This window comes from Gambusia affinis, linkage group LG14 (genome assembly GCF_019740435.1).
Source record: "Gambusia affinis linkage group LG14, SWU_Gaff_1.0, whole genome shotgun sequence".
In the NCBI taxonomy this organism is placed as follows: domain Eukaryota; kingdom Metazoa; phylum Chordata; class Actinopteri; order Cyprinodontiformes; family Poeciliidae; genus Gambusia; species Gambusia affinis.
Genome location: NC_057881.1, coordinates 8,099,200 through 8,239,996, shown reverse-complemented (window position 1 = coordinate 8,239,996; position 140,797 = coordinate 8,099,200). Strand labels below are relative to the sequence as shown.

The 140,797-nt window shown below is 37.4% G+C and overlaps 12 protein-coding genes, 1 long non-coding RNA gene and 3 other non-coding genes across 18 annotated transcripts; 13 read left to right on the top strand and 3 right to left on the bottom strand.

Annotated features, from left to right (window-relative positions):
- The first annotated feature begins 25,620 nt into the window (after positions 1 to 25,620).
- LOC122843450 (GTPase IMAP family member 4-like) lies at positions 25,621 to 27,233 on the top strand. Its single transcript, XM_044138206.1, has one exon. It carries the CDS (start codon positions 25,833 to 25,835, stop codon positions 27,015 to 27,017), a length of 1,185 nt encoding a protein of 394 aa, XP_043994141.1. The 5' UTR covers positions 25,621 to 25,832; the 3' UTR covers positions 27,018 to 27,233.
- Positions 27,234 to 30,951: 3,718 nt separating this feature from the next.
- On the top strand, positions 30,952 to 32,884 carry LOC122843451 (GTPase IMAP family member 4-like). Its single transcript, XM_044138207.1, has 2 exons — positions 30,952 to 31,270; positions 31,927 to 32,884. The coding sequence occupies exons 1-2, from the start codon at positions 31,225 to 31,227 to the stop codon at positions 32,784 to 32,786; spliced, it is 906 nt and encodes a 301-aa protein (XP_043994142.1). The 5' UTR covers positions 30,952 to 31,224; the 3' UTR covers positions 32,787 to 32,884.
- Positions 32,885 to 37,595: 4,711 nt separating this feature from the next.
- On the top strand, positions 37,596 to 40,727 carry LOC122843630 (GTPase IMAP family member 4-like). The gene is made up of 2 exons (XM_044138506.1): positions 37,596 to 37,689; positions 38,656 to 40,727. Exons 1-2 carry the CDS (start codon positions 37,659 to 37,661, stop codon positions 39,603 to 39,605), a joined length of 981 nt encoding a protein of 326 aa, XP_043994441.1. The 5' UTR covers positions 37,596 to 37,658; the 3' UTR covers positions 39,606 to 40,727.
- Positions 40,728 to 43,535: 2,808 nt separating this feature from the next.
- Positions 43,536 to 48,945, top strand: clec3bb (C-type lectin domain family 3, member Bb). Its single transcript, XM_044138507.1, has 3 exons — positions 43,536 to 44,046; positions 44,402 to 44,500; positions 46,759 to 48,945. The coding sequence occupies exons 1-3, from the start codon at positions 43,914 to 43,916 to the stop codon at positions 47,160 to 47,162; spliced, it is 636 nt and encodes a 211-aa protein (XP_043994442.1). The 5' UTR covers positions 43,536 to 43,913; the 3' UTR covers positions 47,163 to 48,945.
- A 1,533-nt stretch (positions 48,946 to 50,478) lies between these two features.
- Positions 50,479 to 67,664, bottom strand: cdcp1b (CUB domain containing protein 1b). Of its 2 annotated transcripts, none has more exons than XM_044138127.1 (13): positions 67,289 to 67,664; positions 63,168 to 63,386; positions 62,051 to 62,392; positions 60,288 to 60,500; positions 59,253 to 59,597; positions 58,324 to 58,530; positions 57,093 to 57,452; positions 55,605 to 55,970; positions 55,328 to 55,522; positions 53,958 to 54,314; positions 52,164 to 52,523; positions 52,005 to 52,086; positions 50,479 to 51,469 (listed from the first exon to the last, which is right to left on the bottom strand). In XM_044138127.1, exons 1-13 carry the CDS (start codon positions 67,350 to 67,352, stop codon positions 50,986 to 50,988), a joined length of 3,594 nt encoding a protein of 1,197 aa, XP_043994062.1. In that variant the 5' UTR covers positions 67,353 to 67,664; the 3' UTR covers positions 50,479 to 50,985. The 2 variants fall into 2 exon arrangements, with proteins under 2 accessions (XP_043994062.1, XP_043994061.1); XM_044138126.1 differs by having other exon boundaries at positions 58,318 to 58,530; positions 67,289 to 67,505.
- Positions 67,495 to 72,791, top strand: limd1b (LIM domains containing 1b). Of its 2 annotated transcripts, none has more exons than XM_044138130.1 (9): positions 67,495 to 67,539; positions 67,833 to 68,133; positions 70,160 to 70,319; positions 70,405 to 70,506; positions 72,006 to 72,073; positions 72,153 to 72,215; positions 72,305 to 72,435; positions 72,552 to 72,603; positions 72,677 to 72,791. In XM_044138130.1, the coding sequence occupies exons 3-9, from the start codon at positions 70,298 to 70,300 to the stop codon at positions 72,758 to 72,760; spliced, it is 522 nt and encodes a 173-aa protein (XP_043994065.1). In that variant the 5' UTR covers positions 67,495 to 67,539; positions 67,833 to 68,133; positions 70,160 to 70,297; the 3' UTR covers positions 72,761 to 72,791. The 2 variants fall into 2 exon arrangements, with proteins under 2 accessions (XP_043994065.1, XP_043994063.1); XM_044138128.1 differs by lacking the exon at positions 67,495 to 67,539 and having other exon boundaries at positions 67,834 to 67,901; positions 67,988 to 68,133.
- A 3,310-nt stretch (positions 72,792 to 76,101) lies between these two features.
- On the top strand, positions 76,102 to 80,651 carry nrm (nurim). Its single transcript, XM_044138125.1, has 4 exons — positions 76,102 to 76,303; positions 77,631 to 77,824; positions 78,602 to 78,778; positions 79,726 to 80,651. Exons 1-4 carry the CDS (start codon positions 76,153 to 76,155, stop codon positions 80,038 to 80,040), a joined length of 837 nt encoding a protein of 278 aa, XP_043994060.1. The 5' UTR covers positions 76,102 to 76,152; the 3' UTR covers positions 80,041 to 80,651.
- Positions 76,493 to 76,565, top strand: trnak-cuu. Its single transcript has one exon. It is a non-coding gene; the product is annotated as a tRNA-Lys (tRNA).
- A 624-nt stretch (positions 80,652 to 81,275) lies between the features above and the next one.
- ppp1r18 (protein phosphatase 1, regulatory subunit 18) lies at positions 81,276 to 91,921 on the top strand. Its single transcript, XM_044138124.1, has 4 exons — positions 81,276 to 81,725; positions 81,879 to 85,690; positions 90,025 to 90,235; positions 91,119 to 91,921. The coding sequence occupies exons 2-4, from the start codon at positions 81,950 to 81,952 to the stop codon at positions 91,136 to 91,138; spliced, it is 3,972 nt and encodes a 1,323-aa protein (XP_043994059.1). The 5' UTR covers positions 81,276 to 81,725; positions 81,879 to 81,949; the 3' UTR covers positions 91,139 to 91,921.
- On the bottom strand, positions 83,060 to 88,258 carry LOC122843412. Its single transcript, XR_006372707.1, has 2 exons — positions 87,340 to 88,258; positions 83,060 to 83,216 (listed from the first exon to the last, which is right to left on the bottom strand). It is a non-coding gene; the product is annotated as an uncharacterized LOC122843412 (long non-coding RNA).
- Positions 91,922 to 93,145: 1,224 nt separating the features above from the next.
- On the top strand, positions 93,146 to 109,286 carry cratb (carnitine O-acetyltransferase b). Its single transcript, XM_044138123.1, has 15 exons — positions 93,146 to 93,558; positions 93,815 to 94,039; positions 95,340 to 95,458; positions 96,914 to 96,967; positions 98,282 to 98,447; positions 101,027 to 101,201; positions 103,085 to 103,175; positions 103,422 to 103,509; positions 103,588 to 103,688; positions 104,612 to 104,731; positions 105,844 to 105,966; positions 106,384 to 106,519; positions 106,594 to 106,656; positions 106,743 to 106,880; positions 107,707 to 109,286. The coding sequence occupies exons 1-15, from the start codon at positions 93,508 to 93,510 to the stop codon at positions 107,908 to 107,910; spliced, it is 1,854 nt and encodes a 617-aa protein (XP_043994058.1). The 5' UTR covers positions 93,146 to 93,507; the 3' UTR covers positions 107,911 to 109,286.
- A 1,177-nt stretch (positions 109,287 to 110,463) lies between these two features.
- ppt2b (palmitoyl-protein thioesterase 2b) lies at positions 110,464 to 121,237 on the top strand. Its single transcript, XM_044138122.1, has 8 exons — positions 110,464 to 110,912; positions 111,868 to 112,021; positions 112,624 to 112,719; positions 113,731 to 113,838; positions 114,381 to 114,464; positions 114,763 to 114,847; positions 115,125 to 115,179; positions 117,177 to 121,237. The coding sequence occupies exons 1-8, from the start codon at positions 110,733 to 110,735 to the stop codon at positions 117,318 to 117,320; spliced, it is 906 nt and encodes a 301-aa protein (XP_043994057.1). The 5' UTR covers positions 110,464 to 110,732; the 3' UTR covers positions 117,321 to 121,237.
- An 808-nt stretch (positions 121,238 to 122,045) lies between these two features.
- rps5 (ribosomal protein S5) lies at positions 122,046 to 126,045 on the top strand. The gene is made up of 6 exons (XM_044138121.1): positions 122,046 to 122,129; positions 123,414 to 123,517; positions 123,755 to 123,964; positions 125,353 to 125,481; positions 125,739 to 125,837; positions 125,931 to 126,045. Coding segments are annotated over exons 1-6 (612 nt in total). The 5' UTR covers positions 122,046 to 122,128; the 3' UTR covers positions 126,000 to 126,045.
- On the top strand, positions 123,553 to 123,686 carry LOC122844294. The gene has a single exon (XR_006372857.1). It is a non-coding gene; the product is annotated as a small nucleolar RNA SNORA3/SNORA45 family (small nucleolar RNA).
- Positions 125,522 to 125,654, top strand: LOC122844295. Its single transcript, XR_006372858.1, has one exon. It is a non-coding gene; the product is annotated as a small nucleolar RNA SNORA3/SNORA45 family (small nucleolar RNA).
- A 2,907-nt stretch (positions 126,046 to 128,952) lies between the features above and the next one.
- Positions 128,953 to 136,361, bottom strand: ddah2 (dimethylarginine dimethylaminohydrolase 2). The gene is made up of 6 exons (XM_044138117.1): positions 136,189 to 136,361; positions 135,142 to 135,586; positions 134,209 to 134,397; positions 132,118 to 132,237; positions 131,259 to 131,402; positions 128,953 to 129,666 (listed from the first exon to the last, which is right to left on the bottom strand). The coding sequence occupies exons 2-6, from the start codon at positions 135,439 to 135,441 to the stop codon at positions 129,547 to 129,549; spliced, it is 873 nt and encodes a 290-aa protein (XP_043994052.1). The 5' UTR covers positions 135,442 to 135,586; positions 136,189 to 136,361; the 3' UTR covers positions 128,953 to 129,546.
- Between the last annotated feature and the right edge of the window lie 4,436 nt (positions 136,362 to 140,797).

Below are 140,797 nucleotides of genomic sequence, written 5' to 3'. Positions count from 1 at the left end.
ATAATTATCGATCATGACCAATTTAAAAGATGGAAAAAAATCTAAAATATATTAAAATTAGGGTTGACTTTTAAAACAGTCTTGAACTTTTAAAATCTACAATTTAAATAAATTGCTCCAACAGTTTGCCATTTTAAAATTTTATATACATAAGTGAAAAAATACAAAACACACACACAGTGCTAAATAAACAAAAACAGAAATAGATAATATTTAAATTTCTGCTTTTGGTAAGAACACAAGATGTAAACGTAAAAAAGTCTCTTTGTAAGCAAAAACTCATATCTTCACTTTGTTACACATAAAGCATAATAAAAAAGCTAAATATTTCTTGTATACTTTTCTAAAATATCTGATTAATTTCTTCCCATTTTAAGGCCCAAACTTTCTGTGACGACGTTAAAACACAAAACGGGAAGAAAACATTTCAGTTTCTTGCAATTTTCAGTGATATTTTTGCCCCAAAGCTTAAGCTGCTACATTCTTCACAAAATATTACTGTTTTTTTAAGTGACAGTCACACTAAAAAATATATCTTTTTGTCTCATCAGTGGTATGAAGTTGGAGTGGATTTCATATCAACGTGTTTTCCATGAAGGCCTCATCAAAAGTAACATCTTGTAATGTTTTTTTTTTCTTCCTATTTATCTGTGTATCAGTGCCCCAAGTTCTGTGTGTGTTGTATGTTTCATTGTAATGAAAAATGTTTAATGAAGACTATAAAAAAGTAACTTTTCAGCAAGACATAGAGACTTGTTTTAGGCCAATCATTCCTTAATATAGATGAAAAAGTTCTAGTTCCACTAGTGCCGTTACCTAGCAACGCCATGCCCAGCCCGTAACCTAGCAACCCAGTTCTAGTTCCACTGACAGATTATTTCACTACAAACATGGGAAAATATCTTGATATAAGTTTATTTATTTCCCACTGGAGCTAATATTTTTCATCAATATTAAAGAATTGTTTTCTTATCTTGCTTAAAAGTTACTTCTAAGTTATTTTATCTTGTTTAAAGCGTGCTAATGTGATACACCATAAAGTGAAAGATTGTAACCATCATTTGTTTATATTGTCAGGAAAATTTAAGTGTATAAGCCACCACATAAATTATTGCAATGCATTATATGTGTTTTTTTTAGAGTGAAATTTACCAAAATATCACATCAAATTAAAAAGAAAAAGAAAAAAAGGGAACCAAATTATAGACAGCGCTCCACCAGGAGAGTGAGGAGATCCGCCCCCTCGCCCCTCAGACAGAGTTTGGGGAAGAAGACGGCGGTCGCTCTCTCATTCACTGGAGCTGTTCTTGTTTACAGGCTTCCCACACGGAAGAAAGGAGAAGCAGAGACAAGAAAACTAAACATCATTTGTTACAGCTGTTTAATTTCACCTGAGACGTGTAAAACTAAGATATTTGCACAAGGAATAAGAGTAAAAATATTTGGCAAGATGTGTTTTTCGCTTTGTGTTTATTTGGCTAAATCATTTCAGCCAAATAAATGTGGAACTCTGAAACTTGAGCTGGGAATATTTTAATAAAAGAAATTGTAGAAATACAGTGAAATTTAAATATTTGTAAATAAACCAAAGAAAAACAATCATCTTTTAAATTTGTCATAAGGGGAAAATCGGGGCAAAAAATTGTGTAGTGTGAACTATTGCAGCAGATGTCTGATGTGCCCATTTTCTCTATTTAAATCTAACAATTATACTTCATAATCTGTATACAGATTATGAAGTATACAGACTTCACAATCTGCACTCTTGGTTGAATGCAGAATTTATTTCCACTTTGGCTTTATGTTGTTTATTTTTAATTCAAGTACAGTTTTTGTTAATGGACACTGAGAATCCTGTCGTGATCTGTGTTTTTTCTGTGTTATTTTGGGTTTTCCGTGTTGTTCTGTCTCCCCTTGATTGTTTCCCAGGTGTGACTCGTTTCCTTGATTACCCTCTGTGTATTTAATCCCACCTGTGTCCTTTGTACTCTGTGGGGTCCTCGTCTGATGTCTAAGCAGTCATGTGCTGTCGTTTGTCCTTCGCACGTCCTTCGTACGTCCTTCGCACGTCCTTCGTACGTCCTTCGCACGTCCTTCGTACGTCCTTCGCACGTCCTTCGCACGTCCTTCGTACGTCCTGTTGCTACCAGTGCTGAGCATCTGCCTTCCGCTCCGCTGTGCCAATTTTGGATTGTATTTGGATTGTTTTTTCATCATTAAACCACCATTTCACTCCGTACCAGGATCTACAGCGTCTGCCGCACTTCATGATAAATCCTTTTTGTTGTTGCTTGTTCTGTTTATTTTGTTTATCAGTTCTAGTGTTAAATATTCTTTTGAAAATAAAGTGTAACTATCTTTGGCAGGAAATCGCATGCATTATTACATCAGTTTCATTAAAACAGTGTAAAAAGGTATCAAACAATATTATCGTTTATCGCAATAATTTTTGAGACAATTAATGGCTCAGTAAAATGTGTTACCGTGACAGGCCTATGTACAATAATAACACATCTAACATTTTACATTTACGATTATTTGGTCTTGTTATTCTCCATTTTTAAAGTCTATAAAATGTTTCTAGTTTATTCCCAAAATGTAAATTTTCATCAACAAATTTTGTTGACAAAAATTTTGATGACTAATGGATTTAGTCATTGTATTTAACACAATATATTATATTTAGTCAAATATAATAGATTGTGTCAAATTGTGATTTTTAATAAAAACGTGTAGCAACATTAAATAAAAATCTGGTGTTTTACGTAACGTTCACCGTTTAAGAAGATGAAAAACTTTTATTTGAGACAAATTTTGATTGGAGACCTCACAGAATTAATCAAATGGCCATAGTTGGCCCATGCGCCGCACTTTGGACACCCCTGATTTAACCTTTTAGCATCACAAAGTGTGTGTTTGCCCCTAAATTTGCATAGGGACCAACACACCACATCACATTAAGTGTTAAAGTCACTGAATGTGAAACGTCGGCAGCCAGAAAAGTTGCATTCTCCGTACTTCTTCCTGACTGTAAAACCAGTTCAAACCAGTTTCTTTTAAAGGTTTTTGTCGTTCACCAGTCGCTAAACAGAAGAAGGATGGGCAAGAAGTGAATGATCGGGAATTGAAAACTGCATGGCTGGTTTGAAGCTCCAACGTTCAATCCACTTCTGCTTAAGATGAACTTAAAAATAAAGTTTGATCTCAGAGGAAGGAAACAAATTATAAATTTGTTACTTTTTAGTTTATAAAAGCCCTTTTGTTGTAAAATCGGCAACAATTTCTTGCTTTAACTCTTGAAATGTATCAAGTGTTAAACCCACTGGGTTGCTTGTCGGTGGAAAAAAAAGATTTGCAACTCATGAGTTAAATTTAGATGTTTTTTCTAAATGAACAGCAACTAATCATTTATTTTAATTCAACATAAATCAAGACTTGGATCAGGATGAATTACAGCCGAATAAAAAGTTTTTCTCAATCTATTGTGGTGTTAAGGAGCTTCATGGCTCCAGGTGTTTTATTTATTTATGTTTCAACAGTTTTTAGTGTATTTTTAGCTGCCTCGTCTCGCTGCTTCCTGCTTCTAAATTTGTAACAAATCCAACACGGAAATGTTTTATCATGGGAAATCCTAAAGCGAGTTTAATCTTGAGTTCATCTGTGTGTTTTTAGATCTTTTACATGCTAACATAGCTTCCTTTTAATGCCAGAATTTGTTTTTAAAGAAACTGAAAAGTCCTAAAACTTCTTTGGATATATCCTCCATTTCTTAGCCTCTGGGGATGTAATTACAGATCTGGGGTAAGAGTGTTTTCTATGTCAGGTTCATAGAATAAACCGTGTCCACAAGTAAAACTTAAGTAACAAGAAGCATTTCCAAGACACAGTTACACAGTGACACAGTTAGGTCACAGAGGCTACAGTTTCGAGAGAGATCACCTGATGTACCTTTTGGCCTACGGCTACCAGGAGGATGAAACTCCTCTGTGGAATTAAGCAAAACCCAAATGTGAAACAATGTAAACCTTCTGCTAAACACCCAGTAACTCTCAACGACACAAAAGAACAAAACGCAATCTGTCTAACTACCTAGTTATCTAGCTAGATGTACATCTAGCTCAACTATCTAGATTCTAGATCGTATTGTGATTTAAAAAAATCACAGGGACGGACCATAAACATGTGAGCACATGTGTAGAAAATCAGCCGACACAAATAATCAGACAGAGAGAAAATCAAAAGCAAATATCTAAACTGTAGAACACATTGTCAGGTCATGTGAAACAGTGTGACCTCGTAGCATAATTACAAGAAGAGCCATAAAATCATCAAATATTCACATAAACAGCACCTGTCTGCTAACATGCAGTAGGCCAAAAAAGCTCAAAAATCAACATCATGTCCTGATTTAAAGAAATTTAAGAGCAGATAATAAAAAAGTCATTGACATCTGTCATTTTATAAATAGTTACAAAGTTTCCTCTCAGTGTTTGGTTCTCCAGAAAACAGCAATCACACACATTATCCACAAAATGAGAAAACAAGGAGCAGAGAGGAAGATTCCCAAAAATGGCCACCTAAAATAAACCCATGAACAAATTTACCTGATAAATGAGCTCATAAATGTAAACACATTGTTTTAATTAAATGTTCACTGCTTTTGTTTTTAGACCATAATTTGAGTAAGCTATGTAACTTCTCCCATTTTTACATTTTGTTTAGCATCTTCCAGCTCCATTTTGTTGTTTGTTGTAACTGCAGGGTGAGTCAGGTGTAAATCTTCTGGGATGTGTGACTGATGTTAGCGGAGCAGGTTGGAGCTGTCTGCACATTATTGCACAGGGAGCTGCACTGGGATCTGCACTGGTTCCAGCATGGGCGTAGGTTTGGGTATGGACGGTCATGACATGTCCCGACCAATATTCAAGGGATATAAAATAGTCCCGACCAATTTTTTTTGCCATATTGATAAAAAAAAAAAACGTATGTATTTTTTAACAAAAACAAAATAAATAAACGAAAATCTACATTGATTAGTTTAATATTTCAATATACTACGCAGTGGTAGCATTCATTTTAAAATTCGCTGTTATGAACTATGACGACCCATGCCGCTATTGGCTCAAAGAACGTGGATCTACGTCCTTTGATTGGCTGCAACAGGCGGCGGCCAGCTGGCCACACGCGGAACGGAAGCTTGGTCCGTGGTGCTGAAAGTGAACGCGTCTCCTTCTGAGTTTGACATTTATTATGAGTCTCCGAGACCATGTCGCCACCATAAAAGAAAAGGACGACAGACATTAGAAGTTATTTCGCTACCTCGGCTGTAAGTACAGTGAGTGGACCCATAAGTTAGATATCTATCACGCAACGCATTTGTTGTAAAGTCCGGTGTTTAGTAAGGTCAGCACTGAATGTGAGGTAGAATAGGTCTGTTAATTATGTAATATTTTGTCACATAGGATGCTCAGACAGCTTGTTAAGCCAATGTGGTGCCCCCCTCCTACCCAACCCCACTCCACCCCACTGGTCAAAAATGGTCGGTGCGGGAGGGGGAGGGGGGGTGGGGTCAGTAAGTTGTAAGATCCCACCAAAACTTAGACCAAACCTACGCCCTTGGGTTCCAGTAATGAAAATCTGCATCTTTTCTGTCCTCAACAGGTTAAGCTGCCATTTCCTTTATTTAGACTATAATAAATTAACACAACTTTATATCAGGCCTTCTCCTGATTCATTCTCAGTGGCTTATTAAACTCACCAGAAGCAATAACTTTGGGTCAGGTTCAGGTCATACATTTAAGTTTGACTGAACTGGTATTAAGCAAAAGAAACGGGTATTTCAGAATTAACATTAAGGGCCTAAATTTATAGAAAAAAAGTTATAAAGAAAAAAAATATCAAACCGAAAAGATAAAATCCCTAAATTATTCAATTTCAGTCAATATGGAGTTTTTACATAATGTAATAATGAAATAAGGATTAAAAGATGAAGAACGTCTGTCTCTTACTGCTCTATTGACAACTAAAGTTTTACAGTTTAAAATGGTTTAAAATTCCTCATAGTATTTAATTTACATATGTGGCACTGAAAGTTATCACCTAATCTTTTGCTTCATACAATATAAAAAATATTATTGTAGTAAAGTAGAAATCACAGCTTTTCTGCTACTGTTTTCAAACTGTCCACAAGAGGGCGGTGCAGCGCTACTTTACAATTTTTTGGCAACAGATAACTGAAGGTTTTCACATTGACATAAAGGGAAACAAACTCTACAAAGTTTTCAACAACCAGCACAGCTTGGATCCTCTGAATAAAACCTGCTGGGTGATTTATGTGGACGTGTTGGTGAGTTAAAGGCTGCAGCGTAACCTTACATAACAAGGAAGAACCTTCAACATTACTGCAAATTTTTAAAGCTTTGTTGTTTCAAAATGTAAATTAAGAATCGTGTAACAGGCGGCACCACCAGTTAGCTTTTAAAAGACTGAGAGTTTTTGCTCTTTTTCTCCTTTTTGTTTTTTAAATGAAACCTGTTAATTTCCTGCTCTGATCCAAATGTGTGGCTCCCCTCTGTTGTCAGTACCTCACTGTACAATCTGCTGCTGATCTATTTACAAGTAAACATTTTGTCTCTGTCTTCCTTCTTCTTCCTTTCTGTCTCTTTCCCTGAATTCTTCACTCCTCAAACCTAACAGGTCAAAAGCTTCAATGCTACAAATGTAGCATCGGCGTGTGGGACCTCTGCTTCACCACAAAAACCGAATGTGAAACCGGGCAGCAGTGCTTCAGCGGTGAAGGGGGATCGGGTGAGTCACTCCTCAAAAACGTCCCGACATGAGACAATCTCTTCGACATTCACAACTGCATTCCTGAACTGTTGGGTGACTAATTAGTTTTTTAAGGAAATGTTTATCAACAGAACATGGTGGTGTGGAACATTTGCCCCACCGGTTCTTCCTCATACCCAGTAACTGGTTGGGCCGGCCTTTGTGGCTGCAGCCGTTGGCACTGAGTCGTTTTTATTACTGTGGAGGAATTTTGGAACAGTTTTAGTCGGCCATGTTTCTTTGTCTTCCACTTTTTCAGTATCGTCATTATTTATTTATTATTATTTTTTGCTGGTAAAAGAATTGAAGTAAAAATAAGGGAAAAAATCAGCAAAGTTAAATAAAAAAGGCTTCCAGAAAGGTTGAATAATTATCGATCATGACCAATTTAAAAGATGGAAAAAAAATCTAAAATATATTAAAATTAGGGTTGACTTTTAAAAAAGTCTTGAACTCAGGAGTTTTAAAATCTACAACCCTTAGGAGTCTTGGGTCTAAATGGAAGTCTTTTAAATGCATGACGTCATGCCCGCCACAGGGCGGGCGTAGACCTCAAAGGGTTAAATAAATTGCTCCAACAGTTTGCCATTTTAAAATTTTATATACATAAGTGAAAAAATACAAAACACACACACAGTGCTAAATAAACAAAAACAGATATAGATAATATTTAAATTTCTGCTTTTGGTAAGAACACAAGATGTAAACGTAAAAAAGTCTCTTTGTAAGCAAAAACTTATATCTTCACTTTGTTACACATAAAGCATAATAAAAAAGCTAAATATTTCTTGTATACTTTTCTAAAATATCTGATTAATTTCTTCCCATTTTAAGGCCCAAACTTTCTGTGACGACGTTAAAACACAAAACGGGAAGAAAACATTTCAGTTTCTTGCAATTTTCAGTGATATTTTTGCCCCAAAGCTTAAGCTGCTACATTCTTCACAAAATATTACTGTTTTTTAAGTGACAGTCACACTAAAAAATATATCTTTTTGTCTCATCAGTGGTATGAAGTTGGAGTGGATTTCATATCAACGTGTTTTCCATGAAGGCCTCATCAAAAGTAACATCTTGTAATGTTTTTTTTTTCTTCCTATTTATCTGTGTATCAGTGCCCCAAGTTCTATGTGTGTTGTATGTTTCATTGTAATGAAAAATGTTTAATGAAGACTATAAAAAAGTAACTTTTCAGCAAGACATAGAGACTTGTTTTAGGCCAATCATTCCTTAATATAGATGAAAAAGTTCTAGTTCCACTAGTGCGTTACCTAGCAACGCCATGCCCAGCCCGTAACCTAGCAACCCAGTTCTAGTTCCACTGACAGATTATTTCACTACAAACATGGGAAAATATCTTGATATAAGTTTATTTATTTCCCACTGGAGCTAATATTTTTCATCAATATTAAAGAATTGTTTTCTTATCTTGCTTAAAAGTTACTTCTAAGTTATTTTATCTTGTTTAAAGCGTGCTAATGTGATACACCATAAAGTGAAAGATTGTAACCATCATTTGTTTATATTGTCAGGAAAATTTAAGTGTATAAGCCACCACATAAATTATTGCAATGCATTATATGTGTTTTTTTAGAGTGAAATTTACCAAAATATCACATCAAATTAAAAATAAAAAGAAAAAAAGGGAACCAAATTATAGACAGCGCTCCACCAGGAGAGTGAGGAGATCCGCCCCCTCGCCCCTCAGACAGAGTTTGGGGAAGAAGACGGCGGTCGCTCTCTCATTCACTGGAGCTGTTCTTGTTTACAGGCTTCCCACACGGAAGAAAGGAGAAGCAGAGACAAGAAAACTAAACATCATTTGTTACAGCTGTTTAATTTCACCTGAGACGTGTAACACTAAGATATTTGCACAAGGAATAAGAGTAAAAATATTTGGCAAGATGTGTTTTTCGCTTTGTGTTTATTTGGCTAAATCATTTCAGCCAAATAAATGTGGAACTCTGAAACTTGAGCTGGGAATATTTTAATAAAAGAAATTGTAGAAATACAGTGAAATTTAAATATTTGTAAATAAACCAAAGAAAAACAATCATCTTTTAAATTTGTCATAAGGGGAAAATCGGGGCAAAAAATTGTGTAGTGTGAACTATTCCAGCAGATGTCTGATGTGCCCATTTTCTCTATTTAAATCTAACAATTATACTTCATAATCTGTATACAGATTATGAAGTATACAGACTTCATAATCTGCACTCTTGGTTGAATGCAGAATTTATTTCCACTTTGGCTTTATGTTGTTTATTTTTAATTCAAGAACAGTTTTTGTTAATGGACACTGAGAATCCTGTCGTGATCTGTGTTTTTTCTGTGTTATTTTGGGTTTTTCTGAGTCTCCGTGTTGTTCTGTCTCCCCTTGATTGTTTCCCAGGTGTGACTCGTTTCCTTGATTACCCTCTGTGTATTTAATCCCACCTGTGTCCTTTGTACTCTGTGGGGTCCTCGTCTGATGTCTAAGCAGTCATGTGCTGTCGTTTGTCCTTCGCACGTCCTTCGCACGTCCTTCGTACGTCCTTCGCACGTCCTTCGTACGTCCTTCGCACGTCCTTCGTACGTCCTTCGTACGTCCTTCGTACGTCCTTCGTACGTCCTTCGTACGTCCTTCGTACGTCCTGTTGCTACCAGTGCTGAGCATCTGCCTTCCGCTCCGCTGTGCCAATTTTGGATTGTATTTGGATTGTTTTTTCATCATTAAACCACCATTTCACTCCGTACCAGGATCTACAGCGTCTGCCGCACTTCATGATAAATCCTTTTTGTTGTTGCTTGTTCTGTTTATTTTGTTTATCAGTTCTAGTGTTAAATATTCTTTTGAAAATAAAGTGTAACTATCTTTGGCAGGAAATCGCATGCATTATTACATCATTTTCATTAAATCAGTGTAAAAAGGTATCAAACAATATTATCGTTTATCGCAATAATTTTTGAGACAATTAATGGCTCAGTAAAATGTGTTACCGTGACAGGCCTATGTACAATAATAACACATCTAACATTTTACATTTACGATTATTTGGTCTTATTCTCCATTTTTAAAGTCTATATAATGTTTCTAGTTTATTCCCAAAATGTAAATTTTCATCAACAAATTTTGTTGACAAAAATTTTGATGACTAATGGATTTAGTCATTGTATTTAACACAATATATTATATTTAGTCAAATATAATAGATTGTGTCAAATTGTGATTTTTAATAAAAACGTGTAGCAACATTAAATAAAAATCTGGTGTTTTACGTAACGTTCACCGTTTAAGAAGATGAAAAACTTTGATTTGAGACAAATTTTGATGGGAGACCTCACAGAATTAATCAAATGGCCATAGTTGGCCCATGCGCCGCACTTTGGACACCCCTGATTTAACCTTTTAGCATCACAAAGTGTGTGTTTGCCCCTAAATTTGCATAGGGACCAACACACCACATCACATTAAGTGTTAAAGTCACTGAATGTGAAACGTCGGCAGCCAGAAAAGTTGCATTCTCCGTACTTCTTCCTGACTGTAAAACCAGTTCAAACCGGTTTCTTTTAAAGGTTTTTGTCGTTCACCAGTCGCTAAACAGAAGAAGGATGGGCAAGAAGTGAATGATCGGGAATTGAAAACTGCATGGCTGGTTTGAAGCACCAACGTTCAATCCACTTCTGCTTAAGATGAACTTAAAAATAAAGTTTGATCTCAGAGGAAGGAAACAAATTATAAATTTGTTACTTTTTAGTTTATAAAAGCCCTTTTGTTGTAAAAACGGCAACAATTTCTTGCTTTAACACTTGAAATGTATCAAGTGTTAAACCCACTGGGTTGCTTGTCGGTGGAAAAAAAAGATTTGCAACTCATGAGTTAAATTTAGATGTTTTTTCTAAATGAACAGCAATCATTTATTTTAATTCAACATAAATCAAGACTTGGATCAGGATGAATTACAGCCGAATAAAAAGTTTTTCTCAATCTATTGTGGTATTAAGGAGCTTCATGGCTCCAGGTGTTTTATTTATTTATGTTTCAACAGTTTTTAGTGTATTTTTAGCTGCCTCGTCTCACTGCTTCCTGCTTCTAAATTTGTAACAAATCCAACACGGAAATGTTTTATCATGGGAAATCCTAAAGCGAGTTTAATCTTGAGTTCATCTGTGTGTTTTTAGATCTTTTACATGCTAACATAGCTTCCTTTTAATGCCAGAATTTGTTTTTAAAGAAACTGAAAAGTCCTAAAACTTCTTTGGATATATCCTCCATTTCTTAGCCTCTGGGGATGTAATTACAGATCTGGGGTAAGAGTGTTTTCTATGTCAGGTTCATAGAATAAACCGTGTCCACAAGTAAAACTTAAGTAACAAGAAGCATTTCCAAGACACAGTTACACAGTGACACAGTTAGGTCACAGAGGCTACAGTTTCGAGAGAGATCACCTGATGTACCTTTTGGCCTACGGCTACCAGGAGGATGAAACTCCTCTGTGGAATTAAGCAAAACCCAAATGTGAAACAATGTAAACCTTCTGCTAAACACCCAGTAACTAGTCTCAACGACACAAAAGAACAAAACGCAATCTGTATAACTACCTAGTTATCTAGCTAGATGTACATCTAGCTCAACTATCTAGATTCTAGATAGTATTGTGATTTAAAAAAATCACAGGGACGGACCATAAACATGTGAGCACATGTGCAGAAAATCAGCCGACACAAATAATCAGACAGAGAGAAAATCAAAAGCAAATATCTAAACTGTAGAACACATTGTCAGGTCATGTGAAACAGTGTGACCTCGTAGCATAATTACAAGAAGAGCCATAAAATCATCAAATATTCACATAAACAGCACCTGTCTGCTAACATGCAGTAGGCCAAAAAAGCTCAAAAATCAACATCATGTCCTGATTTAAAGAAATTTAAGAGCAGATAATAAAAAAGTCATTGACATCTGTCATTTTATAAATAGTTACAAAGTTTCCTCTCAGTGTTTGGTTCTCCAGAAAACAGCAATTACACACATTATCCACAAAATGAGAAAACAAGGAGCAGAGAGGAAGATTCCCAAAAATGGCCACCTAAAATAAACCCATGAACAAATTTACCTGATAAATGAGCTCATAAATGTAAACACATTGTTTTAATTAAATGTTCACTGCTTTTGTTTTTAGACCATAATTTGAGTAAGCTATGTAACTTCTCCCATTTTTACATTTTGTTTAGCATCTTCCAGCTCCATTTTGTTGTTTGTTGTAACTGCAGGGTGAGTCAGGTGTAAATCTTCTGGGATGTGTGACTGATGTTAGTGGAGCAGGTTGGAGCTGTCTGCACATTATTACACAGGGAGCTGCACAGGGAGCTGCACTGTTTCCAGCATGGGCGTAGGTTTGGGTATGGACGGTCGTGACATGTCCCGACCAATATTCAAGGGATATAAAATAGTCCCGACCAATTTTTTGTCATATTGATAAAAAAACAAACAACGTATGTATTTTTTTAACAAAAACTAAATAAATAAACTAAAATCTACATTGATTAGCTTAATATTTCAATATACTACGCAGTGGTAGCATTCATTTTAAAATTCGCTGTTATGAACTATGACGACCCATGCCGCTATTGGCTCAAAGAACGTGGATCTACGTTTGTCACTTCCACCTCTTCTTATTCTTAACGGCGATAAAAAGTTCGTTATAAACTGCTGGTGTATAGTCAGCTTTAATGTCGATTTTTTGAACTTGTTCTTCTTACAATTTCACTTTGTCCCACTGACATAACACCACCGTCGAACTAAAATACAAAATAAATGTAAATGAGACGGTGTCAATAACGATAATAACGACATAAAAATTACATAAATACATATAAACATACCTCGCTGGCTGACCCTTTCCTTCGAGGTAGAAATGAAATAATTCAATAAATTCTTAACTTAAATGACCCTTACAGCCACTTGTGAAAGTTACGCTTTCATACAGCGTCTTCTTTTTCTTTGGTTTCCTAGCAACATGCTGGATTCCACTACTTTAACCTTTCAAAATAAGAGTCGTAATAACAAAAAAAATATAAACAATACAAACAAAACATGCCAATCAAAATAACGGCAGTAAAAACGTTCTTTGATTGGCTGCAACAGGCAGCGGCCAGCCAGCCGCACACGGAACGGAAGCTTGGTCCATGGTGCTGAAAGTGAACGCGTCTCCTTCTGAGTTTGACATTTATTATGAGTCTCCGAGACCATGTCGCCACCATAAAAGAAAAGGACGACAGACATTAGAAGTTATTTTGCTACCTCGGCTGTAAGTACAGTGAGTGGACCCATAAGTTAGATATCTATCACGCAACGCATTTGTTGTAAAGTCCGGTGTTTAGTAAGGTCAGCACTGAATGTGAGGTAGAATAGGTCTGTTAATTATGTAATATTTTTTCACATAGGATGCTCAAACAGCTTATTAAGCCAATGTGGTGCCCCCCTCCTACCCAACCCCACTCCACCCCACTGGTCAAAAATGGTCGGTGCGGGAGGGGGAGGGGGGGCGGAGAGGGGTGGGGTCAGTAAGTTGTAAGGTCCCACCAAAACTTAGACCAAACCTACGCCCGGCGGTGCAGCGCTACTTTACAATTTTTTTGGCAACAGATAACTGAAGGTTTTCACATTGACATAAAGCAGGGGTCTCAGACTCGCGGCCCGCGGGCCAACTGCGGCCCTCGGGACGATAGTTTGTGGCCCCCACCTTAATATGAAAGTTTAATGTTAGTGTGCCCCGTGAGCAGTGATGTCAGTAACGCGTTAATTTGTAACGTGTTACTGACGTCGGACCACTTTTTTCAGTAACGAGTAATCTAACGCGTTGCTATTTCAAATCCAGTAGTCAGACTACAGTTACTTATCAAAATCATTTTTGCGTTACTATCTTCTTTTGTTATTTAATCGTATTTCCTCTACTCGTCTTGTCGAGTGACCGACGTCTCTATGCGACAGAAATGTAAACAATGGAGGGAGATGCGCATTTTGTTGGTGGAAAAACTGGAACTATTTTGAGATTCTGCTGACAAGTCCGATTATTATAAGCGGCTTTGGGCTTCATTTTTTAAAATTGCTTGCCGATTTAATGAGCGGCGGATTGCGCCTTTTTGGGCTCGTTTTTGAACGTGAAGTTACTCATTTGGGTTTGGAAATAAGCAGAGACTCATAATAGCTAAATCCCAGAATTTGTTCGTCATTAAGGGAGTCTTACTCAGTCTCTCCCTGTTCATCATTTCTCAGATGATCCGTCCCGCTGTGTCTTTGTTAATGTCAAGTTAATATATTACCTCTGAATGACGTCGAGCTTCGCGTTGCGCTCCAGAAAACTGCAAACATCGAGACCAATATGAACAGCGCAATAAACGTGAAAACAGCCACGAATGAACGTGTCCGTAGTTTCCAATAATTATAATGGCAACTTAATTCTAATTATTAATACTAAGATAAGTGTCACAAATCTGTGCAGCCATCTGAGCTGTGAGCTGCAGGAGGAGCTCTGTGCGCAGTGACACCAAATGCAGGGCCGTAACGCAGAACCTGGAGGCCGGGGTTTGGGGGGCTTTAAAATCCTTCTTAGAGTTTTCCAGACAACAGTGGACCACACAAACTACTCACGTTTTTTATTTTTCTACAATCTCCTCTTCAGTTCAACCTTATCAGTAGAGACACATTGTTGATGTTACCATTATAAAATAGCTTACAAAAAAGTATTGGCAAAGCTCAATGTGATTTTCCCAGGAGGCGGAGCGTTGTTGTTAGCAGCTGCTGAAAGTAACTAAAAAGTTACTTTTAGTGTAACTTAGTTACTTTCCAAATCAAGTAGTCAGTAATATAACTAAGTTACTTTTTCAAGGAGTAATCAGTAGTCCGATTAAAGTTACTTTTTCAAAGTAACTATGCCAACACTGCCCGCGAGTTTGATATGATTGGCACTTTTCAGTGTTGTGTGCGGAGCTGAACTAACTTACCAATCACAGTGCTTCAAATGGAGCTCATTGACCCGCAGTGCCACTCTGAACTCAAAGCCAAGTTCAGGGAGGTGAGTGGAAAAGCAGACAAGCTTGGGCAATTTTTGAGAGAATTGCCACCCAGCTTCCCTGAGCTTTCCCAAATGTTCAAGCGGACCATGTGTCTTTTTGGGAGCACATACTTGTGCGAAAAGCTCTTCTCTACCTTGAACTTCAATAAGTCCAAGTACAGGTCCAGACTTACTGACGAGCATCTTCAAGCTCTACTTAGGGTCTCAACTGCCTCCTCCCTTAAGCCAAATGTGGCTCGGCTATGCGAGAGGAAGCGCTGTTTATAAACAGTTTATAAATTGTTATATTCATAACAGTTTATGTTCAATGTTCCATTCATGTTCAGAAAGTTAAAGGTTAAAGAACTGTTAATACAGCCATTTGAATCTGAAATATTATAATTACATTTATCTAGTCTTCTATAGCTGCTGTGTTATTATTATATTTTATTTATTTATTACTGATTAATTTTTTCTCTTATGAATTGTTAATTTATTTATTTTTTTCATCTTATTTTGTGTTTAAAAAATAAAAATAAAGTCATTTGCTAACATTGGAATGTTTTTGTAAGAGCTTTTCTTGTGGAAAACCCGATGCGGCCCAGCCTCACCCAGACTCTACCTCCATCGGCCCCCAGGGAAATTGAGTTTGAGACCCCTGACATAAAGGGAAACAAACTCTACAAAGTTTTCAACAACCAGCACAGCTTGGATCCTCTGAATAAAACCTGCTGGGTGATTTATGTGGACGTGTTGGTGAGTTAAAGGCTGCAGCGTAACCTTACATAACGAGGAAGAACCTTCAACATTACTGCAAATTTTTAAAGCTTTGTTGTTTCAAAATGTAAATTAAGAATCGTGTAACAGGTGGCACCACCAGTTAGCTTTTAAAAGACTGAGAGTTTTTGCTCTTTTTCTCCTTTTTGTTTTTTAAATGAAACCTGTTAATTTCCTGCTCTGATCCAAATGTGTGGCTCCCCTCTGTTGTCAGTACCTCACTGTACAATCTGCTGCTGATCTATTTACAAGTAAACATTTTGTCTCTGTCTTCCTTCTTCTTCCTTTCTGTCTCTTTCCCTGAATTCTTCACTCCTCAAACCTAACAGGTCAACAGCTTCAATGCTACAAATGTAGCATCGGCGTGTGGGACCTCTGCTTCACCACAAAAACCGAATGTCAAACCGGGCAGCAGTGCTTCAGCGGTGAAGGGGGATCGGGTGAGTCACTCCTCAAAAACGTCCCGCCATGAGACAATCTCTTCGACATACACAACTGCATTCCTGAACTGTTGGGTGACTAATTAGTTTTTTAAGGAAATGTTTATCAACAGAACATGGTGGTGTGGAACATTTGCCCCACCGGTTCTTCCTCATACCCAGTAACTGGTTGGGCCGGCCTTTGTGGCTGCAGCCGTTGGCACTGAGTCGTTTTTATTACTGTGGAGGAATTTTGGAACAGTTTTAGTCGGCCATGTTTCTTTGTCTTCCACTTTTTCAGTATCGTCATTATTTATTTATTATTATTTTTTGCTGGTAAAAGAATTGAAGTAAAAATAAGGGAAAAAATCAGCAAAGTTAAATAAAAAAGGCTTCCAGAAAGGTTGAATAATTATCGATCATGACCAATTTAAAAGATGGAAAAAAATCTAAAATATATTAAAATTAGGGTTGACTTTTAAAACAGTCTTGAACTTTTAAAATCTACAATTTAAATAAATTGCTCCAACAGTTTGCCATTTTAAAATTTTATATACATAAGTGAAAAAAAACAAAACACACAGTGCTAAATAAACAAAAACAGAAATAGATAATATTTAAATTTCTGCTTTTGGTAAGAACACAAGATGTAAACGTAAAAAAGTCTCTTTGTAAGCAAAAACTCATATCTTCACTTTGTTACACATAAAGCATAATAAAAAAGCTAAATATTTCTTGTATACTTTTCTAAAATATCTGATTAATTTCTTCCCATTTTAAGGCCCAAACTTTCTGTGACGACGTTAAAACACAAAACGGGAAGAAAACATTTCAGTTTCTTGCAATTTTCAGTGATATTTTTGCCCCAAAGCTTAAGCTGCTACATTCTTCACAAAATATTACTGTTTTTTAAGTGACAGTCACACTAAAAAATATATCTTTTTGTCTCATCAGTGGTATGAAGTTGGAGTGGATTTCATATCAACGTGTTTTCCATGAAGGCCTCATCAAAAGTAACATCTTGTAATGTTTTTTTTTTCTTCCTATTTATCTGTGTATCAGTGCCCCAAGTTCTGTGTGTGTTGTATGTTTCATTGTAATGAAAAATGTTTAATGAAGACTATAAAAAAGTAACTTTTCAGCAAGACATAGAGACTTGTTTTAGGCCAATCATTCCTTAATATAGATGAAAAAGTTCTAGTTCCACTAGTGCCGTTACCTAGCAACGCCCGCCATGCCCAGCCCGTAACCTAGCAACCCAGTTCTAGTTCCACTGACAGATTATTTCACTACAAACATGGGAAAATATCTTGATATAAGTTTATTTATTTCCCACTGGAGCTAATATTTTTCATCAATATTAAAGAATTGTTTTCTTATCTTGCTTAAAAGTTACTTCTAAGTTATTTTATCTTGTTTAAAGCGTGCTAATGTGATACACCATAAAGTGAAAGATTGTAACCATCATTTGTTTATATTGTCAGGAAAATTTAAGTGTATAAGCCACCACATAAATTATTGCAATGCATTATATGTGTTTTTTTTAGAGTGAAATTTACCAAAATATCACATCAAATTAAAAAGAAAAAGAAAAAAAGGGAACCAAATTATAGACAGCGCTCCACCAGGAGAGTGAGGAGATCCGCCCCCTCGCCCCTCAGACAGAGTTTGGGGAAGAAGACGGCGGTCGCTCTCTCATTCACTGGAGCTGTTCTTGTTTACAGGCTTCCCACACGGAAGAAAGGAGAAGCAGAGACAAGAAAACTAAACATCATTTGTTACAGCTGTTTAATTTCACCTGAGACGTGTAAAACTAAGATATTTGCACAAGGAATAAGAGTAAAAATATTTGGCAAGATGTGTTTTTCGCTTTGTGTTTATTTGGCTAAATCATTTCAGCCAAATAAATGTGGAACTCTGAAACTTGAGCTGGGAATATTTTAATAAAAGAAATTGTAGAAATACAGTGAAATTTAAATATTTGTAAATAAACCAAAGAAAAACAATCATCTTTTAAATTTGTCATAAGGGGAAAATCGGGGCAAAAAATTGTGTAGTGTGAACTATTGCAGCAGATGTCTGATGTGCCCATTTTCTCTATTTAAATCTAACAATTATACTTCATAATCTGTATACAGATTATGAAGTATACAGACTTCACAATCTGCACTCTTGGTTGAATGCAGAATTTATTTCCACTTTGGCTTTATGTTGTTTATTTTAATTCAAGTACAGTTTTTGTTAATGGACACTGAGAATCCTGTCGTGATCTGTGTTTTTTCTGTGTTATTTTGGGTTTTCCGTGTTGTTCTGTCTCCCCTTGATTGTTTCCCAGGTGTGACTCGTTTCCTTGATTACCCTCTGTGTATTTAATCCCACCTGTGTCCTTTGTACTCTGTGGGGTCCTCGTCTGATGTCTAAGCAGTCATGTGCTGTCGTTTGTCCTTCGCACGTCCTTCGTACGTCCTTCGCACGTCCTTCAGATGCGACGCCCTTCGTCCTTCGTCACGTCCGTCCTTCACCAGTGCTGAGCATCTGCCTTCCGCTCCGCTGTGCCAATTTTGGATTGTATTTGGATTGTTTTTTCATCATTAAACCACCATTTCACTCCGTACCAGGATCTACAGCGTCTGCCGCACTTCATGATAAATCCTTTTTGTTGTTGCTTGTTCTGTTTATTTTGTTTATCAGTTCTAGTGTTAAATATTCTTTTGAAAATAAAGTGTAACTATCTTTGGCAGGAAATCGCATGCATTATTACATCAGTTTCATTAAAACAGTGTAAAAAGGTATCAAACAATATTATCGTTTATCGCAATAATTTTTGAGACAATTAATGGCTCAGTAAAATGTGTTACCGTGACAGGCCTATGTACAATAATAACACATCTAACATTTTACATTTACGATTATTTGGTCTTGTTATTCTCCATTTTTAAAGTCTATAAAATGTTTCTAGTTTATTCCCAAAATGTAAATTTTCATCAACAAATTTTGTTGACAAAAATTTTGATGACTAATGGATTTAGTCATTGTATTTAACACAATATATTATATTTAGTCAAATATAATAGATTGTGTCAAATTGTGATTTTTAATAAAAACGTGTAGCAACATTAAATAAAAATCTGGTGTTTTACGTAACGTTCACCGTTTAAGAAGATGAAAAACTTTTATTTGAGACAAATTTTGATTGGAGACCTCACAGAATTAATCAAATGGCCATAGTTGGCCCATGCGCCGCACTTTGGACACCCCTGATTTAACCTTTTAGCATCACAAAGTGTGTGTTTGCCCCTAAATTTGCATAGGGACCAACACACCACATCACATTAAGTGTTAAAGTCACTGAATGTGAAACGTCGGCAGCCAGAAAAGTTGCATTCTCCGTACTTCTTCCTGACTGTAAAACCAGTTCAAACCAGTTTCTTTTAAAGGTTTTTGTCGTTCACCAGTCGCTAAACAGAAGAAGGATGGGCAAGAAGTGAATGATCGGGAATTGAAAACTGCATGGCTGGTTTGAAGCACCAACGTTCAATCCACTTCTGCTTAAGATGAACTTAAAAATAAAGTTTGATCTCAGAGGAAGGAAACAAATTGTAAATTTTATTACTTTTTAGTTTATAAAAGCCCTTTTGTTGCAAATACGGCAACAATTTCTTGCTTTAACACTTGAAATTTATCAAGTGTTAAACCCACTGGGTTGCTTGTCGGTGGAAAAAAAAAGATTTGCAACTCATGAGTTAAATTTATATGTTTTTTCTAAATGAACAGCAAGTAATTGTTTATTTTAATCCAACATCAATCAAGACTTGGATCAGGATGAATTACAGCCGAATTAAAAGTTTTTCTCAATCTATTGTGGTGTTAAGGAGCTTCATGGCTCCAGGTGTTTTATTTATTTATGTTTCAACAGTTTTTAAGGAATGTCTGCTGAGAAGTAACTTGATATCATGGCGTCAGCTTAAGTTTCACTTCTACAGAAAGCCTTTTGTTTGAGTGAAACATGCAAGGTCAAGTTTCATTCCTCCAAAAAGCCCTCTGTTTATAAATGAAAAATACTATGTGTGAAAAACAGCTGTGTGTGCATGAATTTATGTGCAACCCTGGATAAGCGTCTCAACAACTCCCCTTTTTGGTCTTTAAGAGACCACAAATAGAACATCAGACAGCTTGGGGAGCATCACACATTTTGAGGAAACACTGTCCACTGTTCGGAAGAAGTCCCCGGGCCCATTACGATGTTTGTTGTTGTCATTTCATGTCATTCTTATGGGGTAAAAAATCGAACAGAGCGCCTCCTTTGGCCCAGAAGGACGATGGGTGTAAACCACAGTGTTCCTCTTACAGGCTGAAAAAGAACAGAAAAATACAATGTAAAAAGAGAAATAAAAAATAAAAAGAATGAAAATAAAATGTTAATTTTAATAAATTTCAGTAAAATGTGCATTTCAAATAAGGTGAAATTAGTGAGTTAAACGAGTAAATGTAAAATATGCAAAATGAGTAAATGTAAAATAAATGTTAAGACTCAAACCCATGATATGTTGCTAAGGTTACTTCTTTTTTTTTGTAAAAATATACTGTGAGGTTAATGGTATGAATGCCGATAAAATACAAATGGAGTAATACAAATAAAATGTTAGTTAACCATGCAAAGTTCACAAATAAATGTAAAAACGTTACAAACTTGAATAAGATAAGTGAATAAATGTTAATGATAAAACTGAAAAATCGCAAAGAAAATAGTGTTAACATCCCTGTTTGTATTGGAGAGGTTAAATCTTTAAGACCGAAATATGGAATTCAGTAGATGTCATAAAGGGATGCAACTTACCAACTGAAAAGAAATATGTGGAGTGAACAAAATGAAAACACATTTTAAACCTGCCAATCAATGTTTTAGACAAAAATTCAGTCTTAACACAATGTAATGATACTAGCCAAATCTTAAGAAGTCAACAGGATTAATTTTTTTTTTATGAGATCTGCAAAATTAATTCAAAACCGTGTCATCTAGTGTCTTTTGATGTCAACCAGTTTCTACGTGTGTCCAGATGCCTCATTTTCATCCAAGCACACCCAGAAAGGATTGGACTTTTACATTTAAACTCTGGAAAGTTGCAGCTCCACAGTTGCACTGCGCTTGACCCGTGAAAAGATGCTGTGATTCAGAGGTTGTTGTTCACCTACCATGATGACACAGGCTCTAAGTCTCACCATAGCACAGACACCTGTCACACCAGTCTATATTCTCTCAATTAGTTTATTACCCCTGCATAGATAAAATATCCCATCTCTAGCCTATTAAGTGCCCTGGGAATGTGATGTTACACCAACTATCAGGGATCCGGCCCACACTGCGGTTACCTGTTGTAAAATTGAAACAGACATAGTTATCTTTAACTGGAATAGCGGCACCATCCGGGCTCCGCTGTTGATTAAAGGAAATAAAGCTGTTAAAGTGTCACATCCAGAGGGCTGTTGAAACTTAGTCATATTATGCATGCAGTTAAAACCCCAAATGTCAGATGGAATCAAAGGAGCGGGTTCAGTGTACATTCTGGGTCGTCCAGCTGTGCAGGCCACACAGTTAGACATTTGATATTGTCATGCTGTTGCAGTTAGCCAGTCTAACCACAAGTTGGTTCCTGTGTAATGTATCAACCCAATTTAATTTGGTTTGTGCACAAACCTTAGCCAATTTTGTTTTAAATTTTGATTCATTCATTCTGCTTTGCCTTGGGATGTAATGATCGGTTAGACATTTTATGATGATTTTACTATCTTCTGCTGTTGCTGGCCAGGCTTCAGGCCATCCTGTGAAAGCATCAACACAAACCAGCAAATACCTTTTGCCTTGCACTGGGTTTATCATGTCAGTAGAATCCAACACAATCTCTTTTCCCGGACATGTGACTGGAGGAAACTGTCCCTGATTTGGATTCAAAGTTTTCTTAGGATTCAACTGGCCGCACACCGAACAATTTTTCACAAAATGTTTCACCACATCTGTTTTGTCCCAACATGTCCAACCCCGTGAGCTTCTTGGAGCAGCTCTTGTATTTTCCCAGGAGCCAGAATTAACCTGCCATCTGGGCCCCTCCAGCAACCATTTGTTTCACGTTTTTCTCTTCAGGTGGCGCCCCCTTTTGGCATCTCACCACCACTTCCAGGCTCTCAACCCTTGTGTGTTGCTTCTGAAACAACAACCATCTGTAAAGAACTGTCTCACCTCTGGTCCCAGCAGAGGAGCTGCTGAAGTCCTGGTGTTACCTTGTCTGTCTTTGCCACCAGGTCTGCACACACATGTGGTTCTCCTTCTGGAAAACAGTCTGCCATATTTATGTCTTGGTGTGTGAATGAAATGTTTGGAGCTTTCAGGACTTTGGAAAGTATTTGTTGTCTCAACGTTGTCATGGTGAAACTCAGTGAATGTCCCATGACTATGTGTGCAGTTTTTGTATCAGGTATCCCCGCTGCCTGTTGCGTACAAGGGTGATGCCTTTTACTCCCCCTTTTTCTGAAACAAAACACCATTAACAGCCAGTTTTGTTACAGAAAAATCCAAAAAGAACTGTAAAGTGTAGTCAGAGATGGAGAGCTCTGCAGCCGACGCCATGTGTTGTTTGAGAGAGGCAAAAGCTTGTTCAATGGGGACATGTCAGTCGTTCCTACTGAAATTATTCTACCCAGAAACATAACCTGTTTTCGTGCAATCAGGGGGTGGCCAGGGAGGTGGCTTTAACGCAGGTCTCCGTAGTTGGTGCAGCAAACAAAAGGTCTAGTGGGCAGTCCTGCAAAATATCTTGCAAAACCTGGTGAAACTAAAATCGAATCTATTATGAGGGAACAGTCAATGTTAAAAATATTTATATGTATTGTATATTAGATGTTAATTTATTTTAGTAAATCAATTTAAAAAGTTAAACACATAACTAAAGTCTTTAATTCTAGTAATGACAATAATATTATCCATCCATCCATCCATTATCTGTACACCCTTGTCCCTAATGGGGTCGGGGGGGTTGCTGGTTCCTCTCCAGCTGCGTCCCGGGTGAGAGGCGGGTTCACCCTGGACAGGTCGCCAGTCTGTCGCAGGGCAACACAAAGACATACAAGACAAACAACCATTCACACACACACTCACACCTAGGGAGAATTTAGAGAAACCAATTAACCTGACAGTCATGTTTTTGGACTGTGGGAGGAAGCCGGAGAACCCAGAGAGAACCCACCATGCACAGGGAGAACATGCAAACTCCATGCAGAAAGATCCCCGGGCCGGGAATCGAACCCAGGACCTTCTTGCTGCAAGGCAACAGCTCTACCAACTGCACCACTGTGCAGCCCTATTATTATTATTATTATTATTATTATTATTATTATTATTATTATTATTATTATTATTATTGTGTATGAAACTCACATCCCACTAATTGTTTTATACATCAAGTTGCTTTGTTTCATTTAAAGTTTATGTTCACCAAGTAAAGCATAAAAAAAACTGTAAAAATCTTGTAAAAGCCTGGACAGAAAGATACAATCAAAGCTCCAGTTTCTGTTTCATTTTGATGATAGGAGAGTCATCGTCTCAACTATAAAAGGCCTGTTCAGCTTCCACACTGTGTTCATTTCTTCACTGCAGCTGCTGTATCACACTGATCTCTCTGACTGATCATGGAAAGCACAGGTAGGATCCCCAACTCTGGTAAGTCAGATTAACTATATATTGAGTCTGTTATGAAATGTTGAATTTACTTAACCAAGTTATGTCAACTGGTTTTACTAAACCTACCTAATTAAGTGAGTATTACACAATTTAGGTAAAGACGAATAAATTCAGTTCAGTAAATCCAACACATTAGACTTACATTTATTTGGCTTAATGTTGTGAAGTTTTCTTTACAATAACTAATACGAATTTACTTATGCCAGTAAATTCAGTTAATTCAACATTATTGAGTTCTAATAATGTTCTTGGACTTTGTTGACTGAAATTAATATTCTCAAGTTAAATAATCTACTGAAGTGGAACCAGTTGACATAACTCAGTTAAGTAATTGAAACATTAAAACAGTTTGTTTCATTGGATTAATTAAACAAACCTAACAAATCTAACCCACTACAATTTAGCTTAAAAAGTCAGATTAAAGGACAACAAAGTCAAACCCAGAAATTATTTGATGTAGTTCAGTGGTGGGATGTAACAAAGTACAAGTACTGTACAGAAGTACAGTTATGAAGTATGTAAGGCTGTTGATGCACCAAAACAATTCATCAGAATATTCTTCCTGTTTCACAAGTTTATCTGCTAAATTCCCTCGTCAGGAAATTCTACCTCTATGTACACAGTGATGCACTAAATTATTTAGTCCAAATATCCTGCCTGTTTAATGTGAGGGTGGATCACATCGGTGCATTAAGACCCTGAATCAGAATATCCTACCTTTTTAAAAATATTTAAAATTCAGAGGCAGCATATGGTCAGTGTAATACTGCTGTTATATAACCGTAAATGTTTGTAAGATTGAAACACTATCAGACAGGAAACAAGTTTCTTACTGAAATTAAACACAGACATCTACAAATACTGATCGGTCTTTATCAAATGAACTGCAGCCAAAATGTGTCCACCAAACTGTGCAGGTCACTGTGTACCTGAAATGATAGGATGAGCCTAATATACACTAATATTACAAAATGGGCTACAAAAATATTAGGCACGTGCAGAGGGAGGGGGGGCGAAGAGGGCTTGAGCCCCTGCCCTTTTTATCCGTGATGCCCCTAGTGCCCTTTTTTAATTGTTTTTTTTTTTTTTTATATATATATATTCTTAATCTGTATGTCAGAAGGCCTGTTTGTGCCCCTCAGCAATAATATTTAGCTAAATATAAGTCAGCAAAATAAACTAGTCTGGCTGCCCTCAGTCTAATAAAGACTCTCAGAGCCTCCATATTGTTCACACACCGGGTCCATGGTAAGGAGGAGGGGAGCGGATCTGTGTCCTCTAACTATCAAATTGTGGGCAAGAATATTTTTATACATTGGTTTGTGAATAAAAACGTAGGTCTGATGTTGATGTTAAAAAAAACTTAACGTCATTGATACTCGACAAACGTCACTATTCTGCGTCCTGATAAGCGGGAAGGAAAACAATAACAACTATGGCAGACTATAATAAGGATTAAGTTGTTAATGTGCTGGCTTTGGTCGGACATAAACTGCTACACCGTTAGCATTTAATTCCACTGATCACTTTTTTTTTTTTTTTTTAAAGGTTGAGCATGCTCTCTAGTGCGCATGCGGAACACTTTCAGGTCGTTTGAAGTTCACGCTGTAGATCGCATACAGGTCGCATATATTTGGAAGTGTGAACGACCTCGACAAATGAATAAAAAGATCTGATTTGACAAAAATGGGAATAGGGTCACATCAGTGTGAACATAGCCTGATAAACATTTGTTTCCAAGAAACATTTTTGGCCAGTATCTTTAAAAAAAAATACATTTTTGACCAGTCAAAAAGGGTTCTGGAAGGTAAACATACTGAATTTTATGATTCCATCTTAATTTACATTGTTCTAAGGAAATCCACCCTGAAAACAGAAGGGACAGTGGACCAGACAATTCAGGTGTTTTGGAATGAGAATGTATTTAAGAGTTGAAGGATGGTCTCTCTTCAGGGCTGGACTTCGGTAGACTTTGTAGCCTACTTTTAATTCAAATAGCAAATATACTGGATTATAGTATTCACAGTAAGCCACAATAACATGACAGCAGTTTTATTGGACCACAGCCAAAGTTCTGAGCACAACATGATGATTCTAATTCAGATTCAAACTTTCTTCTTCACAGGAACAAACATTACAAACAACAATGAGTTGAGAATCGTGATGGTGGGGAAGACTGGGATTGGGAAGAGTGCTACTGGAAACACCATTCTGGGTCGAGAATGCTTCCAGTCCAAATGCAGCGCCAAATCCATGACGGTAAACTGCTCCAAAGTCTCCAGTAATGTGGATGGACAGCAGGTTGCTGTCATTGACACTCCAGGTCTGTTTGACACCCGATTTGAGGGAGATAAAACAACCAAAGACCTGGGTCAGTGCGTCTGTTACGCTTCTCCTGGACCCCACATCTTCCTGGTGGTCGTTCCAATCGGCAGATTCACAGCAGAAGAATTACAATCAGTGCAAATGATTCAAAAAATCTTTGGAGATGCAGCAGACAGATACAGCATGGTTCTGTTTACTCGTGGAGACGATCTTGGTGATACCACCATTGATGATTATTTGTCTGAAAGCCCAGAACTACAGGATCTGGTGTCCAGATGTAACGGCCAGTATCATGTCTTCAACAACAAGCTGAAAGATAAAAAACCTCAGGTCACTGAGCTGCTGAAGAAGATCAGAACCATCGTTGACAGGAATGGAGGAAGTCACTACACCAATGAGATGTTCCAAGAGGCTGAGAGGAAAATCGAAGAGGAGAAACAACGAATCCTGAAGGAGAAAGAAGAAGAAATACGTAAAGAGAAAGAAGAAGTGGAGAGAAAAATAAAAGAGAAGTATGAGAAAGAGATGGAGAAAATGTATAAGCAAATCCAGGCTGACAGAGAGAGAGAGAAGAAGGAGAGAGAGGAGGAGAAGAAGAGGGAGAGAGAAGAAATTAATGAGGAGAGGAGGAGGGAGAAGGAGGAAATGAAGGAGGAGAGGAGGAGGGAGAAGGAAAAGATTGATAAGGAGAGAAAGGAGAGAGAGAAGGAGTTTGAAGCCCTGAAGAAAAAGCAGGAGAAAGAAATTCAAGAGGCAAAATCCAAGCTGCAGTCCCAGCATGAATCTGTCGCCAGAGGAGAAGCTGAGGACAATAATCCTCTCTATTATTTGGCTAAATTTGGAGAACATGTGATTAAAGCTGCAGAACACGTGGGTAATTTTTTTAAAAAATTTTTTTAAATAAAAAGTAGTGAAAAAAAATTAAGTAGTGAAAGTTGGAAACTTGTGTCATTTGTTAATCCTTTAGAAACTGTCTTGAAAAATGTATATTGTTGCTGGAAAGGTTAGCATAAATGGAGAATGACAGTAAATATACTAGAATTACAATGATTTTCACTTCAATATTCTTGCACTTTTTGCAATAATTCTCACTTTGTGATAATTGTTTGAACTGATTTGCAGGATTTTTGTATTTTTGAATGTTTCTGTTCTGTTGAGATATTTTGTCATGCTGTTTTGAATATAAAATCACAAATAAAGCTTGATGAAAACAATAGATGCTGCTAAATTGATTGATTTATTTTTATTTTTTAATTATCTGCTTTACATATAGAAGCGACTTTGGAATGATGTGGTATTGAATGGATAATAAACTACTTTAGTTGTCTTATAAATACACACTTAAACTAGGACTGATATAAAATTCAATTTTAAACAAAAAGTGTTTTGTCTTCATTGAAGAACACATCAGTGTTTTTGTAAAGGTTTCAGCTAAAGTTGGTATAAATTGAGAAATACAAAGCTATGAAAAATATTTTTACTCTCATACTAATTTCTTTTGTCAAACTTGTTTTAATGTCAGGCAAAGAGGACCTGAGTAAATACAATTTAAAGCAAAAACTCTAGAGAAATGGGGAAAATCTTATGAATTAATTTTGATTTATCACAGTTTTTGAATTCAGCCTTAGCATAATTACAAGAAGACCTATTAAATCATCATGTATTCACTTAACATCTGTCTGCTAACATGATGTAGACTAAAACAATCACAGACATTATCCACAAATGGAGAAAATAAGCAGCAGAGAGGAAGATTCCCAGAAAAGACCACCTAAAATTACTCCAAGAGCAAATTTACCAGACAATGGAGCTCATGAATGTAAAGCTGGCATTTTATTTTAATTACATTTTCACTGCTTTTGTTTGGCAGTTTAGACTACCGGTATAATAAATAAATGAACACAACTTTATCTCAATCTTTCTCCTGGTTCATTTTCTGTGGCTCATTAAACTCACCACAGAAACGATCATTTTGGCTCGAATTTACAAATGTGGCACTGAAAGTTATCGGTGTTTTGTTTCATATAATGTGAAAAAATATTATTGTAGTAAAGTATTTGATCAGGAATCACTTTTCTGCTCCTGTTTTCAAACTGTCCACTAGAGGGCGGTGCAGCGCTTCCTTACATTTTAAACCGCAGGTTTTCACATCGACAGAAGAGGAACGGAGCTGAGAAACAAACTGCAAAGTTTTCAACAACCAGCACAGCTTGGATCTGAGGAGCCTCTGAATAAAACCTGCTGGGTGATTTATGTGCAGAGATGGAAAAGAACCAGTTACAGTTACTTTAGTAACATTTTAGAAAAAAAGAAAATTACTTTTTGAAGTATTTTTTGTTCTGTACATTTTACTTTTACTAGTAATTTCTAGGTGGCTACTTTTAACTTTTATTTGAGTAAAAATGTGTTGAAATAGTGTTACTCTTGAGTATAATTTTTACCCAGCTCTGTTTATGTGGACGTGTTGGTGAGTTCAAGCCTCCAGGCAGACAGTCTGAGTTTCTTGGCTAAAATCATCTCTTTATGTTCTTTGTATTTAGATGTCATTTTCTAATAAAAATATATTTGAACACTTGGTTCACTTTTGTGTTTCAGTGTTGTTGAAAAAAATCTAACAAATGAATTATGAAGTTCAAAGTGTAAAATATAAACTTTAATAATCATCTATTGTCTGTACCCATCTTTCATTGTGTGGAGCCTAAAAATCTCCACTCAATTAGAGCTTCACTAAGAGAAATAACTTCAGCCTTTCTCTCTTGCTCTCGGTGAAGGTGGAGGCTTTTTTCCTCTGCTCCCTCCCTGCCCATGTCTGCCCTGCTTGCTCTGATTTTCTCCAGTCTCTTTCTGTATTTTTGGAGCCTTTCTTTGCACATCCTCCAAATCTACAAATTATGGATCAGGTCAACCCGTCTCTCAATGAAATTGATCAAATTTTCTCGATGAGAAGACTGGACACAGAGGGCCCCTCTTGTCATGTCATTATTCCAGTATTTGTGATTAAATACTGAGAATGTTTAATCACAAAGTCCAGATTAGGAGGCGATTTCAGACAAGTCAAACAGCAACTTAGTATATCATGAACATGTGCCTATGGAGCTATAGTGACCAATATTTTACATGTGCAAATGATTGCAGCTTTTGTCACTTGATGACACAACTGATGTGCTTTATGTAAAGCTCAGTGTGAAACACTTTTCTTGGAAATGTGTACAGCAGTGGCTCTGTCTGCATCCCACCACACAGTCTTGGATGAGCTGGACAGACATGCAAAGTTGACAATGTATCATCTGATTTACCCTAAAAATTGTACTTAGCGATGCAGACTAGGTTACATCCCTAAGTTGAGCTAAGTTTGGTCATTGTACCTCTGTAATTGTTCCATTTGTATGACTTGTAACATTAGACCATTTTCGGCATTAATTCCTGTTTTATACTATAAAAAATCTCATTATTCCTTAAGGTAATAACACTGAGGGGTTTTGGTTGGGTCCTGGAACTGATAAAGAGACCTGGGTGGTGCACAGAAGGGAAAATGGGTGAACTACAACAGGAACAACAGAAAGGCCGGTGCTCAGGAGTTGATTTGCATTTCCCTGGCTACCAGGAACTTCTTTTAAATATGAAAGCCTCAACTGGCCCAAGGGGCCGGGGGGGTGAAAGGGCAACATGGACACAGTGTTTGACAGTTCTTCTCAGTTCCCTACAATTTCCCATTCTGCAAAAATCTTTTGCCAATAGCCCTCAATCTCTAAGTGCACGGCAGCATTAGGTGTCAATAGCTGCTGAAAATCCCACTTTTCATGCAATGGAGGTTGTCTCCGTCTCTGGGTGTTTCCCAACAGAGAGAAGAGAGGCTTGATTGGACAATAGGTGTGAATCCCTGATCGTTATGCACCAGGGATTCTGTGGAACCCAACGTAGATGGTCTTCCTATTTGTCCATTGTTAAGGAAAGGAGGTTGTTATGTGAGGCTGAAAAGGCAGTCTCAGTTCTGGGCTGGGGGAGTAACACTTAGATGGTATCAGGATCACAGACATGCTGCTGTTATGTGTTACTGTAGAAGTCTGCAGGAGAGCAGCTTGATCTCATGACTACATCATGCAGACACACGATCTCATCATGTCTTCATGATGGGATCATGCAGACACAATCTAAAGCCCAAGAGGAGTGAGGAGCACATTATAAAACTTTCCACTACATGTGAATTGAACCTTGAAGCTCTTTGCTGGGATCACCGATCACTGTCTGTCGCTGATACATGAAGATATAACCTGTTTTTAAATACTACAATGACTTTGCAGTTCAAAATGGCTGTTAAAAAATGCTCAAGCTCAGGGGTGTAAAACTCATTTTCATTTTAGTCCATGAAAAAATCTAAATGTTCTTAAAGGGCTGGTTGAGCCAGAATATTGATAAAACCTATTAAATTGTTCAATTTAATATGTTTTATGCTGGAACAACAAGTAGCTGTTTCAGCATTCAAAAAGTTTCTCTTTAAATTAAAAATTATTGAACATCTTTTCACACTGATCAGTTCATCCAGGATTTTATTGTGTTTCTGTTTTTCCTGCAATTAAAATCACAGATTTTATGGTGCTAATTTAGAAATATTTGTAAGAAATTTGTACATTTGCTCTAGTGCATGATGTTAAATGTGACTTTTTATTCATCTCTGTATTGGTCACAGATTATAAATTCAGATCAAGTAAAGTTGAGGCATCAGTCTCTTCAATTCTGTGTTTTTGGACAATTTAGAGAAAAGAAAAATTAGTAAAACCAGAAAACATTTGGAAATTTGTAGATTTTGTGTGAATTTTGTAGATTTTGTGAAGAACTGAAGGGACTAATTGATGTAATTTGGAGTCACATAAAAAGCTTCAGCGGGCCAGATTTGTTCCCCGGTCCATGAGTTTGACACATGAGCTCTAACCGAGCTTCATGTTGACCAGGTGAAGCATGAAAAGGATTTCTAAGCTCCTGAGACAGAAAGAGCCAATCACAGCTCCAGTTTCAGTTTGACTGTGGATCTGTATAAAAGGCCTGTGCAGGATCCACACTGCACTCAGTACTTCACTGCAGCCAGAGCGTCTGCACTGCTCTCTGACTGATGATGGCCAGCGACAAGTTCAGCCCAAACAAAACCTACAGCTCTGGTAAGTCAGGATGACTTTATGTTGAGTTTATGCTGATGTGGAAATTATCCACCAACAAAAACATTTATCTCTCTTTCTTCTTATTCTACCTCATGTTTCAATATAATCCTGGACTTTAATTTCTTGGATAGACTTGAGTGATATTTAAATGACCACTGATTGTATTTTGATATTATTTTAAATTTTTAATTTTAAACTGTAACTAAATATATTAAATAATTGCAGGACTGCAGCCCCACCCTGTTGACCTTTACTTCATCTCAATTTAATCATTCTAACCAAATATAAAGCAGCTTTATCTGAATTTGTATATTAATTGCTGTAAGAGTGTAGCATGTCTCTGTGCTGCCATAAATCTGATAAAATAGCCGTAACAGAAAGTTTTGCACGGCCAATAAAGATGCAACTAAGGAGCAGATTTAGAAATACACAGAAAGCTGCAGAATCTGTTAAGAACTGAGCTGTGCTTAAGTATATGAGTATTTTGAAATGTTTGGTTTCAGCTGTATGATTGTCTTCATGTCATTGATTCCCTCAATGCTTCCCAAGGTCTCAGGTGGATCATTTCTTTTCTTCCAGATACATTAAGCCCAGAGGCTGAAGCTCTGAGCACAACATGATGATTCTAATTCACATTCAAACTTTCTTCTTCACAGGAACAAACATTACAAACAACGATGAGCTGAGGATCGTGATGGTGGGGAAGACTGGGACTGGGAAGAGTGCTACTGGAAACACCATTCTGGGTCAAGAGAGCTTTGAATCCAAATGCAGCGCCAAATCCCTGACTGTAAACTGCTCCAAAAGCTCCAGTAATGTGGATGGACAGCAGGTTGTTGTCATTGATACTCCAGGTTTGTTCAACACCAGGTTTGGAAAAGATAAAACAACCAAAGACCTGAGTCAGTGTGTCTGTTACGCTTCTCCTGGACCCCACATCTTCCTGGTGGTCGTTCCAGTTGGCAGATTCACAGAAGAAGAAATAAAATCGGTGGAAATGATTAAAAAAATCTTTGGAAAGGCAGCAGACAGATACAGCATGGTTCTGTTTACTCGTGGAGACGATCTTGGTGATACCACCATTGATGATTATTTGTCTGAAAGCCCAGAACTGCAGGATCTGGTGTCCAGATGTAACGGCCAGTATCATGTCTTCAACAACAAGCTGGAAGATAAGAAACCTCAGGTCACTGATCTGCTGAAGAAGATCAGAACCATCGTTGACAGGAATGGAGGAAGTCACTACACCAGTGAGATGTTCCAAGAGGCTGAGAGGAAAATCGAAGAGGAGAAACAACGAATCCTGAAGGAGAAAGAAGAAGAAATACGTAAAGAGAAAGAAAAACTGGAGAGAAAAATAAAAGAAAAGTATGATGAAGAGATTCAGAAAATGTTTGAACAATTCCAGGCTGAGAGAAAGAGGGAGAAGAAGAGAGAGAGAAAAGAGATGAAGAGGAGAGTAAAAAGGAGAGAGAGAGGAGTGAGGTGGAGAAACGAAGAGAGTTTGCAGCCCTGAAGGAAAACCAGAAGAGAGAAATTGAAGCTGCAGTCCCAGCATGAATCTCAGGCCAGAGAAGAAGCTGAGCAAAATAATTCTCTCTATTATTTGGCTAAAACTGGAAAATTCATGGTTAATTTTTTTAAAACTTTTTTAAATAAAATGCTTTTTTATAATAATTAAGTAGGGAAAGTTGGACACTTGTGGCTCTTACAAACATGACAACGACTGCAGAAAAATAAAAACAACAAATCTCTACTGAAAGTTTGTTTACAAAAACCTTTAAGTGTAAAACATGAAGAACAGAAAACAACAAACTAGATTCTGTTTCTTTCATTGTGTGGATCAATGAATTAAATCATTAAATCATTCTGATCATTATTTGAACTGATTTTTTATTTTTATTTTTTTGAGTATAGTTTCAATTCAGTTGTTGTTTTCTTTTCCTGAATAAGAAATGACAATGAAGCTCAATCAAGAGAATAAACTCTGCTAAACGTTTAATTTCGTAATCTAGCTGTTGTTAACTGCACTACATATAAAAGGAACAGAGGAGTTTTGTGATATTTAATCGTTAATGAACTATTTTAGTTACTTTATTGCTAATCGAGGAAAGTTATTCTATAATAAATCCTGTCTAGCAAAGTGGAGTTTGATCTCCCTCCCACCAGAAGTCCAGATTTAAAGGAGAAACAAAGGAAGAATTCAAAGGTCAACTGGAGGAGATTGAAACCATGAAAAAGCAACTAAAGGAAGAGCAGGAGAGAGAAAATCAAAAGCAAATATCTAAACTGTAGAACACATTGTCAGGTCATGTGAAACAGTGTGACCTCGTAGCATAATTACAACAAGAGCCATAAAATCATCAAGTATTCACTTAAACAGCACCTGTCTGCTAACATGCAGTAGGCCAAAAAAGCTCAAAAATCAACATCATGTCCTGATTTAAAGAAATTTAAGAGCAGATAATAAAAAAGTCATTGACATCTGTCATTTTATAAACAGCTACAAAGTTTCCTCTCAGTGTTTGGTTCTCCAGAAAACAGCAATCACACACATTATCCACAAAATGAGAAAACAAAGGAGCAGAGAGGAAGATTCCCAAAAATGGCCACCTAAAATAAACCCGTGAACAAATTTACCTGATAAATGAGCTCATAAATGTAAACACATTGTTTTAATTAAATGTTCACTGCTTTTGTTTTTAGACCATAATTTGAGTAAGCTATGTAACTTCTCCCATTTTTACATTTTGTTTAGCATCTTCCAGCTCCATTTTGTTGTTTTCTTGTAACTGCAGGGTGAGTCAGGTGTAAATCTTCTGGGATGTGTGACTGATGTTAACGGAGCAGGTTGGAGCTGTCTGCACATTATTACACAGTGAGTTGCACTGGTTCCAATAATGAACATCTGCACCGTTTCTGTCCTCAACAGGTTAAGCTGTCATTTCCTTTATTTAGACTATAATAAATTAACACAACTTTCTATCAGGCCTTCTCCTGATTCATTCTCAGTGGCTTATTAAACTCACCAGAAGCGATAACTTTGGGCCAGTGTAACAGTTATTATACTGCTTAGTTCCTAGACATGAGTAGGTATCACCAAACTGTCCACTAGAGGGCGGTGCAGCGCTACTTTTCAATTTTTTGGCAAGGTTTTCACATTGACATAAAGGGAAACAAACTCTACAAAGTTTTCAACAACCAGCACAGCTTGGATCCTCTGAATAAAACCTGCTGGGTGATTTATGTGGACGTGTTGGTGAGTTAAAGGCTGCAGCGTAACCTTACATAACAAGGAAGAACCTTCAACACTACTGCAAATTTTTAAAGCTTTGTTGTTTTAAAATGTACATTAACAACTGACAGAAACTTTCTAAATACGTCTGACGGCAGCAAGTGAGCAGATTTCTTTGAATTAAAAAAATGGGGAGAAAAATATTAGTTTGCCTTAGAAAGGTGGAAACAGCTGCTCCACTTCCTGGATTGTTGGGGAGCCGACAGCTATGAGAATATCACCACTGATTCATACCAGGGCCTTTCTATCCAGGAGTCTTTCAGCTTGTGTGTGGATGTTAGTGCTTTACATTGTTGATAACACTCAGCAACACACAACAGCTCTGGTTCCTTTTCCACCACTGGGACGTGAAACGTCCTGTTCCAAAAGCCACATTATGATCCCTGGAATCAGCCCAGGACTCCACCGATGTAGAGCTGGTCTCCTGTTGCTTTCTTGTGTCTGGCCAGTAGCTTGGGCTCAAACACCAGCATTAATAAAACCTACAGTCTGGGTAAGAAGAGGCAGAAAGTCAACCTTCTTGGCTAAAATCATCTCTTTATATTATTCTTGTTTAAATGTATTAAATTTTCAACTAAAAATAAATTTGAACACTTCTCTCGTCATGGTGTATTCGTTGCTAATGTCTTTCAGTGTTATTGAAAGATACCTAATATATTAACCTTTGAGTTCAAAGTATAAAATAAACCTTAATATTCAATCATGTACTGTCTATACCTACCCATCATGTAAGTAACTTAACATCAGCACGAATTTGTGTCTGTTGTAAAGAAAGTCCATACAATGAAATTGAGCACACAATCGAAGCGCTTTAGTCATAAAATAAGGATTAATTAACCTATTCATGGTGTTTTAATAAAAATACAGAATTTTCTGAATTTAGAGTGAATAAGAAATGTATTGAAAGTTGTTTAAAGTAAAATGTAATGCAAGCAACAGGAATGAAGCGGTTTGTCAAAATTGGAGGGAAAGAGCAAAGACAAAACCCCAGAATTAACAAAACCATGAAGTTGTTTTAGATCAGGGTGTCAAACTCCAGTCCTCAAGGGCCGGTGTCCTGCAACTTTTAGATGTGCCTCTGCTGCACCACACCTGTATAGAATAATTAGGTAATTAGCAAGGCTCTGGAGAACTGATCTACACAAGGAGGAGGTAATTAAGCTATTTCATTCGGGTGTTTTGTACCTGTGGCACATCTAAAAACCGAAGGACAGCGGCCCTTGAGGACTGGAGTTTGACACCCTGTTTTAGATTAACTCTTTCAGTTTCTTCCACAGAGCTGCCATTTCCTGTAAAAACAACGAGAGGCAAGAGAGTTGGGGGAAAACCAGGCTATAAGTAAAAGTTGTTTTGAGTCATCAGTCTTATTACTATATATTTATTTTGTATAAAACACATCCTCCTAATCATATTTACATCAAGCTGCTGATTTCATTTAAATGTTATGCGCACCAAGTAAACCATGAAAATAGCACTAAACAGTTATTAAAAACTTGGACAGAAAGATCCAATTCCAGTTTCACTTTGATTTTGATCACAGGACTATAAAAGGCCTGTGATCTCTGACTGATTGTAGAAAGCTACAAGGTCGGCCAGTAAAATGTAATGCAAGCAACAGCAATGAAGAGGTTCGTCTGAGGTGAAGGAACAAAGCTGAGACAAACCCCAGAACAGAATGTATATAATAATTAACAGAACCATGCAGTGATCCATGAACTGTTTTAGATTAACTCTTTTCAGCTTCATCCACACAGCTGCCTGTCAGGATCTGGTTTTCCCCATTGTTCCCAGCTGTCCCTTGCTTCCCCTGTGTATTTATACCTGCCTCTGTATCTTGTTTCCTGTCGGGTCCTTGGCATTGTCCTTGCTGTCTTTTGTCGTCGTTCCAGTGCTACCAGTGATGAGTTCATTGCCTCTTAGATCACCTGTGCTGCCTGGATTTCTGTTAATGTGTGAGAGCTTCGATGAAATGTTCCTTTTTCACACAACCTGGGTCCTCAACTTCTAACCTCACCTCAACAAACCCGTATCGTGACGCTGCCATGTAGGGAAAAACCTGGATCATCAAAAAACTCAAAAACTCAAATCCTGCTAATTATTTTATGCATCAAGCTGTTTAATTAAAGGTTATGTGCACCAATAAAGCATGAAAATAGTACTAAAAATTGATTAAAACCGTGGACAGAGATCCAATTCCAGTTTCACTTTCATTTTAACCACAAAACTATAAAAGGCCCGTGATCTCTGACTAATCATAGAAAGCTACAAGGTCTATTTTTCATAGATCCCCAACTATAAAAAATCAGGAGAAATAAATATTGGGTCTTTCTGATAGAAAATATCCACTAACAAAAACATGTAAAAATCTAAACTGCACTCCCTGTTTGAATCCAGCGTCAGAGCTGGAGCTGAACAATTTAATCCTCTCCATCATCTGGCATGTGAAATATTGTGAGGTTAGATGTTGTCACCTAGCTGCTACAGATGATAAAGCAGAACTAATAAGCATTTCTTTTTCTTTTCCTAATAATTGAGTTAAAGCTCCAGGTAATGATGTAATTCAGCTGTGACCTCAGTATCTCACACTGTTTTAACAGAGCAAAGACAAAACCCCAGAACATAATGTACCGTCTACAATAATTAACAGAACCATGAAGTTATTTTAGATGAACTTGTTTCAGTTTCTTCCACACAGCTGCCATTTCCTGTAAAGGCTGTGAGGAGGAGAGAGAGTTGGGGGAAAACCTGAACATAAATCTAGAAAAACATTTGAGACATCAAAGTCAAGCAGTATTATTATCATTATCATTATTATTATATATTTATTGTGTATTAAACTCACATCCCACTGATTGTTTTATACATCAAGTTGCTTTGTTTCATTTAAAGGTTATGTTCACCAAGTAAAGCATAAAAAAAGCTGTGAAAATCTTGTAAAAGCCTGGACAGAAAGATGCAGTCAAAGCTCTGGTTTCTGTTTCATTTTGACGATAGGAGAGTCATCGTTTCAACTATAAAAGCTCTGGTCAGCTTCCACACTGTGTTCATTTCTTCACTGCAGCTGCTGTATCACACTGATCTCTCTGACTGATCATGGAGAGCACAGGCAAGATCCCCAACTCTGGTAAGTCAGATTAACTATATATTGAGTCTGTTATGAAATGTTGAATTTACTTAACCAAGTAATGTCAACTAGTTTTACTAAACCTACCTAATTAAGTGAGTATTACACAGTTACTTTCTGCATAATAATTTAAGTAAAAACAAATAAATTACCACGAGGTAGGACAGATTGATGGGTAGGACGGATTGATGGGTAGCACAGATACACCAGTTCTGATCACATGAACATAACCAATGTTGTGCATCGCGGTGAAACGCAGAGTGGCAGGTTCATGGATTTGAGATATGGAGAGATTTTTCAAGGGCAAAAAAAACAGAACGAAAGTGAGAAAAATCTTTTTTTCTTTTTTTTTTTTTTTTAAAAAGAAAGAAAAAATTATTCTTCTGATAGATTAAATTAATAACGGTTGATGCATCCAGCATTTACAGACAAGCAACCACTTCTTTGTAAAATAAATATTTTAGTTTTTCTTTGTCTCCTAAGAGTGTCTGTGCATGTGGGTCAAGAATCTTAACACCAACATGGTAATATAGAGTTTTGAAATGTTTGGTTTCAACTGTATGATTGTCTCCATGTCATTGATTCCCTCAATGCTTCCCAAGGTCTCAGATGGATCATTTCTTTTCTTCAATCAATCAAATTTTATTTGTATAGCACATTTCAGCAGCAAGGCATTTCAAAGTGATTTACATCAAATCAAACACAAAAAGACAATGCAACATAGAATCAACAATCAAAACACAACATTAAATCAGATTCCGTCAATAAACCTGCAATTGATTACGTTTCAAATACAACTCTAAACAAGTGGGTTTTTAGTTTCGATTTAAAGGAAGTCAGTGTTTCAGCTGTTTTACAGCTGAAATACTGACTTTAATGTTTCTTCCAGATACATTAAGCCCAGAGGCTGAAGCTCTGAGCACAACATGATGATTCTAATTCACATTCAAACTTTCTTCTTCACAGGAACAAACATTACAAACAACAAAGACCTGAGGATTGTGATGGTGGGGAAGACTGGGATTGGGAAGAGTGCTACTGGAAACACCATTCTGGGTCGACCGTGCTTTGAATCCAAATGCAGCGCCATTTCCATGACTGTTGACTGCTCTAAAGTCTCCAGTAATGTGGATGGACAGCAGGTTGTAGTCATTGATACTCCAGGTCTGTTTGACACCAGGTTTGAAGAAGATAAAACCAGAAAAGATCTTGGTCAGTGCATCAACTTTTCTGCTCCTGGACCCCACATCTTCCTGGTGGTTGTTGCAATCGGCAGATTCACAGCAGAAGAAAAACAGTCAGTTGAAAAGATTCAAGAAATCTTTGGAAAGGCAGCAGACAGATACAGCATGGTTCTGTTCACCCGTGGAGACGACCTTGAAGACACCACCATTGAAGATTATTTGTCTAAATGCACAGATCTCCAGGATCTGGTGTCCAAATGTAACGGCCAGTATCATGTCTTCAACAATCGGCTGAAAGATAAGAAACCTCAGGTCACTGAGCTGCTGAAGAAGATCAGAACCATCGTTGACAGGAATGGAGGAAGTCACTACACCAGTGAGATGTTCCAAGAGGCTGAGAGGAAAATCGAAGAGGAGAAACAACGAATCCTGAAGGAGAAAGAAGAAGAAATACGTAAAGAGAAAGAAGAAGTGGAGAGAAAAATACAAGAGAAATATGAAAAAAAGATGCAGGAAATGAAGGAAGAATTAAACGGTCAGCTGGAGGAGATTGAAGCCAAGAAAAAGCAACTACAGGAAGAGCAGGAAAGAGAAATTCAAAAGAAAAAATCAGACCTGCAGGATGAGTATGAATCCAGAGCCAGAGCAAAAGCTGAAATATTTACCCGTAATCCTCTCTATCATCTGGGAAAAGCTGTGGAACACCTTGTCAAGTCATGTCCAACAATGTGAGGTTAGATGTTGTCACCTAGCAGCTGTTACAGAGGATAAAGCAGAACTAATAAGCATTTTTTTCCTTTTGTTGTCTTGATAATTGAGTTAAAGCTCCAGGTAGTGATGTAATTCAGCTGTGACCTCTGTATCTCACACTGTTTTAAAAATATTTCTCCTGATGTTTAGATGCTTAATGTAAGATGCTAAAATTGTTTGCGTGTGAATTTTAGTCATTACCTTTGTCAATAAATACGGTTTCATTAAAAGAAAATGCCCCTAATGTATTCATTATTTAATATTAGCTGTTGAATCTTATTTTCAGTTTAACCAGGTTTCAGAGATCAACCTTCCCCTTTTTTAGTGATCTAACCTTTAAGACAATGATGTGTACAAGGTTATTATTCTTCCATTAAATTTTACTAGACAGTTTGAGAAGGAAAAAATTAGTTAACAATGTTTAATCATTTTAATATGCACTTTATGATGTATGCATTGAAGGTTTGCACTCAGTTCCAGCTCAACAAGAAATATGCTCTTCTGAGCATCTGCAAAGAAGTTAGGACAGGATGTTCAGTGGTTGGAGATGTCAGACATTGCTAAGGCATCCATCCATCCATCCATCCATTTTCTGAACACCCTTTGTCCCTAATGGGGTCAGGAGGGTTGCTGCTATCTCCAGCTGCGTCCCGGGCGAGAGGCGGGGTTCACCCTGGACAGGTTGCCAGTCTGTTGCACATTGCTAAGGCAATGTTCCTATTTTACGGAAGTTCAGTTGAAGCTCAGCTACGCAGTATCTGTTCTGCCACCCACAGAGAGGCCTTTTTGGCAAAACACCCATCATGGTACAGAAAGAAAGCAGGAGTTATTGAATGGTCAGTTCACTGTGTTTTGCTAAGATAAACCTAAGGGCGTCTTGTCCACAGGAACCACAGAGCATATTTCTGTAGTTGAGGTGTGAATGTGCAAACCTGCTCAACTGAAACTCACAGATAAGCAATTTATAGATATTTTTGCCTGACACTGAGCTGCATGTGTAATCATGTAATGTGCAATGTATCCTATATAATGGGAGGTCGTTAAGCCCCAAGTCGGAACAGAACTCATGCTGTTCCCCATCTGCAGATGTAATAAAGAATTTGCTCTTTGCCATTTACCAGTCTCAGCCTGATCTGTTACCACTCAAATTTTTTTCCACAAGTTTATTTATGTCACAGACATTCACCACAAATGCCACCTCAAAATTACTTTTTGCACCAGTAATATCAGAGTTTTGTTCAATTGGGTTCATTCTAACACAGTGCAATTATTATATAGTAAGATTCAAATCCTGTTTGCACAAAAAGTGGGTAAATATTCCTCTACAATGACGTCCCAGACTGATAGCGTCAACTAGGAAATTTTAAGTTCAAGGTATTGCTATGTTGTTGAATCATAATCATTAATTATAATTGGTTTATTGAGTTGTTCAATTAAATATGTTAAAAATTTGTTGGACTCTTGTCGACACAAGAAATATTTAGAAATATTTAGCTGACTTGTAGTAATTAAGTCTAAAACTCCTAGTATTTTCAAGCTTCCTTTTGAATTATGTTGCCTACTACAGACATTTGACAAATATTCCAGAAGTGAAATCATTCCTGCAGGTCAGAGGTGAAGCTAAAGCTCCAGTTCCAGCTTCCTTCATGGTTATGTGTTTGCCACGTGTCAACAGGGACTCTGAAGTTTTACACAACGTCCAGACGGGACTCTGGATTCTTTCCACTCTTCCCTCAGACTGTTGCAGGGCGTGTTCAAAGGCTGAGAGGAAGAAGGTCCAAAACAAACCAAAAACTGTCAGAGTTTTACACAGTTCTGTTTGTTAACTTGTGATTCATTCTGGCATTTTAAAAAAAGGACAGCTTCTGCACTTTGCCATCAGCAACCTGCAACAAAAACACAATTTATTCCCATTTTTGCTTAAAATCTGTTTAAAGAAAGCAGACTGACAAACAGGGTAATTTAAGTTTATTAACTTGAACAATAAACAATTGATAAAATCTATTTAAGTACACATAACTCAGATATATTTTATTAACGTAACATGGGTTAAATAAAGATAATATCTGTTAATTCACATATACTTTGGCCTCCATATGTGGGTTGTGCTTTCCCTTTGCCGCTTCACAGAATTACTAGTGACATCAATTATTTGAAATACAAAATATGTACTAAAAATACGGAATTTTAGCTCCAGAAAAAAAAACTAAAGTAAACCATTTGTGCTTGGATGCATGCAGTAATGAGTCAAAGAACTTTCCAACACAGAAAAAAACAAGTATTCTTTGTCTAAATGAATCCAGCTCAAGTGGAGTGAGTTGGAGACTTTTCAACCACAAATTCCAAGTAACTTACTACAAGTGAGTGTTGATCGCAATTTGATGACTTAAGTCAGCTTACTATTGTCAATTAAATACAATTTTGCATTTGCAGTGTAAGGTTGTTGTTTTTTTCAGAATATTTTTGCAAGATTAACCAAAACCAGCTTCTTTTTTTAGCCTACTGACCTTTTACACGTGACGTCATGCTCTTCAGAACTCCGCCCACTCCGCCATGACGGACGTCAAACTACCAATATTTTTATGTAAAGCTAGTCTAAAATAGACATATGTAGCTTTTATTTTGTTTATTTTACTGTAAAAATGCTTATAGGGTGCTGCGCGGTCGGCTGCACAATCAGACAAGGATGCAAACCAAACTTGTCATTTCATTGTTTAACTTTTAATGAGGAAAGATGGCGGCGATGGATAGCAGCCGTTAATCATAATTACACGGTGGAATCGCGGATTTATAGGGAACACTTTTTCAAGGTAAGAAGACTAACATTCATTTACCTTACAAGTAAGTGTGATGAGAAAGATATCAAATGTGGAGAAGGCACGTGTCTAACCGTTAGTAACCATGGAGACGGTGTCGCACCGTTATGTAGCCTAGCATGTATGGGAAGAAAAAAACTTGTTAGCATCTCGTCTTTAGTACGTTTTTAATGCTGCTCCGATGTAAACAGAAATGTTGTTTATGACAGAGTGACATACTGTGGTGTGAATTCAGTCACAGTCAACAATTTAATCAGGAGAAGGTAGGAGGTTTCTAACGTTTGTAAATACCGCAGCCTTTGAGCCCCACCCGGGTGTGTTACTATCACAGACAAATTAGCTCGACTCGAACAAGTAAAAGCCACGAATAAACAGGCAAAAACAACTTGGGACAACGATTTCTGTCGCTGTCTTCAACACTCCTGCCCCTCACTTCCGACATCCGCCATGGCGCCTCGATAGTTGCAAAGGTTCAATAGGACAAACAGTTGATGACAGGGATGTCCAAAATGTGGCCCGGGCCATTTGCGGCTCTCTGGATGATTTTGTTTGGCCTCGGATCACAATTCAAGAATAGAACAAAATGCAATTTTTACAGAATTTACAGATTTTCCCAGACATATTAAATCTTTTTAGGTTTGTTTTTGTTTATTTAGATACAATGTTATTGTTTGTTTGTTTTTTATTACACTTTGTTGAAATCAGCAAGTACTGCCCAACCTTTGTTGCCAAAAGAAAAAATGTGGATAATAAACCCCTAAAAAAATTTGGAAAATGTTTACCTGTCATTTAATACAGCAACTGTGCAAGGCTCTGTTTATATTTTGGATCAACAATGATTTACAGATTCTTTTTCTACAAAAAATAAGACTACTTTGCTTTAAAAACTAATTTCATTGGCAGATTATTTCATTCATAGCATGGGGAAGTTGTCTTGTTATAAATAAATTTATATGTACTGTTTCATCAATATTAAGGTAGATTTTATTCATAATGCCCTTTATATCTTTATTAAAATATTGTCTATTTAGTATAATATTGAAGACATAAAAACAGCAAATGTCTTCAGAAATAAAATAAAACCTTTCAGTTTTAATTTTAAAAAAATGTGGCCCTCAAGTTTTCTCAACTCAACAATTTTGGCACTAATGGCAAAACATTTGGACACCACTGGTTTATGCAGTTAAAGAATACGGTTATTTCTTCTCCATCCCCCTTTATGAAACTTTCTAAAGGATTATGTAATGACTGGCCTGCACCGTCCCGCCTTGTCTGCACCTGCCTCACGGGCCTGGCTCTCCTCGGGACGCTGGCTCCACGTGAGGAGGCTGCAGCCAGATGGGACGCCTCGGCACGCCATCCCTCCAGGCTCCTGAGGTTGGACTGCCGTTCCCCACAAACGACTCTTCCAGTACTTTTCCTTTTGTAAGGAGGGATAAATGGGAGGGTGTGAGGGAGACGGATAAATGTGTGAATGTCCACGTCGGAGCCACATTCAACAGGTTCCAAGATGGAGTTCAGAGGATTTTCTGTTCTGCTGAGCGTCTTGCTGCTCATCCACTGCTCACTGCAGCAGACTGCAACCAGGAAGAAGCCGGTGAAGAAAGGTAGGTGGATAACCTCACCTGCATGATGAACATTAAAAAACACCAAGCCTTACCAAGTACTATAGTCTAGTTTCTAGTGCAAATACAAAACTAACTTAAAGTAAATTTTCAGCAAGATATGGAGGCTTGTTTTAAGTGAATAATTCCTTAATATTGATGAAACAGTACATATAAATTTATTTATAACAAGACAACTTCCCCATGCTATGAATGAAATAATCTGCCAATGAAATTAGTTTTTTTTCATCATTATCAAAGAATTATTTTTTGTAAGGTAGTATATTTTTACAGTGTAATGCTGTATCATTTTTGTAGTGCAGAAATTTTACACAGATTGTGTTTTGTTTTATATCAGATACATTGCGGGATTCTGCTGTGGTGGAGCTGCAGAAACAGATTGATGAAATCGTTCAGGATCTCAACCTGCTGAAGGAAAAACAAGCTCTGCAAACAGGTGAGCTCAAACTAGACCAGATGATCAGAAATATTTCTTTATGGAAAGTGTTTCAAATAAAGAAGCTTTTAATTAAAAAATTTTTTATCTCAAAAGATTTTTGAGATTTACTTAAGTTTTACATCGACAAACAATTTAATCTTGCACTGTGTTGTTTCCCATTAAAATTCAAATTGAACATACACACCATAATTAGCATTTAAGTATATTGTAGTATTGAAGTAAAAATAACTGTGCATATCCTTTTTACTGATTTCCCAAATAAGAGTTCAATATTTAAGCAAAAATATTCCACACCGGTTCTTTCAGGGGAAAATGTAAAACTCTGCCATTTAAATAAAAAGGCCATATTATTTTAAATCCAACATAAATTTAACATCCCCTTTGGGGTCAATGAAGTATGTTTAAATTTGAATTAAATGGATTACATCAGGATAACCTGATCCAATGTCTTTGATCCATAAAATCTTTGACTGACTTCACACCGCACAGATTTGAACGTTCTCACAATAAAGTACTGCTTAAAAGTTCATAAAAAAACAGCTAAAAGTAAATAGAAAATCTGAAATAATACTTAAAACAAATTTTCTTTACCCTTTAAAATTTGGTTTAAACATGAAGTGGGGATACAGATTCATGCTTTGTACCACGATTTTTGTCTGAGGTTGATTGTCATTCAGAGCATGCAGAGTGTAATCAGCCTGGAGCCAACTGTATAAATATATCCTAAATATAAGAAACAGTCTGAAACCTTCAACACCTGGTTCACAGATGTCGTCTGTTGCTCTGAACACAAAGGATGTTCTGATGTTTTCTAAGTTTGAGCAACATTAGGCACACAAGATGTCCCTAATGAAAGACAAAATAAAAAAAACATTCTATCTATCATTGGGATAAACATTTTTACGTTTTATTTTTAAGACGTAAAAATAAAACGTATTTTTTGTTACCCTTCTACATCTGTGATCTAATCACACTGAGACGTTATGATTCTTACTTTTTGCATTCAGATTATTTCTTGCTCTTTGTCCCTTTTACCCAGAATTGGGGAAAAAAGCCCTTATTTATTTTACGCCTTCTAAAATGTCATTAAGCACTTTTAAGCCCTGACTGTGGGGCTTAATGCTGTACAGAGGAAATGTTCATGTTCAGACATGTTCACATTTTCTTTGTAAGTACTGAGGATATAATTTATCTTGTGTTGTATTACTGAGATCTGTTGGTGGAGTTGTGTATTGCACTGAGACGAGACGATACACTGCGCACATGAACAATTAATGAATGTTTCAGTTGTTGATTTTTTTTGTATTTTTATGACGTAAAGCGATTTGAACAACCTTATTGCTGAAATGTGCTATGCAAATACACTTGATTGATTGATTGACTGATTGATAAAGAGATGCACACTACAGAATAATATCTCTGGAAGCCAAGCCAAAATGTATCTTTGGAAATTTTCCACATAAACTTTTTCCCGATGGTTTTCTCGAGATAAAGAGTCAATCTCTATGTAAGTTGACTGGGTTGACTTAAAGGATGAAATCAGGTTTAAAACACTCCAATCGTCTGTTACTGTTATTTCTAGAAAAATATTGGGGAAAAAGTGTAAGTGGGAAGCAGGAGAATAACTCGTTGACTCGAGAAAACCATCAGGAAATTAAATTATCAGAGAAAACTGGAGATTGAAATTGAAAGTCATTATCTTGAGAAAACCATCAGGTAAGTAAGCTGTTACTCAACGAAACCATTAGGAAAGTAACTCATAATCTTGAGAAAACCTTTGGGAAAAAGTATATGCAGAAAAAAGTAAATTAAGTCGTTATGTCAAGATAGCAATTTGGAAATTCACCAATTATCTTGAGAAAACTATTTTCCAAAAGTGTCTGAGGAAAACGGTAAATTAAGTCGTTATCTCTAGAAAGAGAGAAATTAACTCATCCTCGAGAAAATCATTGGGAAAAAATGCCTGCAGAAAACACCCGCTCTTGGTTTCCATAGATACCGACAAGAGCCAGAAAATAAGTTAGTTTAGATTTAAGGTTGATGATATGGACACAATGTTTAAGCAGAATTAAGGCGCACACGATATATTAATGTATTTTATTTTGTATGTGAGCTTTATTTTAGTTGCAAATGTTAAACCGCTAATATGTGTTTATATTGTGTATTTAATATCATAGTTTTTCACGGTGTTGCCAAAAGAAGACAATAAAAGCAAAGTTCGTTATCTAAATATCTGATCTTACCTTCTGTCACAGTTTGTTTAAAAGGTGAAAAGATCCATGGGAAATGTTTCTTGGCCGACCCTCTGAAGAAGCGCTACCACACTGCCAGTGAGGACTGCAACTCCCTGGGCGGCGTCCTGGCTACTCCCGCCTCCAGCGAGGAGAACGACCGGCTCCGGGACTACATCCGTCAGAGCGTCGGCCCGGACAGGGAGGTCTGGCTCGGCGTCAACGACATGACCACCGAGGGCCAGTGGATGGACCAAACTGGCTCCAGCATCACGTACAAAAACTGGAACACGTCCAACTTCAGGTCTCCTCAGCCGGATGGCGGCAAGTCGCAGAACTGCGCCGCCATGACGTCGACCGACGGAAAGTGGCTCGATGAGAACTGCCGCGAAGAAAAGCCCTCAGTTTGCGAGTTCAACATCGTTTGAACCAGAGGTGTAAAAGTACTCAGTTACTGTACTTAAGTAGACTTTCAGATACTTGAGTACTTAATTTTACTCCCTACATTTTAAATATCTACTTTCTGCTCTTTATATTTTCACATATGATGAAAAAATAATGACGAAAGAAATCCACCGTTCACACAAAAAGTGTTATAGCGTCAATATTTCACCAATCAGTTGGACGCAACCAAAGTGAAGAAGAAGAACACGAGAAAAACAACATGGATGGAGGCTTTAATCCAGGAGTGTCCAAATTGTGGCCCTTGCTGTGATTTTGTGCGGCACTTGGCAGCTCAAAGTTGCAGTGAAATATTCACTGCCTTTCAAATATATATAGGAAGTCTTCTAAATATTCAAGGTACAAAACAAATACTCATTTAATTAAGTTTCACAGCAAACATTACCACAAACAATCAGAAACTTTTACTCAACAGCAGACTTTGTTGCACACTTTTAGAAAATTTCAGTAAACTCCAATAAAAAAAGGAAACGTTTTAGAAGAATGCGGCACCGGTATTCTGATCTTGTTGCTAAAAATACACTAAAAAAAATTCAAATATAACAGAAAAAACATTTAAGATATTGCCTGTATTTTTTGTTCTGTTTTATCAAACCTGCTAGATTTTGTGTTTCAGATCGACAATCATTTACCGCCTCCTTTTCTACAGAAGTCACACTTGTTTATTTTAATAAACCTTTATGTTGGATTTTCTCCAATTTTTTAGAAAAAACTTTTTTACAAATCTATCTTTTGTGGCCTCCCGTTGCTTTCAGTTTGACAGTTTTGGCCCATGAGGTAAAAGGTTTGGACACCATTGCTTTAACCTGAGTGACATCGTGAACAACAGAAAAATACATTTGGAGACTCAAAACATTCTCCGCCTGTAGCCTCATTTTTAAAAAATCCCTCCATGTTGTTGACTCAAAGAACGATTAGTGACGAATTCTCTGCTTTGTGCAATTAAATCACCCTAATTGAGATTTTGTTTTAAGAAAAACTAGACCCTATCAGTATTTTTATCTTTTTACCAACACAGAGCATCTTGTGAGCTCTTAAAAGTAACGTATTTTGTATGACTAAAATACAAAAAAAAGTACTACTTTTTTACTTTTACTTGAGTAAAACAGTCCGTCCTTTACTTTTACTAGTTTTCTTTCATACAAGTATCTGTACTTCTACTTGAGTAGAGACTGAGTACTTTTACCACCTCTGGTTTGATCCCACTTATCTCAACATGGACTCTGCATTTTGTTTCAGCTGCTTTGTGTTTGCACTCTCTCTGCTGCCTGCTATTCTAAAGACGAGTTTAAACCAGTGATTTTCAGCTGCATCCTGACCAAAATGAGATGTGGAGGTCACAGTGGGTTTTATTTTTGACAAAAGTGATGTGCTGGTATGTCATTTGCCGCGTTCCTTGTGGGTGCAGTAAAACCAGGAGGAATACAGTCCATTCTATTAAAAAGAAAACAACTGAATGCAGTAAATATGGTTTATTTAATACTCACTGAATAAAGTATGAATAAAGGTGCTGGCACCTTTCCAGGAAATATTGGTTAAGCATTAAATTTTTTCCTCATTTCACACCAAATCAAATTTATGTCTCAGTCTGAGAATCACTGGTCTAAACTTTACTGCATTTAAATGAAAAGATACAAAAGTTGAGTAAAACAGCAATTTTTTTAAAGCAAATTGACCTTTTATGTACTAATCCTGTATTCTTCTGTAATATCTTGTGTGATTTATTCTTTCAATAAACTTTGAACATCAGTTTTTGCACTTGTTGATGTACGATCACTAAGGTGGAAATAAACAGGCAGATGAAAACCTGACGTGTAAAGAAAGTCTGCATGTTCAGACATAAAAATCTGGCTTCTGCAGTTGTTTTTTCTGGTAGTTTTCCCTGGCGTCTGTTCTTCCTTACATTTTTCCATGACTCCAAACTTCTGTGGCTGAATTCACTCCATATTGAGAAGGTCTCATTACCAAATGTCACTGGTTTTAGTCAGTGAAAGAAACCCTTAGCATATTATGTTAAGTTTGTCCTCTGGTTTTGTTTACTTGATGAAATAATAAATATGTCATGAGTTTAGAAACAGGAGGTTCTTTCAATTCAATTAAAGCAGCAATAAGAATCAGTTTTCATAAGTTCAGTTGATAAAATATATTTATTTAATGTGAGGAGAGACAGGACACCCACTGTTTTTCTTCCTATTTCTTCTGTATTAGCTAGCTAGTAATAGCACAAACACAAAGCTAGCTATGTTAACGACAATGTGCTTCTAAAAGTAAATGGGTTCTTCCTTTATTTATTGGAAAACAGAAATTTACAAGTTAAGTCAGACAAACAGGGCTGCGCAGTTGGTAGAGCTGTTGCCTTGCAGCAAGAAGGTCCTGGGTTCGATTCCCGGCCCGGGGTCTTTCATGGAGTTTGCCTTGTTTTCCCTCTGCATGCGTCGGTTCTCTCCAGGTCCACAGTCTAAAAACATGACAGTTAGGTTAATTGGTCTCTCTGCGCATGGTTGCTTGTCCCGTTTGTCTCCGTGTTGCCCTGCGACAGACTGGCGACCTGTCCAGGGTGACCCCGCCTCTCGCCTGAAACGTAGCTGGAGAGGCACCAGCACCTCTCCCGATCCCATTAGAGATAAGGGTATTAGAAACTGGATGGACAAGATTGAACTTAAATCCAATATGGCGGCTGTGCAGAGCATTTTGGCTAAAGGGTTTGTATGTCATTAAATTCATAGAAAGAATAGAATTTAAAATTCTGTAGAATATAGGTAATATATTCTCTGGCAATAAATTTTCATGAGTAAAATCCATCTAACATTTATGAAGCATAATATTCAACAATATACTATATTTTCAGGACTATACGGCCGAAAAATATATATTTTTAATTTATATATTGTGCTGGAGTGAAACCACTCCATCTAGTTGATTAATTAGATTAAGTCTGGTTGTGCTGACTGACTAAGCTATTTTGTGTGGAACATGGTGCTCCGTCAAAACGTTTTCGTCACATTACGGCTACCGTAGTCAGGTTACGTACTGTATTCGACTGAGTGACTTATCTGACTGTTGTGTTTCGATTAAAGCGCCTTATAGTCTGATGCACTTTGTACATTAAAAAAGATTGAACATAGACCATTCATTAACAGGGGAAAATACGGTATTTTCTGTAATTTATTTAAAAACAAAAAAACAATGGTATCAGGTTGAGGCGTTTCAATATATGACAAATTTATTGGCACTAAAGCTCAAACATCCCTAATTTTGAATAAAAAAGAAAAGACCAAAACATCAAATTGATGAGTGGTTTTAATAATCTGAAATGAAAAACAGACTTAAAAAATGAAAATGAAGAGGTTTTATTAAAACTAGAAATTGTGCCTCGAAAGGGGCAACAAAAAGTACGGAGAGATGTTCCTGCAAAATGTATAACTATTTAAAATAGTGTTCAGAAATCCTTCCTAAGTGTTCTGTAGTGTTTATTTTAATTTTGATCACATTTTCTCCCTGTCTCCCTTATTTTTAAAATTCACATGTTAAAAACAAAAAGAAGTCAAAGGCAAAACTGAAATAAGTGTAGAAAAATATTTTACAAAGTCTTTAAAATAATTTTTTGCTGTTTCTCGTCAAAATAAGCACAAAAAACTGTCCAAGAAGTCACAGACTTTAGTTTTTAGCTTCCAAGTCTGCAGCTTTAACACTCTTGATCAGAGAAAGAGTGCGTCCGATTCCCAAAACTATTCCCGCAGAAACAAGGCTCTTCAAAGCCCTTCGGATAGGTCAAAGGTCATTAAGATTCTACAAGAACTCCTCCATTATTGGCGGCTGCGGCTCCATATCAGCGGCAGACAGACTGATCGTGTTTATGTCTCCCGTGCTTTTGAAAGTGTAGAGTTCGTTATCCATCATCCGACGGTCCTGGAAGCCCAGGCTGTCCTGCCGCTCGATGGGAGTGCGCGGACGGGTTGGCAGGAAAGTGTCAGAGGGGCTCAGGAAGGACTGGTACTGCCCCTTCTCCGGCTCTGGGCCGGGTTCCTTGATAACCGGCAGCGTGCTGTCAGTGGGACCCGTGAAGGTCTGATAGGAGTCCACCTGCATCCCGTTTGGGAGACTCTCGCTGTCGTTGAGGAGGTGACCGTAGACCATGGAGTCGTCTATGTAGTCGTAGACGTGGGAGTCGTTGTCGGCCCGGGTTTTGACGAAGTCCCTGTCGTTTGGACGGAAGATGTTTCCCTTCCCCATGTAGATGGAGGCTTGGCTTTTCGTTTTTGATTTCTTTTTCCTGCAGGAAAAGATGAAAAGAATCATGAAATATAACATTAACATCTTTAAAGATGATTTATTATGCTTCCCTGAACAAGGGAACAATGGATACGTCTATGGGCCATCCAAAACATGTTTATTACCTTTTTTATCCTGAAATCATTCTTAGATAATGAGATTTTAGTCTTTTCAGTTCTGCCTAGTTCAACCTCCTTTCAGATTGAGCTGGTTTAGAGGGTCCTGTCACTTTAAATCCAAATAAACTGTTGCTGGCCACAAAACCCCAACTCAACGCTTACACTCACAGTTTAAAATGACTGCACAATTATGCAACTAGTCATCTTTGAAAAGCAGAAGTAGAGCTTCCTGCACAACCAACAAGAATGCTGATGATGTTCTAATTTGCACTCACTGCATTTAGGGGTATATTGATTGGCGAAAGCAAACAGAAAAGTTGAAGTTATTGATCAAAAGCCAAAAGCAAAATTTCTGAATTTTACTTCCCCTTCAAACAACAATAAAAATGTCCTACCAGACAAAAACATGCTGCTTACCTCACAACTACACATACAACAGCCAATATCAGGATCAGAAGCAGGACAGCCCCAACTAAACCAATAAGGATGGCTAACAGATCTGTGGAGAAAAAACAAAAACATATTGGATCTGTGTTTTTAAACTGTCTTGAATCAATCACCAGAGTGATTCCTTACTGGTCTTTTTCTCAAGAACAATCGTGGCTTTGACATTAAACTGGTCGCGTCCCTCTGGCTGGCAGTTGGTTATGTTCAGGTAGAAGCTCTGATGGGACGTCATGTTTTCTGTCCTCATTTTTTCGCTCTCGCCGATGTCAAGGAGATCATTCCCTCCTTCCTGGTGTTTCATATGGATCCTGGCGTGGCCGTTTTCGCATTCAAGTCCACTGATGACAAACTTGATGAGCGCGTGGTACATCCAGGGAACGTCCACAACCCAAGAGACAGAGGAATGGGGCTTCATCCCATTAGGCCAGTTTGGGGTGGCCAGTATGGTGGTAAACTTTAAATTAGGGCTGATCCTGTAGATGATGGCTTCTGAAGAAGAAATGGAAATCATGCAAAATGAGCTTCTCTTAAGTTACACACAATACTGCCCCCGTGTGGAGGCTGGGGGGAATGGGAAAATAAAAACTATGTTTTACAGATTCTAATATATATTTTCCTAAATTACAAATATCTTTATTCCATTATTAATAAGATTCAAAATGCCAAGAAATAAAACAAATCAAAACCAAAATTTTATGATAAAATCACCATTTTATATTTTATTTCTTAGATATGAACATAAGAACAACTGGAACTAAATTCTGGATGTTTTTACTTATGAATTAAAACCACTTCTTCCATCCGTTTTTGGTTCAGCCAGAACACGAGAGGCAGCCAGTGAACAAGTTTTAACTTGTTTCGTTCAGGTGTTGAAAAACGGAAAATGATAGCGACTCAAAACAATCTACATTCCTGTAGCTTCAACTGATTCATGCAAGTTGTAAAGACAGCTCTATATCATGATAGTGTAAAAAAAATGAGCATTTATTTTCTGTTTAATATTGTCTACATACTTTTATGTTGTTCTGAAGGTTGAAATGGCACCAATAACTGACATACCACTTATTTAGTTTTTTAAAAATTTCCCCATATGGTAGGTTTTTTATGATGATGTATTTAGACCATTATGAATAGAAAAAAAAAATTAAAGAAAAAAACTCTACATTTCCACCAGAAAGTGCAAAAAATTTTGAATTAGTCTCAAAAAACAAGGAGATTTCTGAGCTCCAAAGTCAAAAATTTGCGAGAAACAACTTCATAGAAAACATATCTATGTTCTATGTTTGGAAAGCTAAACATTTAAATGATAAATTTTTGAGAATTAAAAAAAAAGACTTGAGGTTGGAAAGCCAAAAATTAGATTTTTATAAATTTTCTGATGTTCATAAATTGACAATTTTGCATTTTTCCAAACTCTGAAATTTCCAAGAATAAAAAACAGGAGTTTTCCAAATTTGGAAAGATGAAAATCTGACTTTTATAAATATAAAATATAACTTTTAAAAGTTGACCATTTTCCACTAATCAAACTCAAGCATTTCCAATTCTTTCAAGAGATAAATCTTAAAATTTCTGGGGGTTTTTTCAAGCATATTTTTTATTTTAAAGCTCACAAATTCCCAAATTTTATTCCAAAAAATTTCAGAGATTAATCTAAAAATTTTAGCTTTTTTGGCAGAAATTTATTCCTCCTTTTTTTCCTGTCTTAATATGCCATTGTAGTTTATTTCCTCCATTGAAATAATGGAAAGCTGAATTTTTCTCAGCGTGAGCCACCTTAAAAACAAATACATTTAAAGTTTTTCACACCTTTTTAACAGGAGAACAATTAATGTACATGTCTTGTAAAGATGTTTCCAAGGCAGGATCAGTATATTTACAGACATTTCATTCCTAGCAGATTTAGAGCATAAATCATTTCACCTTTGATCTCTGGACTGACGCTGACATTAAGCAAAGGCTCATTAGACCTCCCGAGGCCTCGCGGCGTAGCTGTGATGGAGATGTTGGAGTGAACTTGGAGTTTCTGGATCACACCATTGGAGCAGAAGTCTCCGATATAAGAGCCGTCGTTCTCGGCGACGCGCAGCACAGACAACGGGTCGCACTCCTGCCCGGGCAGAGACTGCTGGAGGCTCCCCGTGGGAGACACCAGGTCCAGGGTGGCTTCATGTGGGATGGTGAAGAGCCACGAAAAGCTGTGGAGGGGCATCGGCAGGCAGGAATCCAACGTGGGAACAGAGAGGGCTGTCGGCGTGCACAACGACGCATCTGCACAGGCTGCAACGAGAAGGAAGAAAATAACTGGCAGCAAATATCCAGAGAGACAGACGTTGTTTTAATCTATCCCTTTCTTAAACAGTAAAGTCTTATTTAATTAACGTAAAACACATCACTACACACCAAATTATCTACTTACAGCATTTATTTCTGTTAATTCTAAGTATTGTACTGCAAAAACACAAAATCTTAACAGGTATTTTTGGTCTAGTTTCTGGAGCAAAGATCTTTGTAAGACAATTTAACTTAAAAATTACATTTGACCAAGATATATGAGCTTGTTTTAAATCAATAATTCCTTAAAATTTATGAAAAAGTACTTGTTACACTTCTAACATAGGAAAAAAGTATAACAAAAAGCAAAAACAGAGAAAAAATAATATTAAAACCAATAATCACGCTAAATGACATGCAATTTTACATAATTTGTGAAGAAAAAACAGGTAGAAAATACAAAATCTTCTGATTTCCTCATATTCATCGCCCAGATAAACTCTTAAATTATTGCCACACTGAATGACACTTTAATTCAAATTCTCATCCTTAAATCTACAATTACTTACACATTCTTAAAAACAACAAGGTCATTATTTCCTTTTTCCATCAACACCCGTTAAGAGAGACAACGGTGAAGAAAATTGCTGCAGTTAAAATTAAGTATTGCTTTGTTTATTAATGATATTATTAGCTTTTAGCATTTTTGTCAATTTTATAATTGTTATTATATTTAGTGAACTTAATTTTAATTTCTATTTGATCATTTATCTACCTGTGATGCTGTGTTTGTTCTGTGAAGCACTTTGGTCAGTTGATTGTGTTGTAAATGTGCTATATAAATAAACTTCATTATTTTCCTTTGTGAACAGAGAGATAAACTTGTTATGAATAAACCTGCTAGATTAACTGGTACTTTTAAAGAAATATTTAATCTATTTGTATCTTTAACTTTTGCAACGACCGAAAGCAAAAAGCTCTTCCTAAACTTTAGAAATGGATTTAAATTTTTTTTTTACCGATGACTTTGCTCGCAGTCAGGCGAAGGTCCTCACTTGGACAGTCGAGGAAGGAGAGTTTGGCCGTTTCTCCTTTTGCCACATTTATCGTCTTTTTCTCCACAGAGTCCTTTCTCATCTCACAGAGAGGGTCAGAGCCCACCTTCTCAATCTGCACAGACACTTCCTGTTTGGTTAAATCCAGCGTACAGAGAACTAGAAGAAAACAAAACGCAGTCGTCAGATTTTAAACTCGACCAAACATGACGATCCAAGTCAGATTGCTCCCAGATCTCACCTGGATGGCCGCTCCTCATCACAGAGACTGTGTAGCGCAGGCTGAGTCCCGGCAGCGTTTGGTTTGTTTTGCAGTTCTTCAGCGTCAAATTAAACCCGCCCTGCTGGTGCTGAGGCTGCGGATCCGTCAGAGCCGTTCTGGTCGGCTTCTTGCCCTCCTGCTGATACTCCACCACCACCACCTCACCTTCGTTCAGACACTCTGGGGCCGAGTGTTCGCTGAACTGAACTGAGTAGTTGTGCATGCCGGGAATGCTGAACTCCCACAGGATCTGCTCGTCATCCGGGAAATCTTTGGGATAGTTGGGCGTGATGAACTCGGTGTTTGACACGCCGCGGGGAAGATTGACTTTCACTATGGCCGTCACTGGAGAAACACAAACATGAAGAGTTGAGTTGGGAGCCATTTAAAGTGGAGGTCAGTTCACTGACCGATCGCCGAGCTTTAAAAAGCCGATCCAGATTTTGCCCAATACCAATTTTTCTGTCGGAAATGTTGCTAAATATAGCAAGAAAGTTGCTGAGTTGGTAACAGTGGAGTTACTATTGTTAACTGTAAACGTTTGGAGAGGAGAGCGGTTGATTTGTAGACCTTTACTGAAGTACATGAGATCGGCTTCATCTGCAGCTATCAGCAATCGCCTAGAGTGAAGGAAAGTATCACTGATATTTCAATAAGCATTTCTTAAAATTAAATAATATTGAACATCTATTCACATTGATCAGTCCATCCAGGATCTTATGATTGTTTTTGTGGTTTTTCTGTAATTAAAATCACAGATTTTCTGGTGCTAATTTAGAAATATTTGTAAAGAAATTTTATAATATTTGTGCTAATGTATAATATTAAATGTGTCTTTTTATTAATAGCGGTATTGATCACAGACTATGACATGACATAAAGTAAGGCTGAAGCAGCAGTCACTTCAACTCAATGTTTTTGGCCAATTTTGAGGCTCTCAGTAAAATCTGAAAAGATATCTGTTGATTTTGTGTGAATTTTGATGATTTGTGAAAAACTGGAGGGACTTGTTGATGTAATTTGGAGTCTAAAGGGCGTCATAAAAAAGCTACAGTGAGCCAGATTTGGCCCCCGGGCCTTGAGTTTAACACGTGACTTAAAACGAGCTTCTATATGTTGCTCAAAAGTTTACAAACTTTTATGGACTAGAAACTACACCAAAAATACTTCTTTTTTTCAGTGTAATGATTAGATTTACATAATATATTCACCTTCTCACCAAAATTGGAAAGCCTTACTTTACTATTCTCAGCCAAGAAAGCATCATCACATTTTCCAGAACAACCTGACCCAATTCTTCACATCCAGCACCAAAGGCTACAGCAACAGCAAAAATCAACTTTTATGCAAATAAATTGGATTTTATTTGGTAAAACGCCTTTAGACAACATTTGTTTGCATTGGTGCTGGAATACATCGGTGCTTTTATGCAATATTATTAAACAAGCCACATTGTAAGAGTCTTACCTTCTGACTCGGGTCCAACTTTAATTTGGAAGTCCAAAGGGTCCAGCTTCACATTCGACGGCACCGTCAGCGTCATTCGGCCCTTGTACTGACCCAGTACTGAGGTCACCGTGCCGCCCTTGCAGAAAGTGCCGATGGTTGCTGGGGCAGCGCGGTGGAGATAGAGGATGATGGTGTACGTGTGGCCATCTGGACACGTCCCCTCGTTGGGAATCTGTCGCAATCCAGTTCCTGGAAAGTCCAGGTGGAAAGCCTGAGTGGGTTCAACCTTTATGTCCCAGGTGACGGTCCGGTTGTAGTTGGTAAAAAACTCGTTCTGGGTTTGGACGGTGTTGCCTGAGCAGGAAGTCTTTGTGCAGTCTGATGACAAAGCAGAGAAACAAAATATGGATTCATTTTGTTGTTTTATTTTTTCAGAACAGGAGTGAATAAGTACGGAGCCCCCTAGAGGACATGTGGAAAAATGTTTCTTCTGCGTCACCTCGCAAAACTTTAGCATTCCCTCCCAACGTGTTGCCATCTCTTGCCATCTCTTTTATCCCTTCCAAGATATAAACAGAAACTTTCCGTAAGAAGGAAAGAAGCAAAAAAAAACATCCCAACTATTTGGACTATCTCTGAGTTATTATCACGGGGTAATAAAGTCATCTGGCTGTTTTTATTGTGTCTTTTTGTCTGAATGGTTAATAAAGGGACGTTTTCAGGTGCAGTTCCATCTTTACACAATCAGACATAACCATGCAGTAAATAAATCAGGTTTTTGCACCAAAGAGTTAAGAATATATTAACACGTTTTCACTGAGGCTCATTAAATGTATATATTTGACATTTTAAATGGACATTTGTGACTGTATACAAAATAGATCAGGGTATATTTGCTTATTGCGAGGGAACGCAAAAGACTAATTCTTTCCCATGTTCTCTAGCGTGCAGCGTAAATAAGGTTTAAAATGAATTTTTTTTTATATGAGAATGGAAATGTTAGGAGTTTTAACAGGTAAAAAAAAGGTAGCAATTATCTTAAAGTCCTGGAAATGGTATTTAATAATCAGCAGGACACGCAGGAGCGTATCCATAACTTAAAATATAAACAAAATCCTAATTATGATGGTTAATTATGACGTCTGCTGCTTTAACTTGAGAAAAAAACAAAGTTCAGGCCTTCAGATAGTTAAAATATTTTATAGGTAGTTACTCTACTGATGAATATTTTTTATTTTCATACCAATACCTCTGTTTATTTCCACTGTGAAGACATTTTGCGGCTGAAGACACGTAAATTCCACCGAAACGTTGAGAGGATTTTTCAGTCTGTTTTGAGGTTTGCAGGTTTTTACTGACGCCTCCGTTATGCAGATCTGGCAGTCTGCCTGTTTGTCCACCTTTGTGAAGATGAGGTTTGTGTTAGGGTCAGAGGTCACATACATGGATCTCCCACCTGAAAAACAGAGACATGAAGAATTCGTTAAAGCATGTAGGATCAAGGATACGTTTCTGAATGGAAAAAGTTGATTTCTTTCAAAATAACTACGTCGTAGTAACTCGTCTTACTGTGACAGAGTAAGTAAGACGAGTTACTACAAGAATAATTGAATAAAATCAAAATATGAGAATAAATCCATACTATTACAAGAATAAAGACAAACTAATTGGAGAATATAAATACCAGTGGGATTAATAAAGTTAATTAATACAGCTTTATCCATCCATCTATCTAATATAAGAATAAAGTCAAAATAATTGGATAATAAAATCAAAATATGAGAATATAATTACAATATTACAAGAATAATGTTGAAATATTATGAGAATAACGTCTAAAGATTTTTAGAATAAACTTGTAACATAAGTAATATTATGAGAATATTTAAAAAAATATGGGAATAAAATTACAATATGAGAATAATGTCAAAATAATACATGGTTAAAGTCTTAATATGATGAAAATAAAGTCATACTATGACTATTCTCAGAGTACTACGATTTTAATCTAATATTATTTAAACTTTATTCTCATTATTTTTGACTGATTTCTCATATTTTTAAGACTTTATATTCATAATATTATGATTTTACTCTAGTAATTTTATCATTGTCTTAGCAGGTCCTGGTACTCTGTCGCAGGCTTCTTTGTTAAATGTTGTTAAACTAATGTCTCACGTCTCGGTGCTGCTGTAGAACTGAACACGGTCCGGTCCAGTTCTCCTTCTTTGGACACTTCCACCGTCACAGCCGTGTTTCCAAACAGCTCCAGTTGAGAAACTGTCCCGTCTTTGCAATAACTGCTGGTTCTGCTCTGTCCATCGGTCCTCATGGTGCTGACCGTGTACTGAACGCCATCCTCACAATTCTCTGACGCAGATTTCTCCTTCAGTCCAGGAAACTCTAAAGTTAAAACAGTGTTGTCTGGAACAGTAACGTCCCACGTTAGGGTTTTTTTGAAGCCTTTGAAGAGATCCAGATCCATCTCGGCCAAAGCCGGAGTGCAGGAAGTCTGAGTGCATTCTGAGAGAAAACAGAAAAGAAAAACCGATCACAGCTGAGTCAAACTCGGTTTCATAAAGATCTAGAGCAGGGTGCCAAACTTATTTTTGTTTTGGGACAAATTAAGATCCTAAATGCTATTAAAGGGCCAGAATGTATTGATAAAACCCGTTAAAATATTAATAAATTCTTAAAATTAAATAATATTTAACATCTTTTCAGTCCCTCCAGAATTTCACGATTGTTTTTGTGATTTTTTTGCAATAAAAATCAAAGTGTTTGTGGTATTAATTTGGAAATATTTTCACTTATGTATGATGGTAAATTTGACTTTTTATTACTCGCTGGATAGATCATGGATTATAATCTGACATCAGTTAATGTTGAGGCAGCTGTTCGGTACAAGTTAGAAAGTTTTTGACAGTTTTTAAGAAAAATTTACTATAAACTGTATTAGTGAAAAGAACATGTGGGGATTTGTTGATTTTGCATAAATTTCCACAATAATTCTCAAGAAACTGAAGGGACTGACTGATATAATTTGGCAATAAACAGATTAAAACTGCATTGATTTGATTGATTACATTATATTTAAACACACTTAGTGTTTAGTCTAGAATCTAGAGGGCCCCATAAAAAGCTACGGCGGGCCAGATTTGGCCCACGGGCCTGGAGTTTGACCCCTGTGATTTAGAGGGAGTAAATTCTTACCTATTTTTGTTGTCATCTTCATGGTGAACACATCTTCAGGTTTCAAGCATCTGAACTCCAGAGGGAGGTTTTCTGCACTTGTTAGAGTCTTTTCTGTTGCGTGGCAGTCAGGACTGGCGCCGCTGGTGACACACACTTCACACTCATCCTTCCCAGGATCCCGGGTCAGAACCACAGTGGAAGCGGGAGCAATAGTGACGGTCATTGCTCGCTCTTGTAAAGAGATTCAAAACGAATAAAAAGCAGTAAATTAATGCTAATCACTTTGTAAGCTCTGCATACAAAAAAGGCTCCGTATTTTACTGTTTCATTAAGCCTACACTGTAAAAACACAAAATCTTACCAAGTATTATTGGTCTAGTTTCTAGTGCCAATATCTTAGTGCCCTTGAAATAAGACACACAAACTTAAATGCAGCTTTTCAGCAAGATATAGAAGCTTGTTTAAAATAAATAATTCTTTTAACATTTATTTATCAGCTCTATTGGCAGATAAATTAACTGCTTTGTCTTTCAGGTTTGCAAAGATATTTGCACTAGAAACTAGACCAAAAAATAGATTTTGTGCTTTTGCACTGCAGTAGGTTGGGTGACCTTCTGACCTTTAAATCTAAGTGGTTTTTATCTTGATTATGTGAATTATTCAGTTCTTCTTTCAAACGATCACTGCTGAAATTATTTAATGCGAGAAAAATAAATCCTATGAATGCTGACGGCCAAGTACAGAGAACAGCAAAACAGGTTTTTCCAAAGTTAGTGACATGCTAATCATCAAGTGCAGTGATAACATTTTCCTATAACCAAATTATGTTCAGTGTAGCCCTGTTTAAAGTCTGGCACTGAAAAATCTCAATTTGTATGGGTGGCTAGGTCTACTATATTGTTCTCAAAACAAACTGATAATTCTGGCACTGGTAACATGCCATCCGTAGCCATGCTGCTGCGGTAGACTAACTCCGTTAAATAAATAAAACCTGGAGATGTAGGTATGATTACATTCGCCACAGCAAAGGGGAAAATAACGCAGAAAAAACGGTAAACAACGACTCTTTTTTCCCCTCACTCCCTGTCGGCTACGTTTCACAAAGAGTGTAGCCGACACTGAGGGAAACACTACAGCATTTCCCACAAAAAGACCAGAACACCCAGTCTGTTCAAGAATCATATTTTTAGGCTTTATGTTTATTTTGAAATGATTGAAAGTGATTGCCATGATAAATTAGCTACTGCTGCTATTAGCTAATCTAACTCTGAGTTGGTTGATTAGCTTATTTAAATACCTGCACAACAAAAGCACCAACTCTAACAGAGTTTATTATAATAATTTTGTAACTGAACCAGAACACACAGAATTCCACATCACATCTACATGTTATGGTTGTCATAGTCAAGCTAGCGTGACTGACCTGCTTCCTTCTCCACCGTTTTTTTATTTTACTTTTTATCTAGTTGTCCTAATGTTGACAATTAATAGCTAGGCACCGAGTCACTTTTTCATTGAAATATTAAGTGTACATTTAAGATTTAGAACTTTATATTGATAATTTAACAGCTAGAACTAATGGTAGTCTTTGTCGGCCACCAGCTTTTGGAGACGGGAGTTGGGGGCAGGATCTTACATGTGTGACATCACGCTGTAAGGGTTCCATAGGGCCATAATGCAATGGGACATTACTGTATACCAAAACTATTTTCCCCTAAGATCAGCTACTGAATCAACGTTTCGCTGAAATATCTGTGAAGAAGAGCTTGAACAGTTCTTACTCATTGGTGCAGCCAAGGCTTGAAACAGGACAGACTCCACCTGTGTGTTTGGTTTGGCTTCCAGGGACACCACGCCCTGATCGGACAGGTCCAGTTGGGTCTCGCTGCCACCCTCACAGTATTGAGTCGGGACTTCTTTGCCGGTTTCAGATGTGACCACCGAATACTGCCGTCCATCACTGCAAGGGTGTGGAGTCCTACTCAGTCCTTTCCCGAGGACCTTCAGACTCACCAGGGTCTTTTCAGGCGCCTTCAGCCTCCAGGTGAAGGTTCTGGAGAACTTCGACAGGAGGGACGACTGAACTTCTACCGTCGCTGGTTTGCAAGCATCTTTTGTACATTCTGTAAAGTGGTTTAGAAAAAGGCAAACGGCACAATAGTTAAACTCGTAAACTTGTTCAATTGTGCTGCTAAAATAGCAAAAATTATTTTAGTCGTGGATTGTTCTGACGATCAATCAAATTTAAAAGTTGCACATTCTGCAGATTTTTCATTTAACCACATAAGAATTTTAATACAATATTAGAAATGCATTAAAAGATGCAAATAATATAAACTTTTTCTTTTAATACCGTAGCATTCCTTTGGTAAATCTGAACCATGTGAAACTAAACCTTGAAGAGGTTTTACAAAATTGTATTTAGAACCAAATGTGTTTTTATCTTAAATGCAAAATGTACAACTTGTTTGTACAGTTTTGATTTAATTATTCCTCTGAATGTTATTTTTTCAGCAAATGATCGATTTGAGATTCTTTAAACTCCAATTAATGATTAATCAATCCCTAAATTAGTTGATGATTATTTCAGTTGAAAAATCCTGCAAAAAAGTGGAATTTATCCCAAGAAAAAAACATTCCTGATATGCTTTTTGGTAAAGTTCACAATTGTTTCTAACTTTTACATAAGCAGCAATAACATCATAATCTCCTCTTCCTGTGGACTGAAATTTCACAACATTTAATCTTGTATTTTCTTTTTTATTATTTGCATTAGCCTTAGTCCAGCAATAATTAAAATACTTGCACAAACCATTTCTTAAATTATTAAAAAGGACAAACCCAACAGAACAAATAAATTAACAATGTACTCTGGGATTAAATTGTGCTTAAACTTACCAATTAAACTGGTGATTGTCACGTTGTACGACTGTTCGACGGGTTGGGGGCATTTAAACAGCAGCTTCACCTCCTTTTCAGGCTCTAATTTAAGAGAAAGTTGGCAGGAAGTCTGACTTTCATTAACGCCACTGATGGTGCAGACGGTGCAATCGGGCTGCTGGCTGGAAACGGTGACCTCTGAACCTATATTTGGCTTCACCGTGGTTTGAAAGGACTCTGAGGAAAACATTACAGAAACTGATTGAAAACATATATAAATAAACACCCACAAAATCTGAAAACACGACGCTAAAAGAGATAATAAAAACCAAAACGCTCCACAAGCATCAGCGAGCATGTCAAACGCTGCAGTTCATGACAGCGATTAGAAACAGACTGAACCAGTATCTCTTGTTTGGTGGAGTTACCTGACAGGCAGGGTGAGCCGAACATGAATCAATTAATTGTTTGGATTTTACAATATATCTGGTTACAACCCAAATATTGCAAACCATAACCCTTTAACTTTAGATAAGTTTACTTCATGTTTTATTTATTTCCCATTCACAATCATGCATTTAGACATTTGTTTTTAGAGACAGTGATTACGCTCAACTGACTTTCCTGTTTGGATCTCTGAGTCAGAAAGATAAACTCACATCAACCTGGGCTTAGCCTTGATATTGTGAAGCTCAATGTTTCTAAATTATAGACAATTAAACAATTATAACGGTAAGAGTGGATTTAGTGGCTGAAGGAAACAGTATTTAAAAAGAAAATAGTACAGAAAAAAGAGATACAGGATGTTGATTGACAGCGCTAAGACCCTCCTCTTCCTGGCTCTGATTGGTTGTTTTTGGCTGGTGCATTATTTTTGTAACAGCAATAGCAGCTCAGGGAGAACATTGATCTTTTCACAGATTATCTGCCTCATAACATACTGTCACGACATGGTGACAGTTTTAACAAATATGTAAAAACCTTTTTTATATAAAGGTTACATACTGCAGCTTTAATTAGTAACAATTAAAGCTGATAACAGCAGTTATCAGCTTTAATAACAGCAGTAATTATTTATCATTTTGATATGAAGTGATAACCAAATTCTTAAATTTTATACTGTTTTCATGTTTGGACATGGCCTGATCTTTGGGTTTAAACCGTTCCACAGCTTCACATACCGATATACACCAAAGCTTTTGTATATCGGTATACAAAAAATTACCTGTCGCAATAAGCAATAACTAAACAAAATTAATAATAATAATTTTTAATAATTTCCATTGTCATGATTTCTTTCTACCAGAATTGGATGACAAACTCTTCAGTCTGGTGCTTTGGTCTCAACTATCCCCTTTAAAAAAAAAAAAAAAAGAAAAATAATTCTTAAGGATTTTGAACATTTCACATTTTGTACTTTGATTTATGTTCTAAAAACAACTCAAGTGCTTACAAAAACATAGAGCTGTTTGGGGAATAAGTTTATGTTTTTTGGTGTTTGTAAAAAGAGCCCTTTTAAAAAACCTCCAAACTGTGGGCATTGAGCCGTTTCCTAGCAACCCCAGCCAAGCAAAACCCGTTCCCTAGCAACCACACTGAGCTCCAGAACCTTTGATCAGCTTGTTTAACAATGGCTTTTTTAAAGAGCAATTTTGTTTACAGAGACTTAATAATTCATTTTATTTATTGTTTCTGTTGTTTTGTTTGTTTATTTTGGATGTTATTTAAAACGTCTTCCAGTTTCAGTGTTAAATGTTAATTAAAATGTAAAGTTTATTGATATTTGAGAATGAGTTTTGGACTATTATGCCATTACCACTATGTTACACAGCAATGGTCTCAAAACAACAATCTTATTGTTTATCGCAATAACTTCTGGGACAATTCTCTGCAAAATTTGTTATTGTGACAGACAGGCCGACTGCAAACCCAATCCACCATTTATTGGTTAAAAACCATTTCCTGAGGCTTAGAGGAGCTGACGAAGATTCAGACTCAGCTACATGAGAAACTGATAGTCACCCAGGAAATGACTGCTTCACCTTATTGCTGGTAAAGTTGGCTCAGAGAGATTGCTGGTGACACATGAGCAAACACTGTTGCCAGGCACACCTATCCAACCGGCAGGAATGATAAACCAGAGCGAGTTAATTAGAGTAAATCCTGAGTCAAAGTAAACAAAATAATTCATTTAATTTCCATTTGGAAACCTACATCTATAGTTTTGCACCAAGCAGATTGTTAAGCCTCCATCTGGCCTGCACTTTGTGACCTATAATGTTATCACTTCACAAGCTTTTTTGTCTAGTCAGCAAAATAAATGAGCTTGTTTTAAGTCAATAATTCCTTAGCATTGATGAAATATAACTAGTTCCTCTGTCTGGTGAATTATTCCACTTAAAACAAGACATTTTTCCCATGTTATAAGTGAAACAGTCTGAAAGTAAAACTTGTATCAATATTAATGAACTATTGACTTAGAATATCTTGTTGAAAAGTTACTTGCGAGTTAGTTTTTGTTTTATTTCAAGATATTTGCCCTATAACTGCACCAAAGATACTTTGCAAGGTTTTCTCTTTTTGCAGTTCTGATCTGAACAGGACAAAACCACAAAGGATAAACAACTTTTTGTTAGCAATGCAGGAGTCGGGACCTTTTAGCAGTAAACAATGGTAAATATTTGATCATTTTTATCTATGAATCTCTGAAATAACCATAAAGCTCCTCAACAGAGTTAAGTGCAGTTTCTAGAAAGACAACAGAGTTTATATCCAAACACTGCATGTAATAAAACCAGAATCATACTTCAGAGGCAGATTGTTGATCAATCATTAATGAATGAAGTCATGCCTCCAGGAAGGAGGCTCCATTAACGCCTCAAACAGAAGGCTAAACGTAAGAGCTGAGCAGCTCTGCTCACACTTGTGTTATGTTTTCCATTTCTTAACTTACTCCCATCATAAGTGAGGAAGCATTAATGTTCTTTGCTGTTCCAGCCATAAAGTAGTTGGTGATTCAAGCTGAGATCATCTCCAATGTAAGTGAAATGGTGAAGTTAGCATCAGATTTGAACCTGAATAAAGGGCTATTCTGCTGCATTTAACAAATTTAGCAAACACTTGATCCACTAATGAATACGTACTCTAAAAATTACAGTTTTCTGATTTGTCAAAGCTTTATTTGGTTTATAAAAAGTTCAAAAATATTTTTTTAAACTTTTTTTTAGCCTGAAATCATCTTACATGACATCGAGATAATCTTCACAAAAACAGCTTTCCATTATTCACACAGGATATAATTTATTTCATAAAAATTAATAGAGCAACACTTTTACAAATGCGCATTTATATTCTCTATAACCTGGCATTAATTTAGAAGAACTGTGTTAACATTTAGACTATTAAAGTGGTCTAATGTTCAGTCTGGATGGATAATAAAAGGCTTCAAATGTCAAACTGGATTTTATATAATCTGTCATTAATGTGGAATGATTTTGTCTGGATTTCACATGAATTTATTTTTTCAAGATTGACTCCATATAAAGTAGTGTCAGAGCAGAAAAGGCCTTTCAATAATCAAACTTTAAAAGTTACAATCTATACTTTGTCAGTTGTGTAAAAATAATAGTGTATTTTTACACTATGTTGTGTCTGGTTTAGTTTTTAAAGCCAGACCTAATGTGAAATGACTTCAGGCCAAAATTAAAGTTTTATGGTTATACTTTTTAGTTTTTAATTGCCAGTCATCTAACTGGGATCTTCAAATCTTAAATTTGCTCTTCAGAACCTGAATAAACGTCAGATTTAGGAATGAAGACAATGATACTAAATATCAGACTGCATTCCAAAAAATATGAAATAAAGATAAAATAATCTGCTAACAGTATTTTATTAAGGCCTGTCAAACATTTTATTAAATGAGTTGGAATAGCCCTTTAGTCACAAGTCATGCTGTGAATCAAACACGAACTTCTGCGTCATGAATGAAGGTTTGTCTTAAACAATAAGCGCGTTTTGCAGCCGATATATTATATTTTACACATTTTAGCCCTCTTAAACATTAACATAAGACGTTAAACACGAACACAAGTCTGTAACGGAATTAATATTTCCAGCTGGCAGATGCGTTTTCCCCTCACCTGATGAGTCCAAAGATGCCACAAATAACAGCGCCAGGAGAGCGCATGCTCCACAAAAACGCATGTTGACAATATGGAAATCCTTCCGATTAAAAATAAGAATAAAACATTTAAAAAGAAACAAATCCAGACTCGCTTTTCAGACAAGCGAATGCATTATTTTACGGTCACTTTCCAACCGCAGCGAAGGCGCTGACAGCTACTTCCTGCTCCAGGTTTCTTGCGCAGGAGCGGAGGGCGTGGCCCCACAGGTGGGTTACCTGTTCCAACTTGACGCCGTGAGAATCCTGGCTAACCGTTGAGCAAAACAAAACAAAACAAAATATAAAAAATAACACGGGAGACTCACTCCACTCGTGGGATGAGAGTTAAAGTCATGTGCAGTGAGTGTGGCACAATGGGCGCCCTATTTATAAGCAGCCAAACATGCCAACAGATGGCTGGCATGAGGCCGTGGATCCCCGACATGAGGCGAGGGACGGGCGTGGACGCTCCAGAATAAGTTCAGGGTGTTTATTTATTTAATTGTGTTAAAATATTACAGAAAAACAACTCCAAACGGAGCTGCGGAGAGCTTATGAAGGAGGCGGTATCTGTTGAAGCAGGCAAATGAGTAAGGAAAAAAGGTTCTTGTGTAAAAATGAATGCATGCTTGGTCAGGTGGATGTTTTTTTGTTGTTGTTCTTTTTTTCCCCACAGTGCAGCGGCAGTAACTATGTGATTTCCTTTGGAGGCCCAACACTCCCAGAGCTGCAGAGGCTTGCTCCTGCCGCCACATGCCTCACAACGCAGACATTCCTGCTCAGAAACATACCTGAGGGCTGGACCACTTTCAAACACCCTGGGTTGGTTTTAATCCACCAAACCCTCATTTTATCTCACTTTGAATTTCCATTCAAATTCAACACAGTTAAAGCCTCTTAATCCAGTTTTAAATGTCAAATTAACACAAAAAGAGTCAAAGTTTCGCAGCATTTTTTTTTTTACGTTTTCGCAAATGTTTTTATTTCAAGTCAACCAATTTAACTTAGTTGACTTGAATAAGTCAAGATAAGATAAGATACAAATGGGCTTCTCCTTTTTTGCCGAACCAGTCTGACGGCATGCAGAGTGGGCGTTGTGCTGCTGTTTCTCCTCTTAACAAGAGGCCCTCAGAAAAGAGCCAGCAGCTGTCAAACTTCCCCTCCCGTCCCATGAAACTGATCCCGAACCGCCACACATGTCGCCGCTGCCGCTGCCGGGGGTTTCAGGGCTGCGTTTTGTTTCCTGCAGGGAGAATTATTAACGCTGACAGATACTGGGAAGCACTGGGAAGTGTTGCAGACCCATGAGAAAGGAGAATACATGAATAAGAGCTAATTAAAACCAACATTTTTGACATGAGAACCGTCTGGACTGTTGGATTAAAGTCAGAATCACTAAATCTACTGTAGCAGTTTGTATTTATTAAAGAAGATGAAGATGAAGATTTGGACCGTCCACATGGAGGCAGTAACACATTAGTTCAGAGAAAATGTTTTCATGTCCAGCTGCAGAGAATCACGAAGGATTATTTTGTAACTACAGGTTGATTAATTACGGCAGCATTTATTCTAATTTATTTCTCTTTGTTTATAAATCCATTTCACAAGAATCCATGTCCAGTTCAGATCCAGTTGTAGAAAAACCAGCTTGGCTCAAATTCAGTTCAAATTAGTTCAATTCATTTAATTAAAATCAATCAATTCCCAGGATCCAATTGCATGTTTTTAAGTTTAAATTTACTCTGGACTCATTTATAGGTTTATATTCACAATCATTAGTCACAATCATTGAATAATTTATAATCATTATGGTTGGATGGATGGATGGATGAATGAATGAACAGATGGATGGATGGATGGATGGATGAATGAACAGATGGATGGACGGATGGATGGATGGATGAATGAACAGATGGATGGATGGATGGATGGATGGATGAATGAACAGATGGATGGATGGATGGATGGATGGATGGATGGATGGATGGATGGATGGATGGATGGATGGATGGATGAACAGATGGATGGATGGATGGATGGATGAATGAACAGATGGATGGATGGATGGATGAGCAGATGGATGGATGAGCAGATGGATGGATGGATGAACAGATGGATGAACAGATGGATGGACGGATGGATGATGGATGGATGGATGGATGAACAGATGGATAGACAGATGGATGGATGGATGGATGGATGAGCAGATGGATGGATGGATGGATGGATGAGCAGATGGATGGATGGATGGATGGATGGATGGATGAACAGATGGATGGATGGATGGATGATGGATGGATGGATGAACAGATGGATGGACAGATGGATGGTTGGAATGATGGATGGATGGATGGATGGATGAACAGATGGATGGATGGATGGATGGATGATGGATGGATGGATGAACAGATGGATGGACAGATGGATGGTTGGAATGATGGATGGATGGATGGATGGATGGATGAATAAACAGATGGATGGATGGATGGATGAACAGATGGATGGTTGGAATGATGGATGGATGGATGGATGAATGAACAGATGGATGGATGGATGGATGGATGGATGGATGAAATTTTAAACTCAAGGTTTTCTGTTGGTTCTCCTGGAGGTTTCATGTTTCTCTCCACTGTCGCCTCATGCTTGCTCATAATAAGCTCAACACTTCCTGCTTCTTTCCACAGTTAACTTTTAACTTTTGACATTGTAAACATAATTTAATTCTTTGGCCACAAGCTAAATGTGTATAATTTAATTCTAATAAATCCGGATGATGTGACCTACTGGATTTTTTTGTATATTTCTGTCCTGTGAAGCTTCTCTCTCTCTCTCTCTCTCTTCCTGCCAGTTGTCGCTGTCCGTTGCCCCCAGAGAGCAGCCACCGTCGGGGCGTCTGCAGCTTGTTGCCCTCCAAGAGGCAACAGCAGTAAACCAGAGATCAGCTGTCTGTAAATTTAGACTGTCAGAACCAGACACTGGAGGAGCCATGGAGCCCAAACTTTGCTTTGGTGAGGATGATGGTTTGCATTTTTATCTGCTTTGTTCTGTTTGGTTCTTTATCTGACATTTGGGTCGTGTGCGATGTGACTTTAGGAAGCTGTGCTAGATGTGGGGAAGCCGTGTTCGCTGCAGGAGGAGCCTGCAAGGCGATGGGACATTTATTCCACAACACATGCTTCACCTGCAGCGTTTGCAGTGAGTCTCCTGGTTTATAAACATTAAGGAACCTCAGTAAGAACAAAAGTGTCAGATTTACAATGTCGGCGTTGTGTGTTAAAATTACGGTGTTAATTTAACACTTGTTTGGTGAGATTCAATGATATTTATTAACTCTTCCAGATTTGCTGTGCTTAATCCAGGTTTTTAGAAAATTACAATATTGTTTTAAACCATTTCTAGTGTTTTTACATAGACAGGTCTGGAAAAAATAAAGAGTCCACTGCACTGAACCCCATTGAAAACCTCCTGGTTATTCCACAAAATATTGATCTCTGAGTAAAAACATTAGTGTTGTTGCTTCCAAATGAATATGAACTTGTTTTCTTTGCACTATTTGAGCTCTGAAAGCGCTTTGTCCTTTTCCATTTCTCATTTTCTGCAAATAAATACAAAATTTTTGCTTGAAATTTCAGAGACAGGTTGAATAAAAGAACAATGTTCATTTTACCCAAACATAAACATATAAAGAGTAAAATCAGAGAAACTGGTCATTTTTTTCCAGAGCTGTATATTTAATCGGGTTTTAAACCCAAAATAAATACAGATCAAGACCAGAAAAAGGATAAAGAATATATAAAATACTAGATTATTTATTAAAATGTATTATAATCTGACTCCTAATTTCATACCACAAACAGGCAAAGCTGGTAAGACAATAAAAGAGGGAAGTCTGTCCTGAACTCTACATATAAATACAAGAGGAATGACTCAAGATATTTACACAGCCTTGTTTACATTTTAAACTCCACTTCCAAATTGTCTGTAAACAAAGTGATGTTATGTGTAAACACTTTCTGGATGTTCACATCTCTGCAGCCCAACCTGGATAAACCGTCTATAATAAAATGAAAACAAAAACCAGTCTGGTTGCATGTAATGCTCATAATAAATTTGGATAAATTAACTATACAACAGGTTCTGATGACATGTGGAAACAGGTTTTTACTTTAAATCACCTGGATTTCCCACCAACGCCATTAGATTGGTGTTTTCTGGTTTCTACACTGCAAAAACACAATTTTTTGTTGGTGTAGTGTTTAGTGCAAATTAGACGAAATAAATTCTTACAAGAAACATTTCAGCAAAATATAGGATCTAGTTTTAAGCCAATAATTCTTTCATATTGATGAAAAAGTGCCAATAATTCTTTCATATTGATGAAAAAGTGCCAATAATCTGCTTTTTCATCAATGTTAAGAAATTATTGACTTAAGCCAAACTCCTATGTTTTGGTGAATAGCTACTTCTAAGTTAGTTTTAGTTTATTTCAAGTGAAGTAAGATATTTATACTAAAGAAATAGAGAAAAAATACTTTAGAATGTGTATTTGTTATGTTTATGCTGATTTGACTCGATCTAATGACTCAAAATTTGATAAAATGTGAATATAAAAACATATAAAGCTTAAAAAACACACATTTTTAGTGAAATATTCTCTTTTCTCATATTGATCTACTTTATTTGTTTTATTTCAGACAAAGAGCTCAAAGGACAGCCGTTTTTCACCGTGTCAGGACAAATCTACTGTGAGGATGATTTTTTGGTAAGAATTGATTTGATGGTTGCTCTTAATATATGAAATAGTTCCAGTTCTCATTATTTTGTTTGTTTGTTTTTTGCAGTTCTCTGGAGTTCACCCATCTGAAGAAACGTGTTACAGCTGTGGAAGTTCAATCACAGATCTGGCAAGCATTTATTTGTTTACCCACATGAGTTCACCTCTTTGTAAACCTTCATGAAGTTCTGAGTGAAAGAACTGAAGCTGCACATTCAGGTTCTGCAGGCCCGGGGGAAATCATACCATCCGACCTGTTTTCGCTGCGTGGTCTGCAGACAGGAGCTGCAGGGTCAGGCCTTCGCTGTGGACTCAGACTGCAGGGTTTACTGTGTCACCGACTATCACAGGTGACATTACAACAACAATAGGCCCAGCCCAGTTCTGGTTCTGATTACAATGAGAACGGGGGGAGTCTCCAAACAAAGAGATGTTCAGTTTCGCTGAGACTTTTTCGTGGTTTCAGGGTCCTGTCTCCCCGCTGTGGTGCCTGCAGGATGCCGATACTGCCTACAGAGGTGAAGTCCAACTTCAGTTAACAACCTGAGTTTTAGACATTTTACTCATGTTTTCCTTGTCCAATTGTTTCAGGGATCTGCAGAGTCAGTTCGAGTGGCATCATGTAACAAGTACTATCACGTAGAGTGCTACGGCGGTGAGGTCAGCCTTATTTAATGGGGATGAGTGAATTATTGTGATATTTTATACAACGTATCATTCAAATAAAATTTTTGGTTTTCTGATTTCCCCCTTTCCCAGTCATTTGTTTCTGTTACATAGCAGAAAATATAAGAACAAATTTAAATATATGTTTTTCATGAGTCCAATTTGCAAATTAGAATTAGCCAGAGCCAGCCCAACGCATAAGCAAACTAGGTTCCTTGTTTGTTTCAAACGTTAGTAAATACACATTTAAACCCATTTTAATTCAGTAACTGGTTGATAGCATGAACCAGAAAAAAATATTGTGTCTCCTTACTTGTTATGTAAAATCTGTATATGATCAGATTTTCGGTTACCAAATGCTGATTTACAGAGTTCTAGATTTGTTTGTAAGATGTAATCAGTTTGATCTATGTTAATGATGTCATGATTTACTGTTTCTGGTTCGTTTGTTTGTTTCTGCTACTTGAGTTAGATTTTCTTCATGCAAGTAGTGAAGTTTGCTAAACTCCTTTAGCTCTTGAATACATTTTGTTTCAGATGACAAAAACATATATATTTTTTTTCTTTTCCACTTAGGCAGGTTAAAGTAAATAACTTAGATGTCCCTCATTAATTTCACTGATAAACTAACCCAACAAAACGTTTGAACGCAGAAAAACATTTTTGTCCTATTTGGAACCCCATACACAACTCAGCACATCACAAGTGTTTAATAACTTGTAATAACATTTCTGATTTGCTTTAGCGATAAACCTGCAGAAGAGAATGCTTACACTTAATACATTATATTAAATATTGTGTATGCAACCCATCCTTTAATAATAAAATATTTACTTTTCGGCATTACTGCTGAAGTTCACACCGTTTAATTGGGGCCTGCCCCATAGCAATGCATAAGGAGAGCAGTGACTGACTTGCGAAGCAAGTCAGTCACTGCCTCCATGCATTGCATGGCAGGCACCTATTAATCTACACCCAATAGAACGCCTCTTTATTTATATATATATTATTTATTATTCTTCCGTTACCGTTAATGCGGCTCGCACCGCTGCGAGCCCACCCACAAAAGTGGTATCAAAACGTGCGGCTCGATCCCGGCATTGGAGCTATTATTTTTATAAGGAATCGGACTTACGATGGCGACGTAAAAAGCGAAAAACGAGCAAAATTTCCAACTGCCGAAACGCAGAGCATAACTGAAACCAACTGCCACTTTTTAGAGTGAGAATTTAAGCAGATTTTTGACCCCAAAGCGATTTTGAAATCGCCGTCACGCCCACAAATATCGCCCGATTGGTATCAAACTCGGTCATGACATTGATACGCGTGCCTGCTCCGGTAAAATGTGTTCGATATTTCTCTAGCATTTACGGTTTTCTGTCAAGGTGCTTCAGAGTGAAATTATGGGACAGGGTAACTGACGCTCTCCCTGATTCACTTCCATGTATTTCTGAAAAGTTTCTGCACAATTTTTTGTCTCATCACTGCAATTACTGTGAATGAGGTAAAAATATGAATTGCGGTACTATCGGAGAAGACAAATAGCCCTCTCATACGCTTCAAACGGTTTTTGAATATGTATTACGGTTCCTGAACGGCAAAGGTTTGTTCGGAGTGCTTTTTCCATATTAATTGGCTGGATGTCTCACAAAGATAGAATTTTTTCCCCTCTTTCTGTCTCACACACAAATGACAGTTAGCAGCTGATCCATTACCATAGCAACGGAACACATGAGGTCAGAGCAGCTGATTTATGGGAGGACACTCTGGAATGAGCTGGCCTTTAGAACTACTTGTGTTTTGGGCATTTTATAACAGATTTTAACAAACCATTGTTACACAAAGGATTAGTGTGTAATTTTTAAATAAAGCTTAATGGAAATTTCCCAATAAAAGCCCCAATATCTCTGTCAGGTGAGTGCAGCGCCGTAAGGCGCTGCAAAAATCTCTGCCTATATTATCTTTTCCTCTCAGGTTATGGCACTGGCTTGCGCAGCAAGTCAGTGCAATGGCATTAACCTTTGACCTAATGATATTAAATAGGACAACCAAAACACCATATTTGTAGTTCTAACTGAAAACAGAGCTTCCATTTAGAACTACTGGCTGTTTAGGCCAGTAAATAAGAGATTTAACTCAAACACTGTTAGGCTTTGGATTAGTGTGTGCATTTAATATGAAGCTTATGTTTATTTTTCAAAATAAAAGCCTTCATATTGCCCTCAGGTTAATGCATCGCCGTAAGGCGATGCAATAATATTAGAATGCTTTATATTCTTCTCTCAGGTTAGGGATCTGCCTTGCGCAGCAAGGCAGATCATTAAGATAAGACTTTTACCTTAAATAAACTATTAGCTATTTTACTTACTTATTAGTCATTTTAAATATACTGAATTGAGTAAATCAATTACAGAAAACATTCTAATGATACCCCACATGCTATTGGCAACACTTAGGTAAAGATATGTTTGGCCTGCTTTGATCAGAAAAAGTAACTGCTTAAAACTATTAGGATTCCATCTCTCCCTGTGTGTTTCATTCTCATGACAGTTGAGCTGCTCTTTAGAACTACAAAGACTGAAGGTTAGAACTACAACATGGTGGAACTGTCAGTTACTACAGAGGAGGACTGAGCTGGCCTTTAGAACTACTTGTGTTTTGAGCATTATAGAAACGATTTAACACATTCACTGTTACACATGGGATTAGTTTGACCATTTCTTATGATGCTTACTGAAAATTTCAAAATAAAAGCCTTGGCAATTTTTACATCATATATTTGCTCATTTTTGCTTGACGTGATTGGTTTATCCAAAGCACTCTTAGACACTGGATTAGTGTGGGCATTTAATATGAAGCTTACTGCAAATTTCAAAATAAAAGCCTGAATATGACCCTCAGGTTAATGCATCGCCGTAAGGCGATGCAATAATATTAGAATGCTTTATATTCTTCTCTCAGGTTAGGGAACTGCCTTGCGCAGCAAGGCAGTTCATTAGCATTAGCATTTTATCTTAAATAAGCTATTGGGTATTTTTTTGTCTTTTTAGCCATGTTTAGTATACTTAATGGTGTAAGTCAAGTATAGACAACATGCTAGTGAGCTGATTATCATGCTGAATCGTGCATGTCCATGTTAGTCAACATTCTTGTGATTCTCCACATGGTTCTTTGGAAGTTTTTAAGCTTAGCATTGATGCTAATTGTTACCATCAGAACGCTGTGTCCAAACCGACGGGCACACTTTGGCAGGCCCCAGTTAAATTTCTTCAGGAATTTTCTAGTTCTCAAATTAAAATGCCAGGCTTATGCGAACAACAGCGCCATCGTGTGTTAATAATCTGTATTGACACCAAGTTTTCTCCCGGAACTGTGAACATGACAGAGTAGCGCTTATTGAAATGGCGTCAGTCACAGCCCGTAGCTGGGCTCTCTGCGCTCTCTCTCTCCTAAATCTGCTCTTTGTGTTCATTTCTGGGGCGGACTTCATTCGCTTCGTATCGTTTCGACCCATCTATCATAACATTACAGGGGAGACGACGCTCTGTCAAGGTAAGCTCTCGTAAAACTAGAGGCGGCTTGCAGCCAGAAAAAGTTATCACTTGAGGAAGTTGTTTACAGTCACGATGGGTGTGTAGCCTTTGTAGTCATTCAACTGTTTTCAATATTTAAATTTATGAACACGTCAGAACTTCTGCAGTACGTATGACGTATGGGCGAATTTTGTGCGGTGAACTCATCGCCCGGCTAGCTCAGTCGGTAGAGCATGAGACTCTTAATCTCAGGGTCGTGGGTTCGAGCCCCACGTTGGGCGGTCGTATTTTTTTCGTTTTTGAAAAGTTTCCTAATTGTGAAGCTTAGTATTAGTTAAGTTACGTTTAGTTAATTTAATAGTTTCCGATGTCATAGAGTCATTTTTGTACCAAAAATTGTTATTTAAATCATTATACATAACATTGGTTAACACAGTATCAAAATGAGACACATTTAAAAATGACAATCATTATTCACAGTGCTATGAAGAGGAGTTCCCTAAGTGACTACAAAATGTACCTTTCAATTTATTTAATTTATTATGGAGAAAAGCTATTCAAAACCTTATAGCAAGTTGTGCAATCCTGTATGAGAAAATCAGTCATTTTTGTGAAACACTTTGTGAAGCAACACCGTAGCGCTGTAGAAATGAATGACTGACTGGTTGAATAAGGATACATTTTCACCCAACTTTTGAAAAATTACTTTAATTCAGCCATATTGTGTTTTCAAGCATGAATGGCTTGTTTAAGCTCTTCTATCTCCACAAGAAATAAGTCCAAATTTAGTCTGAGCAACTCTAAAATATTTTTTTTCCATCAACTAAAGTGTCCCCATACACTGACGGACTTTTTATTATATTATGTTATTGAATGTTAAAGTCTACCTTTATAATTCTTATTTTCTGTTCCTTGATTATATATTGAAACTGTTTTATCGCCTGCCACCAGGGCCTGATTTAAAAGGACGTGGGCCCTTGGGCTGCTGCCAGTTTTGGTGCCTTATACACTAAGTAAAAATGATCTTATAATGTAAATTGCAGTACAATAGGTACTCTTATTGTATGTTGTTCCAAAAGAAATCCACTATAATTTCATCATTTTTAAACGCTTGAATATTGTTTATAATCATAAAATCTCAAAATATTACTACAACTCATCTTTGGGTTTTATATAAAGCACAGTGTTATAAAAACAAAGAATAAAATCATTTTTAGGCCTCCCCCAAAAGTGTGGCACTTGGGCCACTGCCCCTCTAAGCCCCTCCTAAAGTCTGGCCCTGCCGATCAATAATTAGATTTAATGAATTCAGTAACTGACTGTTTTGTTGATTTGTGTCCACTAAGACTCCGTCCCCTGGTCCGTGGCCTTGAAGGACAGTTCTGTGCTCTGGGCTCTTTTAGTGGATCTGTCCTTGCTGGTTCTCTTCGTTGGCCAACACAGCGTGATGGCCTGGGCCCCGGTCAAACGGGCCCTGCAGTCGGTGCTGGGGGCCCTGAACAGGACAGCTTACTGCTTCACTACTGCACTCGCCCTCCAGGTACAACAGAGAGAACATGTTTCCTGTTGTTTTATTAATGATCCAAAATTTGTTGAATCCCAGCTTTTGTTTCATTTTGTGAAAATTCATATTAATGCCTGAAGTGATGCCAAGATTTAAGAAATATTTTTGAAATTATTTATAAGTTGCCATTCAGAATATTTTAGCTAAAAGCAGATGATTTGCAGTTTTGTTATTATTTTTAGATTAATTAAAATCTTGATCCATGACTTCATGTCCTCTCTCTTTGTTTTTTGTTATTTTTATTATATTCATAGTTTTCATTTATTTGTAATTTTTATTCTATTTTATATTCTTAGTTTTGATTTTTATTGCTTTTTGTCATATTTTTATTACATTACATTTTTTATTATATTGAAAACTACAAAACATTTTGTAGTTTTTGTTTCTTTAAGTAAGCTGTGCTGATTTGCCTTTTTTGTGCGGATCTTTTTGTGAACATTTGCTTCTTTTGATGTTTCTTTTTTATCTCCTTTTGAGCATTTCCAGTCTATGTATAGTTGTTTAATATTTTTAAAACTCTTTTTTTGGGAGTTTTGTTCATAGTTTTTAGCACACTTGTTCTGTCTTATGTTTATTTTGTGTAGCTAATCTAAACAAATTAACTTTAATGAATTTAGTTTGCATTGTTTTTATTTTTTCTGTGTTGTTTATGCAAACTCAGTTTGAATCCAGTAATCCTTTGGTGATGTATACATATTTTATATTTAACATGTTACACATGTTTCAGTTTTTATCTTTTATTCTTTCTGTTAGATCTTGATGCATCTCTGGCAGCCAGTGACTGGCGCCCCCTGTCTGTGGTCAGTGCGCCATGCACCCTGGAGTGTCTGGTTCCCTCTGCTCTGCTTTGCGTTGCACTTCCTCTGCTGGGCCATCATCTGCAGCATCCTCGTTATTTTTGATTATCCAGAACTACTGGGTATTAAACAGGTAGGAAAGTCAAGAGGCGATATATTTGTGTTTTTAAATGTGATCCGAATGAGTTAAATTCATGTTATTTTACTTGTATGTGGCATTTCGTTGTAAAATACTGTCACACTAATTACAAAATGCATTAATTAAATTTTGAATTGAACACAATTGGGTGTTAGTGTTACTTTATTTCTGACTTCAGAAGCATAAACTTTTGTGTCTTTTTTTTTTTAATTGATTTATAAGTTTGGGTGAGTAAATTATTGAGCATATGTTTATGTTTATTGAGATCCCCATTAGTGGTAAAACAAGCTGACCAAACGTTATGGAGCTCAGTTGAGTTGCTAGGTAACGGGTTGCTAGGAAACGACTCACTTTGCGAACACCAAAAAACATTAACTTCTTTTGTTTTTGTTTTATTTGTAAGCACTTTGGCTGTTTTTAAAATATATTTTAAATATCCAAAATGAATAAACAAAGCAACAGAAACAAAAACTAAAACTAATAATAAAATTATAAAATTGTCCTTCTATAAAAAGGGCTAATTGACAACAAAGCTTCAGAGTGAAGACTTTTATCATCCAGTTTTTGGTAGAAAGAGAAAAACGATTAATTATGCTAGTGGAAAATCTTGAACTTGCTTTAATTTATCATCCTCTGCCCACAGACTGGGTCATTTTAAATCACTTTTAAAGCTAATTTTTATTCGTTGGAATTTAATTGAGGGCTGATACTGTAACTTTTCTGTGGTGTTGTTTTATTTTGACTTTATTTACTTTTTTTTCTCTCTCCCTTTTCATCCACCCATTCTACTGTTATAATTTTTGAACTTGTTTATAAAATGCTATATAAACACATTTGACATTGGCCTTCAGTTAATTGATTTATTGTTTATTGCATAAGATATAAATGATGTTATATGTTATTCAATATATCATATAAATGATAAAATCTTCTCCTCCTAGGTGTATTATGAGTGCCTGGGTTTGGGGGACCCTTGGTCCCAGAAGCCGGCTCCGGCTCAGCGCCTGCTGTCCCACCTCCGCCACCCCGTCTGCCTGGAGCTGGCCGTCATCCTGTGGCTGCTGCCGGCCTTTTCCCTGGACAGGCTCCTGCTGGCCGCCACGCTGTCGGCCTACGTCGGCCTGGCGCACTCTCTGGACAAACAGGATTTAGCCTACCTCTGCGCCCAGCTGAAAGGCAAGGTGTGGCTCTTAGCGGAGCCGCAGCGAGGCGGCGAGGAGCAGGACGGCAGCCGCCACAAGGAGAAGGAGGGCTGAAGGGATCCAAAGCTGCCTTCATGTTTTACAGCTAGATGTTACAGCTACTACTGACATATTTGTGTTTACCACTTACTAGGTTTTTAAAAGGTGAATTATTCTTGAAAAACTGTGTCTTACTGAGATTTCATGCTGTATATTACTGCTGGACACAAGAAGAAGAGAAAATCTGGGTGCATTTCTGATACTATGAATGTATTTCTCTGACTGACTTGAACAAACTGAGTTAAAACTTCATGTCTGGATAAATCAGGGTTTTGTCTACTTTCAATTCTCAGTACTGTAATAGTTTTATTTAGACCACAAGTGTCAAACTCAAGGTATGTGGGCCAAATCTGGGCCACAGTAGCCGTTTATGCGGCCACAAAAACAAAACTTCAAGAAATCATATTAGGATTTTTTTATATAGTGCCAAATTACATCAATATGAAAAGATGTTAAATATTAATTAATTTTAAGAGCCACACATTGAATACACTGAGTTTTTTAAAATATATTTAATTTTATTAGTACATTCTGCCAGAAAGAAACTCATAATCTTGATGTAATTAGAGAACCACAATAATAACTTTCATTATTTTGTACACTACATTAAATACATTAACCTTGGATGTTTTTTGTTTCTTTATTTAAGGATTTATTGCTTTCTTTCACAGATACTTTTATGTTTTACTGTGTTTCTAAATAAGTTACTAATGTAACAGATTCAAAGCTGTTCCCCAAATCAGTGTTTGTTTGTTTTTTTTATCCTGCAGGTTTTAGCTCTTTCCCTGCTGCCACCTGATGAAAATAAGTGGGACGTATCATGCAAAATTCACATTTTGTACATTTTTCTACTTTGATCTGCGTCTCTAACGTTTCCAAAAACAGCCCAAGTGGTTAAGAAAGAAACACCCAGTTGGTTTTTGGCAATAAGTTAATGTTTTGGGTCATTTTTTCTAAAAAAGGTTTTGCTGTTTTGACTCAAAGCCATAAAACAATCAAACTTTTAAACAATGTTGTATTTATCTCTGTTTACTTTTACATCTTATTTATTCATCACATCTCAATTGAAAGAGAACAAAAGTTTAATCCCCATTTTTAGCAAAAACAAAATTTTTGTTTTTGTACAAAACTACCTGTTTTGTTTTTTGTTTTGTTTTGTTTTGTTGTTTTTTATGTGGACGGTCCCCCAGGTCTGGGCCCAAAATTAAATTCTTCTTGGGGCCTCCTACAGCTTTGGGCCGCCTCTGCCAGTGAAGCTGATCTTACAGCAGTAGATTTGCGCTTTGGTAAATCTGGCCGCTCCTCTTCCTCTTCATCCTCCCCAGTCGGTCCTCCCTGGCGGAGAGATGGGCCGAGGGAGGGGATCAGGAGCCGGGCAGACGGCTCTGCTCTTTAAACTCCTTTTCTTAGTTCCCACAATATGGTGTGTGCCATTAAACTCTCCTGACGGAATTGACTGCAGTTATCGGATTAGAGCGCTGCAGTTCTGGAGCTGCAGACGGACGGAGCGGCCGTCGATCTCGCCTTTAGGCAAAGTCAACTTTCCGGGTTACTTCGCTGGACTGCATGTATTTTAAACGAAACGTTTTAAAGGCTTGATTCTTTCTTCCTTTATTTATTTTTTATTTATTGTCTTGTGGAGATTAAGACGAAAAGAAGCGCATTGGATCCGATAAATCTTTGCGCGAACGTCGTTGTCTGTAAGTATTTTCTCGCAAAAGCAGAATCAAAGTTATCTAATCCCAAAAAATATCACAAACTGCCAGTATTATGAGATGTTTTATAGTTATTAGACATGTTAGTGAAACAAAACTGGATTTTCTGCTAATATATTTATTTTTTTTTAATTACAGATATTTCCTTAAATCTCCCTGGAGAGAGGTTTCGCCCACTTTGGCCAAAGAGGTGCACATTTCTTTTTGTTATGTCTGTTTCTTCTCTGCCAGAATGGAAGCAGCTTCTTCTGGAGAGAAAGAGGAGAGAAGAGGAGCAGCGAGAGAGGAGAGAAAAGGAGGAGGAGGAGAAGCTGGCCAGCATGCCCGCCTGGAAACGAGGGATCATCCAGCGGAGGAAGGCCAAGCAGGAGAGTTTAGGTGACAGGGACAGAGACATCTGCCTGCTCCAGGTGGATGCCAGAACTCCCTCTGACTGCCTGAGTGACACTGACAGCTCGATTACGGTCAATCTGGGAAGTGAGACGTCACTCAGTCCGGATCCTGGGATGTGGCTGGATGCAGAGCCCAAACCTGGAAGCCAGGTGTCGATGGAAACCATCGTTCCAGTCCACGAGAATCCGTTTATTCGTACCCAGAGTGTGTGGAGAAAAGACAAAGATCTTGAGGCAGCAAATGAGGTGGAGGGGAAACCCTGCGTCAGGTCGCAAGAAGTGGAGGTGAGCAGAGGACGAGATATTGAGCTGAAAATAGAAAGGTTTAGGGATTTGAGTGAAGGATGGGAGAAAGAGAAGAGCAGGGAGAAGAGTCTAGGAAAAGAAAAGGAGAACAACCAAGAAGGATGCGAAAAAGACAAAAAACAGTGGAAAGACTCGGTGAAAGAGCAGGAGCTCCTCAAAGGGAAAAAAGAGACGGAGGAAAAAGATGTCGTTCAACCATCTGGTCAGTTTTCACCCGTTCTTCCTTGCCTTCGAACCATCCGAGCCGACAACATCATCATCATCGAACAGGACCGAAAAGGCAGCGATGAAAGAAGGGCAAGATGGAGGGAGGCGGAAAGAGAGATGCCTGAGGAGGACCAGCAGGGGAAACGAGGGATGAAGATGGACCTGAGGGAGATCCTGGCAGGAGGAGGGAGTGTGACAGAGATCAGAGCTTCTGAAGTTCTGATCATCAAGCCGTTGGTCAGCACCGAAGAGCGGACAGGAGGGGGAGGAAAGTCTAGAGAGGACGGAGAAGGGAAGAGCAGCTTGGATTTAACCAGAGATACAAAATCAGAAATATCCTGGCTGAGAGAAAAAGAGAAGGATAAACCCTGCGGTCAGGCAACTGTGATCAATGAAGACGATGGAGGAGACAGCTGTGATGATAACGTGTTTATTGAGAAGGGAGGAAGGGTCAGCAAGCTGCTCAGTAAGTTCGGAGAGCATCCAAAGCCTCCATCTCGGTCCAAAAGTTCAGATAACTTCCTCCAATCAGGGAGGAGAAAATACTCTGGAGACCAAGATGATCGACAGTCTGAGGAGAGAAAAGCAAACGGAAAGAACATGCTGATGAAAAACATCCCTAAACGCTCCTTCAGCTTCTCAGATCGAGTCATTGGTGCTGTGGAAAACGGGTTAGGAGATGTAGGCGGTCAAGAGAGGATTCACCAAAGCAAAAATGTTGCTCCTTGGGTGGATGTAGTACGGGTAGCAAAGCTCAACCTTAGCTGCAAGGAGCGCTTTGGAAAGCAAAGAAATGTAAAAGCTGAGAATGAAAAAGGAGGAAATCAGAAGAAAAATGATGCAGAAATGTGGAAGAAACACAGGAGTGAGCTGAAGAAAGTTGAGCCTGTCAATAAGAGAGCTGCAGAGAAAGCATTGGACACAGATGGAGACAAGGGGTTCACAGTGGCATCGGTCAAAAACACAGAGGGAATATCATTTGCGAAAAGAGTGCCAATCAGACAAGATGGTAGAACAAGAGCAGAAAGAGACGCTAGGAAAGAGAAAAGTTTGGAAAAAGATTCAGAAGCAGACGATGGACTGGAAAGAAAAGTGCAAACTGAAAGTGATTATGTTGGTGCTTCATTGGAAGTGTCACCCAGTCCCAGTGAAGCTCCTGACAGTCAATGCAAACATGATTCAGTTTTCACAGAATGCTCCAGTTTGCTCTCCATGGTCCCGGATCAGATCCCCCACCGAGGGCCAGAGTGGAGCGGCACAGGACCTCAAGGACCTTACCTCATGCACTCCAGTTTATCCCAACAAGCCGAGGATCTTATCAGCAAAATAGAAAAAGTAGGGGACACAACTATCTACATAAACGATAAGGAGGAAAGACGATACACTGCTGCACGTGAAGAGGATCTTCAAACAGGAAGTCATTCTGGATCAGAGAGAGAGATTCCTAGATCTCCAAAAAGGATCCCACCTGTTGAGGTTCAAATCCCAAGGACTGTGTTTTATGTTGCCGAAGAGATGGCGGAAAGAAAAGGCAGCGAGTGTCGGAGCGTGGACGGACAAAACTGGGAAGGAGGTCAGAGGGTGGAAAGGAGGGACAGCTGGAGGATCGGAAAACCTTTGAGCCGGATCGAGTCCCTCCGAGAGAAGATCAGGCAGAGAGAGCTGGATAAGCAAAGAGAAAGAGAAGCCCGGGTGGGGGATGGGTGTGAAGCTGCAGATGTCTGTGATGCCCCAGCAGCTGAGGACAGGTACGAGGTGAGAGGAAGTGAGGTAAAGAAAGAGTGGGAAGCTGTGGCGGTTCAGACAAGGCCGGCTGAACCAGAGCGTGTAAAGGGAGAAGCAGCAGAGCAGACATGCATGGCTGTGTATGACGTCACACGGGAAGTCGGCGTGTTGAAAACCAGCCCTCAGCTTCCTGTTTCTGTCCTCAGTTCACAAGACAGCAGCAGAGAGGAAGTGGCAGGCGAGCGCTCGGCTTCTGCCTCTGAAGGCTCCCAGATTTCCGAGGATGAAGTTGACCCCCTGAAACATGTAGAGCTGCACCTGGAGCAGCACAGGGCCCAATACGAGAGCGCAGAAGAGGAAGACGAAGAAGAGGAGGAGGAGGAAGACAGGGAGCTCTCCGAGGAGGAGTTGGAAAAATACACAACTTCTACAGATTCTATAGGATCTTTCTCTCCTTCGCCGCCTCATCCCAACTCTCTGGCAGCCATGAGTCGGATCTACAACCTGGACACTGTTGGCTCAAGAACTGGCTTATATTTGAGGGACAGGGCAGTAGACATCCCATCCTCTGTACACCTCGTTAAAGTGAAGCCGTTTATTTCAAGCTCCCAGCAGGGGGACAGCAAAAGCAAAGCAGGTGACGACATCCGCGGGGTCCAGACGATACAGCAACAGATCGAACAGTTTCAGCTGAAAGAGCAGGAAGTGCTGAAGTCATCTGCAAATACTTCTGCAAAGGAAAGAGAAGCAAAAGTACAGCAGAGTCCCAAAAGAGAGTTAAAGCTGCAGGTGAAAGAAGCTGAAGAAACATCAGAATTCAACCCCAAGGAGTCTCCTCAACATCTTTGTTCCCCAACATCTCAGCAGAAGCAAACTATCACCATCAACTCCTCATTTTCAAGAACCCAATCACCTGACAACTCCCTGAAACCTACAAACTGTGCTCCGACTCCGGCCTCCTCGCCATGCTCTCCATCTCCTGCCAACTCCCCCAGCGTCTCCCCGTCTCCCAGAGCCTCGCCCAAGCTCTTCACCATCAAGAGTGCTTCTGGGGTCCAAGTAAAGAGAGGCCCCACCATCACAATCACCCCCAGAAAGCCTGTCGGAGGCGGAGCCACGGGGTCGGTGGCGAGGCCCGGAACAGCGGTACCAGCAGCAGCATCAGCAGGGTCGGCTAAAGCCCCACCGCAGCAAGCGATGAGCCCCACTGTGGATGAGCCTACGAAGAAGTATCCAACGGCGGAGGAAATCGAGGTGATTGGTGGATATCAGAATCTGAAGAGGTCCTGTCTGGTCAAGAGTAAAGTGACACCAAAGAAGGTAAGTTTTAGTCTTTAAGTCATTTAAAATGGAAGAACAGCTCTCTCTCCCAAGCAAATTTACCCAAATATACAGAAGTATATTTGAGTTTGAGTTTAAAGTCTCACCAAAATCAAAGTTTATCACGTTCTGACTTCTCTTGTTGTCCATTACAATACCCTTTCACTAGGACAGGGGTGTCCAAACTTTTTACCAACTGGGGCAAAATTGTAGATTCAAAAGTAGTCGCAGGCCCAACAAACAACCTAAAATCAAGCGATCAACACACAAGTTTTACAATGGAGTATTAGGTCCATTATAAGTAGATAAAGAGGATTAAATTTCTGCCAAAAACTCAAACATTTTGTGATATATTTTTTATATTTTTTGTAAAATTTAATCTAAAAATTAAGGGTTTTTTATAACAAATTTCTGAGATTTTTTTGCAGAAATGTACTACTTACTACTACCTTAATTTTGCATGTTTGCTGTATTGACATTATATACAAGGATTTGGGTCCTTTTCTTTCAAAATGCAAGCTATATTTAGCCAAGTTTAAAAAGAATAAAAGCTGATTTGGGTGCAGTTTTTCAATAAAAGTCTCTGGATGAACTTGGCTTAACCTTTTATTAAAACTTTGTTAGGAAAACACAAATACTTTGTGTTATATTTTACATTTTCCCGTGTAAGAAAGTCATGTTGGTAACCATTTTTGCCCTGATTACAAATTAAAAGTCTCCATCTGCATCTACAGGCCAAATTTGTATAATTTTTGAACTGCAGCTTGGGGCCACATAAAATCAGATCAAGGGCCACAAATGACCCACGGGCCACACTTTGGACACCCCTGCACTAGGAGAACATCCCCTTTGATCGAGAAGTGTTATCACGGAGAAGGAGCTAAGCCAGTTAAAGCCTTATGAAGCACGACATCTTGATTCTGAGCCATGAAGCCTGGAGCGATCTCCTGTTCCACCTGTGCTCTACTCCCCCCCGCCGACCTTTAACTTTCATTGCTTTTTGTGTTTTATTGTTTTTAACAACAAAAGCAGGTTGAAGCCTACACTGCAAAGGTCCAGTTTCTAGCACTCTTGAAATAAGACAAAACTAACTTAAAAGTAACTTTTTAGTAAGATATAAAGGCTGATTTTAAGTAAATAATTTGTTAATATTGATGAAAAAGTGCCTGTTCCATTGGTTAATAAATTAACTTAGAAATGTCTTGTTTTAAGTTTTACAATCTGCCATTGGTACAAGTACTTTTTCATCAATATTAATAAATTGTTTGCTTAAAACAAACTTATAATTTTCTAAAAAGTTACTTTTAAGTTAGTTTTGTCTTATTTCAAGTGTACAAAGATATTTGCTTTATAAACTAGACTAAAAATACTTGGTAAAATTTTGTGTTTTTGCAGTGTAGGCTTCAGCGGAGGCAGAAAAGCTGCTTAGGAAACCACAATGAAGAGCAAAATTGCTTCCCTTTCTTCCGTTTTATTAATTTTGTGTACCTGCGTGAATCACAATATTTTCTGAGTGAAGTCATGCAGGATCATTTCACAAGAACTTCACCAATAATTCACAGTACGAAGTTAATTTAACAGCCCTTTTTCTTCTTTTTACTTTCATATGTAGGAAAATCCAAGAAAGAGTCAAAAGTAAAGATTTTCACCATCTTGTGAAGATCAGTCTTGCTCTTTTTGGACATTTCCAGCCTCTTTTAGATGACTCAAGTCACTGTTTTGGTGTTTTAACGCTTCTAAGCTGCTTGAAATTTCCCCTGTAGACTGTTTCCTTCTCCTGTAACTGTTGAGTCAGCCTTTGCTGCCTCTCGCACAAATCACTCTTTGTGTGCTCTTGGCTCTGACCCTAGCGGGGGCTTCAGGTCGTTAGACTGCAGGTCCGTCTTTGAGCATGTTGTCCCTCTGAGTGTTTCAGACGACAGGCGGCCAAGTTTTAGTTGGATGTGCATGATTTGGTGAGGAAAATAGACAGTGTTTGAAAATCAGGTTGGTATTCGGGTGGCATTGAGAAGAGGTAAAGACAAGATGGCAATTTGTTGATAGCTGTTGTGAGAAGATTAAAGTCTTTTTCTTTGGTCTGACAGAAACTCCCTGTCACGCTGTGTGTCTTTACTCGCTTCCTCTTTCAGATGTCTGAGCTTCTCTAAAAAAAGTATAAGGTTGACAAAACGGAAGAGATATGGAGTCTACTTTTAAATCTCCAAACTCTTGTTTTAAGGACTTCTTTAAGGACTCTCTGTGACTAAATCTTAAGGTTATCTTCATATTCAGATGTTTATCTACAGATTAAAGATTTTGTCACATAACTGCACAAATTCAAGAGAAAGAGAACATGGGTAAATGTAAAAATCATTTCTTCATAACACAAAATATTGTGTTATGGAGAAGCTACGCGTCTATCCGTAACCATGGAAACACTGCTGCGCCGTCATGTTGCCTAGCAGCGTGTAAGAAAAAAACAAACTGGTTAGCTTCTCGTCTTTTGTGTTTTTAATGCTGCTCCTGTTTCAGGCGTTTATGATATAGTGATATAAATTATGTGACGTGAATTCAGGCAAAGTCCGTAATTAGATCAACACGTCAGGAAGGAAGAGGTACGGGTCGGTTTCTAAGCTAACTGCTTCCAGCTTTTGTAAATAGCGCCGTGTATGAGCCGCAACCAGGCGTGTTACGTTCACAGACAAATTAGCTCGACTCGTACAAGTAAAAGTCACAAACAAACTGGCGAAAACAACTTCTGTCGCTCAGTTCAGTCCTCCCGTCCCTCACTTCCGACGTCTACCATGGCCTCTTTCAATGATTTAGTGATGTAGTTGCAAACGTCAACAGAAATGTAAAAGACTCAATGCCAGTTGAAACTCTTGGTGGTTGTTGTTGCGGCTCAACCACTACATTTAAGGGCAATTACTTTTTCACATAGGGTGAGGTCTGCTTGGTTTGCTTTTTTCCTTTAATAAATGAAATCATTTCAAAACTATCTTCTTCTTGATCACCTGAAACACTTAAAAGTAGCAGAAACAGAATCTATAAACACCTTTTAGCTTTTTGTCATGTAATTCAGGCTGTAAGGACTTACTCTCTTAGCTGGTAAGAGATGACCACAGAGTGATTTTCTGACCACCTGTTGCTCTCACGTTGGTGCCTTTCAGACCGTTTGACGTCAGGCGTCCTTCCCTCCCCCCCTCAACACCATCACATCACAGTAGGAGGGCGAACCGCCTGTGCTTCAACTGACTCAGTCTTTTCTTGGACTTTTGTATCTCAGATCTTGTGTAATATTATTAAACATAGACTCCTGCAGCCAAACGTCATTGGGATTTTTTTGTCCCTGTAATATTTATTCTTCTGTCCCATGTATTGTTTGCATATTTTACCTCTGCATAGTCCCACGAACGTTTTGCAAAAGGAAGTCGGTGTAGGAGGTGACCTCAAAGCTACTCTCTGTCACTAGTTTCAGCCTTGCATTGTTGAGCTTTTTAATTTAAATGCATGAACTTCCCTCTTATTTGCTTCTTCTTTGGCTCTGCTCTCCTGCAGTGTTAGCCTGGGTTAATCAGGGTCAGGGATGCAGGATTAGCCTTCTGTGCATTAGTTTGATTCGGCCAGCCTCACTTGAGCGGAGCTGTACTCTGCACTTCAGACGGCCACAGTTCAAGGTGAAGCAGCACCATGCACACCTTGTCTGCACTTCTAAATGTACTTACTGGCCCATCCAGGCATCAGAGCTGAGCTTCTGTGATTAAGTCTGTCGATGTGCCACTGCTTCCTTTTAGACTGACTGCTTCATAAACAACCTCCGCTGGGCTTTGCACTACTTTTTTTTTTTTTAAGAAAACCAGAACTTAGCGTTCAGTTTCTGCTTCTGCTTCCTAATTTGCGCCGCTTCTCCAGTCAACGACTGCATGAGGTGTTTGGAGTATTTCTGCAGTTTTAAGCCTCACGCTGTCAGTTGGCTTAACAGTCATAGTGTGTGCAAACGCCTCTCAGAGACACTGAAACCTTTTCCAGCACCTACACCCTGTCTGTCTTCACAGGTTGAAGTTAGCATATCTAAGAGGAAATGGGCCGAGTTTGAAGCCGTTTGCTTTCACTTAGAAACATTTTTCCACAATACGTCACGTTTGCAAGAATTTTAAGCTTTCACACCAAGTTAAACATTTAATTCTACTCTTTAAGTTAAATAAATTTAGGAAGTTCTAGATTTTGTGTGAGTTTGTGAAAGATAAACTTCCAGTATTAAGTTGTGTTAAGGACATCACTCACTTATTTGTAATGTATTACAATAAAACCAAAACGTGTGTTTTTGCAAAAGACAAAAGTGTCGTCTTTTGCAGGGGAAGGTGTGTTTTGATGAAGACCAGCTGGAGCAGGTGTGTGAGTATCCTTCAGAGACCTTCATGCTGACATTGAGCCCGCTCCCTTATGACCTTGAGAAAAAGGAGAAGGAGGCTCACAAGGACGATGCTGAAGGTGAGGGAGGAGGAGGAGTTGTGCTCAAAAGCACGAAGAGCACAGTGACTGCGACAGGACCTCGCCTGAGAGTGGGTCAGTGTCACCCCCGTCTCCGAAGACATAAAGTTTAATGAATGTTTTCTGCATGTCTTACAGATGTCCTGAGAAATTATCTGTCTATAGGGTTTGATTTCATTCTTTTTAAAAAGTTGATGTTTCAGTCAAAATAAAAGGTTTTTCTTGGTGAAGCTACAGCTAGAGCACAGGTGTCCAAAGTGCAGCCTGAGGGCCATTCAAGCCCCTTGAGCTGACTTTTATTTTAATCTCTCTTTATTACAGTTTATTAACCCTCAGATAACATCCCTTTTATTTTTATAATCAACATTTAAGCTGGGTAAAAAATAGATATCTCAAGTGAGTTTTACTTTAACATGCTAGTTAGCATTGTACCAATCATTTTCCTAAAATTTTCAGAGGAATGCTACATTACCAAAGTTCTCAGCATTGTTTTAAGTTTTATTTTATGTGCCTGTCTGTACCTGATTTTATTACTATTAATTTTTGAGTAGTATAATATAGTACAAAACAGAATTATCTACTCACATTATCAAGTTAGCATGACTTCCTTTAGCATGCTAGTTAGCATCATAGTTTTGTAAACATGTTTTACTACCGTCTTGGATTTTTTTGCTGTTATTTAAACTCCTCTGACATTTGAATGGTTTGTTGTGAAGGAGAAAATACAGATCAATGAGATCTTATTTTCTAAATAAATAAGGTAAACATTGCAAATAACAGGTGAGCAATGTGGGCAAGCTCATTATAAAGAAGAAGAGTTAAACTGTACTTGTACATTCCTGTAGACACAATTGGTCATTTATTAATGAAGAGTAATCCATCTTAAAATCTAATGGTATTCAAAACGTAAATATCAATAAAAGATTCACTTTAATTTCCTTTCATCTCTGTCTTCCAGATGAGTCTTGCCCTCGATAGAAGCCAATCATCTTCACCAAAATTGCCCATGTGATGAGATCATCGACATTTTATTTAAAAAAATCATATAATTTTTTATCCTCTGTTGATTTATTGTGTTGTATACATTTGTATTCATCTTTGCTTAATGTAGAATCAGTTCATTTAGGTTGAGGCACATTTACTGTGGGAACATTTATTTTAAGGGACAGCTGTGAATGTTGAAGCACGATACATATGTAAAAAGATAAAAATAAAAACTCAGGTGTGCATTTCTGAGTGATAACGATCACTTGTCTATGCAATAAGAACAAATAAAAAAAGATTTTATTTTCCAGGTGATATATTTTATAGTTTCTTCTTATATTTGTCTTTTAAATGTTAGTTTGCTCTGAAAAAAATAGACTTGAAGCGATTTTTATGTCATCTGGATTTATGTGCCTGCTGGATTAGCTCATACAGATGACTTAAAGATTAATGTAATGTAATCTGATAGTTTGAAGCCTGTTTAATAAATCTCCTTTCACTGGGTTTTGGTGCAATGTGTGACATGATTGGTCTATGAATATGGACTCTGTTAAAGGTTTTATTTTTAGTGTTTTTATTGTGAGTGGGACCTGAATGGATGTCAATGAGAGGAAGATTTCTGTCTCAACCCAGACACCAGATGCACTTCAGCTGATTTTGGACTTTTATTTTGCTCATTTAACCTAAATATTTTAATTGGTGCATGTGATGGTTTTCCTCTGATGGTTAAGGAAGCTGGCTTCAAAACAGAAAAAGCTAATAAAGTGTTATAAAACAGCTTTGTGTCCTTTTTTTGGTGCTTGTTAAATAAATGTTTCTCAGCAGTTTCTGTTTTGAGTCAAAATTAAATAAATTTTCCCAGATGTTTTCCCAGATGTATTTTAGTTCTGGTTTCCTTTGAAAATATTGCGAAATGTTGAAATTATGAAACTGAAAACTATTTTAATGTCTTTGGCTCTTATGTTTGTCAACAGATGACCCACAGTGTTATTTTCTATTTTTCCCAAATGTTTTATGAATTCCACTACTGTAAAATATATACAGTGAGTAAAAACAAGCAAAATTGAAACCCAAATAAAAAGATTTTTGTAATAATAACGTCTTCTCTGTAGGCTCAAACTAAATAATTGTAATATTTTAAAGAATAAGTTTCCATTTAGTATTCCATACTAGTTTTTAATTAACCTTTTATTCAAATCTAGAAATACTAAAAGCAAAATATGTGATTATTTAAACTAATCCTTAAATAAACTGCATGAAATGAATGAATAATTTAATTAATTCTATCATATACAAAAAATTAATGCAAAGATTTGTGAACATTAAATTCACTTTTATTTCAGAAGAAATTAGGTCAGTTTAATCGTTTACCGGTCCGCAGTTACAGAAAGTAATGACCTATTTTATTTTTATTTTAATATGTTGGTTTCACCATTTAAAATAAATCAGGTGTCACTTTCACAAGCTATAATGGACCGGCACAGGAAGTATGAAATAATCACATAAATACTACAAGAATTACAGATTATGCAAAGTTAAGTTTTTGTTTTAAGGACAAAAATGACAGTAATTGATATGAGTAACAGAAAAAATAACAAAATCAGGCAATAAAATTTTTCCAAATCAGCTTCTTTCAACAAAAAAACTTATTAACTTTAACAAAAACTGCAGGTGTGTGTTTGTTTTTCTTTCAGTGGGAAGAGAATCCTGAAAATGTACCCAAGTAAGAGTAATGATACTTTATATAAAGTTACTCAAGTATAGTACAGCGCAGTAAAAATCATCCTAAAAGCACATTTTGTGAAATAGTTACTGAAGTACACGTAATTGGGTAAATGTAGCTATTTACAACACATTTCCCCTCTTTAGTGTTTTTACAACGTCTTTGTTTACGGATTATCACCTGCTGTTTACTAGAGTTGGGGGCGCAACAGCGGCACCCTTTGCCCAGACACGGTACTGCACTCTGCTTTCGCGGGTCGGTCACGTAGCTGTTTACGGAAACGTTTTTACGTCAGCACGTGTACAGCAGCGGCTGTAGGCAGTAGTTATCTCCTAGCTTCTGTCCACTACGTGAGGCTCTGCATGCTCGCTGCCAAAGGGAACAACCACCGGAGAGAAGAGGCGGAGGGGGGACCGCGTTGTTTTCCGCCCTGAAAAATCAACTTTTCTCAGAGAGTTGTGCGTCGAGCGATGAGGGCTGCCGTGTGTCTCCATGGCGGAGAAGTAGGAGGAGGTCAGGGCTTCATTTTGGCGATTTGACGCTGCGCGGTCTGAGCTACATACGTCTGTGGACGTAAAGGAGAAGGTGCCTTTTTGTGGCCACATATGCTCCACAGAGTGGGGAGCTGATCCTAGGAAATATGATTTTCAAGAATATTTACCCGAGAACTTGCAGAGCATGGCTGTCTTTGGTGAGTCTTTTGTTTTGTCGAGTTGTTTTCATGCTGTTTCTGTTAACCTTCTCGCCTCGCAGAGTGACAAAAAGGGGCACAAATTGAGTATTTCTACCAACAACATTGCTGGTAATTAAATAACGAGTTTTCCCACTATCATATCCTGCGCATTTCCTGCAGTGGCGCGATTTAATTGCCTCTGGTCAAACTCCAGTGGAAGACAAACCAGGCGTACAGTAAACAGAAAAACACGCTTCCCTCTTCTTTTGTGCAGGTTTCCCCGAGGCAGGAACCGTGTTTCTACTCAACGGTGCCCCCGCAGCCGGTGCCCCCGCTGACCCAGACCCTGCAGGGCTATCTGAGGGCCCTGGAGCCCCTTCTGCCCCCGGAGGAGCTCAACCACACCCGCAGGATGGTGCAGGAGTTCGGGAGGTTTGGGGGCCTGGGACAGCAGCTGCAGGAGGGGCTGGAGAGGAGAGCCAGGCTCACCAAGAACTGGGTGTGTGTGAAGCAGACGCATGTTAAAGCTGGGAATGGGCGGATGCATCGTTGCTTTGGTTAAAAGCCAAAAAGACACGGTCCAAAATACTTTCAAAACGCATAAGGAACATCTTTGGCTATATCTAAACGAGTTAAAGACATATAAATAAACTAAATTACCCAAATAATAACCACGAAGTGCTCACAAGAACAAAACAGAGCAGTTAAAGTAATCTGGTGACAGTTACAGAGCAACATTCAGTTTCATTCTGTAAATATTTTGCACAATTTTCTAGAATTTATATGTAGTTTTTACAATAGCCAATTAAGGATTTCATAGTTTAAAAAAATGAGTAACATAACATTCAAAACTTTTTAGGTTAATCACAGAAATTTTCTAGAACTAACATGGAAGTTTCTTAATCTGAAAAGTTTTTGCACTTTTGAAGCTCAGAAGTTTCCTCTTTTTTTTCTAGAATTTTTCTCTTATTAATCCAAAAAACCTTTTTGTCCTAGCAAATTTTAGGCACTTCAAACTCATTCTTTTTCTTGCATTTATTTTTTCTAGAAAGTTATGAGGTAAATTTAAAACTATTTGAATTTTTGTCTAGCAATTTTAAAACTCAGAAATTTCCACGTTTTTCCAGAAGATTTCTGAGATTAATACAAAAATATTAGATTTTTTTAGGACATTTTCAACATAAATTTCACAAAAAATGTATCTCAAATGAGTTTTACTTTGGCATGCTAGCTAGCATTGTAGAAATTGTTTGACTAGAATGAAAGAGAAAACATTAAAATATAGTAGATGCATAAAAACAGATAAAAGAAGACACATAGCTATTTAAATATAAACCTTCATTGTTGTAGATAATAAAATAAAAATTTAAAATACAGTTGATGTATAAAATCAAGTACAGTAATATTAACAATACCAAGGGAATATTTATAAGTAATTGTAATTTTAAAGATGTCAATTCAGTAAAATGTGTCAATATAAACTTTGTATTTATAAAATAAATAATTTAAGGTTTAAAAAAATCAAACAATTTAATGTCTGGATGGATGTTATGTAAGTAAAAGTGATTAAATATGTATACTGTTTATGTATTTAAAATAGTTGCATGCATTTAAGGAATCAAATTAATGTATTAATTATTCTACATGAATGTAGATATATTGTACTCGTGTTTTCAGTGGAATATTTTTTGTTTGAAATTCAACGTACTTCAGTTATTTTTGCTGAAAGTAATGAAAAATGTATAGAAAATGATAAAAAGTTTGAACTTTCTTCGTTGACCTGTGCGTGGGCCTGGCAGGTCTCAGACATGTGGGTCCAATGGGCGTATCTGGAGAGCAGGCAGCCCCTGGCGGTCCACTCCAACCCGGCCATCTCTCTGCCCCGCAGGGACTACAACGACTGGAGGAGCCAGCTGCTGTGAGTTCAGAAATGGACCACCACACTGTTTTTGTTTTCCTACAGTTTGACCCATAATGAGCGGTTAGAAACCCGACTGAAGAAACTGTTTATTTGTGGCGTTCAGACTTCATTATCTGTGTTTGGTAGTCGAGCCGTTTGCTTTGGTTTCTGCTGGAGAAAAGTCAGATAGTGGAGGCGTCACTTATCAGGAGAGGATGCACTCTGTCTGATAAAAGTCAAACAGAAGAAGAGCCAAAAAACACTTTTCCTAAACTATTTATTTTATCTCATAGTTTGCATTGTTTTTATATGTTATGGTTAAACCAGGGATGTCCAAATTGTGGCCTGGGGGCCGTTTGTTGCCCTCTGGATGGAGTGAATTTGTGATTAAATTGAGATTTTTACAGACAAATAAAATGTTCTTCTGTTTGTTTGTTTAGATACAAGACAACATTTATTTTATTAATATTTCTGTTGTTTTTTATGATGCTTTACTAAAATCAGCAACCAACCTTTGTTTTTAAAAAAAAGCTAATAAACCCCTAAAAAGTTTTGGAAAATATTTAATACAGCAATTGTGCAAGGCTCTGTTTGTATTTTGGATCGACAATAATTTACAGAATTTTTTTTTTTTTCAAAAATTAGACTGCTTTGCTTAACTAGTAGATTTTATTTATAATACTTGTTATGGTTTCATCAAAATAGTTTAGAGATAAAAACAACAAATGACTTCAGAAATAAAACTTTTCAATTTTAATAAAAAAAAATGTTGTGCTCAAGTTTTCTCAACTTAATAATTTTGGCACTAATAGCAAAAGTTTTGGACACCACTGGGTTAAACCCGATAAATCACGTGTCAAACTGGAGGTCCGGGGGCCAAATCTGGCCCGCTGTGACTTTTCATGTGACCATCCAGACTCTAAATTACATCAACAATCCCTCCAGTTTCTCACAAATCTGTAAAATTCACACAAAATCAACAGATCAACACAGTTTTATGCATTTTTACTACAAATGTTTTCTCAAAATTGGCAAAAACAAAAACATTGAGTTGAAGCGACTTTCTGCCTCAGCCTTCCTGGATGTCAAGTTATAGTCTCTGATTGATACAGTGATTTATAAAAAGTCACATTTAGCATCACATATTATAAAAATTCATTACAAATCTTTCTAAATTAGCACCACAAAATCTGTGATTTTAATTACAGAGAAACACAAAAACAATCATAAGATCCTGGATGGACTGATCAGAGAAAATGTGTTCAATATTATTTAATTTTAAGAAACACTTAGTGGATGCTAAAACAGCTATTTATTGATAATTTACCATTTTAATGGTTTTACCAACACATTCTGGTACAACTGGCCCTTTAAGAACATTCAGATTTTTGATTTGGCCCAACATGAAAAACAGTTTTCAGCCCTGATTTAAATCTATAACATAACAGTAATTATATATTCCTTTCTTCACAGGTTTGCATCTAAATTGATAGCAGCTGTTTTGGACTTCAGAGCCAAAATGAACAAGTAAGTTTTACCTTTTACAATAACTCAGTGAAGTGATTCCTCATTGAAGTGATTCCTCATTGAAGTGATTCCTCATTGAAGTGATTCCTCACTGAACTGATTCCTCCTGCTCTGTTCACGTGCTGCAGGTGTCATTTTGCCCTGTTGTTGTTGCCCGTCTTATGTTTCACCCATCTGGCGTCGCCGTGTGTTTGGCTGCCATTTGATGATAATCTGTAGCTAAATTTACTTGGACTGACTGTAAGAGTATCTGCTGCTGATCTCAAACCTCAATGGATTACAGGAGCAACCTGTTTACCTCCTGATATACATTACTTATAGAAAGGATTCATTAATAGAATATATTTTTATTGTGGTTTAATGAATTTTTTTTGCCTTATTTTTGTTTGCTCACTGCATGGACTGGTGACAATACCTTAAATTCATCATATCTTTTATTATTTGAAGTGAGAACGTCCATATAAGAATTTTGTTTCATCATTGTCAGGGGAGATTTCAATTTCTGATGTTAAATTTAAAAAATATTTGATGTTTTTGCTATTTTCTCCACTTTTTGTCCCTCAAAAGCACCAGTAAATATTAGTAAAATTAAAAATATGAGTAAATCCAGTTACTGTGAGCAGTTTAGTTACATAAATCATTTTCCAAAGTAATTTTAAAAGTTACGTAAAACATTTAAAATTTTTCAAGAACAATGTTTGTGGTTTTATGAATGCTGTTCCATGCAGTCACAGTTATATTTTTTGTTGTTGAGAGTTTCATGTTTTCTCCTCCACCATAAGAACCAGAAACTTAAAAACTTCAACAAGCTGATTAAGAAGGTTTATCAGGTTCTGGTTCTGTTCTGGTGTGGATCCTCTGGAGATGGCGATACAAAGAAGGATTTTACATAAAGTCAAGAAAATTATGGACAGTCCTCTTTATTAGACTGTCTTCAGTCAGAGGCGTCTTCAAATGCCCTGTAATACAGACTGCTACAGGAGAGTCATAGCCATCAGCATCTATAATAACTATTTTCAACAAACATTTAATTTTTGATTAAATATATTTGATTTTGAATAACTTTGTAAGAAAGCTCTTATTTCTAAGAAATAAGTTAACGAAGCCAAGTCATCTTTGTTTTATTTCAGATGTACTTTTCACTAGAAACTAGACCAATCTGGCAGTCGTGAACTCTAATCCTCTCTCTTCGTTGTGATAAATGGGGGGTTCATGTCCAAACCGACCCAGTAGGTTCTTGTGTCTCGTTCTGGTTTTCTGATGTTTTCTTATGAGGGCGGTGGGAATCCTGACAGCTGCTTGTGTTTCTCTCAGTGGGCAGCTGCCAGTGGAGTACATGCGAGGGAAGCCTCTGTGCATGGAGCTGTACCCGCTCCTCTTCTCCTCCAGCAGGATTCCCGGACCCAAACACGACTACGTCGCTCACTACAGCAACTCCCGACGCTCGCCGACCCACATCACCGTGGTCAGGAACTACCAGGTGGGCAGAGCTGGGGAGTAAATATCATTACTTACTCAATTACAGCCACTTCAGTAACATTTTTGAGAAAAAAAAAAATCACTTTTAGGAGTGTTTTTGTTACTCTGTAATTTTTATTTGAGTAATTTTCCTATGAACTATTGCTGCTTTTATTTGATTCATTCTTTGTCCACTGAATGAAAAACAAACTAGTTTTAACCAAAAATTCACCATAAACAAACACAAACCTGCAGTTTTTGTTAAATTTTTTCACTGCTGAAACTCCAAATCTTACCAAGCATATTTAGTTTATTTTGTAGTACTAATATCTTAGTACACTTGAAACAAAACAAAACTAACTTATAAGTAACTTTAGAAAGATATAAAAGCTTGTTTTAAGTGAATAATTCCTTAATACTGATGAAAAACTGAGTTACATTGGCAGATAAATTTATTTATAGCACATTTTCTCCATGTTTAATCTACCAAATTAACTAGTATCTATTCATCCATATAAAGGAATTATTTAATTAAAATAAAAAATATTAAAATAAATAATAAAAGTAAAAAGTGCTTTTGAAAGTTTTTATACCTTGCTGATAAGTTACTTGTTAGTAAGTCAGTTTTGTCTTAATTCAAGTGTACTAAGTTATTTGCAGTAGAAACTAGACTTAAAATACTCAAGACTGTTTTTACAGTGTTATTGAAAGAAACTGATCTGGAAAAATTTTATTTTGCCTTATTTCATTTTCTTTTTTTAATAAGTTATTGTCATTTAGGTCCTCTAAATGCCAAAATGTCCACATAAATTTATATCTTGGTCCATCTGATGTAAGTTTTAAATATTAAATGATTGATAATTTAATCAGTTACTCAATTCTTGAATAGACTTTTTACCAAATACTTTTTTTACTCGTACTCGAGTAATTTCTCTGATACGTTTTACTTGAGTAAAAATATGTTGCAGTAGTTGGGAGGCGTCTCTATTTTTAACTCTGTATCGGTTTTCATTCGCAGCTCTGAGTTCATGTCCTGATTTTATTGCTACCTGTTTGGTTTCACTCCTGAAAAGGTAGATTTTGTGTTTTTGGCTCAGATGGATGAAAAATAACTGATGACCCAGAGAGGAAGGAATGTGTTACTTCCTGTTCAGGAGTTTAAAAGTGCTTTGTGACAAAGGAGATACTCAACACAGCATGAGATTCTCCTGATGCCTCAAATAAGTCCAGACTGGGCCAGAGGTCAAGGCTGAAATCCCAACATCTCATGTGAAGCATTTTTATCCAGAAGGTGCAGAGTCTCGGACCCGGCCAGAACATTTTACTATTCTGGCTGACCTTTACACAAAATGCTTCACTGTCCAGTAACTCTTTGCCAATCTGGCTTTGGTTTAATGAACTCTGCAGAGAATCAAATTTATCACACAGTTTTTTTCCTGTTTATGGAGCGACAAAGGTCAACTTTCAAACCCACCACAAAGGTCAGAGTTGAAGGTGCCGTTCAGATTTAGAGTAGCTTCCTGTCTTTGTAATCAGCATGAATGTCTTGTTAATGAAGTCTTGTTTGTAATTCTTCAGTAGGCCCGTTAAGCTAGCACATTTTGCTGGATGATAAATTGTTCTAGGGGTTATTGCTATAACAGATGATATTATACCATTAACATATAATGGTAATGGTACAATAATACAACCAAGGATTATTCTGATGATTAATAGGATACAAAAATTGGCACACTCCAGATTTTTCTTCACTTAAGTCTTTTTATACAATATCATAAATGCATCAAAAGATGCAAACAGGCAAATATTTTTTCTTTTTTTTAAGTAAGAAAAGGAACATTTTGTTGTCTAAAATGAAATAACAGCATTTGTACCATGTGAATATAAAGAATAAAATAAAAATGCCACTTGAGGAATTTTTGGTAGAACGTATTTACAGACAAAGGTGTTTTTATTTTAAATTCAGAACGTACACATACATATTTTGCACAAATTAAAAGCAAGTACGCCTTCTCAAAGATCAGTAAACTTTAATTTCTAACAAACATTTAAAAATGGAACTGGAAGACATTTTAAATATTCTAACTAAATAAACAAAACGGCAAATAAAATGGATACTGTAAACAAAATTTCTCTTTAAAACAGCCATTGTACACTGCATACAGTGGTAAAACAAGCCGACCAAAATGTACCAGAGGTCAGTTGGGTTGCTAGGCAACGGGGCTGGGCCTGGCTGGAGTTGCTAGGAAACGGCCCAGTGCCCACGAAAGTAACTTAAAGGTTGGGAGGTTTTAGAAATTCATCTTACAAACACCAAAAAACATGAACTTGTTGCCTAAAACAGCTGGGTGTTTGTTTGTGTAAATGTGTGGGTTGTTTTTAGAAGCAGCTGAGACTCAAATGAGAGTATAAAAATATGATAAGTGCCCTTTAATACAGCAAATTATTAATTAATTAAAAGGTTTTGAAAAACTTTTTAATAATCTCAACAGTTCTTTATAGACAAGGGATGATTTAAATAAGAGAAAATCCAGTAATTGTTGACTTAATCACTAAACATGGTGAGTCTATGTGATTTAACTGTTCATTTCCTGGTTCTAGTTCTTCCAGCTGGAGGTTTACAACAGCGACGGCTCGCGGATGGCCGAGAGTCAGATTCACAGTCAGCTGCACAGAATCAGGTCTCAGTCCTGGAAGACGGACAAGGAGCCCATGGGCATCCTGACCAGCGAGCACCGCCACACATGGGGCGAGGCGTACAACCGCCTGCTGAAAGGTTCGACCGCACTTCATCACACTTTCCAAACAGTTCAGTGGTTTTTAACTCTCAATCAAAGGTAATCAAGGCTGTGGTTGAAAGTTGGACCACAAGAGATTACTGTGTTTTTTGCTACTTTTCCCCTGGGCTTTGAGCCATGAGGCTTACAGCCCACTGAGGCTTTTCTGTGGATTTTTCTTCAACCACCAGGGGGCTCTTTAGCAGGAAGTGAATCTTTGGAAGTCAAAATTGGAAACCAAAGAAGAAAGTGCTGATTTTCATTTAAAACAAACACATGCTAGCAGCACGACGGAGAAATATTTTCAAACTCAAAGCCCCTCATCATGAAAACAACACAAAGAAGTTCTTATGATGCAGCTTTTAAGTTGAGGCCATCGAACTGGCAGTACTGGAGGGAAATGGAGCCGCTGCACTTAAGCTCGGCGTGAATGAATCCACGGGTCGGCATTGGAGACAGAGGGCTGCGTTCTTAATATCAGACTTATTAAGGGCGTCCTTGTGGAAAACCAAGAGCAGCGGTGAAACCAGCCTGGTGCAGCTTATATATGTACAGTTCCAGTTTTGGGTTTTTTGGGGGGGTTTTTGTAGGTGCGGCTTATAGTGAGGTGCGCTCTATAGTCCGTAAAATATGGTAATCAAAATGAACAATTTGGAAACGAAGAGATATTTTAATTTTGTTAATTAATCTGGATTATTTTGTGTTTGCATTTGGTAACAACACAACATTGGATGATCTCATAGTTTTGGGAGAAAGTTTCCTACATATTCAACTCGTGGGAGACATTTGTTTGCTTTGTGACTCTGCAACAAAAGACCACATATGGATATTTTAATTTGACTTGTCTTAGAACCCTCCTCTGGTTTTCATACTGAATTCTTCATCTGTAATAATTACCAAAAAAAATTCTTCTAGGTTTTTTTTTAAATTCACAAGTAGATTTACAATTTACAAACTGTTTATGCAAATATGTATATTATCATAAATGCGTTTCCTGGTTTTGGGCCTCTTGGTTTGAACAGTCTTAACTAAGGCTGATTGAATGCAGTATATTATTCCTCAATAGCAGTGAAATAATCCTACACAAGCTAAGCTTTGCTAGCATTAGCATGCTAAATCAAACCTTGGACACCTTTTTGATTTTGAGAGCTCTTATTTTCCTGATAGGCACACTCTTTCACAGTCTGAAAAAAATCTGCATAGCTCAAAAACTAGCACAAAGATAAAGTTGATATTTTTATTTATGGTTTTGCTTATTTTTCTCTTAACTCTAGATCTATCTGAAAAAGCTGAAACATGATAAAATACTTCATAATTCAATCAAGTAATTGTGTATGTAGATGCTAAGGCTAACACTAGCATGCTAAGGCCAGTGCTAGCGGATACTGTAGTTTCCAGTGGCTTTGCTTTCTGAATATCAAGAGTTCTTGTTTTTTTGCTGTGCACAGACTTTCAGATTATGCAATCCTTGGAACTACTGCAGTACTCTTTTCAGTCTGAAAATGTTTTCTTTTATGCTGCAGCTTCTACTTCATGAGCTAAAACTGACAACTACAGAAAAGACTATTTTATCTACATATTATTGTTAATGTTGTATGTAGGTATTCAGGAAGATCAATTATTGATGAATGTATTAGCTTATTAATAATTTTGTCTGAAACATTTATTAATCTGCATGCAGCAAACAATGTTTCCATGTTAAGATTAATGTTAGCATGCTAATGTTAGCTTCCATGGCTAGTTATTGGGACTGCAGATGCAGTAACTTGCTTCAGTTTCTTGTTCTGATTGAGAGATTGACGTTTTAGACATGCATTTTGAGTAAATGTAAATCAAAATTCTTGAATATTTTCTGTTTCTTCATTTTATTTTATTTTTCTAGACAAACTGAACCAGGAGTCGGTGCAGATAATTGAGACGGGTCTTTTCTCGCTGTGCTTGGATTCTCCCGTCATGAGGATATCGGATGAGAAGTATGTGCACACGCTCACATTCTCGGGTTTCTGTGTTTGCTGAACTTGTTGCGTAATCGTCTCTGCAGATATGATTGTGTCGCGTTATGAACGTGTTGACGTTTGCTGCAGAGAGCAATTGTCTTTTCCTGTATTTGAACTGAAACTACAGATTGTGAAATGCTCTGCTGTTTGCGTCAGAGATCCTTAAGAATAATGTTTATTTTACTTTACTTGAATCTCATGCTTTTGGTTTTTATCTTGCAGGTACGCCAGCCGTAAGGCGGCTCAGATCCTACATGGAGGCGGGACGTACTCCAACAGCGGCAACCGTTGGTTTGACAAAACACTGCAGGTGTGTCTGATCACCGATAATGAAGCCACTTTGGAGAAGTATTTGTATTTGACTCTTGACCTGTATTTGTTTAAACAGTTTGTGGTGGGCGAGGACGGATCATGGGGCCTCCTGTACGAACAGGCCACAGCCGAGGGCCCGCCCATAGCCACCCTGCTGCACCATATACAGGAGTACTGGTGAGACGAAACCGTCTGGAAAATCCTCCTACTACAACAAATACTACTATGGTGGAAGAGCACCAGAGCTGGGATTGTTTGCTTGTACAGGAATGAAACGGCCTCAGTAACGATAATCTGGTGTAAACAAGGTTTTAAAATGATTAAATCTTACTTTTAAACCGATGCTTGATATCCGTTAAAATGCTTAAATTAAAATAGTGTTTTCAGAGTTTGTGAACTGCACAGCTTTGTAATAAAGTACAATCTAGCATTTTTATTTTTTTTCCCACCAGGGGCTCCTTTTTGTGGGCTCTAGTGTCCCTTTTTTCATAGTAGGCTGACAGGAAAGGGGGGAAGACATGCGGCAAATGTCGTCGGGTCTGGGAATCGAACCCGCGATGGCCGCGTCGAGGACTGAAGGCCTCCAAACGTGGGGCGTGCTAACTTCTACGCCACCGGAGCACGCCTCGACTATCTAGCATTTGATTATAACCAGAATTTGGAAAGCAATCCTTTGTGATTTATTGTGTAACTGGAAAACGTTTCTGTTTATTTGAGTGTTCTGACTGGTGTGTCTGAGTCATTTCAAAACACAAATTTTATTAGATTTTTAGTTCACCTGTTGAATGCTACAAGATATTATTATAACAACATTAATAAATTCATATAATAGTGGAATAAAACCACTGTTTTTAGTTCATTTGTGTTGTTCTATCTCCTAAGTTTGGTGCTGCAAAAGTTTGAAAATTTATTTTATTTAATTTTCCTTTGGGGTCAATAAAGTGTTTTTGAATTTAAATTGAATTAAAAATGATTGAAAAATGTTCATAACAGTCGTAGACATTTATGAAGAATCCTTCGTGTTCATGACGGATTTTGTCCCTTCAAATAAAATGTTGCCAATATTTTCTGCTCATGAATATTTTTCTGTTTGTCTGCAGTGAGAAGCCCGACCCGAAGAGGGCGCCGCTCGTTCCTCTGCCGATGCCCAAGAAGCTCTACTTCCACATTGACCGGGACATCAAGAGGGACATCGAGCAGGCCAAGCAGAACCTCGACATGTGAGCATGTTGTTTTGACCCGACCAGGTCCAACTTCCTCCAACTCTGGAGAGTAAAACGAAATGAGTCGATGTTTTCCCGACCACAGATTAAACTCAGAACCTTCGTGTTTCAGCTGCATATTTTCAGAACGATCATAAATCGTTCGTCTGCTCACTGCAGTGAGGAGCGAAAGTTTTATTTTCCTGCTGGATGAAGAACATGACAGATATTTCCTCTGTTTGCTTCACCTGAGCTTTACATCAGAGCATAAACGCTTTGCAAAACCTTTTTAGCACATTTGAAATTCACTTTTTTTTAGCTCTGAACTGACGGATCAGTTCAAATGAAATATTTTTTATTATTATTATTTTTGGGATTTTCACAGATAAAGGGAAAAAATATGTTGATTCTTTTAGCAGCTGAGGCCAAAGCCTTGTTTTAGCATCAAAATCAACCATTAACAGGTAAAAAAAGTTAAACTTTAAACATAGAATGCACAAAATGCTATAATAAAACATGAATTATGAGAACAGGGATTATAAAATGTAGATTAAAATTGATGGAAGGTAAATCAGATCTGATCAATGCAAACATGTTTACTGGTTAAACGATAAATTGGTTTTATTTCTTGAAGCTTTTTGATTGTAATTTAAATTTTATATTATTAAATATTATGTATGATAATATAATGTACTAATATAATTTAAAAATTTTATATTTTTCTATAATATTTAATATATTATAAATATTGTATTAAATTATATAATCTGTCATTTAATATAAATTATTTTAATTTAATAATAAAATTATTAAATATTATAATATTGCAAAAAGAATTTGCAATATTTTTAAATTTAATTGAATTCAGGGTTCTTCTGGAATTTGATTCAAATATTTTCCAGTTCTGGATGAGAATGGAAAAAGATATCCAAATATTATATTTTAAATATATTTCTATTTCCAGACATATACACTGTCACTCAGTGGTTACTGCAAATTCACAGTGAAATTAAGAATATTTGTAAACCTGGAAGTTGTGTTTTTTGCTCCTTTTATAAAATGATCAGATTATAATCCTTCAAAGGATTCCTGTAGTAGTTGTGATTAAATGATTGTTTATATTCTTTCAGTCTGATCAACGACCTCGACGTCCACGTCTTCAACTTCAAAAGGTTCGGCAAAGAGCTTCCTAAGAAGCACAACTTGAGTCCAAACTCCTTCATCCAGGTGGCTCTGCAGCTGTCCTACTACAGGTCGGTACCAGAACCACAATGAAAATACATTCACATTTATTTTAAAAAGCTTCTGATTTAAAACAAAACTCTTATTAGCACCTGTTGGATGTTTGTAGCAGCACCAAATGTAAGACCTAACCAGAACCTGCTGCAGATGAGCTGCGTGACCACTAGAGGGCGCTTTGCTGGGAGATTGGCACTAGACACTAAATACAAAAACACTTGACAAGATTTTGTGTTTTTGGCATTTTATATAGAATTAATACCACAAATTAATGATACTGAAATTGTCTTTTGTAGTTCATTTGTGTTGTGTTTATCTCTAAGGTTTGGTGCTGGAAAAGTTTGAAAACTTGCCTTGAAAATGTTTGAAAAGTTCTTGAATCTCTGTGCGAAGGCTGCGGTGTGTTCATCGTCTGTGACGTTTTCCTGCAGAGTTCACAGAGAGGTTTGTCCTGCCTGCGACATCGCCTCACAGAGGATGTTCAGAGGAGGACGGACTGAGTACATCCGCTCGCCCACAAACCAGGCGCTCAAGTTCATCCTGGCCTTCGACGATCGGACCGTAACGGTGAGGAAAGGTTTGCTCTAAGTCGTCCGTTTCTCTCTGATTCTTTAGCTCTGACTCTTCACGTCTCTCCGCAGAGAGAAGCGAAGCTGGAGCTGCTCAGAGAAGCAGTGGACGCGTACTCAGAGCTGACCGCGCAGGTTAATGCCTCCAGAAGCTGCTTTCCTCAGCTTCCTATCTGATCTGGAGTCTCAGTTGGTGACATTTTTCTCCTGGTGCTGCTCAGGCTCTCAGAGGACACGGCATCGACCGCCACCTGCTGGGGCTCAAGCTGCAGGCCATCGAGGAAGGACTCAGCATTCCCAAAATCTTCATGGACACGGCTTACGGCCTGGCGACGCACTGGAAGCTGCGGACAGGACAGGTCTGATCTCACACAGCTGGACGACGTCTGTAGATTTAAATCTTTTCATTTTATTCACCATCTGTGTGTGTGATATTTTTATTTCTTCGTTTGGGGAAAATCCAGCTTCTGGGTTGTTTGTTTAATTTACCATCAGTCACATTTTCTCTGGATTTCCTTTTTTTTGTAATTAATGTTTAGTCACGTTTATTGCGACTGCATATTAGGGCCACTGTTGATGGGAAAAAAGGAGCAAATTTCCACCAAGATTTCCACATTAATCTCAGAAATACATTTTCTAGAAAAAACTTGGAAATGTCTGAGTTTCAAAAAAAGAAAATTTGCTAGAAACAATAATGCAGATATTTTGATATTAATAACCAATATACATTTTCTAAAAAAAAAAAAAAAACATGGAAATCTCCTGGCTTGAATTGCCAGAAGATTTTCCAAGTTTTTACTAGAAAATTTCTAAGATTAATTTAAAAATGTCTTATTTTATTTCTGGCATTTTTTTTACTTTTGGAACTCAGAAATTTTGTAGTTTTTTTTTTTCTAGAAAATGTATTTTTGAGATTAATATAAAATGATCTTGTTTCTAGAAAATTTTTTACATTTTTTGATAAACATTTACCCATTTTTTTCTTATATCTACAATAGCTTCAATACGCTGTGCTACTTTTTAATCTATCTATTATGATCTATGCCAGTATCAGATAAATGTGGTTGATTTAGGTTAATATGCTCACTTTTAAAGTTAATATTTGACAATAAATACAGATGTTGATGTTATGTGTTTTGAATTTATTTCGAGCGCTAATCCTCACATTTTGTTTTGCGTCTGCAGGTTCCCACCAACACCGACAGCGTGATGTGTTTCGGGCCGCTCGTTCCCGACGGTTACGCCATCTGCTACAACCCACAGGCGGACCACGTCCACTTCGCCGTCACGGCCTTCAACTGCTGCGAGGAGACCAACGCAGAGACTATGGCTCGCACTCTGAAAGAAACGCTGTGCGACCTGCAGGAGCTGCTGCAGCCTACCGTGTAGCGCTGCTGCAGCCTACCGTGTAGCGCTGCTGCAGCCTACCGTGTAGCGCTGCTGCAGCCTACCGTGTAGCGCTGCTGCAGCCTACCGTGTAGCGCTGCTGCAGCTCACCTGCGCTAAGCGCTGCTGCAGCCTGCAGTGCGGCGCTGCTGCAGCCTCACCGTAGCGCCAAGCTGCTGCAGCCTACCGTAGCGCTGCTGCAGCCTACCGCATAGCGCTGCTGCAGCTACCGTGCGCTGCTGCAGCCTGCGGCAAATGTAGAGCTGCAGCCTACCGTAGAGCTGCTGCAGCTCACCGGTAGAGCTGCTGCAGCCTACTGTAGAGCTGCTGCTGCAGCCCACTGCTGCAGCCGTGGAAACTGCTGCAGCCTACCGTGAGCTGCAGCTGCAGAGCTGCAGCCTACCGTGTAGAGCTGCTGCAGCCTACCGTGTAGAGCTGCTGCAGCCTACCGTGTAGAGCTGCTGCAGCCTACCGTGTAGAGCTGCTGCAGCCTACCGTGTAGAGCTGCTGCAGCCTACCGTGTAGAGCTGCTGCAGCAACAAACACAATGAACCCTCCTTCCAATAAGGGAAAAATGTTTTCAAGGTGAACTCGATCTTTCTGACTAACACTCCAGCATCAACCAAAGCACAAAATCACTGCACTCCTCTTTTTACGAGTTGGGAGACAGCCACCGGCCTTCCTGGTACTTTCCACCATAAAACCACCTTTTGCTCTGTCAGCACAGTTAATTTGACTTTTGTGGGTTTAAAAATGGACCAAAGGAGGTTATAAATGAAATGAAGGTTTCTTTTGCATCTGAGGTATAAAAATACACACAGAACCTGAAACATGAAGCAGGATGTGCATCTTATTGGGGGAAACTTGATGGTAAATTCTTTACAAATGTGAAAGTTTTGACTTTACATTTGTGTCTTCATCCATTTCTGTTTTTAATTATGGCTCTGATTGTAGGTATGGGCAAGTTAAGGCGAGCAGCTATTTTCTTACTGCCATTTTCTGCCTTGCTTGGAAGCACATGTTCTCGTATCTTTCCTAATTTGAAGAGTAATAGACGGACTTCTGTGCCCAAATCCTGGATTACCAACTAAAGGTTCCTAGAAGTTGTGATCAGCTAAAAAAAAGTAAATGAGTAGATACAGAAATGCTTGTTTTTATAGGAATTGTTCCATTTTAAAACCTGGATTGATTCTCTAATGTGATAACTAGCATAACAATGGCATTAAAAGTAATTTCCATTGTTGGGATTAATTAACTTCAACTTGGGAATGTCCCTGTGGCTGTATTTTACATGTTGAGGTTTTCCCACTCGGATGGCTCTGCAGGCGTTTATTTAAACCTGCAGGAATCCTTAATAAATAAAGAGTGTGATCACATGACCTGAGTTTCTTTGTTTTGAGACAAAAAAAAAATAGAACCAGCTCCAGCAGCTTGTGTTTTTAATAATATTTGAAACTTATTAATATTTAGGATACTGAAAAATTCAAGTGATGTAAATTAATAGTGGATTGTTTGCTACCCTTTGATCCACAATTCAAAACTGTAGCAAATTCACTATTTGAGATTTGTATTAACAATGTTCCTGTTTTCATTGATTACACTTTGCTAAAATTAACAAGCACTGCCCAACATTTGCTGACAAATCTTGAAAAAAGAAGAAATAAACCCAAAAGAACAGCTTTAGAAAATATTTACATGTCATTTAATATGACAACTGTTCAACACCTTGTTTATATTTTTGGATCAACAATGATTTACAGATTCCTTTTCTACAAAAATTAAACTACTTAGCTTTACTAAAATAAGGTAAATTTAGTGTACTATTATTTTTTGTCAAATATCATCATCAGAATTATAAACATATACATAAAATATGCTAATCAATGTTCCACTTGCATCATTGGAAACTTTCGACTTAAATGAACTCAGCGTTTCAGCTATTTTATGGACATTTGTCCAAGATTTGTGGTATAGGTGATATAAGGCTGACTTTGCAGCTGTCTTTATGTGGCTCTGCAGGTTCACGACTGAGTCAATCACCACACCCAGATTTGTGGCCTGATCACCAGTTTCTAGCTCTAACAATCTTTGGATTGTAACTTCCAATCTTTCAATTTTGCTTCTGTTCAGCTGTAAAATGTTGTGGCTCATTCCGGATTTGATTTGTAGATCATCAAATCATGCATTTGATGTACAAATCATCTGTTCAGTGATGTTCAACATCACCATTCACGAGGAATTTGAAGATACTTGGAGGATTTGAGTTACAGAATTTGATTCGACCAAATAGAAGTAATTTATTTCCAATAAAGAAGCAGTTTTTACCTGAATCATGTTGGTGATATCTGTTATTGGCCCTAAGAGTATTAAAAAGAGATTTATAAACTGATTTAAATGTGAATGCGGACAGAGACGTGTTAAATTGGACAGCAAAAAGCGCTTTGTTTACATCGAAACTCCACTTGATGCAACAAAATGCGGGAGGAGTCGCTTCGCTTAGCACTGATTGGACGAGTCGAGGTCGGAAGTGACGTTCGCAGCGGCCGTTTCACCTTTAATTTAAAACCGGAACAAACAGATGAGGAAAGTCGATCTGCAGCTGAGTATTTTTATGTGAATGTGAGGACAGAGTGTGTGTTAAATAAGATTTATAAAGGGAACGCCAACTGTGGGTTTATCTGGACCACAGCTGGACACCAAACGAACTTCAAGATGATACCTCACCATTAGCTAAACAAACATATTTTTTATTTTGCTTTTACCCAACGCGTCCTTATTTATGCAGAGGGAATTATTTTAGGGACTTTTAATACATCTAAGTTTCAATGGCGGGGCCATCTTTTGCTAGAACCAGGAGGAGAGTCAGCGGGGTGGCCGGGCTCATGTGGCCGCTGCTCGGTGCGTGTCTCTGGGCTGCGGTGGTCGGGTACAAGCCGGTGATCATCGTCCACGGATTGTTCGACAGTTCAGACGATTTTAAAAATTTAAAGCGGTTCATTAATGAGGTCAGTGGGTAAAAAAGACGACAAAATTAGTTATTCTGTTTACATTCTGCATGCCTCGAAGACTAAATTTACCATATGTGACAATATGTATAGCATGTATGTTTTAAATTATTACTTTATAAATACAAGTGGTAATCTGTAGCTTTTAAAAGTGTAGTAAATGTTTAAAATGTTTGTGGCGTATACGCCACATGTTGCTATTTATTCAGTATCAGAGCATCAAAACAGATTTAAAAACAGATTTTTCTGGTATAAAGTGGCCCAACAAGTTATTCAAAGAAATCCAATAAATTCTGTACACCTATTATTATTTCCCGTTTTGACTATTTTTTGTTTTGTTTAATTTTTCTTTTACTTTCTAAGTTCTCTTGCATATGTTATTCATGTCCCTTTTTTCTTTATTTGATCTCTAATTATTATTATTTTCTTCTTATTTAAAGTTATTTTTGTCCTAATTGCCTAAAGACAAAGGGGAAATTAATGTTACAGTAGGACACAAAAGAACAAAACGCAAAGTGTAAAACAGTCATTTAAAATACTAGTGGATAAAAATGTAGTAACAGAAGATATATCTAAGTCAGTAACTGAAGAAACAAATTAGTTGGAGCAGTTTGTACAAAAGGTAAATGAACTTAAATGTAGATTGTTGTAAAGGCAATGAAATGTGCTCTGTCCTGTGTGTTTTCATAAGTTCATACTACATCCTAGTAGACATTTATAAACTCACAAATTAGAAAAGTAGAAATGGTTAAGAAAAAAGGAAATTTTGTGGGCTTTTTGTGAAACCAAAAAGGTTTCAACCTGTACTTCCTCTTTTTTTCCTACTTTGTAGCTGCAAACTGAAACCAGAAAACCAACTAAATATAAACATTTTCTGCTTCACTTCATCTTAACTTCCACAATATTTCCTCAAGTGCCTTCAAACCCCAAACGAGGTTTTGTTTCTGTCCTGCAGTCTCATCCTGGGACCAATGTGACGGTCATCGACCTTTTCGACAGAGGAGCCAGCTTGGAGCCCATGTGGAAGCAGGTGGATGGATTCAAGGCAGCCATTTACCCAATAATGCAAAACGCTGCAGATGGAGTTCATTTCATCTGTTACTCTCAAGGTGAGCACATTCCTGAACCGCAGATGACACAGTACGCAGATGACACAGTAGCTCAAAGAAAGGCTAAAGGAAAATGCTGGTATGCGACCCGGGCTCTGCTGCCTGGTCTTACATAAACATTTGACTGTAATCTGTCAGAGTCTCTCTCAGCGTTTATTGCTGGATGCATTTTTTATGATGTTTGGGATTTCTGCTGGAAACTCCCAACAATCACAGACATGCAGAAGCAGATTAGTCCTTTAGACTTTTTGCTAATTTTCTTATCAGGTGTTTTCTCAGAAATGCATATTTAGAAACGAGCATGCAGAAATTAGAATTTGATTTCTTTTACTAAAAGAGTTTGTCCAAGTTTTGACTCATAAATGTAATTTTTTTCTGTTTAGATTTTAAGTTTCTCTGATTTATATTGGTGTTTTTTAACTAAATTAGAATTTCATCAGTAGTTTCTATATTTATGTAGTTCAATTTCACAAAGGGAAGCTTGTAAATTACATAGACTCATTACAGAAAGACTGACATATTTTTGCTGTTAAGTTTGTTGATTGTGAATTATTTGTAATGAATAAATTAAGTAAATGTTTTTCCTTTTCTTGTTACTTTAGGTGGACTTGTTTGCAGAGGGATCCTCTCCGTTCTGCCCGACCACAACGTTCACTCGTTCATCTCTCTGTCTGCGCCTCAGGCTGGGCAATATGGAGGTGTGTGCGACGTTAATATAAAAGTGATAACTACAAATGTCACAGGTGTCACGGAAGAAAGTACTTTAACAAGAGTCTGGATTAGAAGAAATAAGAAATGTATTAAAACCTTGCAAGGTGAGAACGGAAGTACAGAGTCAAAGAAGGGTTTGGCCTGCCTAACAGTGGATCTGGCTTCCTTTTATGGGTTCTGGTCAGAGAAGAGAGACTTGATTAGACAATAGGTGTGAATCCCTGATTGTTATGCAACAGGGACTCGGTGGCGCCCAACACAAATGGTCTTGCTTTTTGTCTATTGTTAAGGAAATTACTCTTTGTCTCTAAAGGGGCCAGATAAGTCCTGGGTTGGGGAAGTAACACCAGATAGGAGAGGAGCTTGACCATTCTCATGATACAATCATGCAGTCACATGTTTTCATCATGCAGACACAGTCTAAAGTACAAAAGGGCTGAGGAGCACATTCTAACATTTTCCAAAACACAGGTTTATGAGTTTGAAAAAAAAAAAGTTCTTTTAGGAGTATTTTTACTACGCTGTCATTTCTACCTGTATGATATTCATATGATGAATTATTTGGGTAAAGTTCCTGGAATCTGTAACTTCACTGAATGGAGAACAAACATGTTTCGACCAGAAATTCATCATAAACAGACAGAGCTGCACTTTTTGTTAAAGTTTCATAAGGTTTATATTGAAAGAAATTGATTTGGGAAAATGTTTCCGTTGGCTAATTTTATTTTGTTGCTTAAAATACCAAAATGTCCATTTATCACTATATTTTAATCCATCGGAATGCAATTTTTAAATATTAAATGATTGATATTTTGATCAGTTACTCTTTTTACCAACTACTTTTTCACTCTTGCTTGAGTAATTTCTTGGACAGACACTTTTTACTTTCACTTGAATAAAAACAATTTTTTGAAGTAGTGCTACTTTGACGCTGAGTATAATTTCTGGGTTTTCTGCTCACCTCTGATTAAAGGCTTCTGCTTCTTATTTCCTCTCAGATACAGACTACCTGAAGTATCTCTTCCCTCAGTTTGTGAAGTCAAACCTCTTCCACCTCTGTTACACGGCGTTCGGTCAGAGGATCTCCATCTGCAACTACTGGAACGGTGCGTAGTAACTAGTTACTTTTACTCAATTACAGTTACTTGAGTAACTTTTTGAAAAACAAACTTTTAGGAGTGCTTTTTGCTACACTGTACTTTTTACTTTTACTTGAGTAATCTTATTATGAAGTATTTGTACTCTTGAGTAACATTTCTTGATTTTCTACACACTGTTGTAACCATAAATTCACCAGACACAGACACACGCCTGCAGTTTTTGGTAAAGTGTCACAAGTTTTATATTGACAGAAACTGAAATTGATTTTTGTTCTTTAAAATACTAACATTTCCTCTTAACTTCCCGTTTAGGTCTGTCGGTGTAATTTTTAGATATTAAATGGTTAATAATTTGACCAGTTACTCAGTACTTGAGTAAAATACTGTCTTGCTCTTACATGAGTAATTTCTTGAACAGCTACTTTTTACTTTTATTTGAATAAAAATGTGTGGAAATACATTTCACTTTGTGAAATTCTCATCCCCCGTAAACCTTTTAGATTCTAAATTAATAAAATCTCATGGATGTAACTTGTTTCTGTCTCCAGACCCCCATCACAGAGACCTGTATGTGAACACCAGCGACTACCTGGCTTTGATTAACAGCGAGAGACCAAACCCAAATTCAACAGGTTAGAAACAGGTTTATTTATGTGAAAATAAGTTGAAGTAGTGCTGTTCTTATATGAGTACAATTTGTGGTGGTGACATATGGGCCTGTCTCAATAACAAATTTTGCTCATCCAAAATAAGTGAACAAAACAACAGAAACTAGTTGAGACTAAAGCCAGACTGAAGACTTTTATCGTCCAGTTTTTGGTAGAAAAAACGAGAAAAGAAGAAATAGAGAAATCATGCAAATGGAAATTCATGAACCTGCAGGCCTCGGCACATATTTCTTTGTTTAATGGGTCAAACGTCCTCCTTCAGCATGGAAGGAGAACTTCCTGAAGATCCAGAAGCTGGTTCTGATTGGAGGCCCGGATGACGGCGTCATCACCCCCTGGCAGTCCAGGTGAGTTCACAGCACGGCTGGTTTGAGAAACAACACAGAGATCATTTCTAGAAGTAGGTTAGAAAAAGCAGAACCTGGTGCTCCACTTCTTCTCTTCTCATGTTTTCCAAGCAAACACATCAAATCTCCTCTGAAGGTTTTATATTTTCCCAGGGTCATAACAATGGTTTATGCTCAGTTCACACATTTAACAGTGTTTCTTTTTTATGATGGGGTTTTCCTTAGATCTGCTGATTCTCTTGTGATGCTCACGCTCTCCGTCTCTCATGTTTTACAGTCAGTTTGGATTTTATGACGACAACGAGACGGTCATCGAGATCCAGCACCAGGATGTGAGTAGAAATCAGATGCAAAATTCAGCCAGTTTTCCATTTATCAGGAACTTCCAGACGTTGTTGGTTGAGGTTGTGTTTTCCAAAATGACTTGAAACTCAAGAATATAACTAACTTTACATTACAAGGAAGACACTGATGATTAATTTAGACAGATCAGAGGTTCTGTTTCTGTTTTCTGTAATCAAAAGGAACATTTTTGTTTGGAAATCTATATGTTTTCTATCTGAAACTCTTTTGTGTCAAAACTATTAATTTAAAAAAACTCCCAAATTCTGATACTTCCTCTTTACATGAGTTTTATAATTTTATTATGCAACAGCTGAATATAGTAATGGTTAACTTCACATTTTTATATTTCTAAATGTGTTGAAGTCATGGTACAAAATAATGGACACCCTGTGGAGAGTTTTAAGTTTTCGGCTATAATAAGTCTAACATAGTAAGATAAATTTAATTTTAAATCTAAAATATAAAGCAGATTCTAAACTAAACAAAGAAATGCATAAAGGGTAAAGTTTCAATAATAGAGGTTTGTGATGCTGAATATTTTGGTATCAATTTGATACCAACCAGTATCACCAATATCGATACATATTATTCAATTATGATATGATTTTAGGAGTTTTTGTGGTTTTCTTTTCAGTTACTTTGCTGAAACCCTCTGTCATAATTTAGATAAAGTTTACATGTGTCTACAAAATACTTTAGTAACAAATTAAAATGAAAAACAGAGGCGATTTATGTGCATTGTTTATCAAAATTAAGTTAAAAAAAAATCTAATTATGTGGAACTTCCTGGAAGGACTGAGCTGGTTTGGGAGGAATAAAAAGGTTTGCAGAGTTGCTTGTTTTCTTTTTGTCAAGTTTTGCCATTTAACACTGGACTGTGTTTGGAGGAAACAAACAGCATGCACTAACTATCAAGCATGGTAGTGGAGGAGTGATGATCTGGGTCTGTTTTGAACCTGAGAAGTTACTTAGTCAAGGATTTATTTGCTGTATATTAAGAGTTGCAGAAATGGGTCATTCAAACCATGAAGGGCTGAAAATGGTTTTTTGGGTCACTGAATGTTCTTAAAGGGCCGGTTCTGTCGAAATGTATTGATAAAATCAATTAATCAGTTAAAATATCAATAAGTAGTTGTTCCTCCAGAATTTTGTGATGGTTTTAGTGTTTGCAATCACAATTACAGATTTTGTGGTGCCAATTTAGAAAGAAATATTTAGGATATTTGCGCTAACGTATGACGTTAAATGTGACGTTTTATTATTCGCCGTATCAATTACCGACTATAACGTGACATTATGTAAGACTGAATGTTTTTTTTTTTTTTTTTACATTCTTTATTTAAGATTATTATGAATCCAACACACATACATATGTATATTTATGCATGCACTTGCATAAAGAAAAACAAAACCAAACAAAAGACTGAATGTTTTTGACCAGTTTTGAGAAAATCTGCAGTAAAATCAGGAAAAATTTTTAGATTTGTTGGTTTTGTGATGTTTGCAGACTTGTGAAAAACTGGAGGGACATACTGATGTAATTTGGAGTCTAGAGGGCCACATAAAAAGCTGCGGCGGGCCAGATTTGGCCCTCAAGCCTTGAGTTTGACACACGTGATGTAAAGGAACCTGATGAACAAGTTATTGCAACTTGATGGGTTTTCTTAATCTTTTCATACATTATTCTCATTTTTCCTGTGTTTTAATTAGTAATGACATGATTTCCATATTTTCTTTAACTGTCAAATCATTTTTATTATGTTAAAATGAGAGTGTACTTTCTTACTATCTTGATTTTAAACGCAGATTGTGCGTAGTGTACTCAGCTCAGAAGACGTGTTCAAACTGCAAAAATTTAGCAAAACAAGCATTTGTGTTTGTAGAGCGGAGTTGTTTCTTCTATCCTGCACTCAAAAACGTCTGGAGGTTTGTGAAGTTTCTGGCAGTGAAGACCTGCAGTAAAATCTGTGTTTTCTTCCTGCAGCTGTATCTGAGAGACGTTTTTGGCCTGAAGACGCTGGCGGCCCGCGGCGACCTGTTCTTCTGCACGTTTCCGGGCGTCGAGCACGTCTGGTGGCATTCGAATGAGACAGTGTTCCACTCATGCATCGAGAAGTGGCTGGTGTAGCCACACACACACTCACACACACAGCGATATTCTGCTGTTTATTAAGCTCATATCATGTTACAATCCAGGAATCTCTGATGACTGACCGTTTGAGTCAGATATCAAACAGCAATTGCAGGATTTATGTCTTCTTTCTCAGTAAGGTTTTGCTTTGGCAAATGAGAAATCTTTATTTATGCTCATATTTAAAGAAGTTGTAAATGTATTTGTTTGCTCTCCTAGTAAGGCTCCAGTGATGAGAAGAGAACTTTGTTTTAAAGATACTGCAAGTAACTTTTTACCTCCCTTTAAAACAAAGTGCAACAAAAGCACCCAAATTTTACATGTAAAATTCAAAAATTATTGTTTTTTTCTGACATTTTATTGTTTTCTGTTGAACTCAAAAAGTTGTAAACCCACATAAAATGGATTTAAATTATTGGTAAGAGCAGGGATGAGCAGAAAAATGATCCAGAACTGAAAGAGTTAATCACTTCTCAGAGTAAATGCTATTACTGAGTTAAGAAAACTAAAAATTCAACCTGCAGGCATTTTAAAGAAAACCATTTTCTAAAATATATCAAAGCGTCTCTTCAGTATCTTCAGGCTGGAAAAGAGACTGAATGCAGTTCAGCGAAGTTGGTTTGTTTTAAATTTTTAACATTTTGTCATAAAAAATGCTCGATTTGCAAAATATTTTGAATTTGTTTTATTTTGGTTCTTAAATTGGAATCAGGTTTTGTTGGCTGCTTAAAAATTTACTTGAGTAGAGATACACCAGTCACAATGTTGTGTCTAATAACCATTTTCTTAAGGTTTTTATTGACTTCCTTCAGGCTTCCCACTACTAATATAACTAATTTTCATTTTTATACCTCCAGTGGCTTTGCTAGAGATGATACTTATAACACTAACCCCATAATATTAAACTTTTTTTTAAGTGATAACTTTGAAATGTATTGTCACAGTTGAACAAAACCCATAAGTTTATGTGCTAAAGTTTTTTCTTTTTTTAGTTAAATCATTTAAAGTGATTTGATGTCTCAAAAAATAGCAAGATTGAGATTTATGAAAAAAAGTAAACCATGAAGTTCATGCATGGTTTTGATATGCATTATGAAATTATTGTTGCTTTAGTTATGAAATGGGTTTCCCCTTGTAAATCTATAAAATTTATTCTAAAATTCAGAACAACACTGGAAATTTAAGGGATTGTGAAACTAAATTGAACTATAAGGGACTATTCCAGCTATGTATCTGGTCATTTCTACAGATTAAACTCTGATTGTTAAAAAATATCAAATATAATACGACAATGGGGTTGTTTTTCAATCTGCACAAACAAACAGTTCCTGCAAAGCACATAACTCCATTAGTTGCACCTGTTAAGTGTAATTTATGAGTGGAGTTACAGATAAAACCACTCAGCAGATTCTGGCTGAACAAAAGGCTGAATTGTGGGAGGGGTTGATAAATTTCCACCACAAGTTATGAATTTGTGTTTATACATCCTGTGCAGTCTGCCTTTAAAAGATTACAAGCTTTACAGCTGATGTTTGCACCTTTTTTAGTTTGTGTTGACCCTTTGCAACTACGTCACTATTCGAGGCGCCATGATGGACATCGGAAGTGAGGGGACGGGAGTGTTGAACACAGCGACTGAAGTTCTTTTCCAAAGTTGTTTTGTTTTATTCGCGTTTTCTACTTGTTCGTGTCGAGCTAATTTGTCTGTGAACGTAACACACCTAGTTGAGGCTCAAAAACGGCGGTTTACAAAAGTTAGAAACAACTAGCTTACCTCCTTCCTCCTGGCGTGTTTATAAAATTATCAACTTAGGCTGAATTCACACCACATGATTTATGCCATGATTTATGTCGCTGTGTCGTAAGATGCGTTTCCCCTTGAAACGGACATACAAAACGTATAAAAGACGAGATGCTAATAAGTTTTTTTTTTCATACATGCTAGGATACATGACGGTGCGGCACTGTCTCCATGGTTACCAACGGTTAGACGCTTAGCTTCGCCATAATGCGATATTTGATATCTTTCTAATCATATTTACTTAGAAAGTGAATGAACGTTAATCTTCTTACCTTGTGAAAAAAGTGTCGATACAAATCCGCGGCTACACCAAGAGATGCCAGTCATTATTATTAGCAGCTGTTAATCATAACGAGAACCGCTATCCATCGGCGCCATATCTTTCCTCGTTAAAAGTTATGACAAGTTGATGCAGCAGCCTATTACCATTTTAAAATGAAATCAACTAGACAAAAGTAATATTAGGCTACAGATGTCTGTTTTTAGACTAACTTTAAATGAGCTCATTGGTTGTTTTTTGATGTCCGTCATGACGGAGTTCTGGAGAGCGTGACGTCACATGTAAAGGGTCAATAGCCATTTTATTGTTGCGTATAGTAATGTGTTATATTAGCGTATCTCAAAGACACCATGCAAACCCGACCGTGCCTGAACGACCTGCTGTCAGCTTGGCAGATGATTACTGCCCTGCTCATCTAGTGCAGACATTTATATAATTTTAACCAGATCCAGACCTTTATTAACCTTTTATTATCATTGTGCATGAAAGATCTGATCACCAGTATCAGGGTTTTTCCTCAGATTCATGCAGTACTCTAGACGTGTTCTCTTTCTGCTTTAGTGGATTAAGCCTTAAATGTTTTTTTCCTTACATGCCTCAGTGTTTCATGTCCAAAGTGCTTTGACACACTGCCTTCAGTGATGGTGCTAAAAATAAATAAATTACATTATATAGGTATAAGTGTAAAGTGGCCAGTCAGGTAGTGATGAGTTACCGATCCACCAAAAGCTTACAGTTCTGGTCAGACATCTACAATCTTCTCCTCATGCAAGTGCAAACGTTTATCTGAACAAGATGCAATGGAAACAACACATTAAAAAAAACAAATGGATGCACAAATTTAGGCAAGTTACAGATGAACTGACTTCAATATGCTTCTAAAATAGCTTCCTGTTGGTTATTTGTCTGTTCTCTTTGACAGAATTGGTAGAATCAATTTAGACTGTTTTTTTGGGGACAATGGTGTATAGAAAATGGATGGATGGATGGACTTTGAATGGTGAGGCTGGTGTTTCAGGAAATGTCAAATCAACAAATTTAAATGAGCTCCTTGAAAAGAGTTCAAAAGTAGAGGTTCAGTTAGCTAAAGGACATCCATTAATCCAATTTCTGGAGATAAATTTATATATTTGAGCCTTTATAACTTTGATCCTGTGTAAATTGCAGAAAATCTGCAATAAATCCAATATTGTGCATCTTGTTTCTAACAAACAAGATTGAAACATTGAAACTTTTAGCACCAATCCACCCAGACAAAGTCATTCAAGTAAACCATTAAAGCCTAAAATGACGCATTAATGTCCATGACAAGTGATTAGTGCATAACTGTCTGATCAGAACTGTATTATGTGGTATTTGTTACCCTCCATCACATTTAGATGGCTCCGGCATTTCACTGGTTTTCATATTTAATAGAAAAGGGATACACTTTTTTTCCCTAGTCTGGTTAGATTTTTATGTTTGCTGATTCTGAAACATGTTTTATTCATGTGTATTTATCAAAAGAAGGGAAACAGAAATGTGTTTGTTAATGTGTGTAGACAGGAAGTGAATTATCAAAGCATGGATTGCACATGGAGCGAGAAGGGAACTCAATGAACAAGGGTTGCTTTCAAATGTGTTTTAGCTGCTTAAATTTTTTTGTTATTTTTTTTGTGTGTGTCATTTATTACAAGAAACCCATAACTAACGAGTTTGAAGGACACCCTCTGTGTTAATTTGTTCTGCTTTTACAACCAGTTACTGTAAATAAGGAACCTTTTTAAAACTAGAATGACTATTTTGGAAGTTTCTACAGTGTTGTCCTGCAAATAAAAAGAAACTAAAAGCTGACATTTTCTCAATAAATACTTTTGAACATACAAGTTGGTTTTATTTTGTCTTTGTCCAGTTATCTTCTGGATCTCTAAGCAGAGGAAACCTGATGTATAAATCGGAAGAATGATCATTCACATGTCACATTATTAAATTTTTTTTAATTTTGTGATTTAATGGAGAATCATGTATTGCATGAAGCCATCACCAATAAAAGGGTTAGAAATATTAAAAATATCTTAAAATATGTTTTACCTGTTTAAAATTAGGTTCCATGTTATTTTATTAAGCAAAATTAATTGTTTTTTATATTTTCCCTATGAAATAAAGCTTAATATGTTCCAGAAATGGATTTCTCAATATTTTACCTATTAAAAAATATTTATAAGAATAAGTTTGCCCTGCGACAGACTGGCGACCTGTCCAGGGTGACCCCGCCTCTCGCCCAGAACGTAGCTGGGGATGGGCACCAGCAACCCTCCTGACCCCATTAGGGGCAAAAGGTGTGTAGAAAATGGATGGATAAGAATAAGTTATATGACAATAAAGTCAAAATATTTATAAAAATATAATAATCTAATAAAAAGTCAACTATTTTACTATTAAAATAGGTAAAATAGGTGAATAAAATGTATATTTTTATAAGCAAAAATGCATTTCTTTCTATAAAACAGAAAGAAATAAACTTTTAAAAATTGGTGTTGATCAAATTCCTAAATATACATCGCTGTATTTAAATTCCTATTACTTTTATGGCAAATAGCTCAGCTTAAAGATCGTCAATAGCTATGTATTAACAAACAACATTTCCCATCATGCTTTGCGACCTCATCACCGGATATCCGTCCGCGGCGCCACGGAAAGGCCCTTTTCCGTCTCTGAGAAGTGTGGTTCGGAGCGGCAGAAACAAGTGAGTTAAGAATTCAATTTATTTTTGCCTTATTTGCCACAATAACAAGTCGAAACTAACATTTGATAGTTTTTCTGAGCAGCTTTTATCGATACATTAACTCAGTGTGGGATAATGTTCCCTGACGGTGGTTTTATTTATCTTGACCGTTCCGCTTTAGCATATGGCTAACCTGTTAGCACGTGTGTCTGCGGCACGTTGAGCCGTTCTGGCTTTTGAACGTCACATTTAGTTCACTATTTTGTCAAATACTCTACTTATACCCGTTCCTACACTATTGCTGTTTAGTTGTGAGACAAAAACACTGGCTCAATATAATGAACCGCAGCACGTTTTGGACAGTTTCTAACACCTCAGTTGTGAAAGTTAAACGGGCTTCTGCTGCGGCCTTCTTCTGAAATCTGTTTAGCTTTTAGGGATTCAGATTCAATATGAGGTCCGATCTGTTGAAATTAAAGTAATTTGAATAATTACTTTAATTACAAAATACACTGTTTACATACAGTGTATTTTGTGTTCGTCTTGGAAAGTCTGTTGGTAATAATGAAGAGAAATCTTACGAAGCTGATGATTTTTTGACAATTTCTCTTTAAGAAAATAATGAATCGAAGTTAATCAGTTATTTTGATGACTCGTTTGGTTTGTTTTTCAACCAAGAATCATGTGCATCTATGATGGGTTTTTTAAAAGGTTTTTCTTAGTCCTGCCAGGTAAATTTCACATCTGTTGTTTTAAATTAATTAAAAAGTGTAGCATTATAAACATTTTATTTGATTATCTACCACCTTACATTTGTTTAAAATTCCTGTAGTGATGTGTTGGTATGACATTTGACCTTTTATACATTTTAAGGTGTGGAAACTATTTGAGTTGTGAATAAGAAAATTAAAACTCTTGCATCTTGTGAAATAATGTGTATATATTCCTCTGTCCATCCATCAGTCTTCTTGTTTTTCACATATATATTTTTAAATCTATTCTTCAACCAATTTGTCGAAGAATAAATTGGTTGAAAAATGAATCCATATACATCCACTCATATATGGATGTTTATGAATAGTCATCCATATTCTCTGAAGGTTTTATATTCATCCATATTCAAACCATGATGTCTAAATAAATTCTTGGCAATTTATTTATACTTTTTAATGTGTCTAAAGGGGATTTGCAACTATTCAATGTTGAATTTTGTTATGACGTTTGTAGGAACCGTAGTAAGACTTTTTATTTAAAATCACGGTGGAGTTTTGTGTCTGTAAAGTAAAATTTTCTCTGCGTCCTCAGTGACTGACTGGGAGACTGCCCCAGCCGTGGCTGAGACTCCGGAGATCAAGCTCTTTGGCAAGTGGAGCACCGATGACGTCCAGATCAACGACATCTCCCTGCAGGTAGACGTCAGAACGTCACTCATCAGCTAACGCTAAGCGAGGCTAGAGTCACGTCTGGGTATTCGCCTGTTGCCCTGGCGTGCTAGAGCTCTCGTAGAGGAACAGATCTCTGCCTATTCATTGGCTGTAGTCTCTCGTGGCCCAGCTAATCACCAGCTGAGATACACCGCCCACCCGAACGACGCTGCACATGTTTGAATGAGCTGCAGCTTTTAAAGGCATCTCTGTTTGCTGCAGGATTACATTGCTGTGAAAGAGAAGTATGCCAAGTACCTGCCACACTCTGGAGGACGTTACGCCGCCAAGCGTTTCAGGAAGGCCCAGTGTCCCATTGTGGAGCGTCTGACCAACTCTATGATGATGCACGGACGGAACAACGGCAAGAAGCTGATGACCGTGCGCATCGTCAAGCACGCCTTCGAGATCATCCATCTGCTGACTGGAGAGGTACTGTCTCATGAAGTCAGAAATGACCAGATGATTCTGGGTTTAATGGAGTTTTTGTCCTCTAGTTTGAGATTAAAGCAGTGAAGTGTTTCTATGATCTAACAGTAGTCTTTGATTTCTAAATATTAGATGGTCTATTGTGTGTCTCAGTCTGGTGAGAGCCGACTCTGGGTTTATGTGGTTCATAGATCATGGAGCAATGTTTTCTTTCTTTTTTTTTTTTTTGCTCCACTTCCATGTTTTTAATGCCAACTACTCACAGGGATCCTCCAGTCTGGATATAAATATATTTTCTATGTCTGGATGAGTATGGAAAAACTAAAAACAACTATTTCCAGACATTATCTGTTCCATTGTCTGTGTGTTAATTTTGATATCAAATATGATCAAATCCAGTAACTTTACTCTGACCATCTCCTGCATCCTTCTGTCATTTATTGTCAAAAGTTTCCAAAACTCAAATGTTTTAACATTTTCTTGAATAGCTGCTCAAAAGATTTCGAAAATTTGGGTTAAACAAGTTAAATGTCTGGATGAATTCAAAAGGAAACTGTTGTACAGAAAGATTTGTATTTCTAGGCTTTAGTTTTCAGTTTGGTGTCATTTCTTTATTCATTGAAGATTTTTCCAGGTTGTTTATTTAAAGCCTGATTGGTGAAAGTATCTTAAATTTATAGTGAAATATTTTTTTTGAAAAAACTGCTTTGTTTTCTACTTAACGTATGAAAATTGAGGGATTTTAGTTTAACCACTAAAAGCACAATGAAAATGAAATAATAAAGCATCCATCAATCCCTCCATCATTCATGTGCCCAACCTGTCATCCTTTGTCTTTTTTTTTTTTTATGTTTTTTTCTATAATTTTCTAAAGTTATCAGTTTTTGAGTCACTTTTCCAAATTGGTATCCAAATTCCAACATTAACATTAAATATGGAACCTGGAAAACCTCACACTGAAAGAACAAGTGCACGAATTAATGAATGTGTTTTATTTGATGCCACATTTATCTTAACAGGAAAATTAAAGACTATGTATGGAAATAGAAATATCTTCAAATCTCTCCAAATGGAAAAATATGTTTCAAATTTGACTCCAATCCACTACTGAATAAGAGACTTTAACTTTTAGTGGAGACGTTGGCAGAGAAAGCAAAGGTGATGCAGGTTGTATCTTAGCCTGGTCACTGAAGAAATGATGCAGCTTGAAGGCAAAAAGAAAAACATTATGACATAAAGGCTCCTATTTTGCCGACATATAAAATATATATTTTTTAACTTGTACAAAACAAACTCAGAGGAAGTATGAAAAAGCTTCTGAGGGTTTGGTTGACGTTTTCTCCAGGTTGTATTTAAAATTTTAAATCTTCTGTTTCCATATTTGCTTCCAGAATCCTCTCCAGGTGTTGGTCAACGCCATCATCAACAGTGGACCTCGTGAGGACTCCACCCGTATCGGACGCGCCGGTACCGTCAGGAGGCAGGCTGTGGACGTGTCGCCCCTCCGCAGAGTCAACCAGGTAGAAAAGTTTCATTCTTTTTTCTTTTAAATCCATGGAAAATGAGGCTAGAGTCACGTCTGGATATGATCCGTTGTCCCGGTGTGCTAGAGCGCTCAGAGAGAAAATGTCTTTGCTTATTCATTGACTGCAGTCCATTTGTGGCCCAGTCAATCACCAACTCAGACACACGACGCCAACGCCGCATGTTTTACCTCAACTGAAACCGACCCGTGATTCTCTCAGGCCTTTAATCTGAAACTTTCTTCTGTCTTCAGGCCATCTGGCTGTTGTGCACAGGAGCAAGAGAAGCTGCTTTCAGGAACATCAAGACCATCGCTGAGTGTTTGGCTGATGAGCTGATCAATGCAGCCAAGGTGACTCAGAGCTTGAAATTAGACCATATTCAGCCTGGTTTGTGTCTTTCTGCCTCAGATGTTCTGAACTTTTCTTTTGGGTTGCTTTTCCAGGGTTCTTCTAACTCCTATGCCATCAAGAAGAAGGACGAGTTGGAGAGAGTCGCCAAGTCCAACCGTTAAATATGTTCACTTTCTGACAAAACAAATAAATGTGGGGGAATTTCAACTAGTGTGTGTTTTGATTGGAGTAAAGCTAACATTTTTGGTACTATTGTGAAAAACGATGAAAATAAAAACTATTACTATTTTTTTATGTAACTGGCTGTGCCTGCATAAAAATATTTCAATTTGAAATGGGTTTCTTCAGGATGCCACTTAGTGTGATTTTAAACTTCACATAGTAACTGCATTTAATTAAATTTATTGATATTGTCTTTGAGAAAATATCGGAGAAAATATAAAAATAATGTTAGATTTTTGTTTTTTACTTCAAGTTAAATATATCAAAAAAAACTACTTCTAGGAGCTAAACTGAAACAAAAACTAATTAACTTTGCAATTTAGTATTTTCTAATTATCTGATTTGTCAGCAAAAAGTTTTAATTACTGATGATCAGTTAATGGTTTATTAGATTAAAATTAGTTCCAATCGATTAACCAGTAATGTCCGCTTTTATCTAGTTTTAGTGCTGTAGTTTAGCTGCCATCCAGCAGAGGGCGCCGCTGCTCATTAAGCGGAGCCGTTGGTACGGAATCAAAGATGGCGGACACCCACAGATTCTGTGGGATGGAAAATACGCTTCATGTGGCTCTGATTTTAAATGTAAACACTTTAAGCTCCTGAAGTTATCACTCTAACCTTCAGCCGAGCTGCACGGAGGAGCAGAGACAATTTAATAAAAATTACATGTGTGTTAGGCTGACCAGACGTCCCTGATTTCCGGGGACAATCCCCGTTTTAGATGGCCTGCCCCCGGGTGAAGCCGTCCCCGGAAAAGTTCCCGATTTTAGCGTTTTATAAATAAGAGTAAAAAAAAGATATAGATTGTTATTACAATAGCCGGAGACTCCAGGGAGTAGAAAGCGTGAGTGAGCGTGTTGCGCGCAACAACAGCAGTTACGGTAGCTACTGTTAACGTGACAGAGAAGAACGGCAGCAGAGCCAACAACCAATAAAAATCAAGAGCAGCGCGCGCTGCCAGAAAAGACAACAAGCTGGAAGTAAACAGCTCGAGTTTTGACCCGCTGACCTGATACGGTATGTGTGAATCAACGTGTTTTGTTGGAACTGGGCTAATCCTTGCCCAGTTCCACAAAAAATGGAGTCACTCGGTGACAGAAAAACTGAATGAAGAAGAGCATGAAGTGAAATTGATGAGGATGGAGAGAGTTTATTTTATTTATTATTTTTTGCTAAATATGGCATTTTTAACATTTCATCAGCTGATGAAAAAGATAAATATTTAAACTAAGATTTTAGTAGGAAGAATCCAGCTCCTCATCTCAAAATAACCAAATTCCAAACCAAAGAAAGCAAATCTAATTTTATTTCTCAAATTGTAAACAGGAGAAAAATATTCTGATAGAACTGAATAAATGAGGAAAACAGAAAAACTGATAAAGTTGGAGAGAAATATGAAATATAAACATATTATTTAATTGTGTCTCATATGTTGTATTTGAAGTGTTTCTCTTTACTAGACCTCTATGATCATGTGGCTGATGGTTCTTCAGACTGAGGAGGGTTTACAGATCCAGAGATGAGCTCATGTTGGTGGACTTCCTGACCAGAGTTCACTCATCTCAAACACACACAGTGTCCTTACAAATCAGTTACATAACTTTACACACACCTCATGTATTTATGGACACTCATGTGTCCATTCATGCACAATATTAACAGGTGGACAAAGTTGTTGGGATCTTCTGTTAATGACTGGAAAACCCACAGTGGCACTGACACAACTTGAAACTGACTAAAGTGATAAATGAAAAACTACTGAAAATTAACCAATAAAAATCAGACATTGTTTTTAACTGAGGTTCAACAGAATAAGAAAATGTCAGACCAAGATGGCTACAGTTGTACAGATTATTCTGAAACGTAAGATCCACAGGACTGGAGCTGGAAACCGACCTGCTGTGGCTGCAGGAAGAAAATTGACAAATTCCAGAGAATTATGATGTGAATGGTTACTAAAAGTCCAGAACAACCAAGTCCAGAAAGCAAAGGTGAACTCTAAGGTCAAGGTGGACTTGATGTGAAACGACCAAGGAGGAAATCAAATCATAAAAAAGTGAGGCTGTAATTTATCACTAGGTTCTGGGAGAAATGAGACAAAAGGTGCATCAGCTCTTTGGTCACAGACACAAAAATTATTGCTACCATAATTTTAATTGAGCCACAATTTAAAAGCAGTGACTGACTTTCATCAGTTTGTCAGTAAACAATTTTTTACTACTTTTGTCAGTTTCAAGTTACTTCTGTTACCACTGTGGGCTTTTTGTTCATTAACAGAGATACCAACTATGTTATTCCTGGTCACTAACAAACTATGTACACAATTTCCCCCCATATGTCCAGTTTTAATTTTCTATTGTTGCTATTATTTTTATGATTAATAATAGTAATATTACCACTGTGTAGAGAGACATGTTCCTGATTTTATATTTGATTTTTGATGTTTAAATGTTAGTAAACTTATCTGTCCCAGTTTTTTCATTTTATTTTAATAAATTTGCTTCTTCTTTATTGCTGAGTAAGAAATGTCCCCAGATTTAGTCTTAGAAATCTGGTCACCTTAGTGTATGTACAAAAGCGAAGATGTATTGACGTAAAAGCGGATGAGGGAGAACAATGTAACGTGATATGGGGCGAAACAAGATGCAAGTTAGCAAGGTTAATTTTTATGTTATGGAAAGACGGTCCAATCCGAGGAAACTGGATTTCAGAAAAATGGCCGCCTATCAGTTAAGAGATTGAACTGAAGAGTAAAGAGATCAGCTAGGAAAAGCCCGATCTTCTGTTCTAATCGTTTTTGATGCTTGTATTTAGCACAAAGTTAAGAATAAATAAAAACGAATTAAGTTGACTATGAAAATTGTTGTGATTAAATGAAGAATGGAGTCAGGGTAAAAGTTAGATTTTATTTCCACAACCACAAATTTATATTCTGGGAAGCTAAAACATCCTTAATTAAGCAGCCAGGTGTATTTCACCAAACTAAGACTACACTTTGTAATAAATGAAACTGATTATTTCAGGTCTTACAGGTTCACCTTAAAGGACAGTGATTAGAAAATGAAACTTGTTCATTATTTCAAAGCTTTTAAGATGAAATGTTTCAAGCTGAATTGAATACTTCAATTAACTTTTATTTTTACTTAGTTTAATCTGTAAACAGTTATAATTCTCTTTAGTTTTTCTAAAGTGGTTTAGATCTTGTGCTTGATTAAAAATATAACACTGCAAGTATAAAAAAATTCACTACACCATCTGCGTTTCTTCACACTTGTGCCAAACCTTTTTTTCTTCTTTTTTTTTTTTATCTGTAAAATGAAATGACAGGAACTGAGAGAAGCTGAACTTTCAGCAGGGGGAGCAGCTGCACCACAGATCTCTGTGTCCTGAAACCATTATTATTAAACACTGTTCTTACTTTGTGGGCCGTGACTAATGAGCCACCAGAATAAAAAGCTGTGAGATTATGCGACGGCCGCAGCGTCCTCAGAAATACGTGTGCTTTCTGTTGATGAGCAGGCAGAGCGAGGACAGAGACGCTCCCAGCTTGGATGCTTCGCTGCAGGCCGTCGGCAGCAGGGTGTAGTCCGGCAGCTTCTGGAAGGCCTGCAGAGAACCGACAGGAAACGATTCACTCATCCAGTTACAGAGTCATAACTGGCTCTGGCTAATGCAGGAGGAGGGGGGCATAACGGCTGCTGGAAAGAATGAATGGTTGAAATGAATCACCGCCATGACACTCGTTCAAGATCGGAAACTTGGTTGGACTTGGGCATCTGCTTATTGCTAAATCAGGATTTTACTTTAGCTCAGGGTTTCTCAAACCTTCTCACCACTTAACCCACCTGTGTCAAACACAAGGTCCGGGGGCCAAATCTGGCCCACCACACTGCAAAAATACACCATCTTAGCAAGTACTTTTGTCTAGTTTCTAGTGCAAATATGTCAACACGCTTGAAATAAGATAAACTAACTTACAATAAACTTATCTAGAAGACATAGAGGCTTGTTTGAAGAAATTAAAAATTGCTGAAATTGATGAAAATATATTAGATTATTTAACTTATAACATGGGGAATTGTGCTGTTATAAGTAAATTTATCTGCCAATGGAACTAGAACCTTTTCATTATTATTAAAGAGTTATTGACTTAAAACAAGCTTCTATATATTGCTGATAAGTTACTTGTAAGTTAGGTTTGTGTTATTTCAAGTGTAGTAAGATATTTGCACTAGAAACTAGATAAAAAATACTTGCTAAGACAGTGTTTTTGCAGTGCACAGTTTTTCACGTGGCCATTTAACAGCTGTGTAGTTAAATATTGTTTAATCAATCAAATCAAACCGTTTTTATCGGATTACTGCCAAATTACTTCAGTCAATACTTTCAGTTTAATTGCGGTCGCAGAAATTAATGAAAAATGAACAAATTGCTGAGTTTTTTTTATGCTTGTGCATAACAGAGTTTATTTAATGTTTTTTTTTTTTTTTAGAAAAATGGTCAAAAACATTGGCTTTAAGTGATACCAACTCCCACCTCCAGGTGGCAGCATAGTTTACTTCTACCCTTATTTGAGAGCAATACAGTATCATATTGCAACAATTTTTGCAAATTTTTCTAAATTAGCACCAGAAAAGTTTTCTGATTGGAAAAAAAAAATTAAAAAGTTAAATTCTGGTAGGACTGATTTATGTGAAAAGATGTTGAATATTATTTAATTTTAAGAAGAACTTATCAAATGCAGAGACAGTTCTAATTGTTTATCTATTAGGGTTATTGATGCATTATGGCACAACCGGCCCTTTAAGAACTTAATGTGACCCAAATGTTTTTTGTGTTTATTTTTTATTGCAAAATTTATAATTTTTTTGTACAGTTTTGGCTAAATATCTGCTCTGAATATGTTCTTTCAGCAAATGGTCTTTTTTTTTAGTTTCTACAAACTCACTTAATTGAATACTTAGTTGATTATTTTTTCAGCCCTAATTAGCTCATTTCCTCATAAATATTTGTACTTTATTCTTTAAATTCTGTTTTTAAGCTGAAAAGGGCAAAAACGTTTTATATTCAACAATTAGTCAATTTTGAAATTTACAATCCTAGGAAAGTATTTTGAATATTCCAGGACAGTTAGAATCCATTCTTCCACCTAGATGGATCTAAGTTGTGATAAAAATTGGTAGCTGTGGTGAACTCACAGAGACGCTGTCGGGACACTCCTCTGCGGGCCGGTGCAGCAGGAAGTCCCGTTTGGACGGGCCTTTAACGTAGATGCAGTTAGCCGCAGATTCCTCTGGGACGGTGAGAACGTCGTAGTGGTGATCGGTCAGCTGCTCCATCATCTGAAACCAACAATCACACACACACACTAAACCTCAGCTGACCAAATACAATAATAAAAATCAATTGTTTGACTGCTTGTGACAAGTTACAGGTTAATTATTCTTTTTTTATTTATTTTTTATTCTTAAATTCACATTTTCCTTCTTTTTTACTTCCATTTGGGACTCGACTACTTCTAAAAACACCAAGTCGATTAAAAAAATAAAATAAAGTTAATGTTTTTCAGTGTCTGAAAAGTTTTCGGAATGTAACAAATCAGCAGAAACTGCCGTCACCTAGCAACCCCAGCCCGTCACCTAGCAACCATTTGGGCTGCTGGTTTTATCAATGTATGGCTGTATGATGGCTGCTAATAAATAAAGGTGTTTTGTTGTTGTCGTAAGCTACTTGACAGACGTATGGTTGTATAATTTGGGAATCTGTTTGCCACCATTTTCACGTGTGAGTTTAAACGTTGAGTTGGGGGCGTGGCCAGCAGAAGATTATTTGGATTTAAAGTGACAAAACACCCCAAAAGAGCTAAAAATCTCTTTATTAGAAAACATTTAATGAACATCCTATCTTATTTAAAGTGTATGACGATATTTACACTAGAAACTAGACAAAAATAAGATTTAGTGTTTTTGCAGTTTAGATATTTCATTCACAAATCAAAATGTTACGAAGATCCAACATGTGGGAGTGAAGCAGCAGGAGGAAACGGTGCGCTCTCACCCTCAGGGTCTTCTTGGCGCCGTCACCGTTGCTGATGATGATGGTGTCCGGTCCGCCCATGGAGCAAAAGTTCTTCAGCCTGGCGCCGCCGCAGACCGGGACGGTGGACACAGCAAAGTCCTGAACAGATAAGAAAATTTAAAGATAGACGTTTTATTTTTAACAAATCTCACCAGTCCAGCATTCAGCCAATGTTAACCAGTTCATTAATTATAAAAAACTTTTATTGAGAAACACATAAAAGTTTAATGTTTCCGTCTTTGTCAAGAGTCATGACAGCCGTAACTTTATGATGAAAAATATTCCAGCTGACGAGCGACTCTTTATTAAAATCAGATTTTATTAAAGATTTCTATCCATGTTTTCAGAAAGAAACAAAAGAAGAATGAAAACTGGGTCAAATTCCTCTTAAGGAGAAAACATATGAGCGCGACAAACGCTTCCTGTTAAATCCCCCGCCCAGAGCGCACAAACACCATCCACCCAAACAGCATCCATAAAACCAGCTGTGTGTGTGTGTGTGTGTGAGAGAGAGAGAGAGAGAGAGAGAGATGCACTCAGCAGAAGTGGGGAAAATCAATCCTAATGTTGGATCTCATCAGTCCAGAGGGAGGGCAGCGTGCGGCCCTTCATTATCCCGGGAATCAGGCGACCTCATTCATCACCGCTCACAGACAAGAATTCCCAAAATGCAATAAAGCAAATGACCACCTGCTCACTTTGGCAGCGGCTCTTTGTTTACAGTCCTGGCAGCGACCCGGCCTCTACCGCACTGCACAAATGTGGTAATTTAACACTTTTCGCTTCCTCCAACTTCTCTGGAAGAACTTTAAACCCCAGGAGCTTAAATAACTTTAAAACATCAGCCTGGTTCCAGGCAGGTGTTTTAGTGACAAACGCTTCATGACAGATTTCTGTCTTTAAGACTTTAAAGCTTAAATCATCTGTTTCTGAATATGACACTAGATTATTTAGGAGGTTAAACAAATTAGGAAGCTGGAGAAGTGGAGAAAAACAGAAGTGTCTGGATTTTAAATTATTCACAGCAAATGATCTGAAAGTTCAAGCCTCAAACAGCAGGAAAAAAAACTAATGAAACATTTTAAAAGATGAGAAAAGATCAAAAATCACACGGATGGATGGATGGATGGATGGATGGATGGAGAGATGGATGGATGAGTGGATGGATGGATGAGTGGATGGATGGAGTAATGGATGGATGGATGGATGGATGGATGGAGTAATGGATGGATGGATGGATGGATGGATGGATGGATGGATGGATGGAGAGATGGAAGTATGTATGGATGGATGGAGTAACGGATGGATGGATGGATGGATGGATGGATGGAGTAACGGATGGATGGATGAATGGATGGATGGATGGATGGATGGAGTAACAGATGGATGGATGGAGTAACAGAAGGATGAATGGATGGGTGGATGGAAGGATTGATGGATGGATGGAGTAACAGATGGATGGATGGATGGATGAGTGGATGGATGGATGAGTGGATGGAGTAATGGATGGATGGGTGGATGAAAGGATGGATGGGTGGATGGAAGGATTGATGGATGGATGGAGTAACAGATGGATGGATGGATGGATGAGTGGATGGATGGATGAGTGGATGGAGTAATGGATGGATGGGTGGATGAAAGGATGGATGGGTGGTTGGAAGGATGAATGGATGGATGGAGTAACAGATGGATAGATGGATGGATGGATGGATGGATGAATGGATGGATGGATGAGTGGATGGAGTAACGGATGGATGGATGGATGAGAGGATGGATGGGTGGATGGAAGGATTGATGGATGGATGGAGTAACAGATGGATGGATGGAGTAACAGATGGATGGATGGAGTAACAGATGGATGGGTGGATGGATGGATTCAATCTTCAGACAAATCCAGGGAATATAAATGTTCCTGCTTTTCTTGCCTTAAAATCTCCTACAAAACTTCTAAACTTCTCCAGATTCCCCCAGACTGTCAGGTCCCTGAACGCACCGCTCCTCCATCGATCATCCATCCACTTCTCACCAAGTTCCAACCAGCTTCTCTTTGGGAAGTCTGCTGCCCCTTACCCTGAAGGTGTCTGCCAGCACCTCGGCTCCTCTGCGGTTGGTGTGGGAGGAAATCCCCACGAAGAACTCCCTCCCTGTGAACAGGACGTCGCTGCCCTCCAGCGTGGCGCCGCCAGAGTCGCCTTGTTCGTCGCCCATCTCGACCACGGTCAGGTTGAGCTCTGACATCACCCTCCTCACTGCGTCCACCTGAAGAGGAGCAGAAACAGGCACAGAAAACGCCCTGCTGTTAAACTTTAAATGAGCTCAGCTGCCGAAGAGTTGCAGTTCTTAAAATCGACACTAGATGGCACTGAACACAACATACTGCTCCTTTAAGGGTATTCTCTATTTGTTTGAAACAGGCTGAATTTGAAAGAAACAAAAAACTTTTTCAGAGTTGTCAGCTAAAACTTTACATTGAGTGACCGATACATTAGAGCAGATCTGTTCAATCTAATTCTGTGCAAAATTATGCTTTATTTATTTTACTATTTATTTTGAATTCCTAATAACACTTTCTGAAACACCTGAAAGAAAGATTGTTGTAGTTTATTTTTATGTTCAACTAAGATAGTCAACCTATTGTTTTTGTCCATAGAACTTGGTTGCTAAGTTACTGGCTGGGCTTGGCTGGTGTTGCTAGGTAACAGTGCCAGTGGAACTAGAACTTTTTCATTAATGTTAAGGAATTATTTACTGAAAAGTTACTTTTAAGTTATTTTTGCCTTGTTTCACGTGCGCTAAGATATTTGCACTAGAAACTACACCAAAAATACTTGGTAAGATTGAATATTTTTGTAGTGTAGAGTTTGGGGGATGGGCTCCATCTTCCTGGTTTTAGTCAGAACCCCAGCAGCAGCAGCCAGTTGTTCAACTGGCACATGCCTTGGGCCTTCCCTGCAGCTTCTCTTTCCTGAAACAGTCCGTCGTTTCTGAACCCCACTGCGTTACCTCGCTGCGTCTCTGCTGCTTGAACGGTCTGGTGATGAGCGCCGTGTCTCCCTGGATCACCGCCACGTCCTCTATCCTCCAGCTCTCCGGCAGCTCGGGGTCGGGGGGGATTTCGATCAGCTGCAGGCCCACCTTCTGCCTCAGCGCCCCGGTCAGGCAGCCGAACTGACGCTGGGCTTTGGCCTGGTCCACCGTGACCTCCCCGTTCTCACGGCCCTCTCCAGCTGTTTTCCCAAAGGTCTCTGGGATGCCTCTCACCACGGCGTGGGTGAAACGGCCATAAGGGCACATGTTCGCCATGACTCCAGCTCAATGCTTCTGCTCTGCAAGGGGAAAAACACTAAAGTGGGTTTTCTCCGTCCAGACACAAGGAAGAGGAAGTGGGGATGTTTTAAACAGAGATCCTCATCCTGGTTGGCTTCTTCATCGATTAATCCAAGCAGACCTAAGAGAGGAAGAGGAGCACATTAGCATTCAGGGCACAAAAATACACTTGTAGCTAATGATTTGAACGTGAATACAAGCTGGTATTGTTTAGCGTTGGAATATCTGATAAGAAGGAATTTCTGCAGCTTTTCCCCAGATGTGGACAATTGGCCTTTATTATCTTTCCTGTAAGTCACAGCAGCCCCCCACAGAGAGCCTGCAGAGAGGGAGCGGGTCCCCCTCCATACAGGATGTTTTCTTTAAAACTAAAGCAACAAGTGCTCCAATTCAAAATTCAAGTATTTTTAGGACAGAGCAACACACCAAACATCTCAGGAACACTTTTAAATGCTTAAATTAACATTTCCCCCCTTAAATCTAGGTCAGAGTTGCATTAAAATGTGAGCGCATCGTTAGCAGAGTTCATGTTTTTCTCATTTAAATCCCGTTTTTGTTTGGGTTTACCCGGCTGCAGGAATCAGCGTAAAGCTGCGCCGCCCCAACAGTTCAGCAGATCTTTCCAAACACTTCTGATGATGTTCCACATCTTTCCAAAACAACAGTGGAGAGGAAACCAGTCGGCTCAGAAAACAGGTAAAATCACAATCCACGCCTGCTCACCTGTTTTAAGTGTGTTTTTTATGCCTTCTGTTGTGTTTTTTTTTCCAGTTTAATTTAATTTCCACGCCAGCTCTGCTCCCGTTACTCGCTGGATCCCTTTTTCTCTACTGACCAACCGGAGAGTCAAGAAGGCGACTGTGGATGTGAGGACTTCCGGTTGGGTTTTTCAAAATAAGGCAATTAGCTAACCCGAATTGTGAACATTGATCAGACGTCACACTTAATCAAATGCGTTTTAAAGTGACAGATCACAGTTCGGTGAGCAGATTCACTTTACAAACGGGGATAAATTATAAATATAATGTTTTAAATAAGTTAAATTATATAGTTCAAACACCAATTAAATAATACGGACAGTTGAAACCATCTTGAAACCATCAGCAGAAGCTAATATCTACAAGCTTTCTTATTTTCGGTTTTGGGACTACAGTCAATCAGCATCAAGGAAAATAAATAGAGCTCCTGGATTGGCTGCTTTGCACACCAGATAATTCTCATTTCCCAAGATCCGTCTTCTTTCAAATATTTTAGATTTTCTCTACAAATAATTAGAGATTATGTTCCACAGAAAAATCCAGAATTAGCAAACAAAATAAACTTGCTAAAGGACAGAATAATGAAAGATATTTTTTAATATTTACATTTATATTACTTCTTATAATTTCTGTTATTTATAAGTTACTAGTACTTTCTACTTACCTTCTTTAAGCTCACATTATGGAGACAATTCACGTGATCCAAAATTATATAAAAATCTCAGCAAATGGAAAATAACATTTGAAAAAAAAAACGTTTAAAATTGAAAGGTATGGTGTAGTAAAACCATTCTTAAAAATACTTTTTTTTCCTTCTTCAAAACGTTACTCAAGGACATGTAACTGAGTAAACGTAAGTAGTTACTTCCCAGCACCTCTGATAATAAATATTTACTTCTCACTTAGGAATTGGTGACAGTTGTCCTTTTATTTTATGAAGCCCGGTTGCGTGACTTCCGGTGTCGTCGTACTTTTGAAGGTGGCTTGATGCGGCTGCTCTCCCGGCGCCCCCCATCCCCCACCGCCCTGTCCAGACCGTGATGTTTTAAATCTCAGTAATTAATCATGATTACGAAGAACCAACTTGTGTTTTTTTTTTATCCCTTTAAAAATAAAAATAAAATAAAATAAAATAAAATAAAATAAAATAAAATAAAATAAAATAAAATAATCAAAATGACCACGAATCAACTCGTGGACGTTGTCCCTAACTTAACAAGCATAAAGAAGATTTAATTACCGTAAGTTAAAACGCCATATTAGTACACAAGTAAATTGATAGTTGTGTAAAATGACCAAATTTGTGAGATGTTGACCATAGAACTAGCAAAGTCTGTCAAAGTTACCATTATTTCAGAAATACAATATGAGAAAAAGACAAACAACAACAACAGTGAGAAGCTTTATTCTATGACTATGATTGCACAAAGATGTTAAAAAAAACAATACATATAAAAAAAAGACTTTAAAAATGACCAAATTTATTGCACATGACATCAATACTCTAAAATAAGACATCAAGGATAACCTAGAAGCTTCAAGAATAGTAAAATGAAATGTGATTAAAAAACAAAGCAATACAACAATAATGTGCAAAATTGCCAGAAGTAGCAAAGAAATTATCCAGCTTTAAAACCAACCTTATTAAAATGAAACAGGAAGACTTAAAGTTGTCACACACAAACTGAAATCAATATGACACTTCAAATACAACCAAGAATAAACAAAAACAGATAAAGTAATAATGAATATGATTATATAAGGAATGTCAAAGATTAAAATAGAAACAATTTAAAAGCTCCAATTATATCCATTATTATTTTTAGTTTAGTTCCTTTTTGTCAAACTTGTTTCTCCCAAATTTACCAATTTAAGTAAACAAATGTTCCGTGTTTTCAGGGTTTTGGAGACAAAAGCTCCAAAATCCTCAAAAAGACAGATTTGTGTTTTTGAGGATTAAGGAAGCCTCTGTAATCCTAAATCACCATCTCCTCAAGGGTAGCCACTGCCTGAGTCACATTTCAGATTATTTGACTGCAGATTTAGAAATGTCTGCCAACTTCTCCAGCCATATTTGTGTTTGTGACATGGTGAAAGATAATCTGTCCTTTCCTGAAATGTGGGTCAAATGATGCTGCCTCATTATCAGAGATAATGAGGCAGCATCATCTGAAACAAGATGTTAACCTCTAGAACCCGACGGACCCACCAGTGGGTCCAGCTGCCATGTGACCTCGGCTCGCTTAGGGTGTAAGAGGTTAATAAACTTTGTGGACAATTATTGGTGATATTTGATTAAATAATTTAGTTTTTCAGTGATTTTTTTGCAGATTTTAGCCTGGGAGGGATTCACTGCATGCAATTGTGGGCTGCACAATATTCCCGTCTAGTGACTGGATTAAGTTACTGCAACACTGATGGAGAGACGGGAAGCAGACAGAAAATGTGAGGTGGATTTAGGAGCGCAGGGATGGAGGATGGTAGACAGAGGCTGCAGACAGGATTAAAGACTCCATCTGTCCAACACGATCCTACAGAAAACACACAAAACAAACCAGACAACACTAAATCTGTCCAAAAATACAAAAAATTAACTATTTACAAACATTTAAACAACGTGAATGTTGGGTTTCACTTCAAAAATATTCAATAACAAGAGGATTAATACTAGATTTATTATTTTTTAGAGGATTTGAGTGTATTATTTTTCAGAATTAAAATAAATTTTATTGTCAATGTGCATGAAGAAAGCACAACAAAATCTTAAAAAGTAGCAACTCTACAAGGAAAGTCAAATAACTAAATAAAAATAATAAATAAGTATATCTCAATAAATATAAAAATATAGCAGAAAAACAGAATAACTGGGATGTTAAGGAAAATAACGTCTCAGTTATATTTTTATATAAATATATAAATTTGTACATATTTCGTCCCTGCTGACTTTATATAGTTATTAATAAAATTTATATTTTTTTAGATTTATAATATTTATGTACATAACATAAATTATTTTGATATTAAAAAAAGAATATTATTAACTATTTTATTAATAAAAGAACAAATATTAGTCATTATTTATAAGTAATTAATACTAATATTTATTATTTATTGACAAATATACATTCATTTATAAATAAAATAATTTTTTATTTATTTATTATAATTAAATTTGAATTCATTAATAAATAAATGAACAGGTTTTAGATTGTATTTCTGATATTGAAAAATAATTCTGAATAAAAAATAAAACAGGGTATTTGTTTAGCTTAGCATGACAAAATTCTTGATGGTTTAGTTAATATTTGCAATATACTCTGAAAACTTGTAACAAATCCTCATTTCTATCTGACTCACTGCCAGAGCCAGCCCGAGGCATAAACGAGCTGCTGAGCGCCAACTGGCCACCAGGGGGCTCCAAACGTCCCTCTTCATAGAATACTGATATCAAAATATCCAATTTGTTATGTCAAACGTCAATGTTTCAGAACCTCAAACCAATTTAAATATTAGTCAAAAACAACACAAGTGAACACAAAATGTATTTTTCAGATGAAATAATTTATTATTAAAAGCCAAACCTATTAACTTCTCTATAGCAACAAATGCAATCAAGTGTTTGAGATAACAATAAACAATAACAATAAACAAACCTGGGTTAGTAAAATTAAACAAAGTTAGAACAGTGATGTTAAAGCTGCAGTATGTAACTTTTATAATGATTTTTACATATTTGTTAAAACTGACATAATTTTTTGACAGAATGATATGAGACAGATAATCTGCTAAAAATATGAGCTTCTGTGATTCTCCCAGTGGTAACCAGAAGCAACCAATCAGCGCCAGGAGGCGGGTCTTAGCGCTGTCAATCACGGTCTTGTGCTTGAGTTTGTTCTCTGCTATGCTACCGCTAGCATAGTTAGTCAGTTATGGTGGCGGATAAATGGTTTTCCTGTAACGGAAAGTTGTTTCTTGGCCATTAGCGCATTTAGCAGTGAGTACATGTGAATGATTGACAGCGCTAAGACCCACCTCCTGGCTCTGATTGGTTGTTTTTGGTCTGTTTCTTCAGACAGCTATAATTACTCAGGGAAAAGGTGGATGAGATAAAATTTTTTCGCAAATTATTTGTCTCATAGTTTTATCAAATATCTAAAAAAACAACTTTTTTAAAATTATTTTTATAAAAGTCAAGTACTGCAGTTTTAAGCTAAAGCATTATGACCAACTATAAAAAGACCAAATAAACTAGAAACATGTTTAAAGGACAGCCTCTCTTCAGAGGAGTGTTTTTCGGGAGCCGTTTTGGGGATTGTGTGTAGTTAATCGACAGGAAAACGGCAAACTGGCCGTTTCTGTTCGACCCGTTCCGTCACAAGACTTCAGTCAGCAGACCGTCCTGCTGGTCGGCCTCACGTCTCCCATTACCGCCACAGGATAACTCAGTTAAACCGGCTCACTGCCTCTCTGTCTCTGCCCAACATGCTGACTTTCTCTGGTTATCTGCTGACTCTCTCTGCTCCCTGCTGACTTTTAGCCGTCCATTTTCTCTGACTTCCTTCTTTGCAGTGCAG

Excerpts from the sequence above, each read along its gene's own strand:
- LOC122843450 (XM_044138206.1), top strand. The coding sequence starts at position 25,833 with ATGACAGCAGTTTTATTGGACCACAGCCAAAGTTCTGAGCACAACATG.
- LOC122843451 (XM_044138207.1), top strand. The coding sequence starts at position 31,225 with ATGATGGCCAGCGACAAGTTCAGCCCAAACAAAACCTACAGCTCTG. Across the intron at positions 31,271-31,926 it reads AAACAAAACCTACAGCTCTG|GAACAAACATTACAAACAAC; the intron begins GTAAGTCAGGAT and ends TCTTCTTCACAG.
- LOC122843630 (XM_044138506.1), top strand. The coding sequence starts at position 37,659 with ATGGAGAGCACAGGCAAGATCCCCAACTCTG. Across the intron at positions 37,690-38,655 it reads AGGCAAGATCCCCAACTCTG|GAACAAACATTACAAACAAC; the intron begins GTAAGTCAGATT and ends TCTTCTTCACAG.
- clec3bb (XM_044138507.1), top strand. The coding sequence starts at position 43,914 with ATGTCCACGTCGGAGCCACATTCAACAGGTTCCAAGATGGAGTTCAGA. Across the intron at positions 44,047-44,401 it reads GAAGAAGCCGGTGAAGAAAG|ATACATTGCGGGATTCTGCT; the intron begins GTAGGTGGATAA and ends GTTTTATATCAG. Across the intron at positions 44,501-46,758 it reads AAAACAAGCTCTGCAAACAG|TTTGTTTAAAAGGTGAAAAG; the intron begins GTGAGCTCAAAC and ends CTTCTGTCACAG.
- cdcp1b (XM_044138126.1), bottom strand. The coding sequence starts at position 67,352 with ATGCGTTTTTGTGGAGCATGCGCTCTCCTGGCGCTGTTATTTGTGGCA. Across the intron at positions 63,387-67,288 it reads GGCATCTTTGGACTCATCAG|AGTCCTTTCAAACCACGGTG; the intron begins GTGAGGGGAAAA and ends TGTTTTCCTCAG. Across the intron at positions 60,501-62,050 it reads AGCCTTGGCTGCACCAATGA|AGCGAGCAATGACCGTCACT; the intron begins GTAAGAACTGTT and ends TCTCTTTACAAG.
- limd1b (XM_044138130.1), top strand. The coding sequence starts at position 70,298 with ATGGAGCCCAAACTTTGCTTTG. Across the intron at positions 70,320-70,404 it reads GGAGCCCAAACTTTGCTTTG|GAAGCTGTGCTAGATGTGGG; the intron begins GTGAGGATGATG and ends ATGTGACTTTAG. Across the intron at positions 72,216-72,304 it reads GAAGTTCAATCACAGATCTG|GTTCTGCAGGCCCGGGGGAA; the intron begins GCAAGCATTTAT and ends CTGCACATTCAG.
- nrm (XM_044138125.1), top strand. The coding sequence starts at position 76,153 with ATGGCGTCAGTCACAGCCCGTAGCTGGGCTCTCTGCGCTCTCTCTCTC. Across the intron at positions 76,304-77,630 it reads GGAGACGACGCTCTGTCAAG|ACTCCGTCCCCTGGTCCGTG; the intron begins GTAAGCTCTCGT and ends GTGTCCACTAAG. Across the intron at positions 77,825-78,601 it reads CTACTGCACTCGCCCTCCAG|ATCTTGATGCATCTCTGGCA; the intron begins GTACAACAGAGA and ends TCTTTCTGTTAG.
- ppp1r18 (XM_044138124.1), top strand. The coding sequence starts at position 81,950 with ATGTCTGTTTCTTCTCTGCCAGAATGGAAGCAGCTTCTTCTGGAGAGA. Across the intron at positions 85,691-90,024 it reads GTAAAGTGACACCAAAGAAG|GGGAAGGTGTGTTTTGATGA; the intron begins GTAAGTTTTAGT and ends CGTCTTTTGCAG. Across the intron at positions 90,236-91,118 it reads AGGACCTCGCCTGAGAGTGG|ATGAGTCTTGCCCTCGATAG; the intron begins GTCAGTGTCACC and ends TCTGTCTTCCAG.
- cratb (XM_044138123.1), top strand. The coding sequence starts at position 93,508 with ATGATTTTCAAGAATATTTACCCGAGAACTTGCAGAGCATGGCTGTCT. Across the intron at positions 94,040-95,339 it reads CCAGGCTCACCAAGAACTGG|GTCTCAGACATGTGGGTCCA; the intron begins GTGTGTGTGAAG and ends TGGGCCTGGCAG. Across the intron at positions 106,520-106,593 it reads TCGACGATCGGACCGTAACG|AGAGAAGCGAAGCTGGAGCT; the intron begins GTGAGGAAAGGT and ends GTCTCTCCGCAG.
- ppt2b (XM_044138122.1), top strand. The coding sequence starts at position 110,733 with ATGGCGGGGCCATCTTTTGCTAGAACCAGGAGGAGAGTCAGCGGGGTG. Across the intron at positions 110,913-111,867 it reads TAAAGCGGTTCATTAATGAG|TCTCATCCTGGGACCAATGT; the intron begins GTCAGTGGGTAA and ends TCTGTCCTGCAG. Across the intron at positions 113,839-114,380 it reads CATCTGCAACTACTGGAACG|ACCCCCATCACAGAGACCTG; the intron begins GTGCGTAGTAAC and ends TTCTGTCTCCAG.
- rps5 (XM_044138121.1), top strand. Across the intron at positions 123,965-125,352 it reads TCCATCTGCTGACTGGAGAG|AATCCTCTCCAGGTGTTGGT; the intron begins GTACTGTCTCAT and ends ATTTGCTTCCAG. Across the intron at positions 125,482-125,738 it reads CCCTCCGCAGAGTCAACCAG|GCCATCTGGCTGTTGTGCAC; the intron begins GTAGAAAAGTTT and ends TTCTGTCTTCAG.
- ddah2 (XM_044138117.1), bottom strand. The coding sequence starts at position 135,441 with ATGGCGAACATGTGCCCTTATGGCCGTTTCACCCACGCCGTGGTGAGA. Across the intron at positions 134,398-135,141 it reads AGCAGCAGAGACGCAGCGAG|GTGGACGCAGTGAGGAGGGT; the intron begins GTAACGCAGTGG and ends GCTCCTCTTCAG. Across the intron at positions 129,667-131,258 it reads AGTGTCCCGACAGCGTCTCT|GCCTTCCAGAAGCTGCCGGA; the intron begins GTGAGTTCACCA and ends GGTTCTCTGCAG.